Consider the following 108909-nt stretch of genomic DNA (forward strand, 5'->3'; position numbering starts at 1 on the left):
CTTGAACTACTAAAAGAAAAATCCGTGCCCAAACTTTTTCAAAAGGCCATAATGTTATAGATATATGTCTATGTAGCATAAACATAATTAAATTTATAGCTCACACAAAAATGAACAAACACCTTCATTTAAAAGTTAGAATGATAAATGTTGATTAAAAATAAATTATTTGTCCAAAAAACCATTTTACTATTCGTGCAAAGCCAAGCAATCACCTAGTTTTCCCTATAAGTATTCTCTAGCTAGTGTCCATTAGAAGCGCTCAACTTTATATTCCTTTTCCCATCTAGCACTGCTGTAAATGTGTCAAACAGGAAGTAATCAAAACAAATTGGAGAAAATTCACTAGGCGTGAACTCCTCGCATCTCAGCGCGTTTGTTCATGCCGTTGAAGTGACTGGGTCAGGAGGAAACTACAGCCAGTATCAAGTACTTGTGTAAAATTGTAAAACTGGAAATACTAACATTTTTGAATATTTGATAAGATGCCTATCACATCATTTAGAAACATTTGTAAAATGTTCCTAACATCTGTGGTAGGTCTTGTCAGGTGCTTTCAGATAGTGGTTGCAGCAGCAAATTGCAGCCCAAAAAATTGGCATTGTTTTATTTAGAACAAAATGCTGTAATTACGACAACATTGACAATGTAGTATATAGTAAAATTTTAAAAAATGAACCGACCACCATAGAATTTTGACCAATTTTAATAAATATGGTGTCATACATGTAGTTGCTAGCCAATTATTTAAAATTGCACTTATTACATTTCAAAATGAAGCTATGAGTCTTTACTATTCAGATTTGTTTTTAAATTTTAAATTGAAAATTTGAAATAGTTTACCCTTAAAATGCAGACTTGTGCTGCCTGCTAGCACAAAAACTAAAAATCAATATTTTTAATTTCTAGCTACTGCAAAGACAAAGTTTTTCATCCAGCAAAACATAATGACACGAGGATTGTTTTACACAACGTCTTTGATTTCAATATCATCACCGCTCTAAGTTTGAATGCAAATAAAATACAGGTTCAACTTTAGTCAAAATGAGTGAAAATGTTAAAAATAATTGCTAACTTTGACTCCCTAAAACTCATTCAGAATTAGTGTTTCTAAATTAGATAAAATTCATTTTATTAAGTTCAACTATTTTACAACTTTCTTTTAATGTATACTTTGTCTGCTTTCTATTTAACAACAAAAGCTTAATGAGGGATTTAATCACCTCGAGTGCTCAACAGTAGCAATGATAAAGTTTTATTTAGTTGAGTCAGTTTTCATTTTAGTTTTGATTGATTTTTTTATTTAATTGATTGGTAGTTCATTTATTTTCACACTACTGTAAATGGTCTGTTTTGGAAATTTTGGAATCTGCTCAGCTTTTGGAAAAGTTGTGTTGAGAGAGAAGATAACTCTGCTCTCAACTATGTACTGTAAACAAAAAACTCGAACAAAAGTCAAATATTGGTAAAAATAGAGCATGATGTTGCCACACAATACTACTAGATAACTATATTATTACATGTTGTCTACACAAATATTTTACTCCTCTTTAACGACAGCTAATTCCAACTGGATGTGGGAAAAAATTGAGAATTCTAATCCTCTATAAATCTTGGAACACAAGAGGGCCTAGCATTAGGCACATTATTAATACAGACCCTATCAAGCACTCGTTTTCCAATTGAACCATCAAATTTCAGCTATACTTAAGGTACATCGCAATTCAAAATGTTCATTTCAACTAAAAATATCGGTGTATATGTAATTTGTTTTTCTGAATAGAGAGCTTAATTGGTGTTCTGATTGGTGCGAGTTAAGCAACCAGCAATAAATAGCGAAGTGGAATACATAAAATTATAATTATTTTATAGTAATAACGATTATTATTATTGAATAATAATTTAAAAAACAACATCTACTAAAATTACTGTGTAGTCATATAAAATAGCAGTATTAGTGGTGGGTGTGGTTAAGGGGAGGAAGCAGTAGTAGTCAGCAGTAGTAAAAGATTGCGTGCGTACTTCGGTTTGTTTATTTGTAGCTAATAAAATCTTGGAATGAAAAGCTCACTTCTTGCTGGAATTGAACTCACGGAGATGACAACTGCAAGTTTCAAACCACGCATTTAACTATTGAGCTATACAATCCCTAACTTTTTATTGCGCTTATCGTATATCGTATGCACACGCTAAATGTTCACTTTTGAATATTAATTAATACTACCTTTTGCATTTGTTTTCCTTTTGGAAATTGTGTGAAAACTAATTTTTTTGCTGCGATTACCTATTGCGTGTCTCTTAGTTAGTACTAGAGTAATCTTAGTAGCAGTAAGTAATAATAATGATCATCATAATATGTAATAAAACAATAATTAAGTGGCAGCAATACCACTAAAATCATTTATAAAAATAGTGAATGGAAGGTGGATAGAAATAAGTAATTTTTGCAATGACAGTTAAATATGTTTTACGGTATCAAGAATATATAATGAAGCCATTTTAGCTTTCTGTATTCCAAAAGAAAGCTAAAACAAACATTGGGCTTTCTGTCTACAAAGGTTAACATCATCTTTTCATCAAAAGGATTAAGTGGGTCCAGATTGGCTCAGCATCACCAGCGTCGTTTAAAAGGAGTTACGCTACTGGAAGTTCAAATATTTTCAAAAATTCCGAACTAAATCATGTGGCCATATAAATTTCTGTTGCAAATTGAGGTATTGCATCAGAAATACGACTTATACGCAGATGAAATCACCATTTTTTCTGGCTTTTTTATACCACAAAGATTTCAGGATTTTCTGATTTTTCTCATGTATAGCACTAGCATCTTATCTGTGGTTAATTAAGCTTACACCAGGCTAAAAGCAGACTTCCGTTTATCTGACGGCGTGACATTAAAAGAATTTCAATCTTGGCGTTAACACTTTTCTACCTTATTTTTTATTAATATTAAATTTAATAGTAATTTAAACAGCATCTTTATCATAATGGTTATTATTTTGGCTGTGGGATGCTCAAGCAGATCAGAATTAGGCCTACAGGTGTATCAGTTCCCAAAAGATCCTGAAAGAAGGAATGCATGAATTGTTAAAGTGGGCAGGTAAGATTCACATTGTTTTTAGTGTTTGCAGCTGTATAGATTTAGATATCACTATTAATTTAAATTTATTCTCAATGTAGTAGTAGGTACTGTTACTGTCTACAGTTTTACTTTTATTCACATACAAAAATTTCCTGATTAGCGTCATTTGTTCATATTTTATGTTTTCATGAACTCTTGTGGACATGAGAAATAAGGAGTGATGAGAGTCAGCTGAATGTTGAACTGGTGAGTGGAAAGGTTAAAGATAGTTGGAGACTACTATTCACAGCCATATCAGGCCTATGTGAACAGAGGATAGTTGGAGACTACTATTCACAGCCATGTCAGGCCTATGTGAACAGAGGATAGTTGGAGACTACTATTCACAGCCATATCAGGCCTATGTGAACAGAGGATAGTTGGAGACTACTATTCACAGCCATATCAGGCCTATGTGAACAGAGTCATTGTTTATTATTTTTATTATTTTATTTATTTAATCAGTGTTTTATTTATTTAAAATTTAATATCACAATGTTTAATTTTATCAATGTGAAAATTACAAGTTGGATCGCGGAAGTAACAAAGATCAATCCAAAATTTCTGCAGCCAACTGCTTTTAAACTTTGTGAGGTCAGTTAAAATGTAATTTAAAATTTTGTCGTTATATGTATATTGGTTTTAAACCATATCGATATTCTTATTGTCATTGTAATTATTGCTGCTAGTTGTTAGAATACATTTTATAATTATAATGATAATAAATGCTATCCATAAGTTTAGTTATTTGCATAGTACCATTATTGTTTTTTATCATGTGTTTGTTTTATTATTACAAAAAATTCTTATCTGTTGTATTGTTTTGCCTTCTTGTTATTATTCAAGTTGATAACAATAGCATATAGTATGTTACATTCATTAATAGATAACTGGTTAAAATTGGTGGAAAAGGTTGTATAGCCGTCCTAGAATAGGTAGAATAGAAATAGTAATAGCCCGATTAGTAATAGTAGTAGGATTCATATTAATGTTTCGCTTGCTTACCTCTAGTCTTTTTTGTTTACTTATAAAGATATTTAAAAAATAAGTGTTTTACACTGACTAAAACGGGAAAACGTTGACAGAGAGGTGATGCCATGCTAACTTTGTTCGCTCACAGGCCACCACTTGTCTCTGAAAGAGAAACTGCTTTAAGAAATACTATAGTCACAAGCTGCAGCTTTTCTGCATCCTGCAGCACGAGCCACTAGCATATGCTGTAAAACTGATCTCTGTGGCACAATATCTCAAACCGACCAAAACGTCTAACTATGTAGAAGATGAACAAGAGTACTTTGGAGATTTATTGCCATCTGCAATAGAAGTACCAACTGCAGAGCCTCAGCTCATGAATATACCTCTAGCTTTTCGTGGGGAAATCAGCGCAGCTGAAGAAGAGTCACTATATTACCTCGCTGTCTATGGTCTACAAAGTTTGCTAAAGTTGAAGCAAGGATGTGAAGGTTGTTGCACTCACCTATCTAACACATTGGTGTTTCACACGGTAGGTCAGGTTTTTTCGCAATAAAAAGAATTTAAAGAGGGTGCTTTGTGTGAAGTTTTTTGGTGACACATTTGCTCTTTTCAAAAAGTGGGAGTCAGCCTAAGAGAAGCTTCGAACCTCATCTTGAAAATAACCATATAGGTACTTTGATAGCTTCTAAATGCTTCTAGATGCCCACTTGTCATCCTATAATGCAGAAAATAGTGAGAAAGTTTCTGAATATTAGACTTAATATTTTACGTAAAAAACATACCTCCACCTCACAGTCAGTGCAGCTAGGTAGCAAAAGCATTGCCATGCGAACACTAGCTCAAAATATTCATTAAGTGTTGTTGAAATTCAATGCTTTCTGTATTCTTACTGTACTCATGCTTGTTGGCTAGTATAATAGGTATATATGTTATAAACATTTGTAGGTCAGCTATTGCACACAAAATACTACTCTGGTGTAGTTCGCTATAGTACTAGTACAGCCTAGCTTCTTTGACTTGTTTATTCAAAGTTAATAGTTTTTTATTGTAACATTACTATGAAGGTTTTTCTATGTAGTATAATATGCTCTTAGTATTCAGTTTTTATTACGAAAAGCATTTCAATTTTTATGTTATACTACATACTTCTTGCACTTTTAGTTACAATCATTATCCGTAATAAGTTTGCGGTTGTCAATTAATTTGCATAAAACAAGCCTGTTTATAATTTTATAACTAGTAAGAACAAAAAATTGGCAATTGATGGTATTAAAAATATAATTATCATTGTGAATACATTAGATTGTTTGTTTGCAGACTTGAAGTTGTGAAATTGCAAGTAAACACAATGTAGCTAAGACATTCTAGCACATACAATGTACATGTATAATCGGAGTTATTTGCCATGAAGTACCCAAAAACTTGTAAATATGGAGCTGTCTGTCACCTTTATAACTGCATTGTGAGTTAGAGCAAAACCTGAGCTTTTTTGTGGCATACTTGATAGTGCTCTAAGGCTACCCAAAGTAACTTTATTGGCTGATAAACAAAGACAGTTAAGACTGGTCCATTGTAATTCTATATAAAAGCAGGCGTGGTCTGTTTGTTTGGAACTTTCGATGCGTTTGTATAAGCTCCGTTGGTAGCGTAACTTTCCCTAAACGACGCTGGCTTAGCTAGGGTTCTGACTAAATCTATGGTTATAGCCCAAATTACGATCTACATGCCGGAAACGCCACTGCAAACGAAAAAATAACCCTCCAAATTTGTTGATAATATCATCTTTCTGCTACATGTACGTTTGTATACTCTCTACACGTGCTCAAACTCAAATTTATTTGTGTAAATGTTTTCGAGCATGCGTAAGTAAGCATTTTGTAAGACAAAAATGTAAACTTACCTATTATTTCCATTGGATCCACCCATCATCACTGGGTTTTCTATCAGCAATGGCTGGTGCGTCTTTGTGGTTTCTTTTATGTGAGCGGGTTATTATTTTTGCAGTGTTTGCCCAATCTATTTGTTCCTTTGCACGCAAGTAGCTTATCAAAGGGCGTTTACAGAAGGCATGTTACAGACAAATGTTTACTTTCTCTTTTAGATGAAAAAACTAACATTATTGAAAATGATCGCCGTACATTCCATACCCAATTATTTAATTTGATCGCATAAAAATGTCTGTGTTTTAAAATCGGCAAAACCCGTGCTTGCTGTTTTTCTGTCGCAGTATCGTGTAAAGTGAAATTTACGGTATTCTACAAAATGTGTTAGTGTTTGAATGCACATGCATAACCTTTTTCATCAAAACAAAGTCTAATTGATTGGCCGTGTTATTGAATCTCAACGCACAAAAATAAACAGTGTTAGAGCTAGAACCATGTAAAAGACTAATAATGCACGAATAGACATAAATACAATAAATAAACAGTGGCCAGTGTTGTTTAACACAAATGTGTACCAAACCACTAGCACACGATGTTGGCAACAATAACCAATGTTAAGGTTTAGAACAATGTTGTTTAGCAAAATCATTAGGTTTTGGAGTTGTTCACACTTAAGATGTTTCACTTGCAGACTTATTAGGCAATTGACCAAATATCAAGCATAACAATTACTCAACTAACAATCATGCGTTTAAATGAAACAAAGCAGTCAATGAATTAGGACAAAGTATTCAACCAGGTTATATCATAATCATATTGACGCCTATTCAAGAAGACGCATTATAAATAATTTACGAAGGCTAATTAAAAGTGCATACTATTAGCAGAGTTGAATAATAGCATTGAAAGAAGCAGCCATATGTTATGTATGATTTCAATACACTACAAAATCAACTATTTATGAAAGGTACATGTGACATTCGGTCCCTTTTTAAAGATACAAATTTTTGACCAAATGATCACTGAGCCTATATGGGCGTCATTTTGGTAATCAAGTTTCGAACATGTGTGACATAACTTGCGATCACTTGTGTTCTTTTGAGCCAAGTATTTGTTCCAAAATTTTCTAATTGATTAGTTTTAATCTTTTCAGTTGTTAATGTGTCTAGCTGTTTGTTTTTCATAAAATCTATGTAGTCAGAAAACCCTCTATTTACTGTACGAATTGGCAGTTAAAGGTTAGAGAATGTCCAAATGCAAGATTGAATATGCTAAAGATGCGTAATAATGAGGCTTTAATTGGTGATCAAAAAGCTAACAGATTAACTCAGCAAGCATTACCAAGTGAATATTGAGTCCCCATTTTTTCATACAGTCTCCATTGAATGGTAACAATGTTAGAATAATGTTACAATCCATCGTTTCTTCGTGACGTCATTTGATCGTTGTCTGCCATCTTTATGGACAACTTTTATCGTTGAAAACACGAAGCTTCTGCACTTAATTATTGCAAAGAATGCTTTTGTTTGCAAATTTTTTTATTTTAGTATTAAAACAACAGCAAAAAATACTATTAACCAATAGAATGATGATCGTTTTCTGCAAAGATGGCGGCTTTTTCGTGTACGAGCGCATGCGCAAACAGGGTGATGACGTCAAAATGATGGATTGTATACTGGCCAAGAATGCTACATTATCCAGGCCACTCTCAGTCTATTATTTTTATTAGACTCAACTGATTTTATCATCAAGTTGGCAATCTTAAATTTTAATGCATTTTAAGAGGGCAACAGAATTAGCTATGGAGACATGAGCATTCCAAACAAAATAGACATTTTAGACATCCCACCGATTTCTTTGAGAACAACTAGCACGCAGGCTACTTGCATGTGTATATGCTGCTGTATGTAAATTTTTCACACGCAAGTAGCACATGTGCTACTTGCATGTTAAAAAGCAAGTAAGACATGTACAGTTACAGTGAATTGAGAGAGAGGAAGGGTGCAACCTAAGCAGACCTTTATAGCGAAAGGATCATATTATGCCATAATAGTAGAATAATACTAACAATAGTAATAATAATAATATGCTATAATAATACAAAATTTCTAAAGCAAGGTTGAATATGCTAAAGATTGTTTCAACACCCTGGCTTTGTTTATCCTGATTACATGTTATCTACACTCATGTTGGTTAATTTTCAGTCTCTGGTGTTTGGTTGGCTGTCTCGGGTTGGCTGTCTCTGATTCTGTGTGAAACCATACAGTATCAGAGGCAGCTATTGTGTAACGTTTACAAAAAGAAAACGTCATGCTACATCCCATGGTCTCACTTATGACCTTTTATGTTAGATCATATTCAAACACAAAGGATTATGAGTATTTAATTTGACTCTGGTATGAAGAAAGCTCAAGAGTTCTGACCTTGAAAATAGTTTTAAAGATGAACTTACACCTTTGAAGTGATGCAAATAAAATAATATCAGTATAAAGCTAAAACATCAAGCTTCAAATTGATGTACTTTCTGTTTTTGTTGACCTACCCAGTCCAGAAATATAATAGTAGTTTGAATGGGATCCCTCTGTGGAAGGCTCATATTTAAGCAAAGGCGTGGTTATGACATCTATAGCTGCGCTTCGACAAAGAGACCAACAAAATAGAGATGGGTGGAACTGCAACATGATCGCAATAGATGGTATCAATAATGAGAAAGAGACAGGTAGCCACACAACTAGTGGCATCACGTCGCCATGTTCTTTTCTTGTGAGTGTTTCAACTACGATCAAGTTTTGTCACTTTAAATCTTGAAACATCCTGGCAGTCAGAGCACCTCCAACACGAAAAGCAGTCACAAATAATAAAAAAATACCAATACTTATAAAAATTAGTAAAATGTTGTGTTAGTTCATGTTCATGGTTTTGTGCTGCGGTAGTAAACTCTTATCAACATTGAGATTCCTGGACGACTAGGACCAATAATCGCGTTAGTTGATGAAATGTAGCAAAGTTTCACTATATTTGAACCATTCCTACTCATCACTCATTGACTCGCCTCTTGTATAAGCAGTGAAAATCTATGATCAAAAAGTAGACAATTCTTATTTACAAATTTAACAAACTACAAACCACTCAATTTGCTGTCTTCATGTGTCCAGAGGCATGTGGCGTACTTGCTTTCCGATGCATTCCACTCTCTACATGTTTACATCAGAGAGATAAGCAATATGAATAGCTTTGATCTTTCAAAAAGTACCTGCTGGACTCACGGACATAATGTCTGTGCTCCCTTGGTTATCCACTCCTTACACGGACTCACACCTTGACTAGCCAATAGTAGCCATGCTATTGTACAATGAGCCCTCGTCGTTTCTATTTTTTTTTCTTGTTTTCAGATGATATGATTGGACATAAAACAAACTTCCCATATCTGTACTCCATATTAGTTTGATTTAAAGCATTCTAGAGTTATCTTGTTAAGGGCTTTTACACTTGTCATATTAGTTGTAATCTGCAGGCTTTTTGGATTATTTGCTTTGCCGATCATTGCATAACTATTTATAGCTAGCTAGCAAGTTTCAAAGGGTCTGAACATTAATTCATTGATAAAAGAAGTGTTGTGGCTATTGTTGTTATCGTCTGGCTTTTTCAACCCTCTTTCAAGGTCAGATTATTAATTTCCTTGTTGCATTGTTTACCCAGTGTTTAAGCTCAAGCTGTGCTAGTATTGCATGCTGGGACTTATTATAGGCTGTAGAAGCTGTATGTTTTTCTGCATAAGTTGAATATTGTTTTTAGGCATTATCAAAGCAGCAATTATGTATTGGTTGCTAAAATTTTGCCTCATACAATTTAGTGAGTATTTTTAATATACAACTTTGCTTTAAAACATGTTTTCTTTTATACTAAGCTTGACCCCTGGGTACGAATAGACAACAAACAGTTAGTACCGCTTTTTTATACTGAAAATAGTTTGTTGTTTTGCTTTATTGTAGACGTATAAAATATTTATTATTAGTCTTACTTTGCAGAATAGACTTTGTTATTTCGAAAGAATAAGTAAATCGTTGTAATTGACCATCGAAGATGTGCGCTCCCATTTAGATCACGCGAAAGCAGTTTAGACAAGAAATTAATGCAGAGTTACATAACGTAATATTAATATTGTGCAAACCGAAAATGAAACTCTGAAGAACGTGCGATCGACTAACAAATAAATTTGCATCTTTCAAAATATTATTATCGATAGCAGAAACTTCCTAAATTTAAACACGAGTGATCCCACAAAGAAAGGTTTTGAATTTAAACTATAAGATATTGTAACAACGTTGGACATCAATCAACAAACAAAATGTAAGTCTTTTTATAAAAACGAACAATGTTGGATAATTGACTTTTGCGAAACATCATTTTTTCTATTGATGAGAAAAGCGATTAGCAAGCAGTATAGCCTTGTTTCTTTTTGATATGTCATAGATGCATAAAGGTTTATGCTGTATTGGAACTCGGGTTAAGGGGGGCTGTCACAAAGTTTTGAAAGTGTGATAAATATTTTAAAAAGCGTTTGCAACATCACAATTAAATGGTTGCTATTTTGCCGTTATCCATCGTTATTCATCGTTACTTTCATCGTTATTAATTTAATACTCCTGTTAACTTTCTAGAACTGCTTCATAGGCAATCTAAATATATTTTTACTGTAAATATTTAAGGTTTGTAGATATTTTGTAAACATTGTGCCCATTCGCTGGTTATCAATTTTCAGCTATTCTGAGCCAATGCAGAAATTCGAAATTGGCACTTTTATCACGAAAGCGCTTTTGCAAAAATGCAGAAATGGCACTTAAAGGTTATATAAGTATTGAGTTCAAATAAGACCTAGAAATTACTGATTTCGCTGCAATCTATATGTCCACTATATGATACTATGGTATATATATATACAATGATACTATATGTCCATCTATATGATACTACTCGACTTGAATTTGTTAATATTTGTATACTGCCAGATCTGTGCGCCGTGAATGATCATCATTTGTAAGAACTATATGCCTAATTTTTCAATTGTGCACCAAGGTGATCAAGTGATGCAGTTGTAAGCCTGCTTGGCTGAAAACCTAAGTGTCCGTGTTCAAATCTCATATGGTGCAATATTTTTTCCTAACGCTCTTAGACATGGTTTTTATTGTAGTAAAGATTTTAAAGTTTTCTGTTGCACTAGTTTTGGGAATTGCATGTTTTATAGCATTTCCTAATTTTAATGAATTTCACTTTTGTTACCTTCGTTGAAATAAACAGCGTGTAAATTGCAACATTTCCATGTTTTAGGTACGTATATACAGTAGGATACAGCTGCAAACACCACTGAGCTCTTCAAACACCACTGAGCTCTTCAAACACCACTGAGCTCTTCAAACATTGTTGATTGAATAATGGCTGCTGATATCTTCCAAGAGATTGTATCCCAATTTGTAAGCGTATTTAATGTCATAGATTCATCTACACTCATGACTTAATTTGAAAATCTCAATTTTTACAGATTATTGGCTAAGTCGAAGCAACCAATTAAGCAAACACTGCTTTAAATTAGTCAAATATTGCATATATGATTTGCAATTTTAATATAGCTATTATATTGTTTAAATGCAATATTGTAAGCATAGCTTTGCCTGACCATGCTTTACTTCATTTTTCATGCTGGTATTGCTAATATTTTTTGTGAATTCCATACTGAATAGCGTGGTGGTAGCTTTGTGATCAGATGAAAGACTTGGCAAGTGAAATACTTGACTACGCGTGAGACTTTCAGGAAATTTGAACAATTAAGAAATAATTTTCAGATTTTGTTTCATCAAAGACTAAATTATCTTGTTCCTCCTGCTTTACCTCCTATTAGCATGTTCTAATATTTCTCATTGCTGCCTTCGCATGACGCGCTGCCTTATGTGATGTGATATCCCTTCTGTATTACTCACCTTCGCCCTGTAATCTTGTATCCTGAAAATTGCCATCATTATTCTATTGCTAGTGCAGTGAAAAAATGGGGTGTTTATCAAGACTAGCTTTTATGATGCTTAGTTAAAGCTGATTAAAAAAAGTATGAAGTACGTAATGAATTTTGTTACTTTTAAAACACTATTATAAACATTAGTATTAAAACACTATTATAAACATTAGTATTAAAACACTATTATAAACATTATTATTAAAACACTATTATAAACATTAGTATTAAAACACTATTATAAACATTAGTATTAAAACACTATTATAAACATTAGTATTAAAACACTATTATAAACATTAGTATTAAAACACTATTATAAACATTAGTATTAAAACACTATTATAAACATTAGTATTAAAACACTATTATAAACTTTAGTATTAAAACACTATTATAAACATTAGTATTAAAACACTATTATAAACATTAGTATTAAAACACTATTATAAACATTAGTATTAAAACACTATTATAAACTTTAGTATTAAAACACTATTATAAACTTTAGTATTAAAACACTATTATAAACAGTATTATTAAAACACTATTATAAACTTTATTATTAAAACACTGTTATAAACATTAGTATTAAAACACTATTATAAACATTAGTATTAAAACACTATTATAAACATTAGTATTAAAACACTATTATAAACATTAGTATTAAAACACTATTATAAACATTAGTATTAAAACACTATTATAAACATTAGTATTAAAACACTATTATAAACATTAGTATTAAAACACTATTATAAACATTAGTATTAAAACACTATTATAAACTTTAGTATTAAAACACTATTATAAACATTAGTATTAAAACACTATTATAAACATTAGTATTAAAACACTATTATAAACATTAGTATTAAAACACTATTATAAACTTTAGTATTAAAACACTATTATAAACTTTAGTATTAAAACACTATTATAAACAGTATTATTAAAACACTATTATAAACTTTATTATTAAAACACTGTTATAAACATTAGTATTAAAACACTATTATAAACATTAGTATTAAAACACTATTATAAACATTAGTATTAAAACACTATTATAAACATTAGTATTAAAACACTATTATAAACATTAGTATTAAAACACTATTATAAACATTAGTATTAAAACACTATTATAAACATTAGTATTAAAACACTATTATAAACATTAGTATTAAAACACTATTATAAACTTTAGTATTAAAACACTATTATAAACATTAGTATTAAAACACTATTATAAACATTAGTATTAAAACACTATTATAAACATTAGTATTAAAACACTATTATAAACATTAGTATTAAAACACTATTATAAACTTTAGTATTAAAACACTATTATAAACATTAGTATTAAAACACTATTATAAACATTAGTATTAAAACACTATTATAAACATTAGTATTAAAACACTATTATAAACATTATTATTAAAACACTATTATAAACTTTATTATTACAACACTGTTATAAACTTTATTATTACAACACTATTATAAACATTATTATTAAAACACTAATATAAACATTATTATTAAAACACTAATATAAACATTATTATTAAAACACTATTATAAACTTTATTATTACAACACTATTATAAACATTATTATTAAAACACTATTATAAACATTATTATTAAAACACTAATATAAACATTATTATTAAAACACTAATATAAACATTATTATTAAAACACTATTATAAACTTTATTATTACAACACTATTATAAACATTAGTATTAAAACACTATTATAAACTTTATTATTAAGACACTATTATAAACATTATTATTAAAACACTATTATAAACATTATTATTAAAACACTATTATAAGCATTATTATTAAAACACTATTATAAACATTAGTATTATAACACTATTATAAACAGTATTATTAAAACACTATTATAAACATTGTTATTAAAACACTATTATAAACTTTATTATTAAAACACTATTATAAACATTAGTATTAAAACACTATTATAAACATTAGTATTAAAACACTATTATAAACATTATTATTAAAACACTATTATAAACATTAGTATTAAAACACTATTATAAACATTAGTATTAAAACACTATTATAAACATTAGTATTAAAACACTATTATAAACATTAGTATTAAAACACTATTATAAACATTAGTATTAAAACACTATTATAAACATTAGTATTAAAACACTATTATAAACTTTAGTATTAAAACACTATTATAAACATTAGTATTAAAACACTATTATAAACATTAGTATTAAAACACTATTATAAACATTAGTATTAAAACACTATTATAAACATTAGTATTAAAACACTATTATAAACTTTAGTATTAAAACACTATTATAAACTTTAGTATTAAAACACTATTATAAACAGTATTATTAAAACACTATTATAAACTTTATTATTAAAACACTGTTATAAACATTAGTATTAAAACACTATTATAAACATTAGTATTAAAACACTATTATAAACATTAGTATTAAAACACTATTATAAACATTAGTATTAAAACACTATTATAAACATTAGTATTAAAACACTATTATAAACATTAGTATTAAAACACTATTATAAACATTAGTATTAAAACACTATTATAAACATTAGTATTAAAACACTATTATAAACTTTAGTATTAAAACACTATTATAAACATTAGTATTAAAACACTATTATAAACTTTAGTATTAAAACACTATTATAAACATTAGTATTAAAACACTATTATAAACATTGTTATTAAAACACTATTATAAACTTTAGTATTAAAACACTATTATAAACATTAGTATTAAAACACTATTATAAACATTAGTATTAAAACACTATTATAAACTTTAGTATTAAAACACTATTATAAACATTAGTATTAAAACACTATTATAAACATTAGTATTAAAACACTATTATAAACATTAGTATTAAAACACTATTATAAACATTATTATTAAAACACTATTATAAACTTTATTATTACAACACTGTTATAAACTTTATTATTACAACACTATTATAAACATTATTATTAAAACACTAATATAAACATTATTATTAAAACACTAATATAAACATTATTATTAAAACACTATTATAAACTTTATTATTACAACACTATTATAAACATTATTATTAAAACACTATTATAAACATTATTATTAAAACACTAATATAAACATTATTATTAAAACACTAATATAAACATTATTATTAAAACACTATTATAAACTTTATTATTACAACACTATTATAAACATTAGTATTAAAACACTATTATAAACTTTATTATTAAGACACTATTATAAACTTTATTATTAAAACACTATTATAAACATTATTATTAAAACACTATTATAAACATTAGTATTAAAACACTATTATAAACATTATTATTAAAACACTATTATAAGCATTATTATTAAAACACTATTATAAACATTATTATTAAAACACTATTATAAGCATTATTATTAAAACACTATTATAAACATTAGTATTATAACACTATTATAAACAGTATTATTAAAACACTATTATAAGCATTATTATTAAAACACTATTATAAACATTAGTATTATAACACTATTATAAACAGTATTATTAAAACACTATTATAAACATTGTTATTAAAACACTATTATAAACTTTATTATTAAAACACTATTATAAACATTAGTATTAAAACACTATTATAAACATTAGTATTAAAACACTATTATAAACATTATTATTAAAACACTATTATAAACTTTATTATTAAGACACTATTATAAACATTATTATTAAAACACTAATATAAACATTATTATTAAAACACTATTATAAACTTTATTATTACAACACTATTATAAACATTATTATTAAAACACTATTATAAACATTAGTATTATAACACTATTATAAACAGTATTATTAAAACACTATTATAAACATTGTTATTAAAACACTATTATAAACTTTAGTATTAAAACACTATTATAAACTTTATTATTAAGACACCATTATAAACATTATTATTAAAACACTAATATAAACATTATTATTAAAACACTATTATAAACTTTATTATTACAACACTATTATAAACATTATTATTAAAACACTATTATAAACATTAGTATTATAACACTATTATAAACAGTATTATTAAAACACTATTATAAACATTGTTATTAAAACACTATTATAAACATTAGTATTAAAACACTATTATAAACATTGTTATTAAAACACTATTATAAACTTTATTATTAAAACACTATTATAAACATTAGTATTAAAACACTATTATAAACTTTATTATTAAGACACTATTATAAACATTATTATTAAAACACTAATATAAACATTATTATTAAAACACTATTATAAACTTTATTATTACAACACTATTATAAACATTATTATTAAAACACTATTATAAACATTAGTATTATAACACTATTATAAACAGTATTATTAAAACACTATTATAAACATTGTTATTAAAACACTATTATAAACTTTATTATTAAAACACTATTATAAACATTAGTATTAAAACACTATTATAAACATTAGTATTAAAACACTATTATAAACATTATTATTAAAACACTATTATAAACTTTATTATTAAAACACTATTATAAACATTAGTATTAAAACACTATTATAAACTTTATTATTAAGACACTATTATAAACATTATTATTAAAACACTATTATAAACATTATTATTAAAACACTATTATAAGCATTATTATTAAAACACTAATATAAACATTATTATTAAAACACTATTATAAACATTATTATTAAAACACTATTATAAACATTATTATTAAAACACTATTATAAACTTTATTATTAAAACACTATTATAAACTTTATTATTACAACACTATTATAAACATTATTATTAAAACACTAATATAAACATTATTATTAAAACACTAATATAAACATTATTATTAAAACACTATTATAAACATTATTATTAAAACACTATTATAAACATTATTATTAAAACACTATTATAAACTTTATTATTACAACACTGTTATAAACTTTATTATTACAACACTATTATAAACATTATTATTAAAACACTAATATAAACATTATTATTAAAACACTAATATAAACATTATTATTAAAACACTATTATAAACTTTATTATTACAACACTATTATAAACATTATTATTAAAACACTATTATAAACATTATTATTAAAACACTAATATAAACATTATTATTAAAACACTAATATAAACATTATTATTAAAACACTATTATAAACTTTATTATTACAACACTATTATAAACATTATTATTAAAACACTATTATAAACATTATTATTAAAACACTATTATAAACTTTATTATTAAAACACTATTATAAACTTTATTATTACAACACTATTATAAACATTATTATTAAAACACTAATATAAACATTATTATTAAAACACTAATATAAACATTAGTATTAAAACACTGTTATAAACATTAGTATTAAAACACTATTATAAACATTAGTATTAAAACACTATTATAAACATTATTATTAAAACACTATTATAAACTTTATTATTAAAACACTATTATAAACTTTATTATTAAAACACTATTATAAACTTTATTATTACAACACTATTATAAACATTATTATTAAAACACTATTATAAACTTTATTATTACAACACTATTATAAACATTATTATTAAAACACTATTATAAACATTATTATTAAAACACTAATATAAACATTATTATTAAAACACTAATATAAACATTATTATTAAAACACTATTATAAACTTTATTATTACAACACTATTATAAACATTATTATTAAAACACTATTATAAACATTATTATTAAAACACTATTATAAACATTATTATTAAAACACTATTATAAACATTATTATTAAAACACTAATATAAACATTATTATTAAAACACTAATATAAACATTATTATTAAAACACTATTATAAACTTTATTATTACAACACTATTATAAACATTATTATTAAAACACTATTATAAACATTATTATTAAAACACTATTATAAACATTATTATTAAAACACTATTATAAACTTTATTATTAAAACACTATTATAAACTTTATTATTACAACACTATTATAAACATTATTATTAAAACACTAATATAAACATTATTATTAAAACACTAATATAAACATTATTATTAAAACACTATTATAAACATTATTATTAAAACACTATTATAAACATTATTATTAAAACACTATTATAAACTTTATTATTACAACACTGTTATAAACTTTATTATTACAACACTATTATAAACATTATTATTAAAACACTAATATAAACATTATTATTAAAACACTAATATAAACATTATTATTAAAACACTATTATAAACTTTATTATTACAACACTATTATAAACATTATTATTAAAACACTATTATAAACATTATTATTAAAACACTAATATAAACATTATTATTAAAACACTAATATAAACATTATTATTAAAACACTATTATAAACTTTATTATTACAACACTATTATAAACATTATTATTAAAACACTATTATAAACATTATTATTAAAACACTATTATAAACTTTATTATTAAAACACTATTATAAACTTTATTATTACAACACTATTATAAACATTATTATTAAAACACTAATATAAACATTATTATTAAAACACTAATATAAACATTAGTATTAAAACACTGTTATAAACATTAGTATTAAAACACTATTATAAACATTAGTATTAAAACACTATTATAAACATTAGTATTAAAACACTATTATAAACATTAGTATTAAAACACTATTATAAACATTAGTATTAAAACACTATTATAAACATTAGTATTAAAACACTATTATAAACATTAGTATTAAAACACTATTATAAACTTTAGTATTAAAACACTATTATAAACATTAGTATTAAAACACTATTATAAACATTAGTATTAAAACACTATTATAAACATTAGTATTAAAACACTATTATAAACATTAGTATTATAACACTATTATAAACATTAGTATTAAAACACTATTATAAACTTTAGTATTAAAACACTATTATAAACAGTATTATTAAAACACTATTATAAACTTTATTATTAAAACACTGTTATAAATATTATTATTAAAATGCTATTATAAACATTATTATAGTGACCAATAGTACCATTAGAAACTGAGGTAACTGGTAAAAGGCAACTGAAATTAGGTTTTTTATCAAAGCATTTGTAAGCGTATTAAAAATAGGATTTTTGTTACGGATATTAGGCTATTTTAAACAGGATTTTTCAAAAACTTAAGATCTAAATTCACCCTGGCTGTGAGAACTAGATGAATGTGCAAAACCTTTCATTGGTAGTCAACTGCAGAAATGATAGCAATTGTTATTTGTAATTGTCCCCCGCCCCTTCCTCCGTAGCTGTTAGTAACAATCTCGCTGATTTGTAGTTGTCCCCCCTTCCTCCGTAGCTGCTAGTAATAATCTAGCTAATTTGTTACAAAAATATTTCCCAGTGACACTACTTTCGCTAGTAGTAAGTTGTCTGGTCTCTAACAGTTTCGCAAATTTTCTGCTGGTCCATATCTAATGCCTTTGCTGTTAAATGCTTTTATGACAATCTTACAGTTCTCGTTATAACTGATTTGCTCAATGTGCAGTGATGTGTATCAGTGTCACAACTTTTGCAACCTGAAATTTAATTCAACCATTTAATTTTGTTTTCTTTCACTTGCAAGCATTTACTGTAGATATTTTTTGACTCGCTTAAAGGAAACAGTCAATACCTGCAGGTGTAATAAGGGCCCTAATTATGTTGTAAATTCCTTCATTGATATGCAGCTTTTATTCTTAGTTCACCTAGGCCTAAATGAATAATAATAATATAATAATAAGGTTTATGATTGCCTAAACATATAAATGTCATATTGACGGCTTCAATCTTGAGCTAAAATTATTGTATGAAAACTTTGTTGGTTTTAAGCAAGTCTGTTCTCTTGGCTTGATTAATCTTATTGCAGTCTAGTACAGTAATACCGTGAGATACGACCCTAGTTTGTTTCGAGACTGAGATCATACATTAATTTACTGGTAGTTCATATCATTTTTCTCTATATGAAATAGCTAGCCGAATGTCTGGAGTTGCGCAGGTAATCCATCGTATTTTTTGACGTCATCAAATCGTTTGTGCATGCGCTCGTTCATGAAAAAGCCGCCATTTCTGTAGAAAACGATCGTTTTTCTTTGATTTATTAGTACTTTTAAGTTTTGTTTTGATACTATAATAAAAAATTGCAAACAAAAACATTGTTTTCAAATTATCATTGCAAAAGCTTCGTGTTTCTAACGAAAAAATTGTCTATAAAGATGGCCGAAAGCTATAAAATGACGTCACAAAAAAACGAAGGATAGAATAGTTTTCTAATGAATTTGAGTAACTTACCTTGAAAGCTAGATCTTTACTAAAACATGCACGTTTTGGGCTAGCTTTCATTGTAAACTGTCAATGGTGCTAGTTATTAACCCCAAGCAAGCTTTTAAGCGTGATTATCTTAACCAATTTAATGACTTTATTTGATGATTTAATGATTTAATTGCCCAATAGATCCATTGTATTCCGCTTAGCTTAATGCCTTAAAGGTTAAGATCGCTGCCTCTAGATCTGAAAGTCCCGAGATTGCTTGCCTGGTATTAATAACTAGCATTGTTGACTGTTACGCGTAACGATTGATAAGCTGGCTCAGAACGCGGGTATCGTTTTAGTATAGATTTTAGTAAAGATCTAGCTTTCTAGGTAAGTTACTCAAGTTCACTAGGTAATTATTCTATTACCCATGCAATGCTAGGCATTTGGCTAGTTAGTTTTATTTCAGCCCAAGCATCTCAAAAATAATTCACTTTTTGTCAAGTTTTTAACAACAAAAAAGTTCGTATCTATATTATTATACGATTTCTGTATTAATCTATTATTTCATATTCTATCAATATCAGGAATTGTGTTATCTACGTGTATTCCTCTTTCATAGGTAATTGAGTGCGAAAAAAATGGTTACAGTGGAGTTGTCTACCTTCATCACGTCCTCACCAAACAAGTCATTGTACAATGCAGTGGAGAAGGTTCTGGAAAACTAGCTGTTGCACAGATAGCTGCTGGTATTGTATTATTTATTCAGCAATATTCATTTAGCACTCGTTTAGTGGAAGAAATATTTGCGATAGGAGAAATATTTGTAGTTATGTTGTATTGGGTGTAGCGTTATTATTTTTATGTAATTCTTAACCCTTGTAACCCTGGCCGGCGTCAATGTATGTCAGTACCCTGGGCAATTTGTAGGACATGACAGTAGGACGGTTTGAAGCTTTCATTCAATTTTTATATATCTAAATATGCTCATAATCAAAAAATACTTGGCAGTGCTCTGGAAAACAAGTCCAACAACACACAATAAATATCACCAAACGAAACAAAATTGTTTCACAGTTCTTTGGGCTAAACCGTAAAAATTCATACGATTTTAGCAAATTCTAAAACCATTTGCGATATCGTCATATATCATCATCATATATCATCATCATATATCTTCATCGTCGAGCACTTGTGCAGCATCGTTTTTTAAGCAAAATAATCTGCAAAATTTCAGTCAGTATCACATAATTCTTCATCTGCATATAATCATCTATCACATACCAAGAAATGAGTTGTATCAAATTTTTTCGTCTTATCGTTGCACTAAAATTGCTATAATAATAAATAATTAATAATATTAGTTATATAATATAATAATAATATATGGAGTTAATACAGATATTTCAAAACCACAAAAATGAAAGTAAATTTTTTTGGTTTAATGCCCTATTCAAAAGTTAATTGGTTTACGCTGTTACTTAGAAACAGCACTTGTAAACAGAGCCATGCAGCTGCGTGTTTTCCAGTTGTCAGGGTTTGTGGCACACGCTATGCAACGCCAGATTACCGGCCGTCAGGGCTCAAAGGGTTATGTTTGTTTTAAAATAAACATTTACTTCACATGAATAGTTAAAGTAATTTTCTAAAAAGGCCACAAAATCATTACCAGGTCGTACCATTGTTTCGCGTGTTCTACTGTGTAGTATTGCAGGTCAAGAATGGGCAGTGTGAACAAGAAAAGCAAATCAATTTCTTATGCCAGATTATTACTTATGAATGGAGGTGAAAATTCCTTATTAGGATAACTTACCAAGGTATACAGTGTAATATCAGGATAACTTACCAAAGTATACAGTGTAATATCAGGATAACTTACCAAGGTATACAGTGCATTATCAGGATACCTTACTAAGGTTTACATCAAGGTTAACAAGGTTTACAACCTACTGTAGGTCAACATCAAAATAACTTAGCAAGGTTGACAGCGCAATATCAGGATACTTTAGCAAGGTTGGCCCTGTCATATCAGGATAACTTACTGAGGTTTATGATATAATATCAGGATAACTTAGAAAGGTTGACAGTATCATGAGGATTTTTGTTTGGTAAAAAAGCTCCTCAAACTGTTCATGCAATCCAAACTTACATCACTCATATCAAAGTTGTTTTCCCTTTTTATGGTTCAGCAAGACAACTCCCTTTATTTGGGGAGGTTTTCAGATACATGTACTTGCTTTGCGTTGCTTATAGATACTTTCTTTGCGTTGCAGGCAAAAGAGTGTTAGTAAGCGAAGAACCAACACTCACCGAGCCTCTCATCCCGGAACCCAACTCCGTTTGCTTAGAGTCTACCAGTCAACCGATATACCCTGAAAGTAAGTTGACATACATGAAACTTACATAAAAAAGTATAGATTCTATCAGAAAGTATCGGTATTTTACTAACATTTGTGATTGTTTTTTATGTTTGAGATGATCTGACTGTCAGGATGTTTTAAGATTAAAATTGACAAAACTTGATCGCAGTTAAAATGCTCAGAAGAAAAATCTGTGCCAAAAAGACATAACCAGTCAAAAATGTCAAAGAAAATAAATTTGTGCATCAGGTGCATCATGGAAACATTGTGAATGAACAATAACCTCCAGACGGTTTTATTCAAGCCTTTAGTTGAGCCAGAAGGGAAGTTCGAGGTACTTCTATACCATAGTCATATAGAATTCAAATTTTTGCAGCTACCATGCTCAACAATGCATTGATCAAACTATTTTAAACACATCAAGAATTTTCAAATTAATTTGATGTTATTCAATTGTAATAAATTTAATATTTATATCAGCTGAGGCTTTGCTGCATCTGAACATGCAGCATGACAATCTCTATCTAGTGTTACACGTATCCTTCGTTTTTTCGTGACATCATTCTATCGTTGTCGTCCATCTTTGTAGACAACTTTTATCATTAAAAACGCGAAGCTTTTGCAATAAAATTTTGAAAACGATGCTTTTGTTTGCAATTTTTTTATTATAGTATCAAAACAACACCAAAAAATACTATTAAATAAGAGAATGACGATCGTTTTATACAAATATGGCGACTTTTTCGTGAATGAGCGCATGTGCAAACAGCCTAATGACGTAAAAGAAAATGATGGATAGGGGCTGCCATCTCATAGTATTAAGCAAGAGGTATTATTCTACCGATATGCGGTACTATCGTGTTCGTTATGCAAAGGAGGTACATGACAGGGTGGGTACACATGAGGCATATAGTTTTCATTGACAAACCAATTTTTCGGAGAAATAAGGTAGTTAACTTGCAGGCATACACACTAGTACTAGATAACCGTTGGCGAAGGAAAGGCTCATAGATGGCAATGCATCAGGAAAATTCATCGTCTGACATTTTTTTATAAATATATATTTCAATGTTTGAGGCCACCCGGACATGTGCCCTATAGCAAACGCACTTGGTGTATAATAAAAAACGTTGTATTGTATTCATTAATGAGTAATTACTGCAGTTAACATAGCACTGAGAACGGCAGGTAGAGGATAACTCTAAATCTATTTGTACATGTAGGACTGACCAATTTAGATATCTTAATATCTAATTTTTAGTATCTAGATCTTTAGATATTAAATTTAGATTTTATTATTCTAAAGACTAAATTTAATTTCTCGAATAAATATAATCTTAAGTTTAGAATTGAAAAATTCTTAATTTTGGAATACTAAGTGAAGCAATTTAGTATCTAATTTTAGTATATATTTTAGAATGTCTAGAACTCAGATATCCATTATAGGTATTTGTTTTGCTTTTTGTCGTACAAACCCTTTTACAGTATGCATAGGAAATCTAAAATCACCCTTTTGTAGTGAGTTGTGTGTGCTTCTCACTAGTATAGCGGATTACTGCACTTGCAAACACTATTAAATGTATGTGAGATCTGTTCCAAGTTGGCTGATATTTCCAAGTTTGATTATATTAATATGGCTGTATTCGTGTAGCCTACTACGTACTTTGGTCAATGGCTCAGTGACACTAGTGAGTACACTTAGTTGTTGGTAGTACAAGAGTAGAACAAGCTGTATAAAAACTAAGGACCATGGGCAGACCAATTACAGCAACAATATATATACGAAAAAACTAATATTTGCCACAAAGAAGATAAATTTACGCCCAATAGTGCATCCAACCGTCAACAGTTACAATGAAAATACCGTACTTTTCTGACTATTAACCGCACCCCTATATAAGCCGCATCTGCTTTATTTTCAAAAAGCGGATAATAAAACAAATAGGCCAAACCTTTTGTATAAGTTGCAGAACTCATGACGGTGCTTTTTAACACGGCAGCAACTTTGCTGGTTAAAACGGAACAGTACCGTTAGACGTTGTTTCGTTTTTTCGTTCACCGCTAGAAGCGCACTAACAGGAGATTCCGGTTGATGCGCCCTAGCGGTGGAAGAAAAAACTTCAGAATAGCCGCACCCTTATATAAGCTGCATGGCTTGAAACATCAGAAAAAGTAGTGGCTAATAGTCTGAAAAGTACGGTAGATGAAAAATAGAAAACTGGTGTAACAGTTTACACGTACTCAGACATTTCTGTGTAGCAATGTCAACTCTTACGCAAACTCGCAGCTACTGCCGGTTTCCATAGCAGTTTCAAGCAAACTTAAGGTAAGGCCACACGTTCAGCTAACCTTTTCAACCGACCAATCAAACAACGATTCGTAGGAATTTCTGACGTTTCATCCAATTCAGGATTCGTTCATCGTGCGCAACCAACGATGGACGAATTCGTTCAAATGTCAATTCGTCCGAATCGTTTCGTCCAAATTTTGCCGATTTTGTGAGAATTATGTCTCGTGTGGCCCTACCTTCAAGCAAACTCCAAACTACAGTCTTTGTGTATTTCAGATGGATGTCACATGTCACGAAAGCTTTCCTTTCCCTTTAATGCCTCAGCTTTTCCTGAAAAAGAAGTAAACAACTTTCTAATTAACCTAACTTTAGCTTTTTTATAAGCCGGTATTCATAAAGAATAATGGTAACTTCATAGCTTACAGTTGCTCAAAGTGCAGAACACAGGCTATCGATAGCTTTGCAAAATTTCATGGGAAGTTAACTCTCAGAAAAGGTAAAGACATGCGTGTCAAAACAGTGTTATATTACAGGCTCGCTAATGCACAGCCTGACCACATATTTTCACCACACTATATTAACTGCTAAAGTTTATCTTTTTTTAACTTTAATACGTCCTTCCATTCATAGTGTACTCTAGCTGCAAAATAGTGACCACGATATTATATGACTCAGTGATCATATCCTGTTTGTACTGTGTATTTTTATATGCAGATTCACTGGAGTCTTTAAATTTGGCTTCCTGGGCAATAAACTCTTTTAAACCTTACAAATAGTTTGTTTGTTTGTTTGTTTGTTTAGATGTGGAAATAAAAGCAGAGGGCGTTGATCATAGTGAAGATAACTCCGAAAAAGGTAATCATATTTAATTCATTTCTTTACTGTATCCTATTATTATGATTTTAGTGTTGTGTTTGATGACATGTGGCTTGCCAACTTTTAGTTGACATTTACTGTTTTGTGTCATGGTGTTCAATTTGATATCTAAGGCTTTTGGCGTCTAACGTAAATTATGGCATACAAGTTAAAAAGCTGACACCAAGTTTCGAGCTTAAAAATCCATTCTAGTAAAATTCAACTTCAAAAAATCATCGCAAATCAAAATTACATGATATGACATATAGGGATTAATGGATCGTCTGTTTGGAAATTCACTCGATGGACTAGTAAGTTCTGGTTAGTCCACTTCCCTCCTTTGTTGGTTGGCTTACCAGTTGTCATTCAAGGCTAAACTCAAATTCTACTCAGTTTCCTTCTCAAAGTTAATCAAAAAATAACTCCTCAAGAAGTATGGTCATCAACAAATTGTGTCTAAATTTTTGTTCAAAATTTTACCTGCATAAATGCCACAGGCTGTAGCCCATTGGTTAGCATTCGTGATATTCTAATTTTTGAGTTATTAGATTTGTCAGAGTACTAATAAATAGTTTATATTTGTGGTGTTGTAAGCAGACGACTCCGAAGTCTTTGATTTTGACGCTTACATCAAGCAACATCCTTTGGCTGGCGCAGTCGATGACACACAACTCCAAGGTATGACTCATTTATCCCATTACTACACTTTGATAATGTATTCACTCTTGCAAATGGACCAATAAGTGATAGAGAAGGTAGTGCTCACTTTATGATCGACTCAATTATTTAACGACTCCCAATTATGCCCACACATAAAAAAATTGTGTAGCCGCAACTGGGAGATCTTCTAGGCATGCTTTCAATCACGCTTCTTTAAGCGTAATTGAAAATATGGCTAAAGAAGCCAAATAAAGTTAGATATATTTCTTATATCTATTCAAGTACCAATGAATGTATTTAAGTATTATAAATGCACGCTAGCCAAGACATTGTTTTTTGGACATTAGGCTAGACATATCTGCTATTTTGGTACATAAAGTACCAGGTTTTGGGTTAATATCTGTCATCGTTGAATTATTTTACAAAATGCTTGTGGTACATACAAATTTTCTATAAAAAGAGAAATGCCAAGAAGGTGAACTTAAAAAATAGGAAAAAATATGTAACATCTGCTGCGATGTCGTAATCTAACATTTACATGCTCATAATCACGCAAAAGCTAAGTAATAAATGAAATGCTAAAATTTAATGTACTTGTTAAAAATTTATACTTATCATTAAGAACACTCGACTCGATAGAAAGAGAAAAGAAGTACGACACAGTGTAAAATACAAGTTCATTTGTCCTATTAATGTGTATGACCCAGACTAAGCTCAGAAAATAAAGTTTGATAGAATTAAATTTATGTTTTATGTGCTTAAATTAATATTATATTAAATTAATATTATATTTTTTTGTTTAGCAGTTCTGGTAAAAATATTCAGTCTACTTGCACTAACTTTAAATACTTTATTGTAAGTGCTAAAGTGTTCAACGGTAACTTGTTGAAGAAATCTGATGTCGATATGGTCTGTATTCATTATATTGTTGTTTTAAATGGTTTGGTGGTTTGTAGCGACGGCAGGAGATGAGGATCAGACAGGAGCAGATGTTCATGATGGCACCCATCACCTTTCATCATCCAGCCATGCTGGTATGTAAATGTCTTCTTGTTGGCAGTATGTTTGTTTAAACTGTTTAGACACTTCATCGCTAGATCGTAGGTAAGACCTACTGCAGTTTCACATGAAGAATCAACTTACACAGAAATTTAGTATATTTTATCGGAAAATATCGGTATTGTTCTATCATTTGTGATTGTCTTTAATGATCGAGATGATCTGACTGCCAGGATGCTTCTAGATTAAAATTAGAGCTGCACAACGATTATAAAAATTAATCGCGTGTAATAACTGGTCTGAACCAGTTAATCTTCGATTAATCTTAAAGTTAATCTAGCAAAAACCTGCATATTCAAAAACAAATAATACAGCTACATATAAATTAATTATATTTGAGACAATTGTTAGCAGTAGTACATGTTATGTACAATGTACATAAGTTACAATGTAATAATTATTATGAGTATGAAAACTGTCTATGAAAGTCTATAATTAAGTCAGCCAAGAGTTGAGGCAGCACAGTTTATTCACATTATCTGAATAAAGAGATGCCCTCTTCCTACATACAGTCCAATATTGCCGGCTTTAGAGAATATCCATTCGCAGGGGATGGTAGTAGTAGTAGTAATTGTCTGCAACAGCTGGTGATGATTTCTGCGCGGTAGGATGAGAATTAGTTAAAATATATCTTAATGATGACGTGCTGTGGTGGTAGGCAAATTCTTTCTGGCATATACCGCACTTCGCTTTCTTGTTTACGCTTCCAACAACTTACAGAAATACGCTACCTAGGGACGAAGACATTTTTCTGCTTTCATGTTCCAATAAAGTCTCAATCTTATATTACTAATATTCTGAAGCTGAAATACAATTGTGATATTTTTGAAAAATGAAATTACATGTATAATTTACTTGAAAAAAATTTTTTCAAATGAACAAAAAATAGACAGTAAGATACGTATTAAATAATACTGAAATCGCTTTTGTTGCTATTACCTAGAAACATGGTCGAACAGCAAACAACATGGCCCCTTACGGCTAGATCGGCACGGCGCTTGTGCATTGTATTGTATAAACAAGTTTAATGTTAGCGACTCACTTTGTGTTTTCATAGTTGAGTGCAAAATAATTGTGGTTGTAATTTATTTGTAAGAAATTGTTGCTTGTCATAATATTTATTTGTTAGTAAATTAAATGGTAGTAGCCTTCTACGTTAGTAACGTAGGGTACTAAACAGTACAAAGAAAAGGAACCACATCAAGATCATCACCCCGGGTGCATTTTAATTGAAGATTAATTGGTAGGGATGTCCCGATTCTAATTTCACCAGCTGATTCGATATACCGATTCTTATTGAAAAATAATCCGATTCAGATTCTTTTGTGTTGCATAGATTATTGGTAATTTTATTATGCAAATATAAATATAATGCAAAGAAAGTATAAATATTGATGTATTTATTTGTTTGTATTCATGAAAAAAAGATATACATGTATATATATATTCACATACTGACATACCGTGCATCTAATAACAAAACAGTCCATGTTTCTTGAAATATGTTATTAATAATGGTAATTACTGTTGGTGGTACAGCTTTCTCTGTGATAATGAAGTCTTTCTTCTACTGCTGAACGAACTGCTGCGCCTGTACAAGTCTAGAGCAAATAAATGCGTCTTTTAATTACCGTTAGTGATTCAATTATCTCAGTGAGACGCCTTTATCCTCTATCACTATCGATGCAGCCAGTTGTACTGAAGAAGGACTCGCTTACCACAGATGATGGAGGACAGGCTAAACACCGATAAGCCACTGAGGTTATTTTATGCGATACAAACGATACATCATACAGTCAGGGTCAAGAGAGTGATAGATAACTTTATGCATTGACTGCTCAGATTACTTTTGCAATGCTAGTGAATAGAAACATTACAGCGCATTCTTGTTTCTGATTATGGTTCTATTGTTCGTGATTGGCTGCAATAAGTCATATCGCTGTAATTGGGGAAATACCGCACTTTGTGATTACGTCCTGACTAAAGCCAAAAGATTGCTCAGCTGTGTGGATGTTTATTAGGCTATAGACATGAAATAGATTCTGTGACAGGCCCAGAATTCATTAGGTAAAAGTAAGGAACTTGCAGCTGATGATTTTTTATTAAAGTAGCAGGCTAAAATACGGGTTTCTGCTAAATAGTTGATATGTAAAAAGTATCTGAAGTTTCCGATTTTTTAAGAAAAGATCGGCCGATATTGATTCAGGTACTTAACACCCATATCGGCACCGATACCGATTCCGATATCAAAATCGGGGCAACTCTATTAATTGGTCCAATTCGGTTAATTGCTTATTTGTATTGATGGCGTTAATCGTTTAATTAACGTAATCATTGTGCAGCTCTAATTAAAATCAATAAAATTTGATCATGGTTAAAATGCTTGAAATGTTAAAATTTGAATGAAAAGCGAAATTAATAAAAACTGCTACAATAGAAAGTGCTTTTTACTTTTAAAAATAATCGAGGATGCAATTAAAGTTCATAATAAACAAGTTATTAACTGTTCAAATAACCTAGTTTGAGAATTAGAAAAAAGGCAAAAAATATTTAATTATTACAGTAAACAATAGGTCATTGTCTACTCAGTTGCAAACAATGATTGGCTGCAATTAGTCATTTCATTAACTGATTAATTAAAATGATAAGCAATCGACTCTGGAAAAATTCCAAAACGTTTGCTCTGCGCAATTATATAGCATTTCAGTTGTTTCTTTGTTAGAGTATTTAGCTGGGATTGGATGGTTGGCAAAAAAATCACCGAGTCAGTTTTTTAGTTATTAAAGACGGATAAAAAAGATGGTCACGCTTAAAATCTTATTTGTTTGAGAAAAAATGTACCTGAAAGTTCGTGAAACTAGTCGAATAAGTTTTGGGGTTTTTTCAAGAAGATTTTTTCATCGGCCTGAAAAAATTTTGTTATCAAGGACTTGAAAAAAAAACCTTTCAGTTGATAAAAAGTTGAATATGCTCTAAATTTTAAACAGATGGTGACAGATCCACTACTCACTAGTGGAATGTATGTGATGAGAAAGTTGTGTAATAATAGTTGTGCCCCAATAATGACCATGCCAACAGGCCCAAGCCGAACTAACCGACACCCGCGCTGCCGATGATAAGTGTGCCAAATCAAAAATCAGGCATCCGTGCAACTGACAATTCCAATTATGTTGCATTATGTTCTATAAAATTCACAGACAGTTCTTAATTACACTTTGTCGTTACCCATCTAGTGATCGCAGCCGATTGATTTAGTTTATCTCAATTTAATAACGAATATATCTATGATTTTGAATCACTAACTCTTTTGCAACAGGTTAGACAATGCTTCGCTTCATGTTAGTTTCGAATCCAAATTGTTCTTGCAACTGTTTGCGTTTCACTAGTACTGCTCCTCATCAGGCAATAACTGCATTGAGTTTGGCGGATTGGTTTAGCAAATGCATTAATATTTTGTTGCTGTTAGAGTTTCACGATATGGTGGTTTAATTGTTTAATGGTGATTTATAAGCTAGATTATTTGAAAATCATCGCCATTTCAACCGATCACCAATCATATAAACGATACCGTATAACCGTGTAATGTCAATTTATCTCATACCTGATGACTTTTAGAGTGGGCGATGCTGGAACTAAAACGCACTGGCCTTTTTAGGCTTACGTTAAGCTCATTCCATGTCCCTTCATGTACATAGGCATTCATGAACTGTTTCCAATTGTCACGAACCCAAAACAGTTTCTTTTATAAAGGTGATAGAGGTGAATATTCAAAAAATATAAACAAAAGTTTACAGGTTTTTTACATAATAATAATAATATCATAATATATCGCGAATTGTCTATTTGCAATATCAAATTGTTCGGTAACTTTTGAAAATCGTGAAGCTCTAGTTACCGTTGGCCAGATAACAATATTTGGCATAACTCTAGAGAGGAGGCTGCGTTATATAACTATTAGCATAATTTTAGCAGAAATATCTTAATCTCTGCGCGTTTAGTGTTCGTCTTTACCTTTTAATTGGATCACTCTGCATTGTACTCCAAGTCTGTAGCACCAATGACATGCAGAACATTGTCATCAACTTCACCTGTTATATTGATATATGGTTACAAGTCGGGGCTGCAAATGTTAGGCGACTAGTTATGATCACCTGAAGGTGTGGGGGTGTAAGCCCCCCCAGCGAGGTTCGGGGCAGTGTCCCGAAGCTCTGAACCTTTTAAGCATCAACAACCCTTAAAGTATGCATAAACGCATTCAATTGTAAGCATCCAAATTTACATAAATATATTGCTTATGGTTCACGAAAGGCAAAACTTTTTCTTTATTCAACGAACGATATAAAACTAATGACACTACATATTTCTGTAAGGGACATTGACAGAACAAGTGTTGCATGGAGTCAGCAGTGTCTAACCCACTTCACTTGTTCGGTCATTGTATGCCCATGACTGATGCCCCGTCATTGTTCAGTCATTGTATGCCCATCGGGCATCAATTCCTGCATTTTTCAAAGGATGAACTTGATCAAAGTTTTAGCAGTTCTATGAGAAAGTATCGGCAGTTTTTTATTATTTGCGATTGTTGTTTGAGGTGATCTGACTGCCAGGATGCTCCAAGATTAAACTCGACAAGACATGATCGCATTTAAAACGATCAAATGGAAGTGTGAGTACGATGTCTATAGTTGCAACGAGACTGACAGAACGGAGGCACGCAGCCCGGCATTTTCAGCGCAATAGCCGATATCAACTATGGCAACGATAGCAGTTAGTGACGTCATTTCAACACATATTTTCTTATGAGCTTTTAACCACGATCAAGTTTTGTTGATTTTAATCTTGAAACATCCTGGTAGTCAGAACAGCTCAAACATCAACAATCACAAATGATAGAAAAATATTGATACTTTCTAATAAAATATACTAAAGATTTTTGTAATTTCATCTTAAATGATTAAGTTGTAGAATCTGCGCTTTGTTTGTAGACATGGATTGATATATATATATTTACTATATATTTGAAATCAATTGCTTTGTACATTGCAACTTGTAGCTGGTGATCCTGGGACTGGATTGAGCGGATCAGATCACACCAATATCTTCACATCCTTTAGTCATACGGGTAAGCTAGTATTGGCCCAAAGGCTATGTCAAGGTTAATGTCACTGATTTGTATTTGCTCGCTTTGCTTCAAATCTTGAAAGGTGCTGTAATCCGTAGCTTACATGAGCATCTCTCTAGGTAGCCTTTGTCTATCCATGATCTTGGAGTTATGGCACTTTGAATAAAACTGGACTCGGCGTAGTAATCACGCTATCAATAAACACAAATAAACATATTTTTAATATTTTTTCAAAAAGAAATGATATGTTATCGTAGTCCTGATGCTGTAATGCTAGATTTTTTTGTCATCATTTCTAAAAAGTACTTTTTCCCAAAAAATGATGCACAAATGGCTGTAGTCGTGCTTCCTGAAATTTTTTTTGTAGGCCCTCTTTTTTTTCCCTTCAAAATCGTATCAAATTTGTTTCTTCATACCATGAAATCAGAGAACGAAATAGAACCAGTCTAATAAAAGCATGCCATTCACTGCATAGGTCGAGTTTGAATATGCGTGTTACATGAAGGTAAAGTGAAAATAGTGTTAAGTATTATGTTTTGAGTAGTACGAAGAGACCACCCATCCATAATGCATTTATTTGCAGCATTTCGCCATCAAAGGAGTTTTGGAGGTTTCATCCGGCCTAGAGGTAGACCTTCAATGTTCCCACCAGTTTCGAATACTCCATCAGCCACAGCAGTTGCTTCTGTGGCAGATGGCACTCCATTTCTCTGCCATCTGTGCAACATGACCTTCAAGGTGGGGGCGTACTACACACGACACATGCGGCGGCACACAGGTGACAAACCTTATCGTTGTGGCGCATGCAATAAATGCTTCATCGCCAAGGGTGATCTTACGAGGCACATGCGAGTTCATACTGGAGAAAAGCCATATCAATGTAAGATATGCAACACGTCCTTCTCTCAGTCCGGCAGTCTCAAGATTCATAAAAGGATTCATTCCAAAGAGAAGCCATACCACTGCACATCATGCTCCATGAGCTTCTGCAGAGCGACAAACTATCGGAAACACATGAAGAGTCACACGGAGTTCAAGCCGCTGAAATGTCCGACCTGCTCAGCGGTGTTTATAAAAGAGGAAGAGCTCAGAATTCATCAGAAGATGCACCAGCAGCCTAAAGCGTATAGCTGTGAGGTCTGTACGAAGCCTTTTGCAAGTCGAAGTGAGTTGGCACGACACTTGAGGATTCATACAGGTGAGAAGCCATACTCGTGTTCTCTATGTCAGACACGATTTACTCAGCGTTCTAGTCTAAACACTCATATGAGGATTCACACCACCGACAGACCGTATAAATGTACCATGTGTCCCACTAGCTACACGCAGAGTTTCGCTTTGAAGAAGCACGTTGAATCGCAACACAGCGGGCAGACTGAAGGAGTCGTTTAAAATTCCGTTAGAGCAACAAACAGACTTTAGTTAGTTTCAGCAAAGCAGATTCTTTGCTATGTTCTTCTCGGTATTGTCATATGTTTCAATTTGAAGTGAAATATTCATGTACCTCCCCACTGGATCTTTTTTATTTCAACACGAAATACACGTCATATCACAATGTTTTGTCCTTATAAATTTCACGACGTCGTTTCTGTCACTACATTTTTGGATGTTTTGGTAAGATCTCATGTCACAGACATGTTTAGGCTTTTCCTTAGTTACGGTATTGATAGAATTTCTGGTCTATTGTAACATTCTTGTCTTTATAATAATCCTAGACTAATACTAACCAAAATCCTGTTTCATCTTAGTTTGTTTCTTTTCCCTTAACTGATTTAAATGTATGAATAATCTACCAATACTAATCTCATAAGATTTAAGGCTAACAGGGAAGGCTCTTTTCTATCTGTACAGTTTCGTCGTCGCATGCAGTTATACTTCAAATTTCACACATTAAATATACTAGGCATTCTGTAGCAAAGTTGTATTTTAGCACTAACATCACCGTTAAGTAAATATATGTGGAAAGACAAGTATAGATTATTCTAGAAGGATTAGAGATATTTGAGGTTTGCTGTGATCTTGTCAGATATGTTATTAGTGCTTTTTGACTGTCGCTCTGTCTAACCTATTCTGTACCTGGGCATATGGAAGAGACTGACTTCATTTCTGCTATGTGTGCTGAGGTGGTGAGATGAGCTACATGATGCCATTATTGCAGAAGCGCTGGGTAGCCCTTCGGACTCGGACAACCAACGAGTTACCAAAGATAAAGATTGTGTTCATAGACCTGGTGAGTTGTCTTCTATCATCCGAGGATGAGGACCTAGCCGATAAGCTTACGATAAAAATGGTTGAAACTTTTTTAATATAAGTTTTCAAATAATTTGACTTTTAACATGGCAGGAACTTCCAGGGCATCACTTACTATATTGTGATTATTGAATTTTTACAGTGGTAAATGTATGGCTAATGGGGAGGCAATCGTTTTCATTTTACAAAAGGGTTGCATCTTAGTATTGTAAAAACATGATAACAGTTCAGGCTGTTCAGACTACTATGTGGTGATTGGTTGGAAAGCATTTTTTCACCATTGAATTTGGTTGTAGATTTCAATGCATTATATTTAAATGCATTACATGTGTATATTTCAGGAGTTCGAACAAAGATGAGGCTGTGCATTTTTAGGGAGTTATCTTCTTATGTTCTATCTTTAGATGCATCTAGTGAAATAGAAATGAAGATTTCTGAAGCTCTTTCTAAAAGGAATGCTGATCAAGGTTAGTGCTAAATCTCCTAACTTGACATTTAGGGTGAAGGTCATATATAGTGTAGGCTGATTTTTAGCACAAATGATTTTGTAATAGGCTGCTGACATTATCAGCGTTATGTAAAGCTGATGTTGGTTTACAGTGCTTTTGCTTTGCTGATATTTTATTGTTGAACTATTATCGTAGTTAAAGTAATACATCGCGAGCTCATTGCTTCTTGAGAAATTTACCAAAATTACTGGCTATTCAACATAATAATAATTTTTATATAGTTTATATATAATAATTTTTGCTATGACTACTGAAAATCAACACAATAGCTGAGGGTTTCTTTTATGTGTAGCTTAGGCTAGCAATGTTGAAAAAACATCAATTCTATATTAAGCATCACACAAAAACGTGTTTGCTTGTTGACAGATATCGATACCATGAAGCATGGGCGTAACCGCTCTGCAATTATTTGTTTATCTGTATCTAGGCAAAAGTTATCCATGATTAGTCCATGTTGTCTCCATTCATTCACGCTCATGGCAAAGTTGGAATTATTTTCACAAACAAAACTGATGTTATTATCACGAACACACAACAGTTTCTTTTAAATTTTAAATATACAAAAAAATATTAATGAAAATTCACAAATTTTTTACGTAATAATAATATTGCGATATATCTCTAATTATTTATCTGCAATATCAAATCATCTGGTGACTCTTTGGAAATCGTGAAGCTCGAATTACTGTTAGCCAGGTAAAAATGTTCAGCATAACTCTAGAAGATGTAGCATATATTTGGAGGCTGCCAACATAACTCTAGAGAATGTAGCATATATATGGAGGCTGCCAACATAACTCTAGAAGATGTAGCATATATATGGAGGCTGCCAACATACTGTAACTCTAGAGAATGTAGCATATATATGGAGGCTGCCAACATAACTCTAGAAGATGTAGCATATATTTGGAGGCTGCCAACATAACTCTAGAGAATGTAGCATATATATGGAGGCTGCTAACATAACTCTAGAGAATGTAGCATATATATGGAGGCTGCTAACATAACTCTAGAGAATGTAGCATACATATGGAGGCTGCCAACATAACTCTAGAAGATGTAGTATATATATGGAGGCTGCCAACAAGAATTTTATTCAGCATCGCACAGTATTATTATTCTATTCCCTTGATTTTAATATGACTTGATTTTAATATGCATCAAACTATTAGCAGTTTAAACATAAATATCAGGAAGACAAGCATGTTCTCACATTCCGTGTGAAAACATGCAATCATGTGGTTAGTCGCAGGAAATGTGACAGTTATATTATTGCAGCAAATAATCACATGCATTAGGCCTAGAATGAAGTTGTGGATGGTAACGTGTTTTTGGTTCATATTCAATATGCATGGGTTGTTGAACACATTTTATTTCAGTCTGTTTTTAGCGAACCAAATTTATGCATTTGATCCATTTCTATAGTCTTTTACATTCTATTTATTTTCATTGCAGGTAAAGACTCTCATCTGTCTCCTTTGCTAGGTAATCCCCTGCCTCAGCCGGTGACTACTTCCTTTCCTAAAGGTTGGACCATCTGGTGTACATTATTGTAAAGAAAATGCACACGTGAAAGTATACATGTACAACATGGACATATGCATTATCCTAAAGAAAATGTACACGGATAGCCTGAGGTTATCCGTGTACATTAGCTTCTATTTTCTAAATATCTATTTAACATCTGCTTCATTGCTTGCTCAGCCTGATGTTCATGAAAGTATGGCTATGATACTCCTGGCCGAGCTTAGTGTCCTTGAACTTCGGCCTGTCCAACTTTTCCTTGGCCTTGCTGCGTTTGTCTGGAATCGACATTAGTTTTATGTTCAGTGTTGGTGAAGAGTGTTTCCGTGTTGTAGAACGATTTATTATTTGCTAGCTTCCATGTTAGATGCTAGTTGGATGTTATATTCTATCAAGGTTATTGTACAAACTAGTAAATCAAGATGCGTCAGGTGGTAAAACTTGTAAATTAGCGGGGACAAGGGAGGATTTTAGGTGAATGTCAAACAAATGAGTGTACATTCTGCTTGACCTTATTTGGCTGATTATATTTTAGTTTATTTGTAGCAGCCAACAGAGACATGAGTGCATTTTAGTTTATTTGTAGCAGCCAACAGAGACATGAGTGCATTTTAGTTTATTTGTAGCAGCCAACAGAGACATGAGTGCATTTTAGTTTATTTGTAGCAGCCAACAGAGACATGAGTGCATTTTAGTTTATTTGTAGCAGCCAACAGAGACATGAGTGCATTTTAGTTTATTTGTAGCAGCCAACAGAGACATGAGTGCATTTTAGCTGTCTAACTCTTTCGATACAGCACGCTGCTTTAGTGGCATGCTGCATTGTGTATTCGGTAGAGGTCGCCACAAAAAAGTAGGAAAAGAGACATTGCTTGACTGATACTAGGACTAGTCCTCAAATTTATTTTTTTACTAAAAAATAAATCTAAAGGCATTTCGTTTTACCACTTATTTTTCTGGTAAAAATGTTTCCGAAAAATGATTACACCCCTGCTAAAAAATATATAAGGAAAAAGTTCCATGTCCATTTTATCAGTAGTCCGGTGTAGTCATGCCTAATATGGCATACAGCATGTCGAATGACCATCAATATAGTTTGCATCATTTGCAAGTTCTAAACGGCAAAAACACGCGAGTCAAGTTAGTTTAGTTACTAACAATTTTTTATCAAATGTTTCATGCTAGCAAAATATAGTAGTGGCTTTTACAAATAATTCGCAAGAAAAAATTATTTCATTCAAATTATTTTCCACACTTGAGACGCTCTTATTTCAGTTTGATGCGACAGGATTGCACAGCTATGTCATCTGGCGTAGAATTCTTTTTATAACAAAGCGTGTGCGTTAATCCGCAACATGCGAGAGTGTCTACTGAGACACTTAACGCACGGTAAATCAAAGTGTGCACAACTCCAGATCTGCTTCATCTACGCAATAGAAACATAGTGAATGATCAGTAACATAAAATACGAATGTTTCTTGTTCTAGGTAGTCCCACACTAGTAGCACAGAATCTAAATCTGCTGCCTTTCGCAGCACCGAAAGACTTTCGAGTCATGGAGCAACTGCCGGAGCGCCCAAACTGCTGTGACATTTGCAATAAGTCTTTCACGACCAAGGGAGATCTGACGAGGCACATGAGGGTTCACACAGGTGAAAAGCCATACACGTGTGGAATATGCAAGACTGCTTTCTCTCAGTCCGGCAACCTTAAGACTCATATGAGGTTGTACAGCAGAGAAAAACCATACGAGTGCAAAGAGTGTAACCGTAGCTTCTGTGGAACGACCAACTACAACAAACACATGAAGCATCACTTGAATGGAAAACAGTGCGCCTGCTCTACGTGTAAGCCTCAGTTCCCTAGTATAACTCGAGTAGCCCAACTTGAGGGTCTTACCACGTAACTGCTATTAGAAGTAGGGTGTATCATGCTTAATACTTTAGGCTGTAGCCTGTTTAATAGTTTATTCGTTAGCAAAGCATAAAAAAATGTTTACGCATTTTTAAAATTAGGTGTTGTGTCCCCTGAAATTCATCAAAATCCAGGTCTTTGCAAACATGATTGAGTTAGAGTCTTTGCAATACCTGATGAGAAAATGTCGTGTTACATGGCGGCACAACTCTTAATAGTTTCACCTTGAGGAGCTATTGAAAATCTCATCGCTTTAGAGGGAGATTTTTAAGTTTTTGTGGTAAACTTTTATAGTATTTTTGACTGTATGTGAATATGCCTTGTAATTTTTCCAGAAAACTCATGTCCACATCACAAACAACTTTTTGAATACCAACTAAAACACTGGTTTGGGTTGGTCTGCATTTAGAATAAAAGTATAGCGAGTATATTTTCACCTCTATCGAACTGATTTCAGGAGGCATAACACCTATCCGTTCAACACGTTCTTTGCTGTTTTGATTGTCATCTAATATTTGTATTCTTTATTTTTCTAAAATTGATATATTTGTTCAAGTTTTTGTTATAAGATCATTATAGCACCAAAACGGTATTTTTTTGTGCTGCAGAAAATAATCAACTTGATCATGATTTATTTTTTGTGGACTTGAATGATATTAGTCTATTGTTGTTACTTTTACCCTTTAGGTCATTAATTTGCATCTTACACTTTTTTTTGTTAATTGTAGCGCGTGTTTAATTATATATGTTTATTACAACTGCAATTTGCTATATTGATATATTGACATATCGATATATTAACTTTCAACAATTAACTGTTTATTTTTAGGTATATATAACAAGCTTTTGTTTTGTACTATGAAGGAATAGTTTGATTTATCAATGTATGTTATAATAAAAAATGTAAAATTACAATTATTTTTAATCTTTTACATACATCGTTGCAAGCATCGCAGTTCTTGCATTCAAAAGCTTCTTGTTAAACTGCTACCTCTTACGCTCTGTCATAATCAACAAAATCATTTAGTCAACAATACGCTCAGCAAGCTTGTGCACTAACACAAATATCATTTCAGAATAGGAATTCATTATCGCCATTCTGATCGATGAAATTAGAATCTTCGTATTGTATTTTCATTAACATTACATATTCAGACCGTAGTAGATATCTATTTCAAAAATATAGGTTGAAATGGATATCTACGACATTCTAATTGTGATCAGGCCCGTATTCCCTGGAGCGGCCCCAACTTTTTAGTAATTTTTAATGGCTAAGTACTAAGAATTGCAGTCTAAACTCATTCACTTGGAATTTCCAACTACTAATTTCGAGCGCTAGTTGTGCTCTAGTGCAACTAGCGATGAGGCTCACTAATCTAGTATTGGTTTTGCCTGCCACTAATGCTACTATGCAGTGAGTGAGAGATCCTTTTCTGCATTGAAGCAAATCAAAACAGCGATGAGGAGCACTATTGGGCAGGCTCGCCTAAATAATTTTTTAATATTACACATATAAAGATGTTGAAATACATGTAGATACAGAATCAGTTGTGAAAGATTTCTGCCATGTACGCATTGACAAAACAAAAGCTATCGCAATAAAGAAGTAATAGCTCACGTTCTTTCAATGTTTTTCTAACAGAAATCTGTAGTCATGAGTTTTATATCGTCCGTTAAATAAAGAAAATGTTCTGCCTACCATAAGCAATATATTTATGTAGATTTCGATGCTTACAATTGATTGGTACGATTTGGTACGGCATAAAACTAAGTGCGTCGGCCGGGAATCGAACCCGGATCTATTGCTTGGAAGGCAACAATGCTAACCTTTACACCACCGACGCTTCATGCTATACTTAGCGTCAATTGCTTTATTTTCCAGTCATTCTTGGCGTTTTCACGCTAGAATGCTTTCATAATTTATTACAGTAGTTGTCATATTCTTTATTACAGTTCGTCTCAGGTATAAAACTGTGTCTGATACCGTTGCATTCATTTCCATGACATCCTAAGGCTTTCGGGCTAGATATTGGTTGGTGAAATATCAAACTGAGGAAACATACATAAGTGTATATAATAATTATCCTATTTCTCAACAAGATAGCTACAGAACATACTCTTTTTATGTTGTCATCATTATTGTTATGATATGAAATGGTATGATAATGGTATTTTAGAGTTGGAGCAAAACTTCCAAGAGTAGTAAATAATATCCTAATATAACATAATTATGTTGTATTTTCTAGTGTACACTGTATATCATGACTGTATTCGTTGGTATACTTGGACAGTGCTCATTAAGTTAGAGAAATTCTCTACGCAATTGGTTTTAAGTTGTAACTAAACTGGTTTTAAAATCTATCTCAATAATCAGTAGTTTTCTATATACGCTGCACTCGAATGGCTGACGGCAATTAAGAAGAGTAATATACTATAACAATAATATAGTTCATTTACAAAAGAAACTTGTTACAGTACTTGGCAACCGTAAAAGTTAAAGCAGATTGTTATTTGGACAAAGTGGTATGTTCATGTGTTGTAATTGCACATTGTGTGCTAAAAATAAGTCTTAGCCATCGAGTTCATAGGATGCTCTGAACTAAGTAATTACAAGCCTTTTTAGACTTAGAGAAGCTCGTATATTAAGTTTGTTTCTCTACAGGAAGGATATGGTATGTAGTCGGCGAGAACAGCTCGAGACACGCTTGCGTTTCTATCCTGGTGCAGTGGCTGCCCAATAGATTTTGTTTACCCTCACCCGCTAGATCACGTGTGTCAAACTCACGCCTGCCGGCCACATTCGGCCACTTTGTAATCAGATCTGGCCAGCAAGATCATTTTACATTATTGTTATTCCTAGTCCATCGATATGGAGCGCTGATGACATCATACTGCACAGATCTAGAGATCCCATAATGCAATGCTTCAGCTGCTTTGCTGTGTTTTTATCGTGTCAATTAAACCTGATGTTTGTTTCGGAGTAATATTCCTGTCTGTTTTTATCCATATTTATGTTCCGAAAACATTTAGTTTTAGTGTGTTCAATAAATGTTTAGCCTGTTCGGCCCGCGACCTACAGTGTAGATTGTGTTTTGAATTTTGGCCCCTTGTACAATTGAGTTTGGCTTCTCTGGTCTAGATGCTGTTGGAGTGCCTCACTGGTATAGCGCAATGCTTTTACAGATGTTGCTGCGGCGGTTTCATGATAGCGGCGATTAATTGTTCGTTTTTGAGCTTGTAATCATATTTCTACATATTTTGCACCTGCAACACAGCAGAGTAAGACATGGTGAATCTTTTGATATCAATAAACTGTAATGTGAATTTTGTTGCAAGTAAACCTTTAAAGGTCACTACTGCAAATGGTCTTTCTACTGGTACGGTATAGGATTTATTGTGGCCATTTGCTCATGGGATTTGGCACAGAAGCGATTGTGGTAGAATGCCTTTCCTAAAACTACAAAAGGCCTTTGTGTAACTCAAAACATCATCCTACAGGTTACGAGTCAGTGCATAACCATGAAACCAAGAATGTTGTTGCTAATAACTAACGGCCTTAAATCATGAATCAATCAACCAATGAGGATAAAAGTTGTTTTTTTATTGTTTTTTATAAAGTATTATTAAATACTTTATCAAGATGAGCAAACTTTTAACAATAGCATCTTAAACTATCTTCAACTTTAGGCTTAGTAGGTGTTCAATGATCTGACGGTCCAATCCCTGCCTGTCTGTGAGTTTCAAATAACGTGCTGACAAGCTGGGCAGGTGGAAGTTGCTGCCTTATTTCGATACTTTTGTTAGCTTGTGGAACATTCATATGATTGTGCTAAGGTTACACAGCAACTAATTCAAAGCTTCCAAAATGAACATATCTCAGCCGATGATAAACAGTTTTTAAAATGCAGAATTGAACCAAAAACTTATAGAAACAAGAATTTAGTTTGTTAATAAGACATTGAGTTACAAATGAATAACCTTTTTTCATTAATAAAATGAATACTGCAATTGATAATAATGTTTTTTTTCAATCAGTTGTGACTCTTCAAAACAAATGAACTGCAACTAATATCATTTGAGAACAAACCTTTCCTAGGTTGCAGTGTTACCACAGTTTAATGCATGTCTTGTGATGTTCTTATAGAATAGACTAAAACCAAATGGCGAGTGCATGATGTAGATACATTAATAACCTTGTGGTGCTGATTGACACTGTTCTGATGTAACTCGCTGTTGCTAACTGCTTAATAAAAATGTACTATCATAAGTCATGCAGTAAGAGTGTGCAAAAAAATGCACCTCCTATTGCTATTCTGGTGTGTGTCCCAGACATGTTTTTGCTCAACTTTTAGTTTTTTATTCAAATTTAGGTCTGTCAAGCTGCTGTAAAACTCTTTTCTTCCAAAAATTGAGATTTCTTTAGTTCTTAATGTTTAGGTATTAGTGCTTGTACTAGATACAAAAATGTTCATGGCAATAAGCTTTATTAAGTCCTATTGGCAAAACATGCTCGGCGAATAGAGCCATAAAATTATATCCAAATGTTATTAGACCTGTGGAATAAAAAAAGCTGAAGTTGTATTTTGTAGAAAAAAGCTCAATCTTCAAAGAGTACACTTGAGACTACTGGAGCTATGTACTCCTATAAAATCCATACTTTCAAACCAGTGATTGAAGTGGAAGGGCTGTTTTGGGGGTACTCTATGGTGACAGGTAGGCGAGGTGACTCTTAGGCCAACGACCCGCTCAAGTCGCGTAGCGGCGCGGGGAGAGTCCGAGAGAGGCACCAGAGCGCCCTATCGGCAGAGGGGGGTGCGAAGGAACTCACTCGCAAAATTTTTTGTAAGATAGTCTGTTTTATACCTAATTTCCACAGCTTTTCAGTGAGATAACAAATATTTTGCAATGGTATAATTGGTATTATTTTATTACACAGTAAATTCATGTTGAGTGCTTAACGTCACAGATATATTCACTAAATTAGAAATAAAATGAGTTTGGAAGAAACAATCAGTACAACAGAAAATAAGAAGGGAAATTTCAAGTTTTCCCAAGAAAATCAATTACTCAGGAAAAATGAAAATGGTTTAACTTTTAAGCAAGCACATACAGCCTCATCTTTTAACATAGACACAAAAGGAAACCTAGCAAACAGCGATCACCTTAAATCTCAATAATATCACCCATAAAAGGTGTGCCCCAAATAGCTAAGAAACCTGCGGGTCTAAAATTTAAACTTAATGGCCTCAGACTTTCATCATTCCTATTCATCTAAGATAAAGCCTAGGTTTGATGTAGTATTAGCATAATTTAGGTAATGAGTCGGTCAGTTATACAGGATACATTAATTTACAAGTATTGCTTTGCATATTAAATATTTGGAGCTGTGTGATACACATACACTCCTCATTAGATATTCTGGAAAAAGCTTTGTGATTAATTGAGGTTGCATAATAGCTTGTGCACCTGATGTGAAAATGCTACCCCTTCCACTTAAAAAGCTATTTGGGGTACACTTTTAAATAAACTGAGAGATTCGAGTTGGCATCACAATGAAGGTAAATTACCCTACCATTTCTTTGCCATATTTCCATCATTACTAGTGGCAGGGCTGTAATCAGCTATCATTTCTATTTCAAGTCATGATAAGTAAGGGATTTATAAGTTTCTAGTGCAAAAGGTATGATCAATGATATACAGCCCCCAAGGATAGCCGACAGCTATCATATGCGCGGGGCTTAATGATCGAGCTCTGTTGAGATGAACCCGAACACGGCACCGGAACAAACAAATATGCTGAATAAAGCCCCTTGTAAATATACAAATATTATGAACTATAGTGGTTATTTTACTTATCTGTTGAATTCACTGCGTTGTCAAATAAATATAGTATCCCAATATTGTTGTGGAAGTCAGCGCTGACTAACCACTAGCAAGTGGGTTCTGCGTACAAGTTGTCTTATACTGAACGAGTAATAGCTCTCATGCACAACTGTAATTGTTGCAACAAAGTGTCTGGTGAATAATGGCTTTTATTCACACAAGCTCTATAAACATGAGAAGATAGAACAATTAGAACAATTCACTACAATCAAGCGTAATGCTGAAATGAGTTACAATAATAAATACCCAAAACAGTTACACTTGTAAATGTAAGAATGTTAAGCAATATATATGTTACCAAAGATATACAAAGCTGCACAAAGGTAAGTTAATGTTACCGCACTGTCCTTAATGCAGATTATGAACGTAACTCTCAGTCTTTATTTCAGTCGTTTGTACTCTGTATCGCTAGCTCTGTGCTCTTTGTTTTCCCCGTCTTAACACTGAAGCACCATTGCTTATATAGCAAGGGCTGAGTGTTAATCAACGGGCTTTCCACGCAAGCTGGCTTTTAAATTATAGGGCTAATCTGAGAATAGCTGAATGCTTATGGCAATTAAAACAACTCAGCTTAGTAAATCCATCACAATATTGTCACCATTATGATCAGTCAGTTGCCATTCACAAGCATTCGTGATATTAATAATCACATACGTAAAATAGCCCAAATTCAGTTTTATATTTAGATTTTGAGTATGAAAACTACACTGCACAGCTTTGCCTGCTGTCCTATTTTATTGGCCAGGTAAAACAATTTTTACAACGACGAAAGACTTTGTCATTTTATATTAGGGGTGGCAAAATATTAATTAAAAACTAGGGAAAAAAGGCCGCTGTTCGGGTAATTTTGGGTAAATTATATTCAACTTTAAGCATATACTACAACCTTTACAAATTTTAAAAATTATTAAAAGTAGGTAGTTTGAAATGTTTTATTTTGCATGGATCCATCATTTTGGTTAGGTATTACCGCTACATTGTAGAAATTCAAGGTTTGCTATTGTGAACCGCGGGGTCTACTGGCTGAATCAGCTAATGAAATGATAACAGCGAGTCGGGTTTTCACGTGTTGTAATCCCATCACCTGGTAAACGAGTAAACAAAACCCATGCGTTGGATCAAAAACGTTCAGTGACAGATTCAATAAACAACAAACAGGACACTATATTTCTATGTATTAGAACTCTGTATCGTGGAATTAGGGTGGAAACATATTTTATCCACCAAATTGTCCATTTACTGATTTAATTACTGCATACCTTTACTGTTAGAGCTAGTTGGTTGATTTGTTTACCCTGTTTGTCAGTATAGTTTTTCATTAATTGCTAGCTAATTGGTGAGTCAGTTGTAGGAAAGAAGTAGGGGCAGTTAGGGCTGTACCAACAAAAGTAGACGATACAATTCTCCCTAAGAAGAGAAAAGAGGTCACATCGCTATGAACTCTAATCTTATTGCAATTGCTGGCGTTGGTTTATCCCCTGGCTAGGCATTATTATCTAATTTATACCCTGTATTTATTATCTCACCCTGTCTGTTTGGTGTTTTCTTACTTGATGCTCATTTCAACACCAAACATTCTATACCTTGAATTTATTATCTTACCATGTCTGTTTGGTGTCTCTTTACTTAGTGGACTGCTCCACTTGGTGCTCATTTCAACACCAAGTATTTTATACTTTGTATACATCTTCTTACCATATTTACTTGGTGACCTGCAACACCTGGTACTTTTGTTTCAACCAAACGTTTTATGCTTTGTATTTATTATCTTACCTGTTTGGCATTTCTTAACCTGGTGACTGTATTCACTTGGTGATCATGTGAACACAAATCATTTGTATTTATTGTCCTACCATGTCTGCATGGCGTTTCTTCACCAGGTTTGTATCACTAGTTGAAACCAAACTAACCTCATATTAATTAATATTGTAACTGTTTCGTGTTACAATATTTCTTTCATTTCTTCAAATAATAACTAGACAATCTTTGAATTATAACTTTGATTCTTGTAACAAAAAATCACTAGATAGCAAGGCTTGGTATATACATATCTACAAATGTGTGCTGGCATTGAGATTTTGTCTCAAACTAGCCGATGGTCTACAAGGTATATTGCTGATTTGTATATCATTGGTATGATCCAATCATTTTTGATGTCAGTAAGGTAAATCAATCATCACATACTCTCACTGGGTGCCAGAGATTACGCCTACAAGTGATTTTGCCTACAGGAGATTACGTCTACAAGTGATTTTGCCTACAGGAGATTACGTCTACAAGCTGATAGACTATGCCTACGATCTAGGATATTGCCCCTACTTTAATTCTGTGAATTGTGATGCAGAAAATTACGAATGGCACGATGAATGCATGTTATGAACGTGTGTTGATGTATTTTATTATGTAAATTATTTTTTATATCAAGTCCTATAATCATCCATATATCAAATCCTTGCAAATATATAAATTTAATTCGAGTTGATTATTGGGAACCATGGTGATTTAACAATCGTTTATTTGCAACAAACCGTGTTATTGAAGTTAAAACCACATTTTTATTGAATTATTAAGCAAAAAACAAGCGTATGTATTTTTGAAGTTGCTACTCTTATACATACAGACACATGTCAATAACTGAGTATTTCTATGTTATCAGCAGCCCATCACTAAAAGTGATCAATGGTTGTTGGTCAATATATCATTTCATAACTTTGGAGTTGTTTTTATCTCCTATTGCATACCATTATGTTTCACTTTTACATGGAGCCTCCCTCACAGCCGGTTGAGATCACCCTTGGGTACATATGCATATATACAGAGTAAATTACAAATACAAGTTATATGATTTACAATAGTGTCATCCATCATAAATGAGCAAAAGAAGGCTTTCATAAAAATTTGATTTTTCTGCATATAACCCGTTATTTCACTTTGATAAAAAAGAAATTATTTACTAAACAATATTGTTTTAGCAAGAAAAAATATGACATATAAAGGAGCCAACTCTAAATTAACAAAAATACCACAAAACAATTAAGCACGTTTGATAAAATTATGCTAAAGTGGCCATAGCTTCAACCACATTGTGATGCTGTAATAAATATCTTTGAAATGAAGTAAAAACCCATTTCTCAATCTCCTTGCATGGCTACTATAGCTGCTCCTTCTCTTTAGCTTTGCTATATAATAAGCATACATTAAAAGACTATTTCGAAGTGAATATCATTTAGACTTATACAAATTACTCACTTTTGTATAATTTGGAGGAATCGGGCTACTTTTGTACACACAACAGTTCATATGTTAAGTACACATTCTTGCAGTATTTTTACTTGCTGAAGTTTTCCTATTTCATCAATTGAATCAATAGATAGATTATAAGTTTAGGATTTATTCTGCAAAAAAATACAAACATCCAGTTACAGATTTGTTTGGTCCATTTTCTCATTCATCACATATAAGCACCATCATGTCAGTGATACATCTTAAAATGGTAGTATCTGTACTTGTACTAGTATTTGTTCAATAACGTATGTATCGTCATATCACCCTATCTTCTGACTGTCATCATTCTTTCTCAATCGACTTTCAATGTTCTACAAAGTAGAGTAGAAGGTCATGAAAAAGCAATATGTTTTTTGAGAATATTAGAAAGTATGATAATGCAATTTACTTTCTCTACCTCGATACATCAGAAACCCAACAGTGAGCGGATAAGAAAATTTGCACAGAGAACAAATGCAAGATTTTGCAAGATTTTTGCAAGATACAGAACAAATCAACTTAAGCTAGGTTATAGGTATAATATTCTAAAATGTTCAAACAGTAATATAATAATTAAACTTTTGCTTCATTTTTGTGAGCCAAAAGCCCTGCTAATCATTGTATGAGCTAGTTTAGCCTGTTTAGACTAGCTTTAAGAAAGGAGTCGTGTGTTCAACAACAGCAAAACTCTAACAGACAACTCCCAAACCGCTTGTTGAGAGAGTCTAGAGCTATTTTTGTGCCTGCTACATATTGCATAAAATGATGCTTGGTAGGCTAAGAGACGAGGTATTAAGGGACTCCATGTGAGTGCCAAGAAAGTGGCCGAAGATGAACTGACAACTTAGCTGATAACACAAAGCCTCAACATCTACACAAGACAAAGCTCCCATGCTGCAACAAGATTTATGCTCTCTTGAATCTTGAGCCAAAATTTGGCACATGAAATTTAATCCACAAAAGTATTACCATCTCTCTATTGGCAAGTCGTCTTTGCCGATGGATACAAATAACTTTCTCATCTTATATGATCACCATCTTCAAAGCGTGACTTCTAATCCTTGTTTTGTGGTAGAGTTGCAGAATGATCTGAAATTTAATCAACATATTTTTAAAATTGAATCTGAGGAAGAGCAATTAATCGGCATGCTTACAATGGTTCTGAAAGATGCAGATCAAAAGACAAGAAAGATAGCTGATACTTCACGAGTTAGACCTGGTCCTGAGTATGGCTGCATGGTTTGGGACCTTTACCTTAAAAAAGGATATTACCTTACTAAAGTGAACTCAAAACGCTGCACTGAGATTTTTGTATAGACAAAAAAGCAGAGTTAGTTTTCTTCAACTATGAGAAATTAATTATTTTGAAACCTTGAAAGACAGATGAGTTAAACTTTGTCATAATGTTTTTAGTAAAATTCTGGGTGGTGATATTGACTTATTGATCAGGACCAATATCAATATACCAATATTGACATTGGTCCCATTCGCTACTTGGGACTTGTAATTTAGATGTTGCGTACAAAGCTACATACATGAAAAATGGTAGCGTACAGCCTGCTACACGGTATTGGCGTTTCATAATTTACAGTTTTAGACTAATTGTACTGCTCAGAGGATGAAATTTTTAATGTAATGTTACTTATCACAATTAGCAATCCCAAGATAAACAGTTTTAACTCATGATTCAACCTTTCGATCAATCAACCTTGCTTGCAACACAAAATAATAAAACCACTACATAATTATATGTAATATATATTATGTATATGGTATAATATACCAAAGATATAATATTACTACTACTCTGTATATATTAGCAATGCATAAGACATTGCTAAAACAATGTTTTACAAAGCAAGCTAAAACAAAGCAATGCGTAAAACATTAAAAGTGACCAGAAGAATGGAACAATTTAATTATAAAACAACTATTTATTTTTTTGTTATTTATTCGCAAATAATCATATTATTTTGTCTCATTCATTTACCCACACTCGTTTGACTATTAAATTACTATAAGCAGACAGACCAATGCCCAATATATCAAATTATTAATACTAGTTCACCGTTAGTTGCAGACTATTAATTAATTACAAACTATCAATAAATAATAATTCGTAGTACAACGAATGGTACTACCACCCTAAGGTGGTGATGATTTTATCAGACTCAAAGCATCTACCAAAGCTTTGAGATTTTAAGCACACATCTTAGCGTCCTTGTGGCTCCGAACAGCCACCAGTAGTAATAGTAGCAGTGGTGGTAATCGTTAAGAAAGCCAAGAAAGGAAAGGAGATATTAAATTGTTTTTATTTTACACTTCCACGATTTTCGTTCTGATTGATAGATGACTTTAATCAATAGTATGTTTTTTCAATCAATGTTAAGTGAAAACACTATTATTGCATTACTTTTTACCATTTTTCTTACATTTTTTCTTCAACAATCAATGGTATGCACCATCTCCATAACTGTAGACGTAATCTCCAGGAAGTGTAGACGTAACCTCCAGGAAGTGTAGACGTAACCTCCAGGAAGTGTAGGCGAAACCTCTTGTAGCCGAATCCTCTTGTAGGCGTAATCTCTGTAACCCCTCTCACTCACCTTTGAAGTACCTATTAATTGGTTCATGACGTTTCATTATTAATAAAAAAAATAAGAATGATAATAAAAAAAACAATTTGCTTTAGAACATAAATTAGATAAGTTTTTTGAGAAAGTTTACTTCGATTAGCAGAAGACCAAAAATGTCCGAACATTGAATAATCTCAAGCTATTTGGTGATGTCTTTGGACAGGTGACAATGACGCCCGTTGATTGCGTTGCTTGAAGAAAATTTGAAGGAATAGGTGCTTTTCACAAAGTAGCATAGTTGATCCGTTGATGCAAGAAACTTACTCTATAATTGGTAGCGCGGGTAGATGACAAGAGCGCCGTTGACTGTGTTGCTTGAAGAAAAATTGAAGGATTTTAAGCTTTCCACAAAGTAGCATAGTTGATCCATTGACGCGAGGAACTTGCTCAATGATTGGTAGCGTGGACGGTCGGGTATAATTGCAGTGGCTCAAAACCTGGTCAGTTTCTGGGTCGTTTTGTAGAGGTGGAGCTTAATCAGGAAATGCAAATGTTTTGTCGGCACTAAGCGACGAGGTTTTAAGCAAGTGCCAATGTTTAGTCGGTTAGAAATTGAGTCTGTAATCTTTTTATTTTTTTTGAAACAAAATAAAGCTTAAACATCGTTTTAGGCAAATCTTTGATCAAAAATATGAGATCGTTCATCAAACTAGCAAAATGTAGTCACATAGTTGTTTGTCGTGTTAAGACGAAATAGTAACATGCTCACGAAACGGAAAAAAATCTTCACAAAATTACATCATCACAAAAATATCTTACATACGTTGTAATATGATTGAACTTACATGTATGTAGCGCGGTATTATATAAGTTATTGAATATTTGTGATTATGTTCTAACCAAATAAAATGCACATTGAAACAATTGTCTACTTTGCTACCATTCTGAGAGCTAAAGAAGATTCTATTTCATTTAAGTGTAACTATTTATGTTAGCGTATCGTAAGACAAAGATTGTGAAAAGGCAACAGAAGACATTAGTCTATCTTATCTTTACTGCAAACACCGACTTCTCCAACAACTAACTTTATTTAGATTTTGAACATGACCGCACTCTGTAGGTATTCATTTGTCAATTTGCTTATATATTTATTATTTATGTACAGCATTGTGTGACCAAAAAAATTTTCTTGATTTGTTGGGCAAAAAATATTTTGTTACTGTTGGCATGATGATGTATTTTCTTGCTCCAATATAAATAATGCATGTGGCAATTGTTGTGCATCATTGTTAGCAGCTTTCCCGTTACCTCCACAAGCACAATGTAGCCAATCCTGGAAAATCAGAGGGCAGCACACACAAAACCTTTAGCATGATGTATGTCTATTGGCATTGCTGACGTTGTACAACATACATTGTTTGAAAAGTCGATGCGCAATGACAAAATGTCTGGTGATGGACCACTGGAACAATGATGGGAAGTAGGTTGTTTCAGTTATCGGACGAATCTGACATGATATAAATTGTGAAGTTTAATAATTTTACTTTATTTGATATAAAAAGAAAATGTTGCACATAACTTAATTACTACCACATCATCACCAAAGCCATAAAGGGCCTTTAACAAGCACAAATGAGAACAGAATAACACAGTAGAAAAGGGCTACTACATATACTACATGTAGATATGTGAAAATGAGTAAATATAAGTCTGGGTTATTTAAAAAAAATCAGTTTTGAAAATCCTGAATGTTTTATGTATACAGGTATGTTTTAATTTGATCGATACATTCACTCAAAATTGAGCACAGTACAAGCTGAAACAGTTCGAGTTTTTGCATATAAAAGTATTCCTATCTAGAACAAGTTTGTTCTCTATGGCTGCAGATGAATTGGCAATGAGGTGGAGGGCACGCCAGATGCCCTCTGGCGTGACCTCCCTTCATTGCCAGTTCACCCACAACTATAGGGAACAAACTTGTTCTATGCCTATCTAGATATTGCATGTATTAGAAAGCCTCAGGAAACATTTTTGCTCTGTCATTTCTTACTCCCTGCAAACTCCTCTTGGAGATCCTTGATCTAAAATAAAAACAATCATAGCATGTTTATTTACATCTCCTTGAACTTGTAAAGTACTGTGAATGCAGTATTCAAGTGGCATTATTTGCGACGATTTTTGACTTTGACAGGAATATTATTTGTTAATTTAATGAAGTAGATTGGAAAGTTACATTGGACATTGTGATTAGCTGGAAGTTAATTTGGCGATCTCAAAGAACCGGGCAAATTTGCTTTTGCTAGTTCCTGACTTTATTACTGTTTTTACAGTAGTTTTATTTCACAATTATTTCCTGGCTTCATATATCTTCTCCGATCCTACATTGCTCAACCGACTTAGCCCATAGAGTTGACTTGTAGACGACAACAGCGACATTAGTCCAAGTACTCAGTCTATGAATCGGATGGTGTTGTGACACCTTGTTATTAATTTCTCAAAGAGTTGATAACAACTCCAGAGATGCTCCAAAATCCTGATTAGAGATTGGCAAATCACATCAAATCACCAATCATGAGATTGGCATCAAAGCACCAAAAAATGGATTACCCAGCTTGTAAATTAAGTCAAACTAAAACCATCAATTATATAGTGGATGATGGTTTTAATTTCATTTTATTTGAAAGCTGAGCAGTCATCCTTCTAAGTGATTTGATTTGGAGCAAAACGCATGCCAGCGATTTGATATGCTTTACAAATCTGGAATCAAAGATTTGGGAGCAACGCTGCGCAACTCTCTCCAATTCAGACACTGAGCACTTACACTAAAGTGACACAAAAGCATCACGCAACAGGGTTCTAATTTTAAAACTGAGTTACTGAATATTACCACTCACCGGACTGTTAGGTATGAAAGTGACATCAGGTGTCTGAGTTACATCTATAATGCTGTCGTTTGTGGCGTTTCGTAGATGTTCCCCACATCTATGGAAGCTCGCATAGCCTCTGCTCTTACTCCTACCCGTCCTGAGCAAGCACTGCATTTCCTCCTTATCTTGAACTATAAATCAGAATGCTCGAGGCATTGAACGTTTGACTGGGTGTGAACAGGCAACTTAACAAATATCGCAGTTGGCAGCAAATAATTTGTTTCTAAAACCTAATCCTGCCTACACAAGGGGTTCTTCTGCATTATCCTACTATAACTTCACGTTTTTCTAGCTACTAATCTAGGGCTATAAATGGCTTGAAGATCCGCCTACCAATGAAATTCCACATTTTACTATAATTAATATTGCACGATTTGCCTAAAATTTTATTGCTGGTTATGTGAGTGAGTACCTCCGTGTTACTATCAGATGTATTGTCTTGAGGATGCGGTCTCTTTGTTGGATTCTGTGACTAAAAATGTAAACAATATGTAAATTATGTATATCGACACTATGTGACAACATATATGAATTTATGCACATGTATAGCATATTTATATTTGTGGGCACAATTTAACTAAATTCAAATTGGCAAAAGAGTCCAAACAAAGGCCTTGTTGCCAGGGCACCAAAATAAGCATTCATTTTATCTTGTTTTTAATAATTGTTTTTGGAAATTTTAGGTGTGAAATATTAAATGTAAAATAAAATATTACGTCCAAGTTTAACCAAAGGTGTGAACTGCGATATAATACTATCTGGCGCATGTGTGAGGCCTCGGGATGAGAAATTCTCAAGAAAAATGAGACAGATTGCCGCAAACTTCACTGGCTATTGGGTCAAGGATATGGTATCTGAGCATTCCAATCAAGTCCTTGTTTCTTTGCAATTCTACCAAATTCCTATGAGAGTGTAGATGAATTAAAATAAGAGAAAATGTTTTTGAAGTTTGATGTACTGTGAGACCGAAAGCAAAGTATCGAATACAGCTTAGACATGTCGCAACCCTCACAGTAGTGTAGACTTAGATTTACTGCATTCTCTGATTTCGGGCCTACAAGAATATAAATGTGCACACGTGCTTTTGTTACAAGATAGCTATTTCAGAAATAAGACAAATTAAAATCCATAAAAGTAATAAATATTATTTATCATCTCTATGTAAAAGCCATACTATACTATCTGTGCATTTGCAAAGACATGGAAGGATAGCCCTGTCTAAATATATTGGACAAACAATGACCGAGTTTTGCTGTCCAAAAATATCCCTTATAATAGGCTGAGTAAAATATTCTTGGTGTACCGGTAACTTACCCTCCGCTGTTCTTTGTACTTTTCCTTCTGGGTTTGCTGTCTTTCAGGGCCGTACATGCAGCCATACTCTTTTTCTTCACCATACTCTTTTTCTTCGCCATACTCTTTTTTTCACCATACATACATAAATAGCCTTGACTGTCATGAAGGACGTTCTTACCTCTCCAAATATCTTCACCTTGCTAAATTAGAGCAGATAAAATTTTAAAATTAAGAAACATGGTACAGATTTTTTAGATTCATTGGCTGAAGACGTTGTAGGTTTTTAGCCTTACTTGATTGCTAACACTCAATTGAGAACTAACTGCTGCATGTATATGATGCTTGATACATTTATTGCTTGCTTGATTGTAGTTATTAATATATACAATGATTTTTAATGTCATTTCAATTGCATGCCAATGCTTGTACACTGAAGCCCATGTATATCTTCTAATCAAGGCTGCACTATAAGCTTGATTGTAATCCACTGCATGTCTGTATATACACGAATATCCACTTCATCATATTAAGTTTAAGAGTTGAGTGTCTATATAATAGAGAGTAATCCTTTATTGCTGAGAGGTAGATGGTGTGTATCCAGTGTGAGTTTCTAGTGAACTGATGAAAATTGTGTCAACTCTGCTTCAAGTAGGGCCTGTGATGCCATAGATCACATGGTACAAAAACAAACCAAAAAGGGCTTCATAAAACTGCAGCATAAAAACATATAAGCTACTATTGACATGTACTTCTATTGCACAACAACCAAGCATAGGCCTACATTTTACAACCAAGGTTACACTTCACAATCAAGGTTACACTAAAATATCCGCGGTATAAAATGTTCATTTTCAACACAAGATCACAAATTAGGCAGTGGAGAAAAAGTGCTTTAAGGATATGAGATTACCTTCAAAAAGTCTTTCATGCTTGTTGAATATGCCGTCCTCATGGTTTGTGTAAAACTTGTTGCCATATTCGATTTCATGGGCTTTGATGGCTTGCTCAGCCTCGTCTAACAATGAGGCAAAAAGGAGCAGCATAATGCTTAAATGCACTGCAATTAAAAAATATATTTTGTAAGCCCTCAGGCTCCTCGTAGAATTTGACTGTCGTCAGCGATCATGTCATTCAGCTATCGAGGCTTCGATAACCTACCGACACAATTGCCAACTACAGGCACGGGAGGCCTGTAGGTAGGCCTATATAGAAGATGAAATGACGAATACATGAAGTCAGTTATGAATACATGATGACCCACTGAGGTCTTCTTTTAGGGTTGAAGCAATATGAATATGCAGTGCATTTCAATTAATCTTTTGAGACAAATTGCAAGCAGTAAGCGACTCTGACTACTGAGGACTACTGATCACAGACAGGCTGTCTAGTCCGAAAATATAACTGCCCTGTATTGCAGGAGACTACAAAAACTTGCTTTACCTTGCCTCCTCTCCTACACTTATTGTGAACCAAACAGATGAGATACAGCCTAGGCCTGGCGGTGCTACTGACAGCGCACCATTGTAGTAACAAGTTCAAATAAAATTTGAGATACACAATTAAATGGTTGTTCCTTAGGTAGCTACATACTGTTGTTGTTTGAAAATGTGCTACAGTTGAGACTTGGTAGTAATATAAAGTTAGTTGTTAAAAAAGTGTGTGCTTGCAGCAAATACAGTAAAGATAAGAAACTGATGTCTTCTGTTGCTTTCATTTTTACAATCAATGCTTAACGAGATGCTAATACTAATATTTACAGTGAAATAAAATAGAATCATTTTAGGCTCTCAGAATGGTAACAAAGTGGACAACCGTTTTAATGTGCATTTTATTTGTTCAGAACATAATCGTAACTTTTCAATATTTCATGTAATACCGCTTTACAAAAGTGTATTCATATTAAAAAATATAAAACTATTTTTCAAATATAAACGAATACAGAATAATTAATGGTGTATCTTTGAGAAGAGTTTTTCCGTTTCGTGAGCGTGTTACCATTTATTCTTAACAAGAAAAAACTACGATAAACAGCTATGTAAATACTTTATGTTATTTTGATAAAAGAACTCATATTTTTAATTAAAAATTTGCTTGGAAAAGATGCTTACGTGATATTTTGTCAAACAAAAAGATAACTACTCGATTTCTCAACAACTAAACGTTTGCAGTGGTTCGACTAACTTTGAAGCTTTTTATTTCCGGATTAAGCTCCACCCCTACAAAACGACCCAGAAACTGACCAGGTTTTGAGCCACTGCAATTATACCTGACCAGCGTGGACACGGTGTCACCCCAACCATCGTGCTTACTGTTTTCGGTTTGAGAGACACTTGGGCTAAAAGATTAAAAAGTTACCGGTATGTGAATATTTGTTGACTTCATAGCAATTTTATTGCATTTTAATAGTATGTGAGCAAACTAATGTTAGGGGATACGCTTTCCAGAGAGTACCCCTATAATTTCTTCTTAGGGATACGCCGTATCTCTGCGTATCCCTTATTTCGAACACTGTTTCAAACGTTACTTAAATTGTTTTGCTGACGAATTTTCGAACCACTCCCCATTGTAGCATGTCAAACATCGTCATTGCTGTCCTGTTTTATAATTTTGTCCCGGTAGTTATTTATCTTTGCGTACTTCTTTTTCATTGCAAACTGCGTCTATACTCATGAAAGTTTCCGTTGAATTAAAACACGCACGTATAGTATGTTATAACTTCATCTGTTTACAGATGAAACTAAAGTTAAGTAGAATATTTCATGAAGACGTGTTTTCTGTTGCGTGACGCCGAACTGTCTTTATTGAACACACCAAGATTCATGCGCAATACAAAATAGCACGCAAACATGAGTATAATACAACATCTCTCCTTTCCAACAGTGACTTAAGTGCAACGGGGATAATACTGGAACGTGTATGAAAGCTATGTACTGAGAAATAACACATCTAATACCTTTATCTGAAAAACCAGTAACATGACTCTACCGACGTAGATACCAATTCGGTTTGGAATATAAGTGAGATAAAATAGCATACGAGCCAGCTTAAGACATAAGCATGATAAAGGAGTATTCTCAAATGAGTATATGAGTATCGGGGGGGGGGGGCATGTGGGTAGGAGTCAAGAGGCTACAGGTCAAGTTTTACTGGAGGTTTTACTTCGCGGCCAGAACGTGTCGTGTACTGGGGTACATCTGACTTGATGGGTGTATTACAACCTGCCTGGGGACTCTCTCTAGGCTCAACAACTACTTGACTAGATGAACTCAACTCACTATCCGGAACTACCTGCACCAGACTTTTACGATTACGCCTCAACTCCATGCCGTTAGCATCTCTGAGAACATAGGACCTAGGGGAAGTCGCCTGAGATACTTTGGCCTCTCTGTTTAAGTCTCTGATAACCACTCTGTCTCCAACCTTAAGGGGAAATAGCGGCACTGCTTTATGTCTCTGATCGAAACTGATCTTTGTCTGACTTCTTCTGTACTCCTCTCTTTCCCTGACTACAGACCTCTGCGGTGTCTGAGGGTCCAGCAACTTAGACAAAATGGGAACTGTGGTCCTGAGTTTTCTACCCATTAACAGCTCTGATGGGGACATCCCATTTTCCAAGGGTGAAGACCGGTATGCCAGCAAGGCCAGATACGGATCAGATTCCTTCTTGAGCAGCGCCTTAACCGTTTGAACTGCTCTCTCCGCCGCACCGTTTGCCTGGGGATGTTTTGGCGAGCTAGTAACATGCACAAACCCGTAAGACGAAACAAAATGCTTGAACTCTGAACTAGAATGTTGGGGGCCATTGTCTGAAACCAACAGCTCTGGGATACCATGTCTGGCAAAAATACTACGCAAGTGATCCACAACTTCTCTACTACTGAGTTCGGACAGGGGGGCAACCTCCACAAACCTAGAACAGTAGTCTACTAGCACAAGATACCATCGGCTCTGGTGGTAAAACAAGTCACTGCCTAACTTCTCCCATGGTCTTTGGGGAAGTTCAGCTACCATCAAAGGCTCCTGGACTGTGTTGGCATGTAATCTGCAGGTGTTACATTGACGCACCATCTCAGCGATCTGTTGGGATATTCCGGGCCACCAAACAGCCTGCTTTGCTCTAGCGCGGCACTTGGAGACTCCCAAATGACCTTGGTGGAGGGTCCTTAACACGCCAACTCTTTCAACTTGCGGGATAACAATGCGATCTCCTAAGACTAACAAACCATCTTGAATAGACAACCATGCTCTGGACTCAAAGTAGGGACAGAGAAGGACATCCTGGCTGGTCAAGTAAGCCGGCCATGACGTCTCAACAAACTGTATGACCTGGGACAAAACCTCATCTGCTTTTTGCAACTTGGCCAACTGAGCTAATTTTCCACTAGAAGTGAACATCTGATGGGCTTGTTTAGCAACAAGTTCCACCTCTTCAACAAAACACACCTCGTCAACTGTGGGCAACGCTTGAGAACGGGATAATGCATCTGCCAAGGTGTTGTCTTTCCCTGCCAAGTACTCGATCACGTACGAAAACCTCATCAGACGCATTCGAAATCTTTGAATGCGTGCTGTCAACTTGTCCAACTCGATGGTGCTAAGGAGTGGGATAAGGGGCTTATGATCGGTTTGAATTCGCACTGTCATACCCGTGATGTAATCCTTGAACTTGGTACATGCCCACACTACACCAAGTGCCTCCTGCTCTATTGTGGCATATCGTCTTTCAGTATCGGATAAAGAATGAGAGGCAGTTGCTACAACTCGTTTTGTACCATCAGGCTGAATCTGGAGCAATGCAGCCCCGATGCCATTTCGACAAGCATCAGATTGTACTATTGTTTCAGCTTTACGGTCATACGCTGCAAGAACAAATTCTCTAGACAGTTCACCCTTGATCCGGGCAAAGGCTTTACTTTGGGAATCACCCCAAAACCACTGAGAGCCCTTACACAACAGATCTCTCAAGGGCCTGGACATTTCTGCCAAGTTTGGGGTAATCTTGCTAAACTGGTTAGCCATGCCCAGAAAACTACGCACATCTGAGACATTTTTTGGTGTAGTGAAATCCTGAATACCTTGCATTGTCTCAGGACTAGCTCTGATGCCCTCTTCCGATATCACGTGACCTAAGAACTTTATGGAGCTCTTAGAAAACTCACATTTGGAACTGTTTAACGTCATTCCTGCCTCCGCCATACGCTTCAGAACCAACCTCACTCGCTTATCATGTTCACCACTGGTGGAACCCCAGATGCAGACGTCGTCCATGTGGACAATAACTCCTTCAAGACCTGAAAGAACCTGGGAAACAACTTTGGCGTAGATCTTGGGACTAGAGGACAACCCAAAAGGAAGTCTATGATACGCAAACCTACCAAAGGGGGTCAGGAATGTAGTAAGCAGCTTGCTTTCCTTAGACAATGGAATTTGATAAAACCCGGAGTTAGCATCCAATTTACTGAATACCTTCCCACGACCTAGCTTTGCCAAACTAGCATCAACATGTGCCATAGGATACACTTCCCTCTTTACTACCAGGTTTAGTCGTGTATAGTCTACACAGATGCGAACTCGATTGTTGGGCTTGGGCACTACCACCATCGGAGAGCACCAATCCGTGGGCTCACTTACTGAAAATATAACTCCACAATCAACCATCTGCTTTAACTCATACTCTACTCTGTCTAACAAAGGGTAAGGGACAGACCGCGGCACATTTATTGCAAAAGGAGTGGAACCCGGTTTCAACCTGACCTCAACCTCTTGACTCATTCTACCCAGCCCTGAAAACAGACTAGGGAACTCAGATTTAAACCTGTCAAAAGAACACGGTTCTGATACATAGTCAATGCTAGTATTACATGCAATCAAGCCTAGATCAACACATGCTTTTCTACTAAGCAAAGCTTTGTTATGCGCTACCACATAGAGTTTCTCTACTACCTTGCGATTGTTTACATACAAAGTGGTTTCAAACCATCCTAACACAGGTATTTCAGCATTACTAGGGCCAAACAAGGATTTGTCTGGTAAGTTCAATTGCACTGATCCACACAATTTACGGGGAATAATGGAGACATCTGCACCTGAGTCCAGTTTGAAGCGTACAGGTATGGGTATTTTGTCTACTTTCACTGTCTTAGTCCATTCAACATCAGCGGTCCGGTCGTTGATTTCTCCGAGGAAAAAATGTCCGAGATTATCAGAGGAACCTCTACTACTACTCGGCTGCTGATCCTGTTCCTCCACAGCATGTACTGCACTAGGTTTGGATTTACATAAACGAGCAAAGTGCCCCTGCTTGTGGCATTTGTGGCATGTTGCATTCATGGCCGGACATTTTCCGAATGTGTGGGAGTTATGACCACATCGCCCACACTGTCTCACAGATGCTTGACCCGTTGGAGTTTTGCTACTACCACTATAAGTATCAGGTTTGGGTCGTTGCTGAGTATCACGATTATCGGTACCGCGCTTTACTGCATCCACTGCTTTGGTGTCACCGGCAGTTGCGTTTAGTTCACGTACGTTTCTATCGACTTGCTCGGCCTGTCTAGCCATTGCCACAGCTGTACTTTCAGTCAGTTTCTCAATGTCCATCTTCTGCATCTCTCTGCTCAAGTCCGTGTCAGTAATGCCGACTACCAGCCGGTCTCGTATCTGCTCTGACCGTTTTTCGCCAAAGTCACACTTGTCAGCGAGCTCATTAAGAGCACGTATATACTGTTCCACTGACTCACCCGGCATTTGGTCTCGCTTAAAAAACTTCGCCCTTTCAAATATCACGTACTTCTTAGGAGAGAAGTACTGGTTGAATCCCTCTAGCACTTTCTTATAGTCCTTTTTATCGTCATCTGAAAGGCCTAAGCTGTTGAATATACTTTCGCTAGAAGGTCCCATACAATACAGCAAACTGTCAACTTGGACCTCTTGTTCATCTTGGTCTAGTTTGGAGATATTACGATATCTGCCCCACCTTCTAGACCACTCTGCCCATTTTTCCGGGAAAAAGTCGAACCCATCAGGGGGGTTAAATTTCGGCATCCCTCGAAATTAATTTTCACAACGCAAGCACAATTATTTCGTACTGGCCACCATGTTGCGTGACGCCGAACTGTCTTTATTGAACACACCAAGATTCATGCGCAATACAAAATAGCACGCAAACATGAGTATAATACAACATTTTCTTGTCCGAAACCGGAAACGAACTGATTCAAAGAAAAGCGAACAGTAATATGGGTCATCTTATGATACGGAGGCACACAAATCCCAAATATGAATTACAACATATTCTCCCTTTTCAAATAGCAAGTTGGATCTGACATGAAACATAAAAAAAAACTTGAAACATTAATTACTAACGTCATACTTTATTACAAATTAAGACGTATAGGAGCCTTTCGCTCTCGTTGAGAACGCTTTAGAACGGGTGATTTGCTGGACTGCGGTTAGTACTTACAGTTGTTGGTTGTGGAAAACCCGGGAAACTAACCCCCATGTGTGGCTGCAACGGGCTCACCTGAGTAGAGGCTGGCAAAGGAGAGGTCACTTGTGTAAAATTTGGCAAACGTTCTACATCTGAATTAAGAAAATATTCATCATTTCTATAATAGAGTGGTAATTGGTCTGATGCAAGTTCGCTTATATCTGGACGGGAACCCACATTGGGTAAAATTGAGTTCGCTTTTTGCACACAATTCTTGAGTTGGTCTATGTGGCGCTTCCAGACTCTGCCATCAACAACTACCTCATAACATAATATTCCTATTTTGTCCTTAATGGTGCCTTGTTTCCACTTGATTGCGCCTAGATAGCATCTCACCCAAACTGGGTCTCAAGATTTGAATTCACTTACCCCCTCAACCACTGGTATCAATGGACTTTGTTTCGACCCAATTACTGGCTTTAAACAATCTAATCGTGTTCTCAAGGATCTACCCATCATTAATTGCGCTGAACTTTGGCCTGTCACGGAGTGGGGTGCGTTACGATACGCCATCAAAAATTTATTTAATCTCTAACGCAAATCTAAACCTTCTAATTGGGAACCTTTGAGCGCACATTTTACAGTTCGAACAAAACGTTCTGCTAAGCATATTAGTTGCTGAATGACAAGGGGCTCCCCGCTTATGTCTTATTCCTAAATGCTTTGTGAATATCTCGAACTCGGCACTGGTAAACTGGAGACCATTATCACTAACTAGTTCCTCCGGTACACCCTATCTAGAAAAAATTGATCTCAATATGTTAATTGTGCTGGTAGATGTTGTGGATTTTGTAATGCACACCTCTAGCCATTTAGAGTAAGAACCCACGATGACTAACATATTATCACCCTCTACTGATCCTGCGTAATCAATATGCACTCGCTGATATGGCCGGGATGTGGGCAACCAAGGGTGAACAGTGGCAGCGTATGGATCGTTACTTATCAGCATACATGCTTCACAAGCTTTGCTAGTAGATTCTATGTCTTGGTCTAGGTTCAGCTACCACATTATAGATCTAGCAATAGATTTCATTTTGGACATTCCTAAATGTCCAATGTGTAACTCATGGAGAAGCTTAATGCTTAGACCCTCTGGCACTACTACTCGAATACCCCACATTAGTACCCCCGACATAACCGATAGCTCATTTCTACGAGAAAAAAAGGTTTGCAGGTTTGAATCTTCAGGTAACAAACTACTTGGCCAACCATTCACAGTTAACTCTATAAACCTAGAAAAAATAGAATCTCTACTCGTTAGCTTAGCGACCTGAATGGAACTGATTGGGATGTTTAGACTTTCCACTTTGAGCATAAACGCATTTGGTTTTTCACGTAAATTTTCCTTTTTGGCTTACTTCAGTATAACGAGACAGAAAATCTACATTATTCTCTGAGCTGTGCCGCCATTCTACTGAATAATCGTAGGCTGAAAGTTTTAGAGCCCAACGTTGGATTCTCTCAGCTGTCATGACTGGCAAGCTTTTATCTGGGGCAATTATTTTACTCAATGCTTGGCTATCAGTTACTAGCAGAATTTTTCGGCCATAAAGGTAATGTCTGAACTTGTCCAATCCAAATACAATGACGAGACATTCCCTTTCTATTTGAGGATACATTGTTTGTGCTGATGTTAGCTTCTGCGATGCAAACTGAATTGGCCGCTCTTCTCCATCTATAATGTGAGATAATACAGCTGCCATGCCTACACGGGAGGCGTCACAAGTTAATTTAACTGGTTTATTTGGGTCAAAGTGGACCAAAAGCTCACTTGTTCTGACCAGCTCTTTTGATAGCTTGAAGGCTTGATCAGCTTCTATGCTCCATTCAAACTTCACATGGTTTTCAAGTAACGCTGTGAGGGGAGCTAATATGGCTGCTAGATTGGGTAAGTAACGCCTGTAGAAATTTAAGAGGCCTATGTATGCTCTAACTTTAGACTTATCCTTAGGTGTGTCACTTTCAATGATACTTTCAAGTTTAGCAGGTACGGTTTTACTACCTTGGTCATTGATAATGCGCCCAAGGTACTTGACTTCAGATTGAAGGAATGCACATCTCGATCGTTTAAGCTTCAGACCCAAATTTGATATGCATTTAAACACCAGCTCGAGTCTACTGTTGTGCTTTTCTATGGTTCGGCCAACCACCAAAATGTCATCATAGTAAATGTGAATACCATCAATTCCACTTAGTACCTGCTCAACTGCTCTTTGCCATAACGCTGGAGCAGTTTTTATACCATAAGGTAAGCGTGTGTATTGGCATAGACCTCTCTGGATGATTAAGGTCAAGAGCTCTTGAGACCCTTCATCAGTTGGCATCTGGTTATATGCCTTAGTAAAGTCTAAATTGGAAAAATATTTGTTTCCTGCCAGATCAGATAAAATATCATCTATGTTTATTTGCGATGGAGCTACTTCTTTTAATAATGGGTTTACTGTGGATTTAAAATTACCGCACGGTCTAACTGAACCGTCTGGTTTTGGAACAAATATCAGGCTTGTGGACCACTCACTGTGCTCTACCGGTTTAAGTATTCCTTCATTAACCAATCTATCTAACTCTTTATCTACAGTAGATTGTAACGCAATTGGCACGCGATACGCTTTAGAAAGCTTAGGCTTCGCCCCGTCGACCAACTCAAGTTTGGTTGGCAGACCTTTTAATAGGGCCTGCCCTGTAAAGATATCAGCATACTTAAAAACTATAGCATTCAGACCATTTACAGCTCCTAATGTACTTACATTTTTGATGGACTGCCAGTCTAAGTGAAGTCTGCAACCAGTCTCTACCCAATAGTGTGAACCGGGATGCCTCCAACACATGCAGCCAGAGATCCCTGGTTTGACCAAAATGTTTCACAGTTATCTACACTTTACACGAGCATTTCACCATATCACCCGTAAAACTACAAAATTGAACATTAGATTTGGTAAGTTTCAAATCACTGAATTTGTCTTTGTAGACAGCGTAAGGTATTAATGATATAGAGGCACCAGTATCTATCTCCATTGGGAGTTTAACTCCGTTGACATCCATGTTTAACACATAAGGGTTATCAGCATTTGATTTATAAACTACAAGTGTGTTTGGGATATCCAGTGAGTCCGGTTCAAAGTTTTCTGCCTCAGTGTGGGCAGTTACTGCATGAGCTTGTGAGTGGGACCCCTGAACATTTTCGGGGCACATAGGTTGAATGTGACCTATTTCTTGGCAGTTATGACTTCGTGCCCCCTTAAAACGGCAACTCTCTGTAGGGTGATCGGTTCTTCTGCATCTCCAACATTTAGAATACTTAACTTTGTTTGACGACGGTCCCGGGCCTTGGACAGGAGCCTGGGACCTGTTGGCTGTAGGACCTTTCCCATTAGGTTTTCTCCCAACTCCAACAGCTTTGACTTCCTGCTGCCCGTGCTGCTGCGCCATAGCGCTAGATTGATAATCGTCCATCTGGGTAGCCAGTGTTACTGCTGCATCCCACGTTAAAGTTGGCCCCTCTCTAACTAGAGCCTGTCTAATAATGTCAGAGCGTACCCCAGCAACAAGTCTATTTCTGAGTTTCTGCTTTAACTGGGCTGACGGGCCAAAGTTACAGTGTGTTGAAAGCTTTTTAAGAGCTAGTACAATTTCTGGAATAGACTCAGTAGCTGACTGAGTGCGAGTGTCAGAAATCTATGCCTTTGCTGCCATAGTGAGTATCCAAGAGCTGAAGCAGTTGCTCATAACTTTTACCCTCCAAGTTGTCTGGTGAAGCCAAATTTAAGAGCAGCTGTACTGATTCTGCACCAGCCAAGGCAATCAATGAAGCCTTCTTCTTGTCAGCATCTTCTATATCATTTACCACCAGCCATGATGTTAATCTGGTCTTGTAGGTTGGCCAATCTTCAGATTCTGGCTTGAAATATCCAACATTTCCAATGGGCATAGTGATAAACTTAGTTGCGAGTTCAAATTCTCAATCCTTGTCGCCAATCTGTTATAACTTTAGTAGACGTTTACAGATGAAACTAAAATTAATTAGAATATTTCATGAAGACGTGTTTTATTGTCCGAAACCGGAAATGAACTGATTCAAAGAAAAACGAACAGTAATATGAGTTATCTTATAATACGGAGGCACACAACTCCCAATTATGAATTAAAACATAATATATGTTCAATTATACAGTTAGGGTAACGTGAGTTGAAATTGTAAATGGTTTTGCATGAAATGTAAGAGTTTGTAATGTAATGTTTGCAGTTTTACAAAAAATATTCACAAATTAAGGATTCAACATGTTTAAAATTATTGGTGTTGTTGCTATATTACTACGATTGTTTTGGTTTTTTTGTGTAACTATTTTAATTGATGAAGGCTCATAAAATTGAAAATAAAAAACAGTCTCCAGGTTTTGAAGATAGTGTGGACGTCATCCAGAATGACTTCGCCTGCTTGAAATGCACATTGATCCAGTCTGTTGTATAGTATGAGTAATATGCGAGATCCTTTTTTGCATTTTTTCAATAGGGTGGTCTGCTTGATATGATAATATTATAATCGTTAATATAATTATGGCGTAGTTTATATAGTTTTTTATATGTTTAATGAACACTGACCGATATATACAGTCAAACATGAATAACTCGAGCTTCACGGGACCGAGCGAAAGTGTTCGAATTATCAGAGCGTTCAAGTTATCATAGCACTGTCACAAGTCCATGTATTTACTTATTTATTAGCAGATACATGTACATATACAAACTATAATAGAAATCAAAAGCACAAATGGCTTGTTTCAAATTAAATGCTTCTAATGTGAAGTTTAAAACGTTTTCATCAAAAAGTATAGAGATTTTTCTATCACTTGAGATTGGTTTGTTGTTTGAGGTGATGTTATTGCCAGGACGTTTTTTAGATTGACATTGGCAAAACTTGATCGTTGTTGAAATGCTCAAAAGAAAAGGCATCTTTTTCTTTTGAGCGTTTTACCCACGATCAATTTTGCCAATTTTTCTTCAAGTTTATGCAAAGATTACCTCACTTTACCTTGCTTCCGAAGGGCGATCGCTAAGCGGATGTTTGGTATAAATCAAATTTCACCAAACCTTTAGAAAAGTCGTTGACAAAAATATTTTGCCGATGGTGGTAATAACGACGCTTATGAATTACGAAAAGTCGAGGTTTACCTCTATGGCTTGGAATAAAGTGATTTTCTTAAGCTATAACAACCGTTTCGGTAGCCGTTGGGCAAAAAACAGTTCGAGTTAACAGTGTTGAGTTCGAGTTACCTATAGCAATTTATCAGTACGTGGGAACGGACCAAAGAAACCGTTCGAATTAACCATGTGTTTGAGCTATCAGTGGGCGAGTTATCCATGTTTGACTGTATATGCTTTTCTCTACCCTAATGTATCGATAACGGCAAACTAAGTAGCAGTACAGCCAGATTTGATCTCGTTCAGGCTAATACGTTCTAGCTGTTTAGCCTAGATTAAGTTCATTATACTAGAAAAGCTCAGTCATTACTTGCTTATCATGCTGATAGAAATAGAAACATATCTAGTTTTTGACATTACCAAAGCTTGTTAGAGCTCACTAGCTCCTTCAGCTAAGCACGGAGTAGGCCCTGCACTAGCTTGCGTAAGAAGAGTTATCATTCGGGTAATGCCCTTACTGCACCACGCTGTAAAAAATAAGCTCTATGCCAACTCTTGCAATAAGCTGCCGCTAACAGTCAGCCTCTGTAACATGATCTACGCAGGTCGAAGGTTGCATTAAGTTATTTAGAATGTGTTTGTTTTGGCTGGCTGTTGAGAATTGAAAATATGAAGTGACTTTTTTCTTGCAGTCAACAGTATTTCGGCATATTTTGAACTGTCAAATTTATTATCTTATTAGATAGATAATAAGAGTTGTAATTATAATTTAAGCCAGCATTATGAAAAAATATTGCATCACGATCTATCAATCATGAGCTTCAAGTTGCTAGCTGAAGCATGCCAATTTTGACCAATTGGCATTAAATATTGGCAGTTGTAATAAGTATGTGAACAAGTATACAATAATATGACAAGGGCAGCATAGCGTATTCATATTGGATGAGACGCCTGTTCTTCAGAATGGTGTTTCCGGGTTCAATTTCAGTGCAAAACAGGTTTTTGTTCCTGCAGTTTAGCCGCTGTAATCGGACATACGAATGACAGATGTCAAACAACCCTGAGAATTATATATATAGATGCTAAGGCATTGCTTAAAAATATACAGAATTCCATAATCATTATAGAGCTGTTCATTGTTGTCCAGTACAATAAATATCTTTAATAACAGCTTTTTAATACTTATTATAGGACGGGTATAACTGGAGTATCTCAGAACCTGACTGCAACCTCAGAACCTCTATGTATGCATGCATACATGCATGTATGCATGCATACATGCATACATGCATGCATACATGCATGTATGCATGCATGTATGCATGCATACATGCATGCATACATGCATGTATGCATGCATGCATACATGCATGTATGCATGCATGTATGTATGCATGCATACATGCATGTATGCATGCATGTATGCATGCATACATGCATGTATGCATGCATACATGCATGTATGTATGCATGCATACATGCATGTATGCATGCATACATGCATGTATGCATGCATACATGCATGTATGCATACATGCATGTATGCATGCATACATGCATGTATGCATGCATACATAGAGGTTCTGAGGTTGCAATCAGGTTCTGAGATACTCCAGTTATACCCGTCCCTTATTATAATAGTTCTGAAATTTATTTCCTCTTTTTATTTAGAATAAAAAGGTTTTAAACTATATGCAGTGAGATTCAAGTTGGCCACCGATCATAATGGCCATACAAGAGTTTTATATGTAGAATCATTTATGGCATAATTTTTTTATCAACCCTGTTTGTAACATAAACCTGTTACGTCACTATTCATGAAAGCAGTAGTTTCTTGCGCAAACATCGTTTCACTTATATGAAAACATTCATTATGAATTTGACAGAGTCTATTAATTCCCTAAAAATTTATCTCAATATTCAGTTTTAACAAAGGTTGGAGTAATTAAGAAATTCTTTCACTGTGAATCAAATATTGCTTTTAGTATGAAATACAAATATTAATGTCACAGTGAATTGTGGTAAGTGATGATGATTTTCTGAGAAAGTGTTGTCTTCTGTTTCAGACGGAATAAGAATGGCTGACGAAAATTTAAAAAAGATTTTTCGGTAAGTTACATTAGCAATCTTATATCCTGTTGTTTACTAAGTCAGTGAGTTTTATGTAACTATACCTACAAGTAAATTGTGTCAGGTCACACACAGATACCTCTCATAGTTTGAAAAATGGTCTAGAACTTTGTGGTGTAGACTTTCTGGTGAAGGACTTTTTGGCATCAGACATGCTTACCCCAGACTTTTTAGCGCTGCCATTTTACACCAAAGAAATTATGCTCATAGACAGTAAATAAATAACACAATGGTAATAACAAGAATATGCAAAAAAACATTTTATTCATGAAACATAAAAATAAACTGAATTCTAGCAATTAACTTTAATTCAAAGTTATGGGTGCCATTTGATTGGAGGATCTCGTGAGCTGCATCTTTCAAACACATAGATGTAGCCGTTATTTACAAATTTTTCACTTTTACTTAAAATTTGTTGAGCCATAAGTCACAATGAAAGATGAATAAATTCTGAACATACAACCTGAGCCAGAAATTGCCACACCAAAAAGTCCTGTGACAGAATACATGCGCCAAAAAGTCCCATCTCATTTTAAAACTGTCGGCTAATATGGAAAAGCACCTAAAGTGCGGGGATTTATGAATGTCTACAGATGATTGAAAGAATAAATATTTTCATGATGGAAACTCATGCTAACCTTGGTTTTGGCAAACCTTGGCTTACTGATATTTTTAGACCAGATTTGATGTAGCTGCCAATCACACAGAAATCTTTCACTGAAATTGTCTTTTAGCTATTATCTGCCAGTCATTCATCTGGTTAGTTTAGGCCTATTAGTTTAGAAATCCTAGAAACATTCTAGTCTGCACAGCTTACAAACATAAAAAGGAAACCAAATTTTTGCCTTTTTTTGAACTGTAACTTCGTCAATTATAAATTAAAATTTTTAAATATTAATACATTGACGGTAGCAAAAAACATTACAGATTATGGTTTCAGTATTATTTTTGTGTAATTTCAACCAAATACTAGTATTCCAGTACTAGGATTCTATTTCACGTCGAAGCCGCGAAATGGAAAGATTCACGACTTTTGCAAAAATATCGATTAGAAGCGCCTGTGACTCTATACAAGGATGTGAAATTGTTTTAAGTTTTAGCAAAAATTTATTTCAGTGCGATTCCTCATTGATAAAAGCAGATCATGTCTTGATAGGCTTTTAGCACTTGTCTTCCATGAATAGCTAATGTGTACAGAGTAAGAGACAAAGCTATGGTTGCTTATGTTACAACTTATCTACCAGTCTTTTCAGTAGTGAATTCCTCTCACGGTTTCCTTCTTTATTAACCCGAGACTGTCTATCTGTCAGTTCACTACTTGTTCAATCTCTAATCTGTATAAATTTGTTTAAAATACTCAAATTGTATTTCAAGTTTGCCTGATCATCCATTACATTTCTACTTCCCCAAAAAACCACCACACCTTATACCAGACACCAACATCACACCAATTTACATTGTAGAACAGTGTTAAATGCAAAAAAAGAGCTTTTTCTTTGAATACCCAAAATTGTTACTTGTCACAAACCACCATGCATCAGTTTGCTGTAAACAGAACTTTATGTTTCTGAATACTGTTAAGTTACAAACCAACGATTTTATCATCCGCGAAATCGTTTGCAGCCTTTTTATCACCATAAACAGCATGAACATAAAAAATACTGACAGAGTCAATCTTCTGGGCATACAAATAGATAATAATTTATGATTCTTAAACCATGTCCTCTTTAATATCTCAAAAGCTAGACAATCAACTCATGCTCTAATTCAGATCAGATAGCTGTAAAACATTAAGGCCTATTAATCTTTTACCAAAATTCCTACATTGTCCATTTCGTCTTATGCTGCTCCAAGCTGATGCCTTTGTATCAGAAACTGATAAAAAAAATTAGAGCGATTTTAAAAATTATGTTTCATGGCTGTGCTACCTGATATGGACAGTTACAGCCAGTATTTAATTGCCCTTAATGCTGAGGAGCTAAATGTCTTTTTAAATATTTGTTGTTTAAAATACTCTAATCGCATATCCAATCACCCATTACATTCCCACTTCTCCAAGTAACCACAACACCTCATACCAGACACCAACACCTCATACCAGACACCAACACCTTATACCAGACACCAACATTGTACCAATTTACATTATAGAACAGTGTTATGTAAAAAGAGCTTTTACCTTCAATACATAATTTACTTCACTTAACTACCTTTTTGTCTCATGGTTTCATTTGCTCTAAACATCATTAACTGGTGTAAATAATGTTAATATCTATCTATAATAATATTAATCATCTCTTTGTAATTCACAACTTTGAAAGTGTAAGATTAGCTGGTATTAATAATTAAGTCGTTTAAAATCATAAACCTTTTAATCTTTAACGCTGCTACTAATGGTTCAATGAAACAGGAGCCTTATGAATAGACTCACCAATAAATTGATTATACTATATGTTGTTCCATTCTTATACATTTATTAAACAAAATTTATTATTATAAACCATGTTTTGAGATACAGAAAAACATTTAACACAATGCGAGTGGTAACTTTTTATGATGACTTATTTTTTGGTCAATAAGCGAGGAGAAGAGAGCTCAATGAAATGTACTAAAATTAATTCGGAACAACAATGGGATATTCAATCAAGCTGTTTATTATTTCATTAAAAATATATTCGCTGAAAACAAATTCACGACTCATATGTATTAAAGACGGTTCACCAGACATATACTAGGTTCGCTGCATAGCCTCTTGCTGTTGCCACGTAGAAAGTTACTACCTGCCTTGTTTCAATCGGGTTCCTTCTACTTCATTAGTTGAATTTTCTAATTCTCATATTATCAGCTACCTAGATGAACATCAGCAGACCTGGGTTGACCGCTTGGCTCACGCTGTGTCCATCCAGAGTGTCTCTGCATGGCCAGAGAAAAGAGGAGAGATAAAGAGGCAGGTGGAAGAAGTGAGAGACGTAAGTGACGCCACATCTGTCTCTGCTTCTATCCTGCTGGAACTTAATATACAGAGAGCTTGACTTATAGTCACATACCTTTACTCATAGTAAATATTATATTAGAAGTATTCGTATGTTATGTTTCTGTATGATTAACAACACAAGCTATAACAAATGTGGTTTATTCACTCTCATGAGTGAAATGAACATAGTATGTAAGGAACTGTTGCCTTTAAAACCCAGTTTATATAACCACTAGCTGTGCTACCCGGCGTTACCCGGCTAATAAAAATCAGCTTATAAACAATGGGAAGTAATAAGAGTTGCCTGCCACTTGCTATTAGCCTGGCAGACTGCCAATGGAAAATTTTAGTTAGCAAACTAATGACAATCACTTATGCAATCACCTTGCGTGGTATGCAAAGCCATTGGGTTATGTGCTCTTATAGCGACTTAGATCGGCAAGCTATCTACTCATTCTCTGCGGCCTATTGGGTAGGGTGTCGGACTGGTGAAGGGTAGGAGATAAAATCTTCTTCGGTACGGATTCTGTATTCCAAGGTTGTAATATCTATAGATTGCATACATACCAACATACTTTGAGAGATATATGCACACTAGCTGTTGTTGCCTGACACATTGCCAATGGAAAATTCCACTAACCTAGTTAGTGAGCTTCAAATGCCTGTAGGCAATGACCTTGCATCAGCATTGTTGCCCAGCTAAGCTATTATATCTGGAATGCAGACAGACATACGACACATGGACATACTTTGAGTAATATAGATATACTAGCTGTGCTACCCGGCGTTGCCCGGGTAAGAAAAATGTCTGGACAGAAAATTGATTTGTGTTTAATATATAACAACATTTACCATTCTAACTTTCAAACTACATATTATGAGAGAAGTGTTTCGTGTAGTTGAAATAAATTAAGAGAAAAATTAAAACAACTGTAAAGGTTTTAAAGCTTTGTCAAGCAACTGTAACTTTCAAGCTATTAGCCTGGCACATTGCCAATGAAAAATTGCGGTAAGCTGCTAGGCTTCTAATGACGGTACTCCATGACATTGCGTCAGCATTGTTGTCCAGTTGCAGTTATTCTAATAATAGCTATAGCCGGAATGCAGACAGACATACGACACACGGACATACTTTGAGAAATATATATAATAGAATTTGATATAATATATAGAAGATCAGCTATGGCTATTGAATAATTAGCTAAACAAAAGCATAAATTTTATTAGATATATACATGTATATATTGCAAAGTTAGCTTGACCTGAGCTTTTTTATTATGGCAACATATACTCGCACAAATAGTTTACATGCATTGGGCTGTCCCACAGTTCACCGTTTACTTATATAGATGCTTGTCGGACTCGGAGCCAGTTGTGATCTGGTGGAACCCGGTAAGCACACAACTCCTGATGGACAAGAGCTCGATATTCCTCCAGTTATATTCGCTCATCTCGGTTCAGACAAGTCCAAAAAGACTATTTTGATCTATGGACACCTGGATGTACAGCCAGCAGCAAAGTCGGACGGGTGGGATACGGAACCTTTCGTACTTCAGGAGATTGATGGAAAGTTATATGGTAGAGGTGCCACTGATGATAAAGTGAGTGGATTTGGATAAACTGTTTGTTTGAAAAACTCTATAGATTGATGGATAAAATGAACATAACCGGGCCATATTACAATGATAATGCCATTGAAATTACATGTATTACTAGTACGATAGCAGTCGGTGCGCCGTGAGAGATCATCTGTAATAAATATTTTGTATAGATTGCCAATTGAGTATGACTGATGCTTGGAATGTGTGTGTACACTGAGCTCTGTTGACCATTTGTTCCGTTGACCATTAAACTGCAAAACAAATGTACATAATGAGTGCAGCTACACAGTGAGTACATAAAACCCAAACAAACTGAATGTATTATCAAACCAAATGAAGCCTCTTTACCTCTAATTATGTGTCCATACAGACGAGCAAAATTATTCATACCAACAGCTACTATAAGCGAGGACGAGTGTTTCTTTCATGAAGTTTTCCTTTGTCCTGTTCACAACGGTAGTAAGGTGTGCTTTTGTATAGCATGGCAAAGATTAATCCTTTAGCTTGTGTTGTAAACCATGAGGTGCTTAATGGATAGCAAGAGACATATGCACAGCAAGCTTACGTAGCGGATTACGGAAAGCCTGCGCGTAGCTAAAGAATAATTCCTGATGACCTTGATTACAACAAGTGTTTCAAAATATGGCAAGTTGGTCTAGTAGTGCAGATGGTAGTGTATCTTGCTACTAAGACGAATGTCCGGGTTCAGATTCTGGGCAATGCAATCATTTTTCCTAAAGCTCCATCTGTGGCTTCAGATGGACGGACACGACTGTTATTATAGTAAAGACTAGCTGTGCCACCCGGCGTTGTCCGGGTAATAAAAAAGTCTTTGGACAAAACATTTATTTGGATTTATCATATAACAACATTTGCCATTCTAATTTTCTAACTACATAGGGCCTATCATGAGAAAAATGTTTTGTGTGATTGAAATAAATTGGGAGAGAAAATAAAAACACCTGTAAAGGTTTTCAAACTTTGTCAAACAACTGTAACTTTCAAACTTCATATCATGAGGAAGATTTTTTGTGCAGGCCAAATGAATTTGAAAAAATAAAGCGACTATAAAAATGCTTAGATCTAAGTGTAAAATAATTAACAAGTAATAGATCAATTAAGTCTGTTTTGCTACAATTACGATAACAGATGATTTGGTAATGATACAATTAATACGATCTGAGAAAACGAAACAAATATTCTGGATATGTTGTACTAATAATAACAATTCTTGCATAGAAGTGTGTGTATAAAAAAGGTTACTGTTCCACCAGAAGCTATCCATCAAAACTTTGAATACGACGATACTGGTACCTCTTGATACCGGTACAAATGTAAAAATGAGATATTGTACTGTCTTTGTCTGACCAAACGGAGAGATAATGTCGAGGCTCTTCCCACGAAGACAATATAATTTTCCATATGAGAAGATTGGCCTTGACCCCAGATATAGTAATTGAACCTTGAAAAGTATTTCTTAACAGGGGCATCGTAACGCGTGGCTGCATTAATAAAATAATCAGTGTGCGCTATGGCCGGAATGAGACACGTATCCACATACTTTGAAAAAAAAAAATATATATATATAGATGTATAAGAACTGTATTGTACAAACATTATCTTTTGAAAGACTTATATGTATGTATTTAGGTACTGATGAAGTAATGAGAAACAAAATAAAGTTGTTTGCCAAAACCAATTTCTGATCTGAGAATTGCGTCCCGAAACCGATTATGGTTTTGGGAGTCAATTCTCGATGCATATTGTACAGATTCATTAAAAAGTTTTCACTGTATGTAAATATTCGTCAAGTACCCAGGATATTATATAAATTGTTAAACTGTAGTATATAGTTTATATATTTATATAAACTATAGTACCATAGATATTATATAAACTGTGTCCCATACAAATGAAAAACATTCACTGACAAGGTTCTTCTGATTACTATGACAGGGTCCGTGCCTAGCCTGGATCAACTGTATAGAGACTCACCAGAATCTCGGCATCGAGCTGCCAGTCAACCTTAAGTTCATATTTGAAGGGATGGAAGAGTCCGGTTCGAAGGGGCTAGAGGAAGCCATCAGCAAGGTCAAGGAAACTACAGATTTTTTTCAGGTATCATGACTTGAAATTGCGCATAGTTATGGTTGCCATAGTTATGGTAACTGGTATAAATAGTTACTTGTAACCAGGTAATCAGTACTGGTAACCAGGTAATCAGTACTGGTAATTGGGTAAACGTGAGGATGCTTGATTATGCTAGGTCACTTTGCTGTATGAGTCTGTGACTGGATGGTTTAATAGCATATTTTGGAGGAATACCTAGTGATACAATAGTTAGTTAACAGGATAAAACAAACGCTTGTATTTGCATTTTGCTGAACTATAGTGATACTCTGTCTCATACTGTGCATAGACTGTATTATGAAGCATTGAACTTTCTCTTGTAGGATGTAGACTATATTTGTATCTCAGATAACTACTGGCTGGGAAAGGATAAGCCCTGTATTACTTACGGCCTCAGGTTAGTTTTATGAGTTCACTTTTTACATGTTGTCAACAATGGTTGGGCTTAGTTTATTTTCCACACAGCTCTAGTGTGTGATTCTTGATACCACTTAGAGGGCTTTTGGTTTACCTACGGATACCCTGACGGTTAGGCGTGACCAAATATCTATCGTAGCTCCATGTTTATATCATAGATCTATATCGTAGTTCTAAGTATATATTGTAGATCCTTGTCTATATTGTAGATCTATGTCTATATCGTAGATCTATGTATATATTGTAGATCTATGTCTATATTGTAGATGTATGTCTATATCATAGATTCATGTTTATATCGTAGATCTATGTATATATCATAGATCTATGTCTATATCGTAGATCTATGTCTATATTGTAGATGTATGTCTATATCATAGATTCATGTTTACATCGTAGATCCATGTTTATATCGTAGATCCATGTCTATATCGTAGATCCATGTCTATATCGTAGATCTATGTCCATATCGTAGATCTATGTATATATTGTAGATCCATGTCTATATTGTAGACTAGCTGTGCTACCCGGCGTTGCCCGGGTAATAAAAAATTCTTTGGTCAGAAAATCTATTTGTATTTAACATATAATAAAATTTGACATCCTAACTTTCAAACTGCAGAATGAGAAAAGTTTTGATGGATTGCTTTGGATAGAACAGGAACCTTTTTACAACACGCGCGCGCACACACACATCACACACACACACACACACACACACACACACACACACACACACACACACACACACACACACACACACACACACACACACACACACACACACACACACACACACACACACACACACACACACACACACACACACTTCTATGCAAGAATTGTTATTATTAATTCAACATATTCAGAATTTTTATTTTGTTTTCTCAGTTCATATTAATTGTATCATTACCGAATATCTTTTATTGTAATCGTAGCAAAACAGACTTAATTTAGCTATTACCTGCTAATCATTTCACATTTACATCTAAACCCTTTTATAGTTGTTTTATATTTTTACTTTATTTGACCTGCACAAACTATTTTCCTCATGATATAAAATTTGAAAGTTACAATTGTTTGACAAAGTTTGAAAACCTTCACAGTTGTTTTTTTTTTTTTAATTTATTTCAACTACGCCCAACACTACAAAAACAGCTACACAATACTGGTGCAAATGTAAAAATGAGATATCGTACTGTCTTTGTCTGACCGAACGGTGAGAGAATATCGAAGCTCTTCCTATAAATGTCCGGTGAGAAGAATTGGCCTTGACACCTTACCAAAAAAACTTCTTAACATGGAATTGTAACATGTGGGTGCTTTGCTAAAATATTTACCGTGTGGTTACAGTATATCGAATATGATAACGCCTTTGATAGAAATTTTCTAACGAGGCTAAAATAATAGCTATAGCTGGAAATCAAAACGTCGAATACACAAATACACATACAATCAATTTTGAGAAATATATACAGTATATAGATAGAAGGGTCTACATAATAAGCTTTCTTGTATTCTAGTGCTTTCTTGTCCATTTTCATTGCCGAACCCTCTACGTCTGACGAGGGCAATCTCACACACCCACTTGTTTACAATGAAACAAAAGGTTCAAAACATAATGAAAAAACCGACATATTTGGAATATATACAAAAACAATATGTTATTGGAAAGTCATTCTACGAAGAGTAACATTTTCACCCAGCGAGATCACCTAAAAAAATTCGTTTTATGATTTCCGACTTTTGTCTCGCATCTTCTCTGCTATCGAAATGTGGTTCCTTGGGTAAACGGAATGTGCAGACCATTTCCAGGATTGATAGCGGGACGATATTTATTTTTGACGTATAAAAAAAATGAAAATCCGGATTCACATTGCCAAGTTGTTGCAAGTGCAACAATAGTGTTCAACCGTCTTATTGAGAGCGCCGGATAACCAGTCTTCATTATTGATTATTGACCAACAGCTCGCACCCTTATGGGTGGGAGTACCCCTAATCGGGAATCCCTGGTGTAGTCCTACGTGTGTCTCTAAACATTTTGGTACATGTAGATTTGATGTATTTGGTTATAGAGGCTGTACCTACAAGTAATCAATTATCAATATTTATTACTATAATAAGAGCCGTGTTTGTGTGTCTGTCTAAAGGTTAAAGGGAAACACATTACATTATACAGAGTTCGAACCCACGACATACAGCTTCCCCACGTGCGTCAATAATTTGCCTTCCAGTAAGGATTATAGAATAATTGTGTGCATACTTATTCTCTGTACTTTACTAGCACACCTGGTGATCTCTTGCGACACTCAACATCACCAGGATACTAGTGTAGAGCAGAAGTAGATCTATTATAAATTCTACAGATCATCATATCGGTATAACTTTAATGTTTATCTCAATTGTTTTAGAGGGAACTGCAAATTCCAAATAGACGTTCAGTGTTCCTCAAAAGATCTACACTCAGGACTGTATGGAGGCAGTGTGTAGGTGGAAGCTATATATTCCTTTTGGTGCTTCTCAACATTCTGTGTAATGGTTCCTCTATGGATAAGTGTAGAGGCGTAGGTCTCGCGTCTTCATGTTAGTTTACCAACCAATCTATATCTGGCTTATCCTTTATAGTGTCAAGTCTGCAGACTGATAAGTTTGCAGCTCTATGATTATATCTATGATACTAGAACTAGCCTTTGTTTTGTGCTAGCGTTGTAGCTTTATCATGTTGTAGTGTGGTAACTTTCGTTACGATTTACCTACTTGATATATATTGTTTTAAACTCAAAGTTGAGAATCTAACTTTGCTATGTAAAGTAATTTCCTATGAAAATAAAACTACTTTCACAGCATTGTGCCGGCAAGGAGAGGCTAATTAGTGTATACTGTCTGATGGTTTTATATTGCTATGGCAACTAGTGGATAAATCTATTGTTTGGTACTATGAGTTCAGAGTCTAACTATGTAAATATAATGACTGCAGGCACGAGGCCATGTCTGATCTGATATACCTTATGGATAACCTGGTAGACAAGGACGGGAAGATAATCATACCAGGACTATATGATGATGTGGCTCCTCTCACTCCGGAGGAAGCCAAGCTCTACGAATCTATCAGTATGTCCTCTTTCCTAACCCCTTTTTTCCTTTACTTTTTGTGACCTCACAAGCAAGGTTATATCAGAGCTATCTTGAGCTCCTCTGTACTATTAACTTATGTTATATTTTCACTAATCTATATATATATATATATACATTATATATATATTTCTCAAAGTGTGTCTGTCCGTGGATCTGTCTGTCATTCTGGCTATAGATATAGCTATAGCGCACGCTGATTATTTACTAATGCAGCCACGCGTTAGGATGCCCCTGTTAAGAAATATTTTTCATAAGGTTCAATTACTATATCTTGGGTCGAAGCCAATTCTTCTCACGGGGACAATTATATTTAAATATTTTGGGAACTAAGTATATGCAACAAGATGCTTCTTCGAGTTTTTTTGTTAGGGCAACTTTGTTCGGCCAACAAAATCAACAATAATTTATCACGAACTTAAAATTTGGCAAGTAGTGTACCGATTATATACGTTATTAAAAAATACACGCCGCTGAACTCGCCATGGCGAGTTATCCCTATCTGGTATCCGTTATAATAAACACGATTCGCTAACATAAAATTTCTGTTAATAGTTTGAAGTCTACTAAAATACATACTAAAACTTCCTTTAAGTATGTGTTTTGTAAATTGAATTCATTTAAATTATGTTCACTGTTTAGGTTGCACGTCTGTCTCGGAGGTAAGAACTCTCCACATAGTAAATTGTAATGTTATATCTTGCAGATCATAACCACAAAATGCACTAAAGTCATAGTAGGTACCTATAGTTACCAAGGTTAACATAGTATTTTGGTCCTACTTTGAATGATGATGATTTTTACCAGGAGGTGATTGCATTAGACAATGACTATGGGCATCTCTACCACTCTATGTACGTCTATAGCCTATGATATTTTTGCATGCCAATTTTCGCACACCAACACTGAAACGAACTGAAATCATATAATTGTATACCAAATAATTTTTAATTATTTCACATTTACATTTAAACACCTTTACATTTTTACTTTTCCTTCTAATTTATTTCAACGAAACACTTTTTTCAAGGTATGAAATTTTAAACTTACAGCTGTTTGAAAACCTTTACAGTCATTTCATTTATTTTTAATTTAGTCGTCCTGCACAAAACCTTTACCTTATGATGTCAAGTTTGAAAGTTGAAGTTGTTTGACAAAGTTTGAAAACCTTTACAGTTGCTTTTATTTTCTTTCTTAATTTATTTCAACTACACAAAACATTTCTCTCATGATTTGTAGTTTGAAAGCTAGAATGGCAAATGTTGTTATATATTAAATACATATAAACTTTCTGTCCAAAGACTTTTTTATTACCCGGGCAACGCCAGGTAGTACAGCTAGTTGATACTATAAAAGAGACTGCCGGTTTCCTTTACTTTCCACAAGGCAGTCAAACAACAACACCCAGTGTTAAGTGCCAATGATGTATATGTTTAGTAAATAAATATATATGTTTACATGCAAAACAGGCAATAAACCACATTAAAAGCATGCAGAGAGGGTACGCAAATCGCTCTTCCAAAACAATCGAATCTTCTTCATTTTATACTTTTACTTTCGTTTTGGGCCAAGCCCCTTTCCCTTACTTTCATTCTCAGTTTCTCTTTCATGGTTTTCTCTGCTTTTTTTCAGTTTCTCAGTTCCTTTTCAGTCTCTCGGTCTCTTCTCAGTAGTTCGAGTGCCCTAACGGTGGCCGAGCCTTCATCGGTATTTTGAAGGCTCGGCCCTATGACCAGGCTAGCCAGGAGACATATCGCTTCGGCCCGGGTCACTGCGCTCTGCTGTAACAATACAATAAAACACACGCACGCACAAGGCGATCTAGTATACAACTTTACTCAACTAAATCATCTTTTAGATGGTTCTCGTGTATGTAGTTAATCATCTTATGCTCCGGTGTTGATGACGGCTGATGTCTGCCGATTTGAAGCAGTATCAGTCGATCAAATGAGTATTAACTCTTTGCATACCACAAGCCGCATAGCGCAGATTGACACAGCTTTTGCGTATGGCGAAGAGCCGCATGATGTAGCTTGAGTAGACTTCGTAAAAAACATTTCTGATTAGTGAGTAGGTAGGTAATTAATTAGCCTATCGTATCTATACTTGAATGAAAGGAAACAGTTATCTGCCTGCATTAAGCCAATAGAAAATATGTTTACAACTCGTCCCGAGCGTAGTTTCACTTTGCAAGAACTTTATTTTCTTATCGCAATTTCTCCTTTGCAGTGACCAAATTACAGCTATAGAGAGTTCTCTAATTGTAGATCAATGGACTTTTAATGATTATCTATGTAACAATAGCTCTACTAAGTTTCTTTCTTGCCTTTTTGAGTAATCTTTGAAATTCGAGTCGGTTCTCGATGGCCGCTATATGGCTAGGTACGCGTAAAGTCACTTTTGAGAACAGCATCGCTCGGTCTTTCTTTTTTAACCAGTTTGAAAAAAGTTTTCAAAAGTCATAGTGCATGCAATTCAAAAACCGCCAAACCGGAAGTGGATTATAAAAAATTAAGATGACAAAATTAAAGTAAGTGTAGTAAAAGATATAAACTTCACTTTAAGTGTGTGTTTAGTAAGCTAAAAGCATTTAGGTGAAATTCAGAGTTTTTGTTACTTAGCTTCACACAGGTTTAATGTATCGAAGGTGTTGCTGCCAAGTCTCTCTCTTCAACTTTCAGTCCCTTACTGTAACCACTACATTTTTCTCTAAGGCAAAAGCTTGTGGTAGTGTACATAATAATGTTACATTTTATTGCAGATTTTAGCAACTAAATAGGTATTTGCTGCTTTGTTAACGTAGGTACTGAATTACAATAATTAAAAACACGTTTATCCATCAAAATATCCTGTTTTATGGGATTTTTTTATCAAATGGTAACGGATTAATTTGTATTTAGAGATTTTATTCAGGAAATAGTGCCCTGAGATACGAGTAAATTGATCCTTATGACGAGTCATAATCCCTAATGCCATAACCTATAATAATATTAATAACTCATCCAGCTCGGCACATGCTCACAGTAGTAGTAAAAAGGGCAAAAAAAGTATCTGAATTCATTCTGCAACACATTTGTAGCCTTTTTTATGGCATCAGCTGATGGTAAGGTTTTATGCTGAATAATTGTGAACGAAAATAGTTTTCGTAGACCTTGTGGTTCAACCGTTATGACAACTTATATGCGCTATTGTCAGATATTAGGTTTTACCAAATATTCAATTATTTTCATCATTTATTTATTATAAACAAAAGGAATTTGGAGATAAGAGTTAACAGACTGTATCGTAGTGTTTAGAGCCAAAAACATTTTCTATTGATTAGTCTTATTCTGTGTACATGGCCCCTATATCATAGCCTTCCCCCATATCCAAGCCCCTCCCCCCATGTCCAAGCCCCCTCCCATATCCAAGCTCCCTCCCATATCCAAGCCAACAAAATACACTTAGTATGGCGCAACCAATTCAAAGAGCACCTGTCAAATGAAGACAAAATGATTGCATGCTCATTTCTGCTTGCATTCATTTTGTTGTATCCATAGTAACATTTGAGATTGTCACCTACCTTTTCATAGTTAGTTCTATTACCCAATTACCCTATTCTGGCAATTTAGCAGATGCCGCTTGTAAAGATTGCTTTGTCTCATTCCTTGGTAACATATTGATGAAAAGCTAAATATATCAAATGTATATGTCTGGGTAATGACATTATGAATGCAGAGTGAAGGTAGAACCTCTATACACAAAGCAGATCTATTATAGCAGAGAGGTTTGTCACAGGTCATTGTGCCACGCATTCATCGCTCAACAATTAACATCCGTTCGATGCAATGTGTCTGTTGTTCCACATTCATTACCCACTTCTATTGTAAAATATAAGCTTAAAAACACTGCCTCCTCAGATTTGGGGAACACATTATTGCCTTCAATAATGTACATAATTTTTTTTCAAGTGTAGGTCAGATGATTTTGTCTTGGATTAAATTTTTTCTGATATTTTACAGAATTTGATGTTGAAGACTTCCGGAAGGAAGTCGGAGCCAACAAGCTGATGCACCCCAGCAAAGAGAAGGTGCTTCAACACCGTTGGAGATTCCCCAGCCTCAGTCTGCATGGTGAGTCATTTGCTATTTACTCGATTCTGGAATGTTCTTTCTGACCTTCCATGTTGACAATTAGTTACTGTAAAACCTCTATTTGAATGCCATGCTGCTCTATTTTCATTCCTTTCCCTATAGTGGTGTTTAATTATAAGTCGCATTTAAATAGAGGGTTGTATTTTTTGACGAGCTGGTCAGAATTTCGGGAACATAAATTTAACCCTTTTTCGGGTGAAACAATGCTAATGTGACCTATATTTTGCACTCTCCCTCCGGCGGAGTCATATTAATGCTGCCAGCTTCAGTAGTTTTACTAAACCCTTTTTCATATACGTTAGTGTGTCTTTACCGTCTTCATGTAAGGTTACCAACGACATTGTGAATGAATCTTTAAACAATGGATCGGATTTAGACCTTAGTGACTGAATCAGAGTGTAATTCTGATGATTGTGACAATCGATCTTCCCAGGTAGACTGTCACTAAAACTATGGCAACCACTACAGCAACAACGAAATAATTGATGTAATTGAATCATTATTAGTACCATTTTGTGGACAATTTTCTACTGATCACTTTCCATTATGGGTTCATAAAAATCAAAGTATATGAAAGTGGCACTCAAATAAAGGGGGTGTTCAAAAATACTCTTTTATCCTTCGTTTTTTCGTAACGTATTTTTATCGTTATCCGCCATCTTTATAGACAATTTTATCGTTAAAAACATGAAGCTTTTGCAATAAATTTTTGAAAACGATGCTTTTGTTTGCAATTTTTTTATTATAGTATCAAAACAACACCAAAAAGTACTATTAATTAAAAGAAAAACGAACGTTTTATACAAATATGGTGGCTTTTTTGTGAACGAGCGCATGTGCAAACGACTTGATGACATAAAAAAAACGATGGATTGTCATTGTGTGAGCAATCCCTCGAAGATCGAGTGTAACGTCTGCTTAGCTTACTGCAAGTAGAGGCTGTACATGTTTTCAAGAGCAGCACGGTACAAACAACTACTCTGTAATCTTGGCTGGACATGTCTGAGTTCAGCGGCAAGAGAACCTCGACAACTGGAGACATACTCAGTTACCGAGAGCAATGTGAGGTTGGATGTCATTGGTTCAATCAAATGTCATCCAACCTGATCTTTGATTGATGTCATTCTTCAATCAAGGGTCACCACTAGTGACTTTTTTAGGGAATTGAACTCCACCTTGTTGTTTGTAGGCATTCTAAAACACTAATCTAAGACACTCTCTAATTGCCATACTTGGCTGAATAGCTGTTGCAGTTACTTATGGAGACTCTATTTGCAGTCAGCAGGCATCTTGGCTAGTTTAGTACGCTATTATTAGTTCAGGTTTAATTGGAATTATATAGAAGTTGCGTTACTCATCGGGGAATAGATTTACTGCCTATTTGTACTGTTGCAATGATAGTCTGGACCTTTTTAGTCACATAAGAAGTCTGGGTAATGTGACAAGTTCTACAGGTACTCATTGACTTGTATAGTACTTCTATAGACGCTCAAGTTTCATAGGCTTACAACCTTATTCTGTATCAGCATTTTTTTGTAAATTGATTAGTTCACAAGTCTATAAAATTGTATTTTATGCCGTGCGATGTTACTGAAAGCATTTTCCAACCATCCTTCACCGGTACAGTTTTTGTGAATTATTTCCATGTCGCTATTTTATCTTTCTTAATTTGTTGCAATTGTTGCACTATTTCTCTACACGTGTTACTGTTTCTTATGCTTTTGTTTGTTAAATTTCAACTTAAATACAAGTTGAAATTGACTGTATCTCCTGTTATGGTCAATTGATTATTATATGCTAAATATAAAAAATGTGTGATAACAGCAATATAAAACAAAAGTATAAAACAAATTATATAATATAGGTGTAATATAGAAAACTTTGGGTTTCAATGAAATTATGTAGTTATGAACTGCTTTCTTAATTAGTGTGAGGCAATCAGTGTCATATGTTCATTTGCCTTCTCAGATTCCTGCCACTGCATAAACTTTGTACATCACTCTAAGTTTTTTTCTCCTAATAGCTGACTAAAGTAAAATTGATTAATCTGTTACAAGTCTAACCTAATAATCATATAATCAAGAGTCATTTCTTGCGTGGGTTGTGCTATACAGTAATACTTCAACTTACGAGTGCTCCAACGTACGAGAAACTTAAGATACGAGCCAGCTTTCTAGCAAGTTTTAGCACTAACATACGAGCCATGTTTGAGATACGAGCACTTGAGTGAGTTGCCAAGTATGCCGGAGGTGTTTTATCAGAACAGCATCACTCTGTATTTTTTAACTGCTCAGGTTATACTGTTGTACCGTGTTTTTTTGTGCACGATTTTCTGTGCAGAATTATGTGAATTAAAAGTACTGTGCGTAGACCGAAAGTTTGCCAGTAAAATGAAAGATAATACAAAGAAAAAGCAAATGATAACAGTCGATATTAAACGGAAAAGTATTGAAAAATATGCGAAATGTGTATGCGTGATTCAGATAGCTCGGCAATATGACAGAAATACATTCATAATTATCAAACAGAAGGATTATATTCAGGGCATTTAGTTCGCAAAAGGACTAGCCATAGTTTCTAAACGGTGCAGCGATCTTCACGACCGCTGATGGCATTGGACAAACAATTGGCCGGTGACAGCGTAACTGAAACGATGCAATGTGAAAAGGCCGGCGCTATCTATCCAAACTGTTTAATAGACATTCGGACAAGTTGGCTAGTGATCGTGTGTTAACCATTTGTGACGACACCTGTGTTCGTCCTAATCGCAACATGTTGCAAGGGCGACAAAGGCAAACGTCCTTAGATAGGTTTATCTTAAAACGGCCGGCTAGTCGTGAAAGCGAAAAAAAGGAAAGGTTTCTCGCTAACCAGTGAGAAATTTCAAACTATGAACGCCGAAGAAATTTTAATTACGTTTAGTTGAAAATGAAAGTTTGCTTTTAGGTTTGCTTCTAAGTTTGTCTTTTAACACTTTGATAAAATCTAAATTTATCAAAGTCAACTGTTGTAACGAAGGATAACTTATATCTCCCTCCCTGGCAAATGCGAGTGTTAACTGCTATTGTATGTATTTAATTTTACATTTTAATTAATCACAATTCCTTGCATTATTTTTTATTTGTTGCTTTTTGAAAGCATGTAGTACGTAAGGACAATAGCCAACATGTTCTTTCTGTTACAACATCTTGTTTTGAGTGTTTTATTTGCCTTTTTTTAGAGTATGGAAACCAATCAATATATATTTAATTGTTCTATATATAAATTAATTGCACCAACATGCGAGTAAATTGACATACGAGCTCAGTCTCGGAACGCATTAAGCTCGTAAGTTGAAGTATGACTGTACCATGTAGTACCTCATATATTCAGCTGTTGGAATAGAGTGCACGATATAATCTCTTACTAAAACTTGCTAGTAGCTAGTAATAAGCTTTTCAAACAAGCACCCTATAAAACTGTTCTTATGTTGTTCACTAGTGTTGAACTCTTTAGTGAATTACTGTGTAAGCAAAATAATGCAGGTTTTCTTTGTAGACTGCGGATGCTAATTCATAGGAGCCTACCAAATCAATTTTAAGCAACCTAACAAATAATTTGACTTAACTGGGCATGATATGAAATCAATAGCTATAATGCTAATTTTGCTTAGTAAGTTTCTATTTTTACCTAAAAACACTAATTTTGAGTATTCCTTCTTCTTTTGTTTATTTTTGCATTCATGAAGCTATTTTATGGAATCACTCTATAACGCAATTTAAGACAACTCCAAATATTGTAATGTGACGCTGAGCTGTAATATTTGCTGTCTAACCCTTTTAGTCTGCCCACACATCATTTAGTTTTTTTTTCTGTTAGTTACAGCGCTGTCTCGATACTCAATGTTTACTATGCACAGGTGTTTTATTTTATTAAACAACAAGATAACACAATTTTAATAACTTACAGGTATAGAGGGAGCCTTTTACGAAACAGGTTTTAAAACTGTCATTCCGTCCAAGGTCAGCGGAAAGTTCTCTATTCGCATCGTCCCTGACATGACCCCTACGAAAGTAATCGAGCTTGTGGAAAAACACATCACAAACTTGTGGGCCGTGCGCGGTTCTCCTAACGATATGAAGTAAGTGCATTATTGTACTTTTAAGGTCCTTTAGAACTCAGGATATAGTATGTTATAATATTATAGGCTATTATTATATTATATCTCTTGGGTTTCCTATTTTTTGAAGGATTGTTGATGACTAATAAATTAGTTGAGTTTGTGTGCTGTAAAATACAAAATGAAAAATATTAAATTTGCGTAGACTTTCTCTATAAAGGAAGCTGGCCCTCACTCTGTTGTATCAAATGCACTTATGAGCAAATAGAACTACATGTATTGTACTTAGCCATCTGTGGCGAAATGATAAGAGTGAGTCTGTATTACCTCGCAGACGTAGCAACCAAGCAAAAGTGTCTCACAGGGATATTTTCATGTGGGAGTCATAGCAGAGTTTCTACATGCATATTATTGGAACTAACATTTTTTATACTTGAACCATTTGCTTGAAAGACCCGCGCATTGAGAATACTCTGTAGGAACACTATTTAGTAATCCAAAATATTGTCTTAACATAATTATATCATTTCCTTTTGGTTTACATTTTTTGCTCTAGTACGACTGATTTATTGTTCAAGTACTCAGCTATATTTACATGTAGACAGTTGATACCGTGCTGCAAATGAGCATCCAATGGCTGATCTAGTATTGTGTTAAGGAATGATTGAGCATCCAATGGCTGATCTAGTATTGTGTTAAGGAATGACTAACTATAAATTATTTTTAGAATACTTGAAGATGCGATTAATCTTGGAGATTCTATTTGAATAGGTTTTATATTTCAGCTGTTAAGGTTACTTATAGGCAATAGATTAATAGGTTATAGTTGAATTAATAATTTTTCAAACTATGTTTTTGCATGTATACTCATCTCAATGTTGAATTGTTCCACAATTCAAATTTTGCAGAAAATCATGTGATGATAAAAAGCTGTTTAAGGAGAACATGACTCCAGAGGCAATCCAATAAAATCCACAATAAAGTGTTTATTCACCTTAGTGAAAACATTTGGACTTGCCCTCTCAATGTAGTTAGATGGTAGTCATTCCATGGCTAGTGCATTATGTTAATGCTTGGACATTGTATGTTTACTATTTGCTGTAGGTGTGCAAACATATTTGGTAGATGGTATGACTTGATATAATTAGTAGTTATCCCTCCATTGTAATGTATTGAACTTACCCTTCATTTTTATTGCATTCTAGGTGTGTTAACATAGCTAGTGGAAGACATCGCTTGATATGATTAGGAGTTATTCCTTCATTGTAGTGTGTTAAAATTACTCGTCATTTTTATTGCATTTTAGATGTGTTAACATATCTGGTGGAAGACACTGGGTCAGTCCATTTGATCACCCCCACTATGAGGCTGCCAAGAAAGCTGTTTATACCGGTGAGTGTTGGAGTTGTTTGCTCCACATATTGTTGGCAGTCTGTTTCCTCGTTCTTAGCGAGTCCAGTCATAGTTGAGGCTTTAATATGGCGATAATAAGGCAAGAGAGTGTAGTAGTAGTAGTAGCAGTAGGTTCGAATGTTTTTGTCGTGACAAAAGTGCAGGGCGGAAATCCCTGGATGACATCTTATCATTCATTTTATCCGTAAGTTTCAATACTGTGCTTTTTGGGGGAACATTTTCAATTCATTAGACCTGTTTTAGCTATTTGGGTGCATGGATACATGTCAAGAGGGCTGCTTATCTATACTCACACACACACACCACACACTCACATCACACTAACATCACACACACCACATACACACCACCCACACACACCGCGCACACACAACATGCACACCACACACACACACCCACCGCACACACACCACACACACACATACCGCACACACATACCGCACACTCACACACCACACACATGCCGCACACAAACACACATACCACACGCCACACACACACCACAAGCACCTACTTGTGCTTCTAACAGTATTTCTGTTATGATTAACTAGACATAGCAAGTTCATTGTTATTATTTTTAGTGCATGGGATTGAACCAGACATGACGAGGGAAGGAGGCTCCATCCCAGTCACCATTACTCTTCAAGAGACCACTGGTAAAAACACTATTCTTCTCCCCTTTGGATTGAGTGATGATGGAGCTCACTCCCAAAATGAGAAATTTGATCTGAAGAATTACATGAACGGAGTAAGTAGACGCAATAGAAGTATCTACATGTATGCTGTGAGCAGACAACTCTTACTGTAACTTCTCTCGGTTGAATAGACAAATTATATTTTGTGTTATATGTTTGTTGGTAGAGCCTGGTTTCCATATACGTCCCAAAGCATCGACGACAGCACCGCAGGCTATTGCGGTGAAATGTGAACCTACACGCCGAGTACCACCGGTAGTTGCCGGCGGTCAACGCAAGAGTTTAGCGCTGTTCAAACTTTGCGAAAAGCCGCAGGCAAAACCTTCCCGAAATGCACTGTACAGGTAAAGGTCACCATTATCGAAACGGCATGGCGAACGAGCATTTTATGTGATTTTGTGATTATGTTTAGCGATGCAGCTTTATATGTGAACAGAAGCCGTTGAGCCTAGCGTCGCAAGCGTTTTGCTGCGCAAGTTATCGCCGGAGTCTCGCAATCGATATGGGAATCAGGCTTACACCTCTCTACAATGCACAAGTTGCATGATAACTAACATTTTGGTTACTAATATATTACATTACAAGATAAGATAACTCTTTAAAAATGATACTTGGGAACTGGACAATAAGGCTGGTCTAAGTGGATCAAGGAACCATTGTGGTTATTAAGCGGGCAAGCTATATGGGAGTTACGATATCTTGTCTTATGCAGATGTCGCACTTGCTGGATTTTGTCTAGAACTATTCACATTAGTTGGTACTCATGCCAACACGTTACATGACTAAATAATCTAGTAAAGTTCATTCCTAATCTCTCAATCAACAAAATAGAATTTCTACCAGGTGCAGTGTAACTGTAATCTCCTTTCCATTCATTGCCATCGCTAGAACTTAGGAACTTTCATTATATCTATAATCTAACACATCCAATTATATGTATATACACAACTAGATGAATGCCCGGCATTGCCTGGCTAATAAAAAAGGACCGAAAATGTGTTTTTATTTAACGTATACAACATATACCATTATAACTTTTCAACTTCATTTTATGGGAAAAGTGTTTTTGTGCAGTTCAAATAGATTAAGAGGATTGCGATGTTGCTGTTAAGAAATATGTTTTGTATGGTTCAATTACTATATCTGGGGTCAAGGCCAATTCTTTTCTCGCGGACAATTATATTATGTCTGTGGGAAGAGCCTTGACATTCTCCCTCAGTTAGGTCAGACAAAGACGATTACGATATCTCATTTTTACATTTGTACTAGTATTGAGAGGAACAGTAACCTTTTCTCTACACACACTTCTATGCAAGAATTGTGATTATTAATTCAACATTATCAGGATTTTTATTTTGTTTTCTTAGTTCAAGTTAATTGTATCATTACGGAATCATATTTGTTAGTCTTGTATATTTGAACGCTAAACAGCAACTAACTTACTACATAAGTGAGACAAGAGAGTAAAAGGATTATTACATAACAATTACATAACAGGTGAGTAAGTCAATATGAACAAAGAGTATGACAACAGCTATATATAAATACAAGATAATGACGGTAGTCAAAGTCAAAAACTAGTACATATTCAACACTCCCACATAGTTTTGACATGCACACTTATTAATCTGTTAGCCCCATGTTCTGCCGATGTACTACAAAGCGGTCTCTGCATAAGGGTTTAGTTAAGATATCGGCAGTCATATCAGCGGATGGACAGTATTTAATAAGAATGTGTCCATTTGCAACAGCTTCTCTCAGAAAGTGATATTTGATGTCAATATGTTTTGTTCGGGATTTTGTTGCGGTGTTCTTAGCTATAGCGATTGCTGCTTGATTGTCAACCATGCATGTTGTAGGCATATGAACATCCTTGCCATCAATGTCATTGAGTAACTTATGTAACCACATTGCTTCTTGTGTTGCATGAAATAACGAGACGTATTCAGCTTCTGCCGTTGAGACGGCTACAGTATTTTGACGTTTGCTTTGCCAGCTTACAGCTCCACCTGACATTAGAAACACATTACCTGAAGTAGAACATCGATTATCTAAGTCTCCAGCCCAGTTTGCATCGGAATAACCGATGACTTTAGCTTCATCTGACTTGTTGTAGCAAAGTTTAGTTGTCAGTGTTCCTTTGATATAGCGTATGATTCGCTTTACAGCGGTAAGATGAGCTTCTGTTGGACATGAGTTGTACTTTGACACTTCACTTACTGCTTGTGCTATATCTGGACGTGTTGCAACTGAAGCATATAAAAGTGAACCAACCATTGCTTGATACTTTTTTGAATCTACAGGCTTACTGATTCCATCATTTTTTATGAGTTTAACATTTATGTCTGCAGGTGTGGATACCGGGTTTGAGTCTTGCATACCAAAGCGATTGATGACTTGCTGGAGATAGTACTGTTGATCTAGAGATATTGAAGATTCGTATTGATCAATATTAACTCCCAAGCAATAGTGCAGTGGTCCTAAGTCTTTCATTTTAAACTGATTTGAGAGAGCATGCTTCACTTGCATTAATGATGCATCGTCATCACTCATTATAATGAGATCGTCAACGTATACAGCCATTATAGTTTTGATGCCTGAATTGCTATCCCTAACATATACACATGGGTCAGTAGTGGACTGACAAAAATCTATAGACTTCAGAAAACTATCTAGAGCAAGATTCCAGCATCTAGGGGATTGCTTCAGTCCATAAATAGACTTGTTGAGTTTACACACAAGATGTTCAGATCCAGGTTTAATAAAACCTTCTGGTTGAGACATGTAGACTTCTTCATCAAGTCTGCCATTCAAAAAAGCAGTTACAACGTCCATTTGATGAATGTACATGTTGCGACTAAGACCATATGCCAGTAGCGTACGAATTGTTGCAAAACCAACAACAGGTGAGAATGTCTCATGATAGTCTATTCCATGCTGCTGTGAATAACCCTTAGCCACTAGACGACCTTTGAATCGCTCTACAGTTCCGTCACCTCGATGTTTAGCTTTAAACACCCACTTGCATCCAACAGCACTACGTCCTTGAGGTAACTCTGTAAGATTCCAGGTATTATTATCTATCAATGACTGATACTCACACCTAGCAGCTTCTATCCATTCCTTATGTTGAGAGCTTTGTTTTGCCTCTGAGAATGTCTCTGGTTCAATTATGTGACCAGCTTGATGAGCGACGTGTTGAGCCTGGCTTACATACTCATCAATTCCATAGCGAACCGGAGGTCTACGTTCGCGAGCAGATATGCGTCGCTGTTGCCCTTCACCAGTGCATTGTCCAGATAGGTTTGGAGTTGTCTGTTCATTTACTGAATGTTCAACAAGAATAGATTTCTGCTTTGTATATTGGTCACATGATGGTTCATCGGTATTTGTAAAGTTTGTTTCATCAAATACCACGTCTCGCCTAGTAGTGACTTTACCAGTCGATTCATCAAGCAGGCGGTATGCCTTTGACTGTTTGCTGTATCCTATAAACCTTAGCTTCTGGCACTTCTTGTCAAGTTTCTGTCGCAGTTGATCTGGAACATGAGCATAAGCAATACATCCAAACACCCTTAGATTGTCTATGTTGGGTTTGCGTTCATACCACTTCTCATACGGTGTGAGATCATTCTTGTGTGAGGAAGTAGGAAGCCGATTTCTAACGTAGGCAGCAGTAGAAATGGCCTCAGCCCAGTATTGCTTTGACAATTTAGCATGGCACAACATTGAACGTGCTGCTTCACACAGAGTTCTATTCATTCGCTCAGCAACACCATTTTGTTCCGGTGAGTAAGCTGATGTGAGTTCATGATGAATACCTTTAGATTTCAAGTAGTCGGTAAATTCTTGAGACAAGTATTCACCACCTCTATCTGATCTCAGTGTTTTAATGGTTTTTCCAGATTGGTTGGTTGTATGTGCTTCAAACTCTTTGAACTTCTCAGGTACCTCAGATTTGTTTCTAAGAAAATACACAGCACAGCATCTAGAAAAATCGTCTATAAAGGTAACAAAGTATTTGCTACCTCCAATTGATTCTGTTTCCATTGTACAAACATCAGAATGCACTAGTTCCAGCTTCTGGGTAGCCTTGATATCTCCCACAGGTTTGAAGGGTTTACGAGTCATCTTTCCTTCAGCACAGCCTTCACAAAAAGAAATGTCTATTGCAGGTAAGCTTGTAGCACAGACTATATTTCCTTTACTCAGTTTTTTCAGAGTAGTGCTATTCACATGTACTAGACGTTGGTGCCAAATCTCCGCGCTAGCAGTGTTTGCATATTGAGTTTCAGTTTGTACACAGTCTAGACTGAACAGCTTATTAGCTAGTGATCCCATGGCCCTAACTCGACCACTAGCATCCTTAATCCAACATCGAGTATGGCCGAACTGAACAATGTAGCCTTTCTGAGTGGCAGCTCGAACTGAAAATAAACTGCTTGTTAGCTGAGGGACATGAAGTACATTGTAAAATGCAGATGCACATTTAACTCTACGATTGAGCTTTAGCATCACTTTTACAACACCAACTCCCACAGCTTCAACTGTTCGACCATCACCTAGGCTGACCATTGCTATTTGTTCTAGCTTCTTGTAGCTATTAAAACTTTCCCTGTTAGGTGTCATATGACACGATGCTCCCGAGTCAATTAGCCAGGATGAGCTACAGTGCAATGAAGATGTATTGCTATGATGAGTGATAAATGTAAACTCATTGCCTACACAGCCATTGTCATTTTTACGTTCAAAATGGTTTTGCAGCCGCTTCCATGCTACATCAGGTGCTTCTGTATCTGTTATTAAGTAGAGAAGTTCAGTACTAACAGATAGAGCAATTACTGAGAAAGCCTTACGATACCTGGATTTAAAAGCAGTTTTCAGCGCTTGATCAGCTGAACCTTCTGGTGCTTTCTCAGTACCATCCACGATATCGTATAGATCCTTTAGCAGCAAAATGTGTTTCATCTGGAACTTCCATGTCTGATAGTTTTGACTGTCCAACTTATCTATTGTCCATTTATCACTATCCATTGTAGAATGAGAGGTAGAATCTATGTTCTGGTTCAGTAGTGCTTGTTTCACTGTTCATGGTATCAATTGTTTAACTCCTGGTTCACCAGTCGTTTGTCAGTCAGTATAATAGCCGATCACCCTTTTTCTGGTATCAAACTCATGTACAGCTTCTTTGTTTGCCTGCCTGGGCCCATAACCTGTTAGTCTTGTATATTTGAACGCTAAACAGCAACTAACTTACTACATAAGTGAGACAAGAGAGTAAAAGGATTATTACATAACAATTACATAACAGGTGAGTAAGTCAATATGAACAAAGAGTATGACAACAGCTATATATAAATACAAGATAATGACGGTAGTCAAAGTCAAAAACTAGTACATATTCAACAATATTTTATTGTAATCATAGCAAAACAGACTTAATTTAGCTATTACTTGTTAGTTATTGCACATTTACATCTAAACCCTTTTATAGTTGTTTTATTTTTTTAATTTATTTGACCTGCACAAAACATTTTCCTCATGATATGAAGTTTGAAAGTTACAGTTGTTCGACTGTTTGACAAAGTTTGAAATCCTTTACAGTTGTTTTTATTTTCTCTCAATTTATTTCGACTACACAAAACACTTTTCTCAGGATATGTAGTTTGACATTTAGAATGGCAAATGTTGTTATATGTTGAATACAAATCAATTTTCGGTCCAAAAAGTTTTTTATTACGCGGGCAACGCCGGGTAGTACAGCTAGTAAATGTACCTATATAAATATATAAGCATATAAATATAACTGTTTGTTTTTTTTATTTAACTGAGTCTACTTAGTCTAGTTAGAGCGATTAACATCTAGCAATGAAAAATCTGGATATGATCTTGTTTACGATGAATTGAGTAGAAAGATTTGATATTTATGTACCACTTGTGGTTTGTTTACTGGAAATAGCAGTCATGCACATTGCAGTTTCGAATGATTAAACCTGATTAGGAGAAACCAATTGATAGCAAATAATGACATTTTTCATACCCGAAACTCTATTAGATCATTGTAAATTATTTGAACGTGTCCTGAACTTTGTGTTTTGGTGCAATGGTTCAATAACGCTGATGTGAAGCATTTACAAAAGCATTTATACTGCAATTAGGCCACACTTACCTGTATCACAGTTAGTATTGACAATACACAGTGATACCTCCACATACAAGCTTAATGTGTTTCGGCACCGAGCTCGTATGTCAATTTTTTTGTATCTCGAAGCATTATTTCATATATGAAGTAATCAAATACAAATTGATTTACCCTAGGACACTTATATTTCGCTAGTATTTAGTTTCATGAAAGCATACAGAGTAAAATTTGGCTGCTACCTAATTTCGCAGCTCTGATGAATGCGAAAATATGGTGATGTGAAAATAAGTGCAGTGGAACAAACATAATTAGATTCCTCAGGTCCAGTTCCCGGGTAAGGAAAAAAAAGTTTCAATTTGGGACTAGTTTGTATTTGTGAACCGCAGGTAAAAATGTGTAGGCGAGATCGACAATACAATTTGATTGCTTGCTGCCATTTGTTTCTTGGACTATCAATGACGCCTAGCTCACTGCCGCCGTGACTGATGTGGTACCAATATTAGATCTCAAGTATTTATAGCATGGCGGTGGCCATGGCTATCTTATCTTAATTTGCTTTGACATGCTGCTCAGTCGGTGTATTAGCTATAATGAGTTTAGCAGAAATTGCCCAATGAGCCCAACCACACACGAAAATTACCGGCATTTCTAATATGACGATTTTATTGTGGATATCGATGAACAAAGCTATTTAATTTCGCGTTCTCGCTCATTTGTTATGATTATTTAGTTTCACTCATAAAATTTTCGCGACAGGATGACTCCGCGAAAACGCGAAATTTAGATGACGCGAATACATAAGTGTCCTAGGGTATTCCCATCCTCTGAAAAACCATTTAAAAACAGGATATTGCGATGGAAAATCTGCTTTAATTATTCTAATTATCTACGCTCAAAAAGGAACAAATACCCATCTAGTGGTTATGATCTGCGATAAAATGTAACAGTATTATGTACAGTAATGCATGGAATTTTTACCTTCTAGCGGCTAATGGCGATGTTAAGGAGACTTGACAGCAACGTGTTTGGTATGCTACACTTTTGTGACGCTACACAACATAATATGGACTTTAAATTTAACTTGAATAAATTTACCGTACTAAGCACACCTAAAAATAAGTTTTCATCTTATAATCTTAATTTTGTTTTCATTATCTGCTTCTGGCTTGGCTCTTTTTGTCTCGTTTACACTTATCACTTTCAGTCGGCTTTTTTAAAACTTTTTCATACTTATCCGACGAGAAAGACCGAGCGATTTTGTCTTCTAAAGCAGCATCTCCATACTTGGCCACCTGGCGGCTGCATCCACCAGAGAACCGTCTTATATGCTCATATCACAGATTTCCCCTATATCTTAAGGCAACATAAATGCTTGAAATTCTGCTCAGATATCAAATTTCCCGCACATATGACTAGGCATACAAGTATGACTTAATGCAGTTGCTCTGGGATATCAGCCATTCAAGTCATTCGGAGTTGTTTCCTATCGAACTGAGCAGCGCCTATAGATAGGATGCTTATAAGCATGATGAACAGCGATATGTATTTTATTTAGATGAAGTTGGCAGCAGCTTATTTCAAGGAAGTCAGCAAACTCGAATAAAAGTGGAAGGAAACTGGAAGGATATCGTCAGCGGTGCATTCCAGCAAGAGTTGTCTTCACTATCCACCTTTACAAACGCATACACATCACTTCTCAAATGAAAAGTTATACTCTGAATTTCTCCAACTATAGAGCTACGATTACTAAGCAAACTTTAGCAATGTGTGTTACATAGGTTTTTTAAATTTTAATGCTCAGAGGTCAATAATGTTATTGTACAATTCGTTCAACTACTAAGTATTTCATGCAATACTAAAGTATTGCATGAAATACTAATTCAATAAAGTTCATGCAATAATAAAGTATTGCATCATAGCTAGCCTTGTAGTTAGTGCCTTCAGTTTGTCATTGTCGCTGCGCATGACCTGCCGCTATTTTAGAGACAATTTCATATTATGCTTAAACCAAATGCAGTTTATTTATGTCTTTTTTCTCTGTAGCCAAAGGCTTATGTGGCATAAATGGTCAAATGTAAATATTAAGCACTAACTAAATGTGCTTAATATTTACATTTTACTTACATTTTAAATACAGAAATACATGTGAACATTTGCGTACTTGCTAATTGCAATGCCCAGTGAAATATCGCAAGTAATAGATTTTACCAATAAATTTGATTATGTATGTTAAATTTACATAACAATACAACTGCCTATTTTCTCGTAAGTCACAGTATAATATACTCCTGTCAAGGCAATGGAATAAGGTGAGGCAGAACTTGTTAGCTTTCTTTAACATGGATGAATGAGTAGGTGGATAGACATAACGTCCCTCTTTCTATCACAGGGTCAAGTTTAAAATCTAAAATAAATAATAAAATAATTATACGAACGAGTCAAATAGAATAATATGCACAAGTGGAAGGTGACTAGTAAGAGTTTTTTACTAGACCAGACAGTCTGTGGATAGACAAGAACTTATCAGTAAGCATTGATAATGTTTGTCCTATTCCTATTTTGCCAATCAATTGTTGATTGATTCTAGGTAAGTAGTAAGCCTCTGTGGCGACAGCAAAAGGCTATACAACAACCCGAGTATACTTTTGGGAAATCATAAATAAGAATTAAAGGTTTCCTTAAATTGTACTAACCATTAAAAAAAATTTAATTTGTCAATAAAAATTAAGATGTTAATTTTAGCAGTTTCATCAACAGGTATCAGTATTTTTCTATCATTTGTGATTGTTTTTGATGTCTGAGATGATTTCACTGCCAGGATGTTTCAGGATTAAAATAAACAAAACTTGATCGGAGATAAAATGCTCGGAAAAACAATATGTGTGTGAAATTCTGTCACAAGTTGCTATCGTCGCTATAGTTGACATCGGCTATTGTGTTCAAGTTGCAGCGATATAGGCTACATCTCTATTTTGCCGGTCTCTTTGCAACTATAGACGTCATAATCGCGTTTTCGCTTTATCTGAGTTTTAACGGCGATCAATTTTTGTCGATTTCCCGGGTAGGTTTCCCAGCTTTGATCACAACACCTGAGAAGTTGCATGTAGGGCAAGTTGATCATTGTTGATTTGGGGTAAGTCGAGCATGCTCAATTTATTCCGGCATGTTCATGAATCCCATACTTATATTATACTATATGTATATTTCTATATATATCTATATTAACTATCCGATAGCCATATCATACTCATTTTGGGTAGCAACAACTATACATGATGGTAAAATAACAAGTAGAGCAAAACTTTCTTCATTGAAACAGGAACAAAAACCAGAGATGAGATAACCAGCACTATTAATAGCTTCTCTATACATAACTTACATGTAAGTGCAGGAGACGCTGATCAATGAACTTGCTAGTTCATTGATCGAGTTCACAATCGATGTTCACAATGGCTATTGTGAATGTCGAAGAACAGACAATAGTTGATAACTAGCTTTAGCAATTGATTTTGGTTACCAATTTCTCTTGCTTGATAAGTATGTTGACTCTAATAAATAATAAATGGCTCTCACATTCTTGCACTTACAACAGAAAGGCTGTATGCACAAGTACCTTAAGTACAAATATCTTACCAGTTTGCTCAAGTCTAGAAAATTTGAGAAAGAACTAGAAAGCGAGATGTAATGCGTGTGAAAGAGATAGCCACTACACTGCTATGGCTAACGTTTCCCACATTGCGTTTAGTGATTTTTATCCCTAATAAAGTTTTTTAAACAATAGTCATCTTCAGCAATTTTTATCTACACTCAATGCACTAAAATTAGTGCAAAACAGTTAGTGCATACCAGTTAATGCACTACAATTACTGAAAAAAACTAGTGCACTACAGTTGGTAAACTACAGTCGGCGTACTGCAAGTAGTGATGCACTAATACTGTACTAATTGTAGAGCATTACAATTAGTGCATTTCAATTAGCGTATTTCAATTAGTGCACTACAAACAGTGCTTCACTAGAAGAATTGTCACAAAATTTTCAAGAGGAACTAAACATAATGTTTTCCTATTCTATACTCCTATGCAACTTCAATGATTATCGACAAATTTTTTACAGTATATTCTACAGAAAGATTTGCTTGTAAAGCTGAAGAGACAGACTAGCTAAGATGGGCTGGTACACTCGTGTTCAAGATAGTAATAGCAGGTGAAAGCAAAGACTCGGTGCTTGACACGTAGTTGAAAACAACATCATGATAATGTAGGTGATCATTAGAGAATAAAAAGCTCGTGTTTAAACATCGATACGGGGATTACGGGAACAACATGAGCAGCTCAACACAGATTACACATGCCGTAGAGTGTTTTCAATGAAACGAAATGTTTGTTTGGGGATATTTTTCATTGAAAACACACAAACAAACATATGTGCAAAAGAGAGGTATTCAAAAACCTATTTTGACAAACGAAAAATGGAATATAAACGCTAGTCAGCCAGAGTTCAGTAAGAACTATAAGTGTACAAGCAATGATTATATGAATGAGTGAAATGCATAGTTTAAGAAACCGTAAGTGGGCAAGTACGATGCTTGGCGAACCATATTTAGCTAAAAATAAAGTATGTAAAAGTCATCCTACTCAAATGTATAGCTGCCAGAATTAAGTAGTAGTCGCAATTGTACCTATTGCACACTTTCTTACCACATAATTAGCACAGTACACTTATGGTTTTCAGCCCTGGTACACCCCATTCATGTAGGTGTAGTGTACCAATTTTTATGCAAAGCATCGGTGATTCCAGAACACTTTTGGCAAAACTGAAAACTATAAAGGATTGGGCAGTTTGCAATGGCTAATAACTGTTAATACCGTGAAACATCTATTTGAACGCCACCTCTATTTGAATGCCATCTCTATTTGAACGCCACCTCTATTTGAACGCCATTATAGAAGAAGGATTGAAAAGTAGGGTACCATTAGAGGTTCTGCAGCAATTTACACTTGTGTTGATGGGCGTTGTGATCAGGGTAAACAGCCGTTGCAACAAAACGGTATGTACATGTAATCCAAAATTGTTTTGATATACCTGCACTATCACTCTATGAAACCGAGACACCATCTAGAGATCAAAAGTTAATTTAATTTTAATTGCGATGTCAAAGTGTCCCCCTATAAAGAAATGTTACAAATTAACTTGAACTCTATCGGCTGCTAATCCATCGGTTGCTACTTCATCGGTTGTTACTGCGACATGTTTTTTTCGCGACATGTTTTGCGCATTGGTAGTTAACACAGATGTTTATTCTCATCTCCTCGTGCTAGTAAAAGTGACCTCTTTTCCAAGAAACTTGGTTATTTATTGACAGTTCCATACAGTCTCATGTTGGGTAGCAACAACTATACATGATGGTAAAATAACAAGTAGAGCAAAACTTTATTCATTGAAACAGGAACAAAAAAGAGGGAGATGAGATAACCAGCACTATTAATAGCTTTTCTATACATAATTTAAGTGCTGGAGACGCTGATCAATGAACTTGTTAGTTCATTGATCGAGTGCACAATCGATGTTCACAATGGCTATTGTGAATGTCGAAGAGCAGACAATAGCTGATAACTAGCTTTAGCAATTGATTTTGGTTACCAATTTCTCTTGCTTGATAAGTATGTTGACTCTAATAAATAATAAATGGCTCTCACATTCTTGCACTTACCACAGAAAGCCTGTATGCACAAGTACCTTAAGTACAAATATCTTATCAGTTTGCTCAAGTCTAGAAAATTTGAGAAAGAACTAGAAAGCGAGATGTAATGCGTGTGAAAGAGAGATAGCCACTGCTATGGCTAACATTTCCCAAATTACATTTAGTAATTTTTTTTATCCCTAATAAAGTTTTTTAAACAATAGTCATCATCAGAAGTTTCCATCTACACTCAATGTACTACAATTAGTGCAAAACAGTTAGTACATACCAGTTAATGCACTACAATTATTGAAAAAATTTGTGCATTGCACTTGATAAACTACAATTGACGTGCTGCAAGTAGTGATGCACTAATACTGTACTAATTGTAGAGCATTGCAATTAGTGCATTTTAATTAGCGTAATTCAATTAGTGCACTACAAACAGTGCTTTACTAGAAGAATTGTCACAAAATCTTTGAGAGGAACCAAACTATGTTATCCTATTCTATACACTTATATAACTTCATTTACTATTGACAAATTTTTACAGTATACTTCACAGAAAGATTGGCTTGTAAAGCTGAAGAGACAGACTAGCTATGATGGGCTGGCATGCTTGTGTTCAAAATAGTAAAGCAGGTGAAAGCAAAGACTCAGTGCTAGACACGTATTTGAAAACAGCATCATGATCATGTAGCTGGTCATTAGAGAATAAAATGATCATGTTTAAACATCAATATATATAAAAAGCACTTAAACTTACATGTGCCAATAAGACTTGCAATCATACAGATCTGCAGCAGGCACAGCAGCTGGTACAGTATGAATTACACAGAAATCAACAAACAACTTGATTTAAATGTTAGAATAGTAAATGCTGATGTTGAATAAAAGTAAATTTTCCTATAAATAATAAAAAACCTTTTTGTTACCCGAGCGATGCCGGGCATCCAGCTAGAATGTAATATTGTAAACAAAACTGCCGGTGACTCTCCACAAGGCAGTCAAACATCTATATTGAGTGTTAAGTGCTAATGAAATATATATTTACTAGATATATACGTTTACATTTAATAATAACAAATGATAGAAGTAGATGTAATATTAGCTTATGCGTAATCATGTAATAATGATCTGTGTATTATTAATATACTGTCAAGTAGATGGAAACCGAATAGCGAGCTACCCTAAAAGTTACTAAATGGGCATATTCAGAAAACACAGAAGCATTCGAATTTGAGAAAAGCGATACATTAACCCGTATAATTAAGGTAGTAAATTTTCTGTTCATAGCGACTTCCAATTGGCGATTGATTTTCTTCAGTTCGCTGTCAATTGTCCAAAAAGATTCATAACATGCAACTTAGCTTTTTGCTTGTGATAGTTGTATGTAATTAAAGTAATTGGGTGTCATTTTGGAATTATGATGTAACAATTATGATGTAACAATTATGAGTTACAATTACAATCATGTAATTGTTTCTGTCTCGTGGGTAAACCAATCTATCTCACTGTCATGACTGACTTCATTAAGTGACATTCTAATATCCTATTTAGTTTTACAATCACTGTGTAATGATCTATTATTATGCTATGAACTATAATATGGAATGGTGATATGTAATATCAGGTGCTCTTTTGCTGGGTTGTTGTTGTGTAAACCTGAATAAAGCGAGTCCATTATATATTACTCTCAAACTTATCTAGGTGGAACAACATTCATTCAGCAAGGCGTAAGCTGTTTGAAAAATTACGACGACTAACATTAGGCTGGGCGGTTTAATACCAGCATCATTTACGCGAACTATCATTGGTGTTCTCATAAGAGCTAAACTGCCTGGTTAACATACACTACCGTTTGATAACCCATCAAGTATGTACCAAAAAGATTGCAAGAGGAATTGTCCGTTAATAATTTGATTTGTTTATCAAATCTAAATTTTTACTCATTTTGTCTTTTAATCAATTTCCAATTCACTTTCATTTGCCTAAATCATTTGAAAACTGACTCAAATCACCGTATAAGAGATTTGTTTTAAATATTTGATCACATATACAAGTTCGAATCACGGCTAATTTAAACATGGCTCTGCAAAAACGTATATAAGAACACACATCAAAGCAAATTTAGTGAAAACTATCTCAAGCGTCATGTGCGTTACATATTTTAGCGGGCAATTATTCAAAGCATAAATGATTCCGGCACATTTTTGGCAAAACTATAAATAATTGGTAATGATGTAATTGATGTAATGATTGATTATTGGTAAATAATGTAATGACTACTAGCTGTTCATACTTTACGCTGGTCGCGTGAACGGGCGTCGCGATCAGGTGAAACAGCCATTGCGACTAAATGGTTTGTAATCGAAAATTGTTTTTCTATACATGCGCTATGAAACCGGTACAATGTTGCAATATTTTTTACTACTATGCTTATAGTCACGTGGGCAGCTTATGTTTACACCCTGCGCGTTTCACTACTAAGCTCGCTCATTTTCTTTGCCTTTATCAGTTTATGCTGCACACTTGTTACGGAATAAACGTTGTTCATACTCTTTTGTATAATGCTATCAAGATCTAACAACATAGTGGCCAGTACGAATTAGATATACATCACGCAAGACTTGGGCTGGCTTTTGTATCAGCATGGCCAAATTTAGCGCTCCTGCTACATTTGACTTCATACCAGAAAAATGGTTGAAGCGAATAACGCGTTATGAGAGGTATCGAGTAGTCAGTAAGCTCAGAGATGAGTCTGGAGTTTACCAGGCCAACAGTTTGCTTTATTGCATGGGGAGTAATAGTGAAATTATATTTAATAGCCTAAGCCTCGATGAAGAGCAAAAAGACAGTTATGCAGCAGTAAAGGAAGCTCTTGGCAAATACTTTTCACCTCGACGCCGTATTATTTTTAAAAAGGAAAGTTTTTCTGCAGAGACCAACTACCTAGTGAGTCAGTTCAGCAGTATGTACGTGTACTGAATGAGATTGCAAGCAAATGTGAGTTCAAGTCAAACAATTCAGAACAAATAAAGGTCGCTTTGTTGCGGGAGTCCTAAACAAATCTGGGAGCCAAAAAATGCAAAAAATGGACATTGATGAGCTAACAGAGGAATTTGCTATCAACATGGCTCACCAGGCAGAACAAGTTGACAAAAAAATTTAAGGAGCTTAGTGAGTAGAAAACTGTTTTTCCAAAGATGAGGTGATTAAGTCGGTTCAGCGTAGCAGTCACAATGACTGTTCATGTAAACGTTGTGGTAACCGTCTACACATGAGAGGTGAATGCCATGCTCTGGATGCCAGCTGTAAGAAGTGCAACAAAGAGAACATTTTACTTAGTGTTGTTTGAGTAAGCCTAAAATGGTGCTTAGATTCGATGTGGATGCTTCCATAATGGGCGACATAGATCAAGTTTACCTAGGAGAAGTGGGTGATAGCCAAAACAACAAAACATGGATAAAACTCATCAGCTGAAGGAAGATGCACAAGCCTGTCAAGTTCAAACTGGATTCATATTCAGACGTTTCGATAATTCTTAAGGTCCTGTGCCATAACACTGTATTAGAACCATCAGATAAATTTTTAGTTGGTCCTGGGAATTCTAGCATAAGTGTAGAGGGTTGCTTTGATACTTATTTATCGGTTAAGGGTAAGGAAACCTTTGAAAAGTTGCATGCGGTAGATTAGCCTAAAACCTTGCTTAGTAGAAACGCATGTGTCAAACAAACTAGGGTTGTTGCAACATACATGTGAGTTAGATGAAGTTTTGTCGGATACTAATAAATTTAAAAGTGATTTTAAACCATTATTTGAAGGCCGTGGAAAAATGACTCGGGAGGTTGAGATTGAGCTTCAGTCCAATTGTAATTCAACATATGCGATACCCATGCCACATTCGCGCTACGCATCTAATATATAAAGTTGAAACTGAACTGAATGAAATGGCACATAAAGGGGTGATCTTTTGTGTTGACAAGCCAACAGAATGTGTATCACCTATGATAGTGGTTTCTAAGCCCAATGGTAACATGCACATATGTGTGGATTACACGCAGTTGGTATAAAGTCGTCCATTGTGAGTTCTACCCTATGTCTCATGTAGAAGCAAGCTTAGCAAAGTTGAGTCGAGGCGCAGTGTTTACAAAATTAGATGTGAGCTTGGGTTTTACCAAATTCTATTGGCAGGAAACGCTAAATTGCTTACCACGTTTATCACGTCGTTTGGCCGTTTCGCCTTCAACAGGTTGCTATTCGGTCTTTTTTCAAGCCCTAAAACTTATTGCAAAGTAGTAACTGAAGTGTTAAAAGGCCTGAGTGGAGTCGTTGTACATATGGATGATGTATGTATATGGGGAAAAACATGACTGAACGTGATCTCCGTGTTTGCAGTGTATTGAAAAGAATGAGTAATGCTGGAATTACACTAAATGAAGCGAAATGTGAGTTTTCTCGTAGTAGTATTAAGTTTTTAGAGCATATCATTTCTGCCAACGGAATAAGAGCAAGCCCCGACTCCGTCCAAGGAATTCATGACTTCAAAACCCCTAAGCATGTCAGTGATGTACGTAAATTCTTGGGCATGGCAAATTAGCTTAGCAAGTTTACGACACTACTAGGGAAAGGGAGCTAACCATTACATGACTTATTGTGTAAAAACATCTCATAGTATTGGGGTGAGGCTCAAGAAAGGTCCTTTCGTGCTATAAAAGCTTAACTTAGCAAATCAGTAAAACTTGCTCTCTATAATCCTACATCCCCTACAGTGCTCCAAATCCAACCTACAGGCAAAATGCGTTTAGTCTCGGCAGCATCTCGATTACTCTCAGATACCGAAAAATGCTATGCAACTATTGAGCATGAGGCTCCTGGCATCATGTGAGCATGTGAAAAGTTTCGAGACTATATAATCTGAATAACAGTAACAGTTCAAATGGATCATAAACCTTTAGTACCGTTGCTAAATGACATGGAGCCTAACAAAATGCCTGCATACAACTTTTGAAATTTCCGTACAAAGTTCAATATATAAGTGGAAAGTCCAATCATGTTGCATACGCTCGGTCTCGCTCAAGTGCCTCACCCATCTCCTCTGATGCTGTGTTTGAAGCTGATGTTGAGAGGCATGCTGTAGAGGCCTTGAGCAAGAATGCTTCACTCAGCAAGTTAGATAAACTGAGAAACAACAAATTGTGAATGAGTTGTTGTCACAGGTAATATCTTATATGAAAACATCATGGCTAACATATTTAAGCCAAAAAGAAACTCTTTTGCGCCCACATTTTGAGAACAGATCCAAGTTATCTCTGGTTGATAGACTCTTAGTTTACGAAAGCCAAATAGTTATTCCATTGGTTGCGCGCATGGAAACATTGAGTTGCTTACACAGGAGTCACCTTGGTATCACTAAATGTAGAGACGTTGCCAGGCATTATGTTTAGTAGCCTGGCATGAGCCAGCAAATCGCTGAGATGGTTGCAACTGAAATTTTGTAAATGACATAGTCATCTTGTCCCACAGCCATTACTCCGATCAGAGTTTCCGGATCATCTTTGACAGAGCTTAGGCAGTGACTTGTTTTATTTTTAAAAATGATGGTATGTCATAATAGTAGATTACAACTCAAGATAAATCGAAATAGAGCTTTTGCCAGAACTCAACAGCCGCACCCTGATTCTCAAGATGAAAGGTGTCTTTGCTAGAGATGGCATTACTGAAGTGAATGTATCTGATAATGGACCACAATATGCGGCAGAAGAGTTCAAGAAATTCACCAGGAAGTACAACTTTACTCACCTGACCAGCTTCCCGAAGCATGCCTCAGCTAATGTCACTGCTGAGCGTGCCGTGAAAACTGCAAAAGCTATGCTGTTAAAGGAAAAGGATCTCTATTCAGCTTTGCTTGTCTGTAGGTCGTCTCCACTAAAAAGTGAGTACTCACCCGCAAAACTTATGATGGGCCGTAAACTCCGTACAACTGTGCCTTCACTCCCACCGGTGCTAAAGCACGAGTTACCCAACCCAGTAGTGTTTAGGATAAAAAAAGCTTAAATTGGGAAAGATAGTAAAGTCAACTTTAATGAGCGCCATTGTGTGTGTGAGCTGCCACCTCTATCAGAACCCCAGAAAGTCATAGTAAGAGACACAAAGACAGATTCTGAAGTTATTACCCCAGTTGAAAATGCATCAAAATCATATATAGTCAGGGATGAGCGTGGTAGCACAATTAGATGCAACCATAAAGATTTGGTCCCAGTACCACAACCGAACAGTTCAACCTTGGTAAATTCCCATGATACAGATAATAACTGTTCAACCTTAGTAAATTTCCCTGATACAGATAATAACTGTTCTACCTTAGTAAATTCCTCTGATACAGATAATAACTGTTCAACCTTAGTAAATTCCCCTGATACAGATAATAACTGTTCAACCTTAGTAACTTCCCCTGATACAGATAATAACAGCCAAATCAGTGACAGTGCGAGGCCACAAGTAACTCGCTCAGGTCATAAAAGCTTGGCAAAGGCTCAATTTATAAAGCTCAGTTTCAGCTTCCTGGGTTGTTGTTTTACACTATGTCACTCTTGTGCGGCTCTCTGTTCAAGCTTCCATTTGTCTTACATTTTTTTGCCATTTTATCCATGCCTTACATTTTGTTCTCCATTTTGTATTCATAATTGTAAGTTGCTTGCCTTTGTTTAAAAAAGAGGGAGATATAATATTCTTTACTACTATGTCTATAGTCTTGTGAGCAGCCTATATTTACGCCCCAGTATCAG

The 108909-nt window shown here is 34.7% G+C and overlaps 2 protein-coding genes, 1 long non-coding RNA gene and 1 other non-coding gene across 6 annotated transcripts; 2 read left to right on the forward strand and 2 right to left on the reverse strand.

Annotated features, from left to right (window-relative positions):
* Nucleotides 1-5843: 5843 nt before the first annotated feature.
* Nucleotides 5844-39903, forward strand: LOC137401466 (zinc finger protein 436-like). Of its 3 annotated transcripts, none has more exons than XM_068087819.1 (14): nucleotides 5844-5891; nucleotides 11308-11334; nucleotides 11373-11450; nucleotides 21077-21203; nucleotides 22728-22832; nucleotides 25906-25959; nucleotides 26557-26637; nucleotides 27576-27653; nucleotides 32732-32800; nucleotides 33384-33998; nucleotides 34959-35030; nucleotides 35455-35517; nucleotides 37015-37086; nucleotides 38571-39903. In XM_068087819.1, the coding sequence occupies exons 3-14, from the start codon at nucleotides 11412-11414 to the stop codon at nucleotides 38987-38989; spliced, it is 1794 nt and encodes a 597-aa protein (XP_067943920.1). In that variant the 5' UTR covers nucleotides 5844-5891; nucleotides 11308-11334; nucleotides 11373-11411; the 3' UTR covers nucleotides 38990-39903. The 3 variants fall into 3 exon arrangements, with proteins under 3 accessions (XP_067943920.1, XP_067943921.1, XP_067943922.1); XM_068087820.1 differs by having other exon boundaries at nucleotides 37015-37044; XM_068087821.1 differs by lacking the exon at nucleotides 33384-33998.
* An 866-nt stretch (nucleotides 39904-40769) lies between these two features.
* Nucleotides 40770-40841, reverse strand: Trnag-ucc (transfer RNA glycine (anticodon UCC)). The gene has a single exon. It is a non-coding gene; the product is annotated as a tRNA-Gly (tRNA).
* Nucleotides 40842-48122: 7281 nt separating this feature from the next.
* On the reverse strand, nucleotides 48123-50742 carry LOC137402060 (uncharacterized). Its single transcript, XR_010979436.1, has 3 exons — nucleotides 50565-50742; nucleotides 49114-49233; nucleotides 48123-48476 (listed from the first exon to the last, which is right to left on the reverse strand). It is a non-coding gene; the product is annotated as an uncharacterized lncRNA (long non-coding RNA).
* Nucleotides 50743-57266: 6524 nt separating this feature from the next.
* Nucleotides 57267-98691, forward strand: LOC137401777 (cytosolic non-specific dipeptidase-like). Its single transcript, XM_068088260.1, has 13 exons — nucleotides 57267-57300; nucleotides 69641-69683; nucleotides 72550-72673; nucleotides 74028-74279; nucleotides 76236-76397; nucleotides 76733-76806; nucleotides 79238-79312; nucleotides 79804-79937; nucleotides 83960-84070; nucleotides 88040-88211; nucleotides 89497-89582; nucleotides 90185-90351; nucleotides 97996-98691. The coding sequence occupies exons 2-13, from the start codon at nucleotides 69652-69654 to the stop codon at nucleotides 98041-98043; spliced, it is 1437 nt and encodes a 478-aa protein (XP_067944361.1). The 5' UTR covers nucleotides 57267-57300; nucleotides 69641-69651; the 3' UTR covers nucleotides 98044-98691.
* The last annotated feature ends 10218 nt before the right edge of the window (nucleotides 98692-108909 follow it).

Source organism: Watersipora subatra, chromosome 8 (assembly GCF_963576615.1).
Source record: "Watersipora subatra chromosome 8, tzWatSuba1.1, whole genome shotgun sequence".
NCBI classification, from domain to species: domain Eukaryota; kingdom Metazoa; phylum Bryozoa; class Gymnolaemata; order Cheilostomatida; family Watersiporidae; genus Watersipora; species Watersipora subatra.

Bases quoted from the DNA above. Each gene is read 5' to 3' on its own strand.
- LOC137401777 (XM_068088260.1), top strand. From the start codon at position 69,652: ATGGCTGACGAAAATTTAAAAAAGATTTTTCG. The intron at 69,684-72,549 runs GTAAGTTACATT...TCATATTATCAG, and splicing joins AATTTAAAAAAGATTTTTCG to CTACCTAGATGAACATCAGC. The intron at 79,313-79,803 runs GTAGGTGGAAGC...TAATGACTGCAG, and splicing joins GGACTGTATGGAGGCAGTGT to GCACGAGGCCATGTCTGATC.
- LOC137401466 (XM_068087819.1), top strand. From the start codon at position 11,412: ATGGCTGCTGATATCTTCCAAGAGATTGTATCCCAATTT. The intron at 27,654-32,731 runs GTATGTAAATGT...TGCAACTTGTAG, and splicing joins TTCATCATCCAGCCATGCTG to CTGGTGATCCTGGGACTGGA. The intron at 35,518-37,014 runs GTTAGTGCTAAA...TTTTCATTGCAG, and splicing joins TAAAAGGAATGCTGATCAAG to GTAAAGACTCTCATCTGTCT.